The sequence below is a fragment of the Vigna radiata genome, chromosome 8 (assembly GCF_000741045.1).
Source record: "Vigna radiata var. radiata cultivar VC1973A chromosome 8, Vradiata_ver6, whole genome shotgun sequence".
NCBI classification, from domain to species: domain Eukaryota; kingdom Viridiplantae; phylum Streptophyta; class Magnoliopsida; order Fabales; family Fabaceae; genus Vigna; species Vigna radiata.
Genome location: NC_028358.1, coordinates 33,619,568 through 33,735,176, shown reverse-complemented (window position 1 = coordinate 33,735,176; position 115,609 = coordinate 33,619,568). Strand labels below are relative to the sequence as shown.

At 31.2% G+C, this 115,609-nt stretch overlaps 8 protein-coding genes across 15 annotated transcripts; 3 read left to right on the top strand and 5 right to left on the bottom strand.

The window, feature by feature from the left end:
- Positions 1-7,142: 7,142 nt before the first annotated feature.
- On the bottom strand, positions 7,143-11,211 carry LOC106772274. The gene is made up of 5 exons (XM_014658564.2): positions 10,740-11,211; positions 10,490-10,666; positions 10,312-10,395; positions 9,258-9,339; positions 7,143-7,969 (listed from the first exon to the last, which is right to left on the bottom strand). Exons 1-5 carry the CDS (start codon positions 11,130-11,132, stop codon positions 7,530-7,532), a joined length of 1,176 nt encoding a protein of 391 aa, XP_014514050.1. The 5' UTR covers positions 11,133-11,211; the 3' UTR covers positions 7,143-7,529.
- A 3,657-nt stretch (positions 11,212-14,868) lies between these two features.
- Positions 14,869-25,583, bottom strand: LOC106772129 (putative lysine-specific demethylase JMJ16). 4 transcript variants are annotated; one of them, XM_014658314.2, is made up of 13 exons: positions 25,222-25,583; positions 24,301-24,442; positions 23,843-24,218; positions 23,643-23,714; positions 23,142-23,219; positions 22,528-23,040; positions 22,195-22,419; positions 20,999-21,160; positions 20,390-20,758; positions 17,427-18,852; positions 17,226-17,329; positions 16,353-16,550; positions 14,869-15,636 (listed from the first exon to the last, which is right to left on the bottom strand). In XM_014658314.2, exons 3-13 carry the CDS (start codon positions 24,158-24,160, stop codon positions 15,340-15,342), a joined length of 3,762 nt encoding a protein of 1,253 aa, XP_014513800.1. In that variant the 5' UTR covers positions 24,161-24,218; positions 24,301-24,442; positions 25,222-25,583; the 3' UTR covers positions 14,869-15,339. The 4 variants fall into 4 exon arrangements, with proteins under 4 accessions (XP_014513800.1, XP_014513802.1, XP_014513799.1 ...); XM_014658316.2 differs by having other exon boundaries at positions 24,301-24,362; XM_014658313.2 differs by having other exon boundaries at positions 23,843-24,209; positions 25,222-25,582.
- Positions 25,584-38,258: 12,675 nt separating this feature from the next.
- LOC106771504 (heavy metal-associated isoprenylated plant protein 30) lies at positions 38,259-41,490 on the top strand. Its single transcript, XM_014657497.2, has 3 exons — positions 38,259-38,550; positions 39,271-39,346; positions 40,990-41,490. Exons 1-3 carry the CDS (start codon positions 38,389-38,391, stop codon positions 41,310-41,312), a joined length of 561 nt encoding a protein of 186 aa, XP_014512983.1. The 5' UTR covers positions 38,259-38,388; the 3' UTR covers positions 41,313-41,490.
- Positions 41,491-49,515: 8,025 nt separating this feature from the next.
- LOC106771833 (type I inositol polyphosphate 5-phosphatase 12) lies at positions 49,516-64,644 on the top strand. The gene is made up of 12 exons (XM_014657824.2): positions 49,516-50,418; positions 51,935-52,187; positions 52,865-53,651; positions 56,000-56,124; positions 56,480-56,564; positions 57,133-57,298; positions 57,401-57,441; positions 57,537-57,789; positions 58,519-58,642; positions 62,009-62,369; positions 63,857-64,229; positions 64,311-64,644. The coding sequence occupies exons 1-11, from the start codon at positions 49,695-49,697 to the stop codon at positions 64,214-64,216; spliced, it is 3,279 nt and encodes a 1,092-aa protein (XP_014513310.1). The 5' UTR covers positions 49,516-49,694; the 3' UTR covers positions 64,217-64,229; positions 64,311-64,644.
- A 272-nt stretch (positions 64,645-64,916) lies between these two features.
- Positions 64,917-71,463, bottom strand: LOC106771834 (ras-related protein RABA5a). 5 transcript variants are annotated; one of them, XM_014657825.2, is made up of 5 exons: positions 71,254-71,463; positions 69,203-69,285; positions 67,102-67,199; positions 66,538-66,974; positions 64,917-65,463 (listed from the first exon to the last, which is right to left on the bottom strand). In XM_014657825.2, the coding sequence occupies exons 4-5, from the start codon at positions 66,875-66,877 to the stop codon at positions 65,126-65,128; spliced, it is 678 nt and encodes a 225-aa protein (XP_014513311.1). In that variant the 5' UTR covers positions 66,878-66,974; positions 67,102-67,199; positions 69,203-69,285; positions 71,254-71,463; the 3' UTR covers positions 64,917-65,125. The 5 variants fall into 5 exon arrangements, with proteins under 5 accessions (XP_014513311.1, XP_014513312.1, XP_022640980.1 ...); XM_014657826.2 differs by having other exon boundaries at positions 69,208-69,285; XM_022785259.1 differs by lacking the exon at positions 71,254-71,463 and adding an exon at positions 71,021-71,247.
- A 2,654-nt stretch (positions 71,464-74,117) lies between these two features.
- On the bottom strand, positions 74,118-84,156 carry LOC106769749 (splicing factor U2AF-associated protein 2). The gene is made up of 14 exons (XM_014655489.2): positions 83,977-84,156; positions 83,752-83,835; positions 83,394-83,528; positions 83,080-83,309; positions 81,096-81,335; positions 80,866-80,958; positions 80,746-80,784; positions 79,968-80,057; positions 79,790-79,892; positions 79,562-79,642; positions 78,742-78,818; positions 77,731-77,811; positions 76,500-76,591; positions 74,118-74,550 (listed from the first exon to the last, which is right to left on the bottom strand). The coding sequence occupies exons 1-14, from the start codon at positions 84,026-84,028 to the stop codon at positions 74,427-74,429; spliced, it is 1,521 nt and encodes a 506-aa protein (XP_014510975.1). The 5' UTR covers positions 84,029-84,156; the 3' UTR covers positions 74,118-74,426.
- Positions 84,157-94,293: 10,137 nt separating this feature from the next.
- LOC106772640 (aspartic proteinase-like protein 2) lies at positions 94,294-103,379 on the top strand. The gene is made up of 10 exons (XM_014659173.2): positions 94,294-94,817; positions 95,248-95,377; positions 95,485-95,732; positions 96,079-96,306; positions 96,843-97,005; positions 97,078-97,151; positions 97,997-98,087; positions 98,505-98,583; positions 101,955-102,026; positions 103,100-103,379. Exons 1-10 carry the CDS (start codon positions 94,615-94,617, stop codon positions 103,240-103,242), a joined length of 1,431 nt encoding a protein of 476 aa, XP_014514659.1. The 5' UTR covers positions 94,294-94,614; the 3' UTR covers positions 103,243-103,379.
- Positions 103,380-112,994: 9,615 nt separating this feature from the next.
- On the bottom strand, positions 112,995-115,331 carry LOC106770567 (probable glycosyltransferase At5g25310). Its single transcript, XM_014656368.1, has 2 exons — positions 115,188-115,331; positions 112,995-113,399 (listed from the first exon to the last, which is right to left on the bottom strand). Exons 1-2 carry the CDS (start codon positions 115,329-115,331, stop codon positions 112,995-112,997), a joined length of 549 nt encoding a protein of 182 aa, XP_014511854.1.
- Positions 115,332-115,609: the final 278 nt, after the last annotated feature.

Genomic DNA, 115,609 nt, shown 5'->3' with positions numbered 1-115,609 from the left:
AAGAAAGAGAAAATATTAAAATAATATTAATTAAGGTTAAAATGGTAATTTTTGGAGGTACAGGATGAAAGCTTGGAGGTGTAGGATGAAACACCCGAAATAAATAAGGTTATTGGCTCTTATGTTAAGGCAATTAGGCTTATAAATTAATGGTATTTTAGTCTTAGAAGAGACTTTTCAGAAATCCAAGTTAATTAGACAGTTTTCCTTTCTCTCTCTAAAAACTCTTTTTTAAGGTTCTCTGCCTTCTCTCTACATTTTCCATTCATACCATCTTTGATTTAAAGGAGCTGAAACGTTCACCACCGAGGGCTTCATTTTGAACCGAACAATTTCCCGTTCCGACCGGTAAGTCCCCTTTTTCCCTTCTCTTTTACTGTTCTAGAACCTAGGACATGCAACTTTGCTGGGTTCATGTGCCTTGTACGTTTTTCCTTCCACTCTCTGTCTATTCGAGTTCTAAGAGCTATGTTCTATCACCAATTGGGTGATTTGTAGGTTTTGTAAGCCAACGCTGAGCGGATTCCTATTAGGGCATCTTCAATTAGCTTGTTTGAGAAAGCCAGGTAAGGAGAGCTGATTATTTTTTAGGAATTTATTTTATAAAATAACTGCATGTTGAATGTTGAACTGATGTGTTTGTGAAGCTGCCCTGCAATTTTTAATTTTATTGGATGCCCAAACTAAGACTGTGACACTGATAAAGAGTATAAATCTGTGAATTGGCATGGTGATGAATTTTATTTGTTTTGAATTGAGTTGCTAACTGAGATTGAATGTGATATTGTTGAATTGATTATATAAGATGTGAGAGAAATTGAGTTGCAGAGGAGGAAATAGGATGATGAGTTTTTGAATTTATTAGGTTTCCTTTTGATATCAAGATTGATATGAATAATATGTTATACTATATTCATTCTGTTTTATGATCTTTGTATAGGATATATTAATATATATCTTTTACTTACCTTTGTATATTATATAATAATATATATATATATATATATATATATATATATATATATATATATATATATATATATATATATATATATATATATATAACTTTTATATGATCGTATAGAAACTTAACATTAATATATCTTTTACAGACTTTGTATATTATATAATATATATAACTTCTATATAAATAATTATATTAAGTATATTATACAATGATATATATACGTACGGAAACTTAACATGATTAAGTTATATTTATTATATATATATATATATATATATATATATATATATATAAAATTTAAACTATTAAGTTTGGTATGAAATTAATTTTTAGTTGGAAATATTTGTAGTTTTGTTAGTAAAATAAGTTAAGAGATGTCACGAGTGATTTTTATAATTTAATATGAGTGATTGGAGAATTATTATGTATGTAAAATAAACTATAAAAGCTTAATATTTTTATGTGTTGTGGTAATATTTTATCATGGTAATTTTATATGTTTTTGTGGTGATTTATTTGTTATAGTATTTTTGTAAGACGTATATGAAGTAGTAATATTTTATTTATTGAAGTAAAACCTTGCGTTTGATGAGTCAATGTATAGTGCTGAGACTGTGTAAGAAAAGTATTGAGGTTGTGTTATAAGTTTTGTGATTGATGAGTAATGTATATTGTTGAGATTGTGTATATGTTGATTGTGACAAAAGGTATATGATTACAAAGTGATGAAAGTACGATCCAAGTGGTAAACTAAGTTCCATTTGTGTAGAGGGATCTAGAGACTGTATAGGTATGAAACTATAAAGTTGAAGGATAACTTAAAGGAATTGATTTGGCTACTCATATCAACAAATGCATTTACTTTTCGGTAGCCTAACTCATAAGAACTCCATGGTTAAGCGTGCTTAGCCTAGAGTAATTATGGGATGGGTGACCTTCCGGGAAGTTTTCTTGGAAAGTGTGTGACAAATCACACTGGAAAGCCTCGTGTTGATGTGTGGGGACAGTCAGCAGTCCCTGTAAGTTGCCGGGGCGTTAGCTCGACTATCATTCTAAAGTCCGGACGAGTCAGGTCTATTATTCAACATGTTAGGATGTATGCCTTGATCTGTTTTGATTAAAGTTAACCCTTGTATGTTCTATGCTTGACATATTGTATGTTTTTTATATACTTAGTTCACCCTTGCTTGATTGTGTTTATGCCATGTTATGTGTGCTTTCCTGTTGCAATGATCATCCACTTGGATGTGAGCAAAGGAAGGGGAGATTTCCCTAGAGCATGTCTTGGAAGAAAATGAAGATGTTGCACCTTAGTTCACCAAGGCCACTTGCTTTGTTTTGTTCTCAAGGACTTTCTCAGTTCTTTTGTGTTCTTTTGAAACACTTTCAACTTAAGTTATTTTGAGATGCTTTCTAGCACTTTAAGTTTTAAAATTTTCCAGCTATTTCAAGAATGATTGTAATCCTTTATATTTTAATTACTCTTAACTGTTTTCCTTTATTATAATTGATGACGTCTACATTATATATGCATGTCGTATATTATTGGGATGCACAGGTAAGGAGTGGTAATTTCAATTATGTACTAATTAAATATATTTTTGGGTCTATGTAGATTTAGTGAGTTTTTAATTTTGGTAGCTTGTGTATTTTTTATTTATTTTTGTTTCTTTTTAAAATTTCAAATGGTTATTTGTAATACTTATAAAACAAGTGAATTTTTATTTTAGTCTTTTAAGTAGAACCTTATTTATTATTAATACATAAATGGATTATTATAATTAGTCTTTGATTGATGAGACGAAAAAGCTGGTTTCATATCATATCATATGGACACAAAAAGTTCGAAATTTGCTTGAGGGTACACTGTATATTAAACTTGAATAAATTGCATTAAAATATAAACTTTTAAAATTAAAGATTTTAAAGATAATTTCAATTTTAAAGGTATAAATAAAATAAGATTATATGACTTCAAATTTTTAACAATTTTTTATTAACTAATATTTCTTTCATTAGTAAATTTATTTTATCACTTCATTTAAAAAAAAATACTAAAATAAAACTCATTAATAATTATTATTTAAAAAATATAAGAAAGGTATAATTAAAGAGTGAATATATATTCATTATCTACAAATATTCATTAAAAATATTTATTTAGTATTAATCACAAAATTTATTCACGAATATTTGAGCATATGAAATTTTTTCTGTCCCTAATCATAATTATAATAATAAATTTCAAAATAATCAACAAATTTATATATATATATATATATATATATATATTAATAATTATCAACGTGACAATAGTAATAAAGGTAATAATTGGTGACATTGATAATAATTGATATGGCAATGAATGACAATATTACTAATGAACATAAAAATGATTGTTTCTAAGAACAAGTTTGTCAATGTCGAAGTCTATCTCTTATCTTTTAATGCAATTTAATAAATGAAAATGAACGGTGGAGGATGAAACACAATAAAATGGTTCAGTTGGTAATTTAATTTTAAATTTGTTTGAATTGACGTGTGATTTGGAAAACTTTTTGTAACTTTAATAACTCTTGGTTACAATTAAAAAAATAGCAATATGTATTTAATTTATTATAATATATGATGATTTATGTTCTCCATTCAATTAGTAATTTATGTAATAAGGTGATATTTTTAGAAATTGTATCATACTTGTAATTAAATAACATGAATAGAGTATTAAATAATTTTTTTTCAGAATTATATTTAATTAAGATTTAAGTAGAAAAATAAATAGTATATTTGAAAATTCATAACATTTCTTAAATCCAATATCAAACCTTCCATAAAATAGATTGAAAAAATACAAAATAAAAAAGATGTAACAACTAAACTTTAATGGTATCATTTTTTACAAAATTATGGCTTAATATTTCAAAATATATAAAAAAAACAATTACATAAAAAATAATAATAATTACAGAATAAATAATATTTTACAAATATAAATATATAGTATTCGATTCCAACTCATCGCCTTAATTTTATTTGATATTAAATAAGATTAAGATGAAGAATCAGATTTTTTACGTTTCAATGCGATTTTTCAATAAAAAATATTATATATATTAAAATAATTACGTAATATTTATTTTCATGTAAATATTTTTGGTTCTGTACGTGTAATACTTATGTTGTGAAATGATTAAAGAATTGTCCCTTAGAGGTGGAATTTTAATGGAAGACATTCGAAAGAGGTGAAAATTGGAGATAAGTGTGTGGCAAAAAGTGATAAACATTAGTAGTGTTAAACATATGGACAATGATACTTTTTTCACAATTTTTTTTTTTAACAACTTTTTTACAACACGACACATGTCATTATTTTATTGATCAGTTTAAATTTATCTTTAAAAAAATATTTGAAACGGATCAATCATAGACTACCACGTATTCGTTGTCAAAAAATTGTCAAAGAGTTCTTAAAGAGACTTTTTCCTAAACATATAAAAGGGAGAACCACTGAAAACTCACCAATTTTCTTTTCCTCTGCTTTTAAGACCACATGCATCTGGGGTGTGTTTAAGAAAAAACAATTCAATTTTAGATATTTTAAACTTTAATATAATATTATGGAGTTTGACAATTTAATCCATTATTCTTTCTTAGAAGACTAAAATTTTCGCAAAATTCAATTTAAATTTAAACTTCAAAATTCTTAGAATGCTAAAATTTTGCATAACTGAGTAGGTTATGAAGCTTTTATTATAAACATTGAAATTGACTTAATAACTTCATTGTATTAAGTTGAAATCGGCAGAATTCAAAATTATGACTATCTATCAATGGGTGAAATATTAAATATGTAATATTGACAAATTTATGTGTCTGTGTTACTAAGAAGTACATAATTAATTAATCTTTATATTTTGCAATCAAATATCTCTTCCTTTTATTTATTTACGTCAATGAGTTAAGTTTCTATTTCGTAAAATTCATATGTTTACTTTCTGGAATGGAAAGTTACTTAGTGTATGAAAAAAATAACTAGTAAATTAGGTGGTTATTGACTTGTTGTCTTATAGTTTTCAAGTTTATAAATAATCTATTAAACTTCTTCAAATAGATTCATGGACTCAATATTTTGTTTAGATTGGAGATATATATAAATGATGACTATTCACTATTAAATGATATATCTTTTGTAATTCTAAAGTGGATGATATTTTATAAGTTACTAATATTCATTTTGAAAATATATATTCTACATTTAGTTTGGAAGTTTCATTATGACAAAATAAATTTGACTAAACTAATATGTATTCAATTTTTTAAGTTTTAGTATTAAAAATATATGTTTTTCACCTCGTTGTCAATTTAGCATGGTATTAATGATGAATAGTAAATTTTAGATTTAAATTATTTTTACTTCTATTGTTTTTCAAATTAAAAAAGTTAATGTGTATGATTAAGAATATATCTAAGAAACCTATATGATCTTTTAATGTTTAAACTAAAGAGAGTAAGGTAGTTTAAAAAATGTAACAAATTATACTTATTAATTGATTTAAGTTGAATATTAATGATGCATTTAAGATTGTTTTGGTTTAATTACAAGTGTTGATATTTAAAAAAAAATCAAGATGAATATATAGGTAATGTTTTTGTTTTCTTAGAAATGCACACTTTTATTTATCTATTTATAATATGTTTAAGGAAATGCTTTCAAGCACACATGGAAAAAGAACTTTTGAAAACTTTGGCTAACAAATATTACACTTTGGTTTGTCATGATTTTTTTGAAGTTAGAGAGAAATGACATAAATACTTGCACTTTTGTAAAGAGTTCAAAATTTCTCATGTTTTTTTATACAAGAATTCATTCTAAAACTAAGTTAACTAATTTAATTTTTACTCGTAGAGAATAATAATTTAATATTTAATTTTTACTCATAAATATAGACTAATAAGTCAAAAGTTCTGCAAAGATATTTATTAAAAGTAAATTAAATTAAATAGTTATCCTTACCTTTTATAAGTTAATTTATGAGTGAATAAACTTTTATGATGTTGTGTGAGTCAAATTAAAATAGACTATGATGAATAATTTTATAGGTTTATAATTATTTAAGATGCCACCTTTATATGTATAATATTAAATGTATATTTCAGCTAAATGCTATAGCTGTTAAATTTATATAATGTCATATTTCTCCATAATGTCACAGTTTTTAAATTATCTTAAGTACTTCAATCAAACCAACGATTTAACATATAAAATTATGGTTATTAAAAAAACAGCCAGCATGGTGCTGTGGTTCATTATCCAATTTTTATCAAAATACCTTTCTCCGCCAACTAATCCCTCGGCATTTTTTTTTTTAATTTTCATCTTTAACATTTTAAATTGATTGGAAGTACTTGTATTTTGGGTCATTTTCTTTCGATTGAAATATTATTGCAAAATGACAATTTTGATCTCAAAAATATCTCTAAATTGTAATCAGTTTAACGCTTCTTTTTTTTCAATTACTTATAGCAAAGGACATAATATTTTAAGCTCTATTTTCAATTTACACTTTAACTCCAATAACCATTCAACTCAGAATTATAATATTGCACTATTTTTGTACACAACTCACATAAAATTTATATTATACCAAACAATATAATGAGGAAATGATACACATAATTGAGTATAACATCATGCATATGAAAAATTTCATTTCTAATGCACCCTACTTCAACTATCTTCTATATTAAATTTATATCAACCATAAATAAAAACGGTCAATTAAACTGAAAATTGAAAACCAGTTGGGTCATTAATAATAATCCACAATTTTGAAGAAGCTAAAATCTAATCACAATCAATAATAGAAGACTGATTTAAACTTTATTGTTTTAGTTTTATTTATTCAAGAACAACTTTTCGAAACAGAAAATTTACACGTGACTGTTTATTAAACTTTTAATATTTTATAATCCAAGGCATATATGATATTTGAAGTTAATTTAAAATTTTACCTAAACCTCATTTCTTGTAATATTATGGAAGCACATTATTAACATAGAATGTAATATTAAAAAATGTCTATTAATTATTAGGAGTAAACCACGATTGGAGCAAAGTGTTACTTGAATTATTCATCAACTAGTTTTCTCGTTTTATCTACAGAGACTTGTCAGGTATAATAAACATTCATGCAATATAATTTTGAAAGCTACCATACCTTGATCACTGTATTTTTCAAAACCAAGCGCTAGAAAAAGATGATATACAATCATAATAAAAGGACATGAACTGAAGAAAAACCTGGATATTGATGTTATTCCTGCAGCTCCAGAATCTTTAGTGACATAAAGATACAATGTTCCTATTTCGTATTTCCAGTTAAAAGCTGCCTCGAAGATCAAACAAATGAAGAAAGAATAATACCATCCTCTTCAACCATGGCTGCCAACTAGATCCACAATAGACAGTAGTAGCTCCAAAGCAAGAAGTAACATCTCAATTTCTAATTCCACTGCAAGAGGAAATTGGCCGACCATTTCTGAAAGCAAAAAGCATAATATGTCACAACCGCCTTCCCATTTTCGCAAACCTTCGGGCTACTCCAAATATAACTGCCTTAGTTAGTAGTCCTTGATCAAGAGTGCAGGCAAGAGCAATGGCTCCACCAACTATTAGAAGCTTAGGTATGTTCCTCCCAACTGGTTTGTCGGAAGAATCTTCATTTTCAGTCTCCAACAAATCGGTGGTCGTGTTTTCCAGAGAACTAAGGTAGTCCATACTGATTTTAGTGTTGATGTTAGCAGCACGAGCACAGGGTGATAATGGTACACCAGAAGTCCTTTGTTTTTCATATGTTCGTAGTCCAGGATCAAACTTCTTGACAGCTCCCCACATACCCTGTCGAACTCCAAGCTTGGCGATTTCCCAGGGTATGCCCATATCTTCGTGATGAAACAATAATACTTCACATGAAGTCAGCTGGCCATCTTTCCTTGATTTAACTGGATCCAGATAAGAAACAGATGCACATAAGCAATCTATTAATGAACATAATACAAAATTTATAGATGAATAATTCTGTATGATGTTATGTTCCCATTGGCACATGATGAGAAGTCAAGAAAAGTACTTATTACATAAAAAATCCAATAGAAATTTAATATTTATTTAAGTAATTTAAAGCATTTTATAGGGTGTATTTAATGTTTTCAGACCAAGACCAATAAGCAAAAAATAGAAGAAAAACCCGTTAAAGTTCTCTTTGGCATCCTTTGATAAAAGTCTACTGTAAGGAAAACAAAAAGATGAAGGTCATGTTCCATCATATTATGAACCAAAACCAGTTCAATCCAACCCCAGTTGGATTTCAAATTTTGAGAGGATTTTTATAAGGAGGGAGTAAACTCAAAAAATGAGTTCAAGTTGGAGTAGAAAGAACATGGAACACGGGTTCAGTCAGATGCAAGTTGGTAGAAATTGAAATTAGGGATCACAACACAATTTACGTTTTATGTATAGTTTGAGACTAACATATCAAAATGCTAAAACATCTATAAGACCAACATGATGCATGGTAGAAAAATTTAGCCAGTGAAGTGTCAAGAGAGAAAAATGCTATATGCAGCAGAGAATGGGATGACGGTTGTATAACTAGAACAATGAAATACAAGAGAAATCAAATTATATGAATGTAAACGAGAGAAAGCTTATAGGATGCCAAACTAACCTAAGGAGGTTTGGTACTTTGCTCATTAAAGAAGACCAAAAAGAGGCTCCATAGAGAAAAGTGAAATAAAATGGTTAGAATTCAAAGGAATGGGACCTCAGAAAATACTGAGAAACAATTAAAATAATGTTGCTCTGAATGGTTTCACATAAATTGTATTTTTCTTAACAGAATTCGACGACATTGAGTAATCAATTTAAGGTGAAATAAAGCTTAGCAGCAGTCAACAAAATCACCAAGATAGAAAAGGGTAAACCGTGTGTAAAGGGTTGAATATGAGCATTTCGGTTCTGAAGTAGAACTATACTAGCTCTCTGAAGATAAGAGAACTATTCCAAATAAAATATCTGAAAGCCTTCACTGATTTTGCTATAAAAAATATTAAGATAGATAAGGAAAATCTTCCACCCCAAGATTCCAAACTACAAATTGGTAAGCTTTCCTAAAACCACAGTTTATAAGTTTGATATGCACAAACACGAACTGATTATAATTTCTAAACAAGTGAAATGTCAGTTAAATGAAGAGCACTTTCGAGAATCAAGCTCAAAACTGCCTGCTACCTGGACGAATACACCAGCTTGAATAATATAAATCAACTCGTTTAGGTTTGTTATGCCTTGGCATGGAGGGGCAAGGTACTCCCTGAAGAAGCAAAACAAGCCACATGTCAATATCACAAACCAGATAAAAGATGGTTCCTCAAAAATTGAAAACTAATTTCCAAGCAATGTTTCAAATTGAAAACAGCTTATTTAATTCCCAAAAGTTAAATTGATTAATACTTCCAAAAAGACTCAAGTCAAGTAAGTGTAAGACAGCTCGATGCAGTGTACACAAAACTCTACTAGTTTAACATTTAATTGCCCCACGGAAAGGTCAATAAAAACTACCCCTATAACTCTTCACAAAAATTAGCATCAAGGACGGACTCGACAAATAACACAAGCTAAATTAAGCAGTACATTATCTAAGTACCAAGCTGACCCTTCCAACCTTCATTCATAATGGACATAAGCGAACAGTAAAAGTAAACACTAATTAGATAAACTTCTTCATAAACTATAATTGAAGAAAAAAGTTTCTCTAATAGATAAAATCTGTTTATACACAATAGATTAGAATAATTGTTTGGACAAAATTCTCCATAACCACTTTTAGAGGAAAAAACTAATACGAAAAAAAGGAATGAACTCCTCCATAGGCTAAAATTAACTTAAGCTCAAGATAGAAATAAAAATTTAGAAAAAAAAAAAAAATCAGATGAGGAGAAACTAATTTCACTTCTTTCTTCTTGGTTCCTCTTTTAGAAGTATTTACGAAGAAACTCATTCAAACATTCCCTAAGAGCTTCGACAAATTAGAATAAGAATCTCTATGACATAGCAAGTACGTGAATTTGTTCCAGAATTTAATTTAATTTTAGTTTAGGGAGAAGTTTACTTATTTATTTCTTTATTATTATTTTCATTTTCTTCTCCAATAAATATTTAGAAATATTAGGGTGGAAGAGGCTCATGGAAAATTACCAAGCACACTAACGAGAAGACATTTCATTCGCAATTAATGAGAAAAAGAAAGGCCTTTTAATTTGCAACTAATATGATAGGAAGGAACCTTGGTGACACAGTAGTAAATTTGGCCAGCGTCCCAAATTCGCCTCCCTATGATATACTCTCTGTCACTGCAAAAAAAGGGAAACTGTAGCCACAATTGCACAACATCAACAAACAACTTGAGCATTTCTCTCGGTGGCATCACTAACAGAGAGAGAGAGAGAGTAGAAGAAGCTAACCTTGCGCACCCAATGCACCATCATGGCTCCAGTGAGAGCACACTCCTGTATAGTCGAAGCGTGTATAAGCATGTCATCCCACTTCAACCGAAACTCGTCGTCCCAAAAGAAATCCCTCACCAACTCGGGACTCGCGTCCTCGAACACCGTCCTGCTCCGGTACTGCGGCGGTCCACTCTACCACACACGCACCCTCAATCATCACACCGTTCAATCAACCAATTAACAAGTTAAAAGCGGTAACGCGTACCTCAGGATCCCTACGCCATGCTTGGTAGCGCATGGTGGGGGTAGAACGGTCCATCATCTGATTCCACGCGGGGCCTCCGTCTTTCTCCTCAACCAACTTCCACAAGTGCAGCAAATCGTGTTCCGTGACGACCGCATTCCCGCCGGCGTCTTTGACGCGGGCGGAGGTAGTGGTGGAGGGGTAGGTGAACGCAGTGTGGTGTGGGGGATTGGGGGGGCGAGGGGGTCGAAGCTTTTGGAGAGCGTGTTTTGGGTCGAAAGCCCATTTGGGCTTCCAGGCCCAGCCCAGGATGACTCCGACGATGACTGCAATCCATAGGGGCGTGATAAAAACGGCGAGGTCTGTGATGATGGGAATGATGAGAGTTGGTGTGGGGAAGAGCGGAAGAGGCATGGTTAATGGATAGAAGGGTTTTCGGAGCAGAAGAATGAAATGAATGCCCACCAGAATAAGGGCATAGAGAGAGAGAGAGAGAAAAAGATATGGGACCGATTCATTCAGGATAAGATTACCAGATAAGCGGCCACAACACCAGTTTCCGGGATTATCGTAGGGCCCCTACCCTAGTACAAACAAACATTATCATTTTCTTAATTATTATATTAATTATTTCACTATTTTATTTCATAATGTCAACCATTCAATTAAGTTTAAGTGGTATATATATTTATATATATTTATATATATATATTTATGTGATGGACTGGGACCAGTTTTGGACAACCAATGAATGGATGGACTAATTTTTTAAAATAACTTGATGAAAGATGCTATAGTTACACTTTTTTTTTTTAAATGTACATTCATGATAATTAAAATGTCATTGATTTGGTTAATTAATAAATTCCAAAAGACTATATAATATGAATGATGTATTTTTGCTTCTTTTTTTTATGATTAGTGTGTTTAATACAGTGAATAAATATGTTAAATATGATACGCTGTTTAGCAACTCCCGACCTTAAGTTGAAAAATATATAAATTTTATATATATTTATCTATTTTGTCGTGGTTTTATCCCGAGTTTCAAGTAACTGTGGAAATATATATCATGAATTGTTAAATTGTTTACGTGGATGTGGATTTAGGTGGTACATTCTTCATTTTCACTACAATTTCTCATTCAAAATGAGTGTGAAATAGAAATTGTGTATATTTTGTTATAATAATATCTAATGTTATTTTCATGGATTTAATATGCTTTTTTATCGTGAGTTTTTTTGGAAGTGAACGCCTTTTTTGAGAAAAATTATACTTATTTTCACAAAAGACACGATGATTATGAATTAGGTTTTATATTTATATTCTTGAACATAACTCAGTTGATGAATGGCTTTTTTTTTAATTAAAGATATTGAAGTTATAGTTGATACATTAACTTCAATTGGTCATTCAATTGTTCCAATTGAATATCTTAATGTTATTATCAAATGATTAGTTGAACAATACAATTTTATTATAAAGAAGTTGAAGTTATTTTGCGAAGAAATTTCTTTAAAAAATTGCTATTAATGTTTTTTTATCAGTTTGACACATTACCCTATTAATTTTAGTAACATTTGGTTGAATTAATATAAGGATAATGATATTTTAATAATTTTTTTTTAACAATTTTTTTACAACAATACACATGACACCATTTTATTGATCTGTTTGAATTTATTCTAAAAGAATATATAAAACGGACCAATCACAAACGATTACGTATGCATTGTCAAAAAAAAAGTAACTTTTTCCTTAATATAATCATCTCAATCTTTTTAATAATATGTCTTGATTGATAATACAAATAATTCTTATGGTAAATCTTATAGTTTTTTTTCTGGTCACAGTTACATCAATTATAGTCATAGCGTTGTGCTTTACAACAATGTTATAAATTTGTTTGTAGTAAAAATATTGATTTTCTTAATGCTTATTGTAATGGCTAATAAGAAACTTTTGTTTTCCCTTATTTGACATTATTTATGACTCTTCATTAGATTTTGTTATGAAAGATGAATGCAATGCTTTAATAAAAACAATTCTTGAATGTTTTTTACTCTTCCTCCATACAAAGCAACTATTAGGTGTAAGTGGGTTTACAGAAAAAAGAAATGCAAATGGTTATTTGAAGAAGTATAAAGTTAGAATTGTAGTAAAAGATTTTCAAAAACAACATGATTGACTTTAATGTAAAATCAGTCACACATAGTATTACTAATAAGTGGGGTCTTTAATTGTTAGATGTTATAATGTATTCTTAAATAATATTTTTTATTAAACCATATATATACAAAAATCACATATTTTTTGATAAAATGATAAATCCTTAGTATTTAAACACAACAATTTTTTGCATTATTTAAAACAAGCTTTAGAAGAGTGGTTTGAACAACTATAATCAGCATTAGTTAACTTTGGCTTCAAAACAAACAAATGCGATCCTCCATTTTTTTTATTACAAAACTAAGGAACATATCCACTTACTTGCATACGTTAATGATAGTACTGTTATAGGGAACTTTTCTCAATTGGTGCAATCCGTTATTCATTAATTAAATATCAATTTTTCTCTCAAACGTCTTGGTTTATTATATTATTTTATTGGTATCAAAATCAAACGTTCTTTAGACAAATGTATAATTCTTGTTTAGAATAGGTGTACGTAATACTTATTATAGAAAAATAATATGATTGAAGCTAATCTCATCTCTTCTACTGGCGTAAGTTTTTTAAAAAAGGGTTTAACTTATTGTTTCGAGTGTAAGATTAAGGATTTCCAAAAAAACACGTTTCATATTTTGTTCTAAGTTAGCTTAAGTAATTTTGTATGTTTTAATTAAAATCTTTCTTTGCTTATGCTTCAAACCGTCCAGAGATACTTGTTTAAGACACTCTGACGTTTAAGTCAGTAATTAGTTCAACCAAAAGTTAGAGTAAAGTCTTAAATTCAATAAATAAGTTCACTTATTCCTTACCTCTGACCTCTATTTATAGGTTTCAAGATTGATCCGAGATTAGTGAAACTTTAATCATAGTCCAAAATCCATTAAGCAATGTTTACTCGTAATTTTGATTTGACATGGTATTTAGGAGTGATTGATGCTAAGCAACATTTGCTCGACTTCCCCTCTTTCTCAATCGCTCAGTTGATAGGCTACTTATTTTTTATTTGCAGGTTGTGAACCACTTGGCGAGTCGAATTTTTCTAATGATCTAATCTGATTAATTCTTTCATGTGATTGTCTAGTCATACGATATACTTATGTTTGATTCCACTTTATATAAACTTTTATAGTTAAGAAACTTCAATGTGTTATAATATCATATCACAACTTGGTTTTATGGTAAACAAAATTGATTATTGTATGCAAATATTCCTTAGATTCTCACTGATTAGTGGTCAAGGAAATACTTAGGTATTGGTTTGGATGCAACATAGACTTCACTTTAAACACGTGTCATCTAACACATTTTCTCTCAGAATTTTTTTTAGGTTGGTTAACCAATTGACTTAAATGACAGGAGATCCACCTCTAAAGCATCAATGTTCCTTGATCCTAATCTTGTGTCATGTTATTTTGATTAAACAATTGACTTAAATAACAAAAAATCAAGCTCCAAAACATTAATATTTCTTGATCAAATCTTATGTCACAATGGTCTAAAAATTAACCAATTGCTGATTTATCAAATACCTACTACAGAGCGTATCAATTGTTTTATAGTTATCAATAGTTCTATACCGTAAAACAATTATGTCAAGTCGTAATTTAATAGCAGCGTATTAAATTATGAGATAATCTGTGAGTATTCTTCACCTTAGTTGTCACCGAAGGAAAATCTACATGATTATGAGATAAGCGTAATTTACATGAAAACTATAGAAACTGAACACACTTAAAAATTGTTTGACAACAAAGATAACAAATTTACATAAAACTGAAATAAAAAAGGCAACCAAACCAAAAATAAATAAAACCAGATAAAGTCCTTTTGTTTGAATATGCTGTAACGGTTATTTTACAACGTGACTATAAGATAAGTTTTTTAATGTTTTCCATTTGTGCTAATTCTAAATTGAATTCAAGACAATCTGGCTAATTATATTAAATTACATTAAAATAATCTTTTATGAACCGTCGAATAAATAAAAGAAGCCATTTTATAAGATATGTACTTTTTTGGAGAAAACAGCTTAATACGAGTAAAAAGCTATTTTCTAAAATAATTAATCAAATCTAAACATGAACCTACATGTAGTTTAAAACTGCGTGTACAACATATGAATCAAAATCAATTATAAAGGCCTGGTAGCCTCGCCCTTCAGAGTTTCAGATGAGACAGCCATAGTGGCACTTGATAACTTTCCACATCTTCTAGCTGCCACAAGTAAAGAGCAAAATTTTGAAGGGAAAAATAGGCTTCCCCCACCCACATTTTTTCTAATTTTATTTTCGTTTTTTTCTTTCTCTTTCTCTATAACCTCCATTCAGATGGGAAAAAAAAAATCAAAAGATTAAGGTTGCATGAAATTGCATGTGCAACCTCGGAGGAACTACAATATACACGTGAGAAGGTTAGGCGAATGAACAATTCCATCCAAATAATGAATTACCTAGGGTGGTTGTGATTTGTGAATCTCTTCTTTAAGAAATTGCGCAATTTGGCTCCTGTCAGCCTGTGGCCTACTTTCACTAAGAATGCTGTACAACGAGTTCAATTCTTCTGCATTAGCCTTTTTACATAGGCTCCTTAATACTGCAACAACATCAACGGGAATGTCACCACCTTGACCAATGCCACCACTAACACTGCTTTGGCATGATTGTGAAATCTGTCCTAAAGGACGGGAGTACGGCCGTGAGTCCCAATATTCATTACACACTCGACTTCGATCCAGCGCCTCAATAGCCTGTTCAAAGAAAGTAGGTATCTTTAACTTATAGCTATCAAAATTCAAAACTATGCCCAAGGAAAGCAAAATAAAATATGCGTTACATATGATATAACTATACGGATGGAAAACCAGAAAGAAGCTTACAATCCCTAAAACACGGCTTTAAGAATAAGACTACTTTTAAAATCCAGACGTAACACACTCCTAGAGTTCATTAGCCCTAATGGAAAGAGATTAGCTAAGAGAGTGTTTGGTTTGTGCATCAATAAATCAGAAAACTAGTTAGAAAAATTATTTGTTGCATTTTCATGAAAACGCTTTTTGTTATTTCTTTAACATAAATGCCTACTTCATAGGTGTAATTCAATCCTGAATCACTATCATGTCCATCTAAAAGAAGCTATAAAATTTGTTACGCGCATAATTTACATATTGGTCTGTGGAAGTTGACTTATTTCAGCTCATGTTATCATGTATGGGTTTTAGGCCCTATTTGGATTAAAAAAAAATTATATACACTAATACGAGAAGAAAATAAAATAATATAATGTTTGAGCTTCTCATATAATTAAGCTAAAATCAATTGTCATACTTAACTTTTACAAAAGCTTTCATAACTTATCCAAAATCTGAAATGCATAAGTTCACTTTTTCTTATGCTTATAAGATACGTTCAATTTATTTAACCTTTTTATTTTATTTCCTTTCAAGTGTTTTATCTGTAAAATTACCTGCACTATTGCTGGTGAAGAAAACCCAAACATTTCTAAGCCATCAAGGCTACCCGGGGGCTGTAAAGGAGGAAGGCCCTTTCTTCCCAGCTTATGTTGCTTGGCAATTTCTTGATTCACTTTCTCTCTGACGAGCTCCCAGCATCTTGCGGCTGACATATGGATGAAGACCTCACTTGGACAACTTTCTAAGGAAACCTGAGGGGTAAAACAAGAGATTTTCGTTATTTCACACAACAGCTATTCCCAGTTACAGTCAACTAATTACTCATACCAACCTATTTCGATATCCAAAGAAAATTTTAACCAAATCCATCCAACACCTAAAAGGCTTTTGAAATATCCATTTTGATCTAACTTGATTAGGAAATAACTTTCTTCTTAAGGTTAAACACACGATTGCTTTCATTAAAGATTACCCCCATAATACCAAACACCTAGTTTGCATTTCTTTTTCATGACTCCATTCTTAAAACCAGATGCCCAGAAGCCAGAATAATCGGTAATCAAATTACTAGAATAAAAGCGCAATCAATACTCACAACATTACACGTCAAAAGGAGCAACTTCCGAAAAACAAACATACGTGGCTCTAAACCTACAACATTTCAGAAGTGCAAAGTAGAGAGGATCTAGGAATCTTCCATCAAAATTTTGCCAACTTAAAAAGGGGTAAAACTCAACAAGATATTAGCAACAAAGGATTTAAATTATAAGTACATCAAATTTACATCAGATATGTGAAATACCTTCCCAAACATAAGTAAAATATATACATACATACATATACATGTATATACATACCTACATACATACATACATATGCCCAAATTGCATGACAAAAGCTAGCAATTGAAAAAGAGGTGAAAGTACCATAAATAGAGGCCAACCACGTCCAGCATCAAGTATTTCTGAAATATAGTAACACATACTGGATGGATCTGAGACATTTATGTATCTAACTCGGCTTCTAAATCCTGCATCAATTAATTTAGTTTGCATAAATACACGTCTTACAGTCTCAATTAATCAGTGGCATAGAAGTTGCAATTCATTACAACCAAGTATACATACCCTTTGGAAATATAGCCTGACTGCTACACCAAGACTTTCCAGAAAGCACAACCCCAAATTCTAATGGTTCAACATTGCAGTTGATGCGCCGGACAACCTTCGCTATCCGAGGACCTTTCTGTCGGAAATTGTTTGGACCGCAAGAAAAGTTCCCATTAACAGCTCTCGCATTGTCTGCTACATTAGAAGTGGAACATCCTCCAAATTTTTCGTGATTATCTTCAGTCTTAACCTTAGTGCCAGACAGTTGTAGGTTCAGAGGAGACATCTCCAAACTTTCCAAACAATGATCACTTGCTTCTACTTTTGATGGAGCTGAAATATTTTTAGCACATTGTGCACTTGGAAGACCAATATGACAAGAAAGGTCTAGTGGGGTAGAGGCTGGAACTGTTCCTGTGTATTCATGACATTCTTGTTTCACACGCACAGACGGAATTGAATCAGAACTCGTATTTTCATGGGGTAATGTCATAGCATCCCTTTCACCCATCACAGCAGTATCTGTCACAGAAATGGTCAAGTTTGTACTTTCTATATTGTTAAATGGGCTTGACTTATCTCCAGGACGTACAAGCATAGAAGAAAGTTCCTTCCTTCTATTTGAATCAGACATCTTCTCGTCTTCTTCATCGTCACTAAGAAGTATAACGTTGTTATGCCTGTAAAGTGAACTTTTCTCACCTCCTTGTTGAGCTAGAGTAGATAAAGCATACGATGTATCCTCCCGAGACAATTGACAACCAGGTGTTTTCATCTTTGAGCTGCAAATGACAGATTCTTCCTTACTAACACAGATCTTATGATTAGGAATATCAGATGTAGGTTTTGAGCTGTTAAATGTTAGCAAGTCCTTCGTTGAACTCAAAAATGAAATAGCTTCAGCTGATTTTCTCTGTTGAAAATAGCTCTGATCTTTGCTATTTGCTTGATTCTCTATTGGGACGTCAATCAATTGAGAATCATCAATATATTTATTCGGTGGATGCAAAGCCATCTCTTTATTATTCAAAGTGGCCCTGGAAGAATGAGACAAACTGGATGAATGTGATTTCAATTCTTTAAGTATTGTTTCCTTGCCTGATGAAACATCAGATGATAGCGCCAGCCCAAGATCTGATTTTGCCCATCTGTAGATTGCACTTAATTTTCCTTCCAATGCCTCCACCAGAATATTTAGTTCAGTAACATCATACCGAAAGAGAAAAAATCTGGAATCCCAAGAGCATGAACAAAGCTGCTTTGCATGATCCAAGCAAGCATATCTATCTGGGGAACAGCGACAGCCAGCTGCAGATAGGTGTAAATCAAAAAAGCATATGTTACATTCCCTTTCATCCGTAGCGTCAAAGGTACTCTCCATTTTTAATGCCTGTAGAGAACTGCAGAGATATTCTCTTCGTGCTCGTTCCATCTCAACACGCATCTAGATAGGAAATCACAAGTAATACAGGAAAAGAGATTATTAATATTAAAATTAAATAGAAGGTACTGGTGGTGATGTAATTTTATAGAATTTGCATTTAACATTGATTAATATTTGCAATATTTTAGTCTTTTCTTGGCAGGGTGGGGAAGGGTAAAGAGAACACTTATTAATCAGAAGAATGAATTTCAATTACTTTTTGAAATTGTAATTGACAGATAATAATTGCTCTACCGTAAAAAGGTTCCTATTAAAACAAGATCCTCAAATGTTAATCAAATAGAACAAAAGTTCCAGAATTTAATTACAATATGGGGGACTTAGAACAAAAGTTCCAGAATTTAATTACAATATTGGGGACTTAGAACAAAAGTTCCAGTGTTCAGGAGCCTGATACTTGGCAACCCCCATTTTTCTATTATAAATTTGAATCTCACAAAAATGGAAAGAAGGCCTATGCATTATTTAAACTTCAAGTTTAAAAACATCTAAAGGGGTGCATGACGTTGATGAGAGTGAATGTTCAAATAAAAACCGAAATTCCAAGGATAACTAGTTAATGACACAGGAATCATTGAATTTTGATTTTTCCTTTTCTTTCTTTTTATTGCATTTTTGGATAACAATCCTTGTTCGTCTGTATGGAAATATCTTTCTACCTCTAAAAATAAACTTAATAAAAAAAACATTTAAATTCAATCTAGCACTTTATGCTTTCAGTTTACAGACTCTCCACAATCAAATAACACAATACAAAAGAAAAAAAAAAAGGTCAACGTGGGGTAGGAGAACGGGATGAACAGACAAAATCCAAAAGCACTGATGGTGAGTGAGGTTTTCAGATCAAAACCCAAAGTGTGAATTGCCAAGCTGATTTTTATCGTAATTCTTAATTTGTGTCGAATGGCATGATTCAAATATAATGTAAAAATATTTTCAAACATATCATATAGATGATTTAAATGCTCAATGCAATAATTTTAAACTTGAAACTGATAAGACGACTTAACCACGTGAATCATACAAAAAAAATATCATTTATATGTGAAACCACTATTTTAGAAAATGGAAACTAAACAATGAAATAGACAAATAGAGTGCATGCACTGATTGTGTAACCAACAAAGTATTGGAATAATAAAATAGGATAAATTTAGAGGAGGTCCTTTATTTCCTTTTCATTAACAATTTAAGCTCGTGTCAATTTTCAATTTTTTTCGTGAGAATCAAGAACAGTAAAAACATGAAAAAAAAATTGAAGAATCTTTGAATAGTATGATTTCTGTCAAGGATATGAAACAGTACCAAGTCACTCAAACGTCACTAGATTCAAAGTCATCTGAAATTCATCTTTCGATATGAATCAATAGGTGGCATATTGAAGGAATTAAACTGCGAACCAGAAGATTCTTATAACTATAAACAAGACTATTTAAACATCAACTCCCTTGTTATGGTCATGACATAAGTTAATACAAAATCATAAATATCATCCACTCGTACTGCATTACAGGGACTAGGGAGAAGCATAATATACCTTAAGTGCTTTGGCCAAAAAGCCATCCTTTCCACAGACATCCTTCCATCGTAGATTATCCAAAGTATTCTTCTTTAGCAAATTAAGCTCCCATTGAGCTCGAACTGCTTCCCTTGCAGCCCCAAGCAACAGCTTATCATGTGATATAGAAGTCTTGCGCCCCTGTTCCTGGTACAACTCTATAGCAATATGCCCATGGGGCAGCCAGTCAACAGGAGCTACATTAACAGCCTCAGCACAGTTGAAACCGCAATTGAACCCAGAGTGGTAGGCTCGAGGAAATGTCAGAACAAAGTCCCCAGGGTTTTGGACACACCTATAAACTGGTACTCCTTTAGACTTAAGGATAGAAGGAGAAAGCTGAGTGACCTGCATCAAGTTAGAAATGCAAGCAGCAGATAAATATGCGTCAAAAGAAATAAACAACATCATCCAACATAATTATTTACTGCTAATAGTAAAAATATGGACAGGTGGGCAAAATGGAGATGTAAAATATGGAACTCCACTAAATGAAAAGATAATTTTAATTTTTCTCCCACCTCTGAAGTAGATAAAACAAACAAGATCAAATGTTGTTTGCCAAGTAATAGAAAAACTTTTACTCACCAGCTTATGAAGCAAGTCAGGCTGTTCTTCAAAAAGTTCTGGTAACTGCTTTCTCATAGCCTCTTCTAATTTGCAGGCATCTCTTCCAGGGACTCCATACCACAATTTTGGAGCTCCCCAATGCATGTAGTTCAATGAATATAAATGGTGGTCTTCCACATGCTGCATTCACAATTAAACCATAGAGAAAATATATAGTTGTTACAAACTATGGATCCTATGCCAACTAAGGACTCACTCTGCCACACATAAACACTCACGCAACATCAACAAATTGCCACTCAACACAAAAGTAGTCCTGTTATTTTGGTTTAGCAAACAAATCAGAGCAAAAAGATATCACCTATGCTATGTGTCGCTTTACTCTCACACAAATGCACATCCTTTCCATCCTCAAAGAACATTCGAAGACACATAAAACACTTAAGTATGTAACTGACACCTATTATCAGTAGACTACATAGATTACAGATACATTCCAGGATAACTGATACAGATTTGATTTAGTTGACTTTAAGTCAATTTATATCAAACTTTACTTGTATTGCCTAAACAGCCTATTTAGGCAATATTTACTGTACATTATTTTGACAAGAACCACACCAAAAAACTACCAGCAGTAGTTGGAGAGACGAAGACCATATAAACCTCACACTACAATCTCATATTTCCAATGTGGGATTCAAGTCCCATACCTTACAATTGGAAACTAACATCCCATCAGACATCGCAGCCTAAGCTCCCACGAGAACTGGCTATGAACTATCCCTTTTACTAATCCAAGGCAAACCTATGCAACTAACACGGTGGAAGGCTCTGATACCAATTCATAAGAACCTTGGGAGAACCACACCATAAAAGCTAGCTATGGTAGCTGGAAAGCCCAAGGCCTTATGAACCTCACTCTAGAATCTGATACAACCAATGAGGAACTCAACTCCCGTACTTTGGGGATGGATCCCTAACAATTATGTAAATAGAATCAAATTCCTAGATTTAGCTCAATACTTTTCTTACTTTTAGCTTCGTATATGTATATATATTCCATTATCCATGTATCCTTTTGTACAGTTAAATTAATGACAAATAACGTATTTTTTTCATTCTTTTTCTTTGGTCCCAAGCACTGTAAACACAAATTGTGATTAATTCAATGAAATACATGCTAGAAAATAAGGAAAATATGCAGTCCTTACCCAACAAAAGGAGGAAAAGCACATTCCAATGTACAACCACGGCACTAAAACACCAGATATATCACTGCTCTCATAAGAGAGCAGAGATCCAGGAAGCCTTGCAAAGTTATTTAAATTCCAGCCAGACTTTATGTATTGTTCATGTGAAGCAGAACCTAGCTGACTAGATTTACTAGGGAAACCACTCCCAAAAATCCCAGTTTCCAGATCAGCACCATAAAGCACCTGGAAGTGATAGAAAATTAAATGTAAGCGGCGCAGCATATAATAAGGGCAACAAATAGTTAATAGTTTCGTGCAGTAGCAAATTATTAAGATTCTACAGAATGTGACCTCAATTTCTTCAGTAGGACTCTCGACCATCCGCCAATATTCACCTTCAATGCTCTCCACAGAAGGCTCTGAGGTACCATTTAAAATTGTTGTATTACCACCCAAATGAGATACATTCTCATTTTTTCTGAAGTATTGGAGCTGAAAATCTTCTGCATATCTCTGAAATGTTTCCAAGGTAAATTCTGGACCAGGTTCAAACCCAAACCTTTCCACTTCACAAAATGCTGTATTGGGTCCTCTTCTAGTGCCATTATCCACCCCCATTCTTGTGCATCTTCTCCTTTTCCTCTTCATATTACTTTGAACCCTTGACATTTTTCTCATTGAATCACGATTCTGAAGTTTGTCAATCCTCTGTACACGTGTAGAAAATTTAGAACCCTCCCATTTACTTTTTTCCTTGAGAGGACAGGGGGGTTTCCAAGAAGAAGGTGGAACAATGCGGCAAATTCCATATGGCTCAGCCCTGGAGCGAATGCTTGATATATATTTCAAAGTATCTCGAAACTCCTGGATAAAAATGAAAAGTCAGAGGTATGATTTCCTGATAAAGCAAACTGACAGAACTAAACAGAAGTGAGTTCAAAGGTGCCACAGGAACTGCACAAGACCTCTTCAGTGGGGTAGAAAACAGGAGCATCCTCAATATTTGGCCTACGAGCATCTTCAGGTCGCCATCTGGCAACAACCTGTCAGAAACTTCAATTGTCAATTACTCATCACGCAAGAGAGATGCCCAATAGCACCTATTTTATGATGAATTAACCCCTATAATATGACAAAATGACCAACTCAAGTTCATTGCTGTTATTACAATAACCAGCTCAATGATGAGCAGGTAGACCAAGCCACTTCTATTTTAACATTCAATAAAGGACCATCCCAATTCATAAAACTTGGCAATACAAACATCAGCATTACTACTTTTTTCTTGATAACTCCATCTTTCAAAGAAATCGATGTATGTCTATACTTAGTTATTAACATAATAACAATGATAGAAGAAATGACAGTAATAGATGAGAATGGAGTCGAATTAGAGCTAATTCATCAATAATGAGGACAATAATAATTTCTGACAGAAATAAATCATGTATGTTTTATAAATAGACCTTTTGGCAATTACTGCAATCTGGACATCCACGGATGACTCCTCGAGGAAGACAAGCCCTAGAGGACAAAGTCTGCATTGACATTTGTATTAAGATACCGACCAGAATTCAGAGCACTAAGAAATTTAAGAAGAATTGTGTTTTGTATTCAAAATCTAGACATAAAAAATAAAAATAACATGAACCAATTTGAGACTGACTTGATCATGCCGCTCACAGTCAGAGTCTTCTTCTGAATGGTTCTCATATTGTCCATAATTAATCCATGGTCTTCTTCGAAGGGATCTAGGAACCTTTGCAGTTTCAGGAACTTGAACATCATTTTCCACCTGAGTTGATGGTGATTCAGAAGCACTTGTTGAGGCTGAACAACTGATCATGTTTTTATCATCTTGTTTTTCATTGTTTTCTACCCTCTTCAGAGAGAAAGATGTATATGACTCAAAACCTGGCGGAACTGATGGAAAATCATCATTGTCTTCTTTAACACATATTCTCATAAGCTCAGTCCCCATCATAACCTCATGCACAAAGGCGATAAGCAATAATGTCCCTGGTTTGTCTTCCCTGCACGAACTAAGGAGTCAGCATAAAACCATAATCTGCACACCCACACCAGCTCAAAAAAAAAAATTAATTTGGATTCTATTAAACATACTTTGATAAGAAGAGTACTTATGAAATGAAAGACGTAGAGTTTGTAGGTTCTCTGAACTTCCACTGCAAAGTAGCAGGAAATCAAATCAACGGAAGCTAATTCAAGGTGCCGGTAACTTCATAAATTGTTAGAATACATCAATCTGAAATAAGTCACAATAAACAAATAGAATCAGCTCCGATAAGGAATCATCATGCAACATATCTTCACTTTCAATACTTTGTTTACTATTTAGTCAAAATTGTTATCCTCGCTCATCTCAGGCTAAAACTCTAACTATTTTCAATAAAGCTATTAGCATTCGTCAAACAGAACGGTAGATCTGAAAGCAAAGGCATATTGAAACTTCAATATGCTTTTGTTTTTGTTAATATTCTTCTTGAATCGAATAGTAAATAATAATAATAATTTAATAATTGATAAATGAGGAACCAAGCTTAATGTAGAAGTGTTCATAATCAAAATGTACGTGACAACAAGCATTCTTGATCTCTTTCTCACTTATTCCTCTTTTAATGTTTATATACTTTTTTTCTCAGAACCAAATCCCTAGTTCATTACATTTCAACAGCCAGATCATGAGATAATTTCGAAAAAGAAAAATAGTAATCACTGACAGGATTCCAGGTATAACCTAAAAGATCCTGTAAAATATGTTCAAAAGAACCTCACAAACTATAGCTGCCATTACCTGAACTTAACAATAAAGATGCATAGCAGACTAAAACAAACATCATTATAAACTCACTGCAACAATATTATTTACAAATATTAAATGAATAGACACCAATCAAAAACTAATAATTAATACTAATTAATAAAAAAAAAAAACTTAGTCAATTTTACTTTAATCAAGCGATTCTGCAGTGATTAGCTCTAATCCTTACAGGAAAGAAAACACCACATCCTATCAGGAGTTACCTTTACGAAATCTTGGAGGAATTGCGATTTTCTATTGTACGGTTGAATACATGGAAAATTGGGGTTAATACAATGGAATATTGATAAAAAAAAAAAGTAAAAAATCGAAGTTCTATAGATGGCCGGTGGTGAGAACGATGAGCGAGAAAAATTGCAGACAAAGTGCAAACTCTACAAACCCTAACAAGATGGGGGAAGAAGACGATGAAGGAAGCAACATAGATAAATCTGTATCCTCTACATTAATGTCTAGATGAAATTTTTTTTTTCCCTATCTTTTGAGTTTTTTTTTTTTTAATGGTCAACTTTATTTTGGGGTAAACTTGCAATAGTGCGTAATTTGTATAAAGTATAGCCCAAGGACATTTTCGGGTTTTTGTATCTTTCCGTCTTTGCCGTCACCTCTAAGCCTAACCAATCATCATAATAACTAGCAATACTTTTTTTCATGTATATCCTTTCAAACAGTTACTTATACTATAAATTATACATTTTTAATTATAATATTAAAACTATGAACATTTTAGAGTTTTAAATTATAAATTCTTGAAATATTCAGTATTAAATAGTTTTACATTAGTATTCAATTATAGATTCGTATGTAAGAGAAATTTACTCACTTGTATAATATTTATTTTAAAAAATATATCAAAGGTATCACTAAGTAATGTGAGTGTGTGAATATTAAGTCTACTTATAATAACACTTTTAGAGCATGTTATGATGGATTCTTTAACTTAATTTCGTAGGTATAATAATGTTATATACATTTTTAAACCTTTTGTTAATAAAACTCACTCCAATGATAAATTTATTATAGTGGGTATTTAATCTAATTTTTGTAAATTTTATAGTCGATCCTATATGTTATACTTTTGTTTATATGTTTTTGTTTAAAGTTGAAAATCGGACCCAACAAATTATAAACAATATTACTTGTACCAGCATTTATGTTTGTATAAATGCCTCACATTAATCAATCTTAATCATTCTCATTAAACATGGTCATATCTAATAAATATTTTTTCACTTTTACTTTAAATTAAAAAAACAAAAATAAATATTTGAGATTTGTTTTAATAAAAAAAATCATAATAAAATGATTATTAAAAGAAAAAACTCGTTTAGAAATTTAATAATCATATCACTTAATTCTTTGTGATTTATTTGTAGTTTAAATTTACTCTTTTTTATTTTTTTATATGTAATAAAAATTGACGAGTTACATATTAATTACGGTCAATAAAACAATATTGTATCATCGTTTATATTAATTAAACAGATTAATTTTAAGACTAATCATATTTTTAGTGGAGCACTCATGATTGATTATATTTGGCGAATTACTCTTAGTCAATTACACTTGGTCGATCATATTTGACTGATTATTCTGTATCGACCACCCTTGGTCGACCATTCTAGACGGGCCACCTTTCGTTGTCTATCTTTTGGCTGATCTCTTGGACGTATCACACGTGGCCAACCACAGTGTTCGACCGATTATAGAACGGTCAAATTATCACAATGGTAATCACATATCAATGTTGATTAAGGTATGTTTGATTTGTGATTAGGTTAAAAAAACGTAAAAGCTCATAACATCCACTATAAATAAAGTTCTAGTGTATGACTTTCAAACACATGCAATAAAATATTAATTAGTCGTGTAGTGACCTTAGCATCAAAATACCTTTTGTAGGTATCATTCTAGTGGTTTCGATGCATAAGAGACTTTTAACAGACAAAACTTGGACTTTGGACGACATATCGAAAACCGAGTAGTTGACCTTGATCCTACACTCGAAACATTTTAGCGTCCACCGTGGGCCTAAGTGACCAACCTGAAAAAACCTATGGTAACCACAAAGAAGATGGCAAGCAACGTAACGATGGAGGAACTAGACGAGTTGTATAATGAAAGTCAATTGCAGTTGTTTGACCCTAACTTATTGGCTTTGTTCAACCTCTACTACATGGTCTTAATCAACTTCAAAGACATATTGGCCTATTTCGGCTTCAAGTTTGTCTCGACCTCATTCAGCCTTAACTTGTCGAATTTTCAGTAGACAGATCAGGCGTTCAACCTCATATGCGTCTTGGCCTTTTTCGGTCTCGACCTATCGACTTTTTAGTTGACATCTTGACTGTTCAGCTTAAAGGGTGCCCTGGCCTCTTTTGACCTCAACCTATTGACTTTTTCAATCTTCACAACTTGGCCATTTGACCTCAAGAGCGTCTTAGTCTCTTTTGGCCTCAACATAGCATAATTCGGCTTCATCATCTCAGACTCTTTTGGCTTCAACAGGTAGGTCCTTCGGCCTCATCTGTGGCTTGGCCTTTCGGTCGTTCGACCTAAAAAACGTCTTGGTTTTGGCCTCAACTTGTTGACTTTTCAGCCTTAACAACTCGATTGTTCAGTCTCATTTGTCTCTTTGCCTCTTTCAATGTCAACCTTTCAAATTTTCATTTGACAACTTAGTTGTTCAGTCTCAATAACGTCTTGGCCTCTTTTGGCCTCAAATTTTCAACTTTTTAGTATTAATAGCTTGGCCATTCAGCCTCAAGAGCGTCTTAGCCTCTTACAGCCTCAACATGGCCTCATTCGGCTTCATCATCTCAACCTTTTTTTTCTTCAACAATTAGGCCATTCAGCCTCATTTGTGTCTTCGCCTTTTGGTCATTCGACCTCAAAAGTGTCTTTGACTCTTTGGCCTCAACATATCGACTTTTCAATCTTGACAGCTCGACCATTCGGCCTCATCTACGCCTTGGCCTATTATGACTTAAACCTATCGACTTTTCAGTCTTGACAATTCGACCATTATACCTCATTTTCATCTTGGCCTCTTTTGGCCTCAACTGGTTGACTTTTCTATCTTATCAGTTCATCCGTTCAACCTTAAGAATGTTTTGGCCTCTTTTACCCTCAACCTATCAACTTTTTAGTCTTGATCGATCTATTATTCGACCTCAAGAGCATCTTAGCCTCTTTTAGGTTAAACCTTTAGACTTTTCATCTTGGAAGCTTGACTGTTCGGCCTCAAGGAGAGTTTTACCTCTTTCAGCCTCAACCTGTCGACTTCATTCTTGATAGCTCGACCTCATTTGGGCTCTACCATTTAGCTTGACCTTTCGGCCTCAACCAGTTAGCCCCGACCTCTCGACCTTAATATTTTAGTTGAGTTCATTCTTGAAAGCTCAGTCTCCCATTGTTGGCCTTACCTTCTTGACCTACCGAGGCAATCAAAAGGTCAGTTAAAGAATAGTTCTCCTAAGTGAACCCCTACCCACCCTTTAACTGATCGATCAATGAATAGTTCAAAGTGAACCCATGTCGATCGAACACCGAGACAATCAAGAAAGAGTTTTAAAAAGAACTTTTGTTGTCTCACAAGCGGTTGATCAAGGAAGAGTTCTAAAAAGAACACCTGTTAAACTACTCACCTTAAAAATTGTTGAAGCTTATATAATCAACGTACAATAGAGCACATGATTAATGGTTAAGGACGAGTTCCAACTAAGGAATCGTTCCCAATTGGGTTACAGCTTTCGCCATACGTAAGTGTCAGATACTTGTGATGTGATACTATCCTAACTCTACTAATATATAACTTACATAAAGAATGATAACTAGGTGGTAAGAGTTGAAAAAGTCTTCATAAGGCAGACAATTGATAATGTTAATTTTTATCATTATCTTAGCCATATTTTATTAACAAAATCAACTACTTTCTAGCTTGTAACCTTCTTAATCTTTAATTTTATCTTGTTTTTTTAAATAATTAAATTTTAGGCTATAATAATCAAATCATACCTCTAATCCCCACTTTTTGTATCTAATTTTGGGATAGGAAACCCTATATCAAATTAACGAGCTTGGTAACCCAGAGAAGTAGGAAGAACAATGAAAATTGGGAGGTCATGAAGTCTAGGTGGCATTGAGTGTCATCTCTTTGCCGTTGAATGAACACTTTCTAGATAGTAAAGACAACAACCATCGTTGAGCGCCAGTATTCCAGAGAGCAACTCTAGGCAATCCTACATCCAGCCTTGAGCGGTAGAGACACGACACTAAGTTATACTTGTGTTAATGTGGTAAGCTGCACCCTATTTCTTCTTGTAACTCGAATGAAACAAGGTATTTGATTGTTGGAGGCATGAAAACACATTTATGGAGAGTAATGAGGTTTGTTAGGGCTTGCGAAAACAACTCTTATTTATATTTGTAACTCCTTCTTCTTTCACCTTCCATTTTGTAAGTTTGGCTCTCCATGACAAGGGATTGACTCTTAATAAGGAAACATAGGTTCATTCATCTAAGGGATCATGGTTTGAGTATTATTATGAGTTGACATCAGTATTTCAATGAAGAGGATATGAGTTTGTATATGCATGAGAGTGAAGCCAATGAAATATAACTCCAATAATGTCAATTCATACCATTTCTAACCTTTTTTCATTCCTAAGTGTCTTCAACCTCCAAAGTCCAACTTTATTTAGGAATCAATTTATTTATTTGCACATAATCTTAAATTCATGAACTACTCTTTAGTTTATATTAGTTATTAATTGTATGATTATTTAGTATTACACGAGTCTTTTAGGAAATGATACTTGGTCTTACTATTGTATATTACTTGAACAATTTAGTACGCTTGCCAAGGAGTTAACAACAATATGATATGAAAGAGGGTCATACTCAAGGAGTGATAATTTTGTCTTTAACGCGATCAAATTAATACTACTAAAGTATAACTATTGCTAAAAAAGTAGCCAACAAAATAGAAACGGTAAAGTCAACTATGAATCATCTCCTAACGAACACGAAATTGATTCTTAACAAATTAATTCTTATAACAAATATACAAAAGAGTTGGTGAACCAAAATAAAGATAATACAAAAAAAATAAAGATAAATGAAATATTAAATAACAAAATAATAACAAAAAAGAAATAGAACTGAAAAGATAAAAATAGATAAAGATAATAATCATAAAAGTAGGTTGATTCCATTACTTTTTCAAAATAAGATTTTTGATTAGTTATCTTAGATTTTAAAATTAATTAATCAAAATTTTCAATTAATTTGTTGGCATTCTCATTCTAAACCAAAGTATATTATCAATTAAAAGCAAAAACTTCTTAGATTAATCATAGTAAATTTAATCAAAGTACATTCTTAACTAAATATTACTACGCCCAGTCATGTATATTCTTTTATCTCTTATATAAAGTAAAAAGTTAATTAATTAAGGTACAATCTTAATTAATTCTCGATAAAGTTTTCACCTTTGATCAAAGTAAATTCTCAATTAAAATTAAAAACCATTGGACTCATTGATATGTTATGTGCTAATTTGCTACAATGTAAAAAATCAATACTTTTACTTGATCGAAAGACAAAAGACATAGATAAAAATAAATCACAACAATAATTAAAAGAATAAACAAAAAGTTATTAATCTAACTTGATAATTCAATTAAGAAATTATAATAGAACCAACCAAGAGGCTTAACACTACATGAAATATAGAAATAACATAAAAATAGAAGAAGAGACGATGAAGAACGTGAAATATGATGGAAATGACGAAATTATGTCCCCAAAAGGGTTATTAAGTTTCCTTAATGTGTTTTCGTAAGTCTCTTTATATAGAATTTGGACTAGACTTTGTTTTAGGCTTTTATGTTCTTCTTGGTAAATACCTTCTAAATAATTTAATATCTTAAAAATATATTTGATTGTTGTAAAGATTTAAAAATGTTTAAGAAGATCTTTGTGAGATTCAAAAGAATTTAACAAATATTATCTTTTAATATTTATTGATATAGTTAAATAAAGTAATTATTTAAAAATATCAAATAAAATATCTAAAGATATATTTTTCCAAAATTATCTTTTATCATAAATATTAATCAATTATCAAAGGTCTTTTGTAGAAAAAATAAAGACAACCGTAAGGTCCAATTTTGTTCCCTCGTTCCCTTTTTTTGGCTTAACACCAAATTCTTCACTTTTCATGCTTTTCTTGCCTTCTTCATATGCAATGCTTAGCTTGATTTCTTGTGGTTTTGATGATTTGTTAATGTTATGAAACTTTAATCAATTTATTTTCATACTTTCATCAGGTTAACTTAGTTTCCCTAACATACCTCCAAATATTCAAAAAAACATTTATGCAAAAGTTATTTTTAACATGCTTTTCTCATGCCCAATAAACCAAATTGTAATAAATCCTAATTAAAATATTATTTTACAGTACAAAATTCAATTAAAAATCTAATATTAAAAACTAAACGAGAGCATTAATATACATTTATAAGGTAAAGTTAACTCTATCAATATTGGATACCATATATGATGTTGATTTATTGTTATAGAGAAGGAGTAAAGGAAGGTCGGTGTGACAAGTAAAGAGTCTCACTAGTCCATTCAATACATCAGTCTTTCAAGAACAAAAATATGTATTACTTGAATGTTTAAAACTTAGTTGAGTACTTTTATATTATACATATCACAATAACTTATTTATACAAATTTTCTAAAAAGATAACGTGTATTTAAAATTGAAGTTTATTCTTGTGAAAATTAGTTGATTTTTACATTTTGTTTGTTCCTTTTTTTCTTCTTTTGCAATAATTGTATATTCTATATATACGTAAACAAATATAAACGTAGATTTCAATAATAAAACCGAAGTTAAAAGAGAAAAATGAAGGATTGAGATAAAAACATTACCGTAACCATGAATTATTGTAGTTTTAAAAAACTACATTAAATTCTCTACTTTAAATTTTGAAATAATTATAAATTAATTTTAAATGTATTTTTAAAGTATCTCGTATATTATAAAAATGATGAGTGTGAATTTATTTTAAAATACCTTAATAATTAGTATGATAATTAGAAATTACTAAATATTGTGTATAATTTTTGGATTGTTACAATTTTTATTATTTCAAACTAATGAGAAAGATACATTTATTGTTTTTATAATTTTTCAAAAAACAAAATTAATATTAATACTGCCATATGAAAAATAGCGAGTAATTTATATCTCGTGTGTTCTTAAAATATGTAAGTACAATGTGATATGTTTTGCATATGTATAACTAAATGTAATGTTTGGATGCTTTCTTTTTATTTATTTATAATTTATATATAGTTACAAATAAAATAGAAATATAAAATATGTAGAATAAGGGAATTCCGTAGTTATAGTTGAAGATTTTCTTTTATGAGCACTCTTTGTTAAATTGTCATTGTACTTTTGTAACCTTCCCAACGAGATACCTTCACTTACATCATATTTGATTTTAATAATTCACGCAGGAATAGAAGCTTTTTATTAAAGAAAATTTGTGGGTTTCATTATATTCTCCCTTTAGTCATGATTTGAGAGGGAAAGTGTAAATAATAAATTTTAAAATATTAAATAATTTTCTACAATATGTATCTTCCAAAAAAAAACAAATTTAAACAACAGAGTAAAAAAAACCAATAATTTGATGTATGGACATTATAATATAATTTATTTATTATTTATTTCTAAATTTTTATAAATATATTTTTCCTTCTATTTCTTCTGCATTTTAACTTTTTGTTATTTCTATTTTTAATAATTATAGTTCGCGACTATGGTAATTCTGTTTATTGTCTCATTTTCATACAACAAGGAACTTTGTGCTCAAATGTTTCTCAAATAAAAGCTTTTTAGATGTGATTTTTTTTTTATTTCTATAAAATTTTAAATTGTAGATTTTGTTTTTAAATTTTTTAAAATTAAATAATTTTGGTTTACCATTGATATATAATTGAACATAAAATATTAATATATTTGTCAAACTAACAAGTGTTAATTATTGAAATTATTATGACTTTCGTGCATGTACTATTCTTATCACCAATTGCTTTTGTTAAAGCTAAATAGAAGTCTAAGTTAAAAACATTCAATAATTAAAATTATAAAAACATTCAATAATTTAAGCTAAATAGATTTGTCTAATTTTAGAAGATTAAAGGACTAAATCGATAATTAAAAAGTAATAAGAACCAAAAATTGCATACTTATTAAAACTATAAAAATCAAAAAGTGAATTTAAACATTAGTATAGTTATTTTGAACTTTTAATTTCCCCTCCATTAATACTCTATGAACTTTTGTCTCATGATGATAAATATTTTTCATGACAATTTCTTAGTACTTTTTGTTATTATAGTATATTTCATTTATTTCTACTTTACTCGTTGAAATGGATTTAAGAAAGTGGACCAACTTGATTCACGTGAGTCCGAGTGAAATCAAGTTGAAAAATAACAAAATTTTATTATGGTGAATTTACCCTACCTATATTCCAACTCATCCGGATTAAACCTATAATAGACCTATCTGTTTCGGTGGGATTGGTTTGAGGGTCGATTGACCTTTATTCTCTGCTCTTTCTGAGTTGTTTTAATCTCTTATGAGAACACAATCCTCCGATGGGTGGTAGACCTGCAAAAGACACTCCGACACTCAAGTCAGATATATTGTATAAAGATGTCTATATATTTTATTTAGGATAGCTCAAAGTTTTCTTACCTGAACGTCAATGGTATCCTTATAAGGCTTGTGGTAGCCAAGCACATTAATTAATAGCGTATGACCTATCAATCACTCATAAATAGCGTATATTCACATTTAATATGACCATTAAACATATTAATTGGTCATTAATGATTTTTAGTTTTCCTGATTGGTGTTTATCTAACCATCGGTCGGTTGTCTGTTTTGGCCCCAGACTCTTCTTAGCCGGTCGGTCACCGGGGTATAGTACATTAAGCCCCCCAAGCCCTGAGCAACTGTTTGCAGGTGTGAAGGGGTTTAATTATGCCGGATGAATTTGGACGAGAGTGAGAGTTCACAAGGAGCGTTCCCCACCGCTCGGTTTAGGACGAGAGTGAGAGTTCACGAGGAGCTTACCCTACCGCTCGGTTTAGGACGAGAGTGAGAGTTCACGAGAAGCTTGCCCCACTGCTCGATTTAGGACGAGAGTGCGAGTTCACGAGGAGCGTGCCCCCATTGTTCGGTTTAGGACGAGAGTGGGAGTTCACAAGGAGCTTGCCCCACCGCTAGGTTTAGGACGAGAGTGGAGTTCACGAGGATCTTGCCCCACCGCTCGGTTTAGGACGAGAGTGAGAGTTCACGAGGAGCTTGCCCCACCGCTCGGTTTAGGACGAGAGTGNCTTGCCCCACCGCTCGGTTTAGGACGAGAGTGAGAGTTCACGAGGAGCTTGCCCCACCGCTCGGTTTAGGACGAGAGTGGGAGTTCACGAGGAGCTTGCCCCACCTCTCGGTTTAGGACGAGACTGGGAGTTCACGAGGAGCTTGCCCCACCGCTCAGTTTAGGACGAGAGTGAGAGTTCACAAGGAACGTGCCCCACCGCTCAGTGTAGGACGAGAGTGGGAGTTCACGAGGAACGCGCCCCACCGCTTAGTGTAGGACGAGAGTGGGAGTTCACAAGGAACGCGCCCCACCGCTCACTGTAGGACGAGAATGAGAGTTCACGAGGAGTTTGCCCCACCGCTCAGTTTTGAAACTTTTCCCTGTGCAAGATATTTTCACTCCAAAAGATGAGTTAAATAAAATATTTATTTTTATAATGAGATAACGCTAGAACCTGATAAGGTTTAACTTTGGTCTGAACCTTCCTGCACGTAATACTTTTACTCACAAAAATATGAGTTAAGTAAAATATTTATTTTTATAATGATATAGTGTTAGAACCTGGTAAGGTTGAACATTGGTCTGAACCTTCCTGCACGTAATATTTTTACTCACAAAAATGAGTTAAATAAAATATTTATTTTTATAGTGACATAACATTAGAACCTCATAGTTGTAGCCACAAAAATATGAGTTAAACAAAATAAAAATTATAACTTATAAATTATAATAAATTTTTGCTCTTGTTGTGAAACCCGGTATTAATCCGAAGTAGCGATGTCAAGACCGAGTGCGCGTCAGGTTCCTCGTGGTTTCATGGGAATGCCCCTCGGTCCCACGGTGGGCGCCAAAATGTTTCGGCGGGATTTGGTCTGAGGGTCGGTTAACCTTTCTTCTATGCTCTCTTTATGTCGTTTTAATCCCTTATGAGAACACAATCCTCGGATGGGTGGTGGACCTGTAAAAGACACTCCGACGCTCAAGTCAGATATGTTGTATAAAGTGGTCTATATATTTTTATTTAGGATAGCTTGTGGTAGCCAAGCACATTAATTAATCATTAAACCAAACAATCAAATTCAATAATATCGGTTAATTGTCCATTAATACCAAATTCTTGTGCAATATGATCTGTCAATCACTCATAAATAGCGTATATTCACATTTAATATGACCATTAAATATATTAATTGGTCATTAATTATTTTTACCTTTCCTGATCAGTGTTTATTTAACCATCGGTCGATTGCCTGTTTTAGCTCCGGATTCTTCTTAACCGATCGGTTACCGGGGTACACTAAGTACACTACACTATCCATCTAAGAAAATCTAATTGGGAGAAAATGATAAATTAAAATTTTAATTATTGGATTTTTTTAGTTATTGTGTAAAAGTTTAGAAAAGTAGAAATCAATAGAAAATTAATGAATGAAGATACAATACTTTTTGGGTTCTTTAACTTATTATATATTATGAAAAATCTTTTACTTTTAATTATTAAATTTTTATATTTTTTAATATAGAAAGTCATAGAACTAAATATTTTATTTTGAAAAATCATATTTGACTTATGAAAATGTGTTATGCGTGGTCCCTACTTTCATAAACGAATGACCAAACTCTATAAGAAAAAAAAGATAATCCAATTAGAAATAAGAATGAGCAATTGAATGACATCTGTTACTTAAAGCTTTTGTGTGTAGTCTCTATTGATCTAGCAACATTTTGAACAAACCTATACATATAGACATCAAAAGTGTAGGTCACCAAAAAGTGTTATACTAAATGACAAAATTTCAAATCAATTGCTGTCCAAATAACACTTGTTTAGACTGCAAAATTTGAAGGTCTGTGAAAACTATTTTTAGAGTAACTATATTATTTATCAATTTTGAATTAACCTATGTTAGAGTTTATGTAGGTTTGAAAGTATAATCCCAGAGATTAATTACTGTTTTTTAATTAACAATTTCTAGTATAATGTGAGACTTGGTTTAGTTAAATCGGTGTTCATAAAACTAATGTTAATATATATATATATATATATATATATATATATATATATATATATATATATTTTAAAGCTGGTTTTGTGAGTTAAAATAATATAATTAGCAATCAAGCATGTAATATTGAATTAATAATATTATTCTATCAATTGAATTAACTTACCTCGTTTGTTTAGATGGAGACTTCTGTGGCAATCGTTAGATCCCAAATTTCTTCAAGATACGATGATAATGTTAGCCACTTCGCATGGCGACACGTCACGCTAAGTACATTATAGTGAGTATGTATGCACAATATACTAAGAGAGAAAAAACATTTTTAACCAACAACAACGAATCAAAAAAAGAAAAAACACAAACAACTTTTCATTTTCATTTACTGCGAACCCAATTATCTGTAGCCAATGATAATCATCTTTTTCTTTTTCTTTTTCTTGAGTCTCCAACTTTTAAACTAAATTGTAACCTGGATTATTTTTATTTTTAAATTTTTTTTTTATATAGTTATTAGGTCTATTAGTTGTTTGGTTAAATCTAGCTAGATCCTTGTATAATGATAACATTTTTTAACAATTTTTTTACAATAAAACATGTGTCATCATTTTATTGGTCTGTTTGAAGTTATGTTTAAAAATATATTTAAAACGAATCAATCACAAGTTATCACGTATGCATTATTAAAAAGTTATCAAAAAAGAATTGTTAAAAGAACTTTTTCCATCTCGTTAAGTATAATTGTTAAATTATAAATTTGTATTCAAAATATATATATATATATATATATATATATATATATATATATAAAAGATTCACAACCTAACACATGAATTCTTTCAAATATGCTTTTTCAATTTCGATAATTTTATAAAAAGTATGCAATAATATTATGAAAAAACCTAATCTTGCAAGGACATTCTGAAAACAAGGCTGGTTGGGTTTATCAAATAGGAGACACAAATATAAATGACAGACCTAACCATATAAAGGATTGACATCACTCTTTACTCAAAACATTAAGATAATGGATCAAGGAAAATAAAATTTTAACACCATTTTTTTGACACCATTTTGACACTGCACACGTGTCAAAATGTGGTTGGACGATTTCAAATTAAAAAACAAACTTTGGTTTTTCTCTTCCAAATATACTCCTGCCTCAACTTTTTTAATTTGAAATCGTCCAATCACATTTTGACACGTGTGCAGTGTCAAAATAGTGTCAAAAAATGGTATTAAAATATCATTGTCTATGGATCAATGGATCTATCTCCTTTATATAGTTTTCTACTGTCTCATTTTTATACAATGTAGAATTTAGACTTGAGAATAATGTGCCGTTATGAGTTGTTCTAATCGACATGGCAAGTGAAGTGAAAACTCCATTAATGTAATTGATATAAATCCAAAAAATAGTCGAGATAGGAGGTAAAGATATATTCTTTTATTCGAAAGTGCTGTAAAATATGGGAAACAAGTATATGGGCAGCGTTGAAAGAGTAAGTAAATGAAATCTGGGAATATAACTTTGTTCACATTTGTTTAGCCATTTTCAAAGATGGTGTCTAAAAGGAAGATTACCAGAATATATTTTTCCTTAGCATCTAAAATCTTCTTTCTTTTCTATAACCTCATCCATATCCCACGACACTTGTTATTCCCATTTCACCAAGCATGCACCTAGATACCATTCCTGTCTGAAAGGTTGTAACATCACTTGGTTTAGTTCAGCTCACAAAATGCCATATATATAAATATCTACACTACACATGAAAAAAAGAATATTTATACTCTTTTCCCTCCCATTAGTTTTCCTTATATATGTTACTCTACTAAATAGCTTCACCTTGATTACAAAACATTATCATTTTTAAGACATGTAAATGCCCCAGAGGAATATATTCCATCGCTCGTTTCTTCCTTAGTTGTTCTTCTTTTCTTCCTTTTATCTACCATGGCTTCCTTGCTAGACAAAGCTTTTCGCTTTGACATCTCTTCCTTTATATATCGCTTTTTCATCTATCATCAAGATCATCACCATCGTCGTCCTCATCACACCAAAGACGTTCACAGAAACTTCAACATGCCAAAGAAGGGCCGACCACTTTCCTTACAGGTTCACTTTCAACATTAATAATTACTTTGTTTTGTTTCATCTTAGATGTTTCAATCTTTCTCATCGGTCGTTTTTCTTCATTTCTCGACATGATCATAGGATGTTATCAGATAAATATATTGCAACAGTAGCGAAACTGATGAAACTGAGATTTTTTCGCATCTGGGTGTTCATTCAGTATTATGATGATAATAATCAGTTTAATCAGAGTTTGGTTTTGATGATACTTGGAAACTTGCAAAGTTTTATGTAAGATCTTGGATTCAAACTTACTGCAAAAATTAATCTTTCGTCGGTACAAGAGAAAGCGATATGTCATACATGAATTCATCTCCTTTTGATTAAAAAATTGAAGTTGAAGAAAAAAAGAAAGTAAGAATATAATTTATTACACGACAGGTTTAATGATCTTGTCAGACACGAAGTAGAAGAGTGAAAAAAAGTGACTTTTCAGACCAGTACATGAGAGAATATATCAGAGTTTTGTTCCCATCGCAGTTTTTTTTTCCTTGAACTTGTCAACAGTATTTTGATTATTACTTGCTTTAAAAGCTGTAACTGGTAATAACTTAAGAAAATAGCTATTGAAATTCATTATTTAGCTGAATTTTAGAGAGGTTTTGATTTATGAAAGAATCAGAATATGAGGTATGAGCAATATAGTTAGGAAAAAGTGAGATGCGAACTGAAATTGACATGTGAGATACTTATTCTTTTCAGACCGTTGAGCTGAAAGTAAGGATGTGCTGCACTGGCTGCGAGAGAGTTGTTAAAAACGCCATTTACAAGCTCAAAGGTATGTCTAATTTTAAAACTTTTTCAGAATTTTGGATTATATATTTTTGAAGAAAATGGAAGAAAGAATAAGTTTTTTTAATCAATTAAGAGAGTTATAAAAATGAATAAATAGAATTTTCCGTTATATATATATATATATATATATATATATATATATATATATATATATATATATATATATATATAAATGAAAACAAAATATAGTATGCCCTTTTCCCTCGGCAATCTCTTTCATACCTCAAACATATTCTATTCGTGGCTCAAATTGGCTAAGGAAAAATGATAGGAACATTTGGACAGGACAAAAAATATTTTTGGAATCCTATTCAAATTCTCCATTACATATTCTTACACAAACACATATATATATTAGAAAAATAAAAAATTTCAAAATTTATAAATTTTTATACCATTTTCAACCATTAAAAACACCATAGTGTCTGTGCGTGGGTGTCTATATATATTAGTGTGTTTTTTTATCAGCATAGTATTATATTATTCACCAAAAAAGAAACCAGTGAATTATTATTTTGATGAATTAGTTAAAATAAAAATTAACTTACTATGTTTTTACTTTATTTTATTTTGGAATTTGTATTTAATTTGTCCTCTTTATGGGAGAGGAAAACAAAGGAATATGATAGCAAAAGTTATCGTTTTAAGATAAGAAAGTGAATCCGCAAACATTTATATGATCAAATATTGACACTTAAAAAAATGAGTAGGTGAGTTAAAAAATTTATATTATTTAAAAATAAGTGAAATGAGTGATATATAAATAAAATTATTTATATTTATATTTTCTTAAGATTTAGATTATTTTGTTCATAATTTATTAAAGTCAAATTTTCTTTTATCTCTTCTTAAAAAACTTTACAGCATAAAACATTCTAACATATATTTTAAAGAAAATAAATAAAGGATTGAGTAATGGTAGAGTGATATTAATTTATTTTTAGTTGACATATATTATAAAAATAAAATAATCATAAAAAAATAATTTTTTGTATTTTTTTAAAGTAAAAAAAAAATAGTGTTGTTAAAAAAAGTTTCCAGTTAGGACTGCAAGTTAAAATTTCATATTATTTAAAAATAAGTGAAATGAGTAATATATAAATAAAATTCTTTATAATTTTTTTAAGATTTAGATTTAACATAGTATCTTGATTTCTTATTCATTATTTATTAATGTCAAATTTTCTTTTATCCCTTCTCGAAAAACTTTACAATATAAACCATTTTAATATATATTGTAAAAAAAAAGTAAATGATCAAATAATGATAAAATATATTAATTTACGTTCATTTCATTTGATATTCATTATAAAAATAAAATGGTCAAATAAAAATGTCATAAAAATATAAAATTTTGTTTTTTATATTTTTCTAAATAATTATTCCGTATATAAAGAATGTAATGGAAAAAATATATAAGAGGAGTAAAGATAAAATGATACACATTGAGAATTATTTGACACATCTAATAAGGGTAAATGATTTTTAAAGAGTAAAATTTTATAATTTTTTGAAAAAAGAGAAAATAAAATACAAGAAAAGATAATGTAAAATGAATGAAAAAAAAAATATGTGTGAAAAAATATCATTTTTTTTTATTATGAGAGTGTTGAAAATGATTTATAGGGATTGATTCGGTGGAAGTTGAGTTGGAGATGGAAAGGGTAACGGTGGGTGGGTATGTTGATCGGAATAAGGTGCTGAAAGCTGTGAGGAGGGCTGGGAAGAGGGCGGAGTTCTGGCCATACCCTAACCCACCGCTTTACTTCACCACTGCCGACCATTACTTCAAAGACACCACCCATGACTTCAAAGAAACCTATAACTACTACAGACATGGCTATAACCTCCCAGAAAAACACGGCACCGTTCATGTCTCTCACCGTGGAGACGACAACGTTAGCAACATGTTTAACGATGACAATGTCAATGCTTGCTCTGTCATGTAATCTAATCATCATCTTAATATATATACACGTCTCTGCTACTATACCTAATCGCCACAACTTTCTTCACATTTCATGTAAATTTCCATAAACTCTTATATATGTATATATAATATAGTATGCATCAAGCGTAGTTTGTGCTTCTGTCAATAACGTAAATAAAAAAATATATCATGGTATACTTTATCTGTTAATTTTATTAATTAGTATTACTTTAGAATAGAATTGTATGGCTATAAAATCCTTATTTGTATTCATATATGATATGTTAATCATTAAATTGAAAAATAAAATATACTTTTACTAATGTACGTAATAATTTATAGCATTAATAGTTAATTAGAATAAAAAAATATTTTGAATATTAAATTTATACGTATTTCTAAAATTGTTACATCAAAAAAACATAATTTTACTTTCTAACTACGCATAGAGTTATAAATTATTTTAAATTTGATCTCGTATTTTATAAGTCTATATTATATTTAATTGTCGTTTTCCTTAAAAGTTATTTTTAAACAACAAAGTTTTAAAATGTAAAAAGTATTAATTAATATAATATTCACTGTTCGATTTGGTAGTACTAATAAATTCAAAATATTAAAGTTTTAAAAATGCAATAAATTTATATAGTTATTGTAAACAGAAATAATACACTATTATATATATATATATATATATATATGGGGTTTGCGTGATTTTTCAGTTGCTACATTTTAAGATAGTGTACCAAGTTTTAGGTTACAAAAATGTCTCTGTTAAAAAAAGAAAACTAACTTTAAATCTAAAAGTATTTTAATAATTTTAAAATTTAATTTAAAATAAAAAAATAAAAGGTGGTTATGAAAAATCTTGATTGGTCCACGAGGGAAGTTATTAGCTTTTTATTATATATTTTTTAAAAGGTAGTTGTTTTTTAAAATAAAAAAATAAAATAAAAGGTAGTTGTTTTTTTAACCCAGATTCTATAAACCCATAAGGGTTCTATAAACCCAGACCGGTTGTATAAAGTCATGGAAATAAAAATTGTAAAAGATACCTTTTAAGTCATGGAAAATATGTTGCTTATGGATGTGATCCACCCATTTTTGAAAAACAACATAACTATACAAATTATATCTATTTAAAAATATTATAATTAAAAATATTCCTTAAATAATAGAAAATAACTACCTTTTTTTTATTTTTTATTTTAAAAAACAATTAATGAATAACTACCTTTTTTTTATTTTTTATTTAATTTAAATTTTAAAATTACTAAAGTATCCTTATATTTAAAGTATGTTTTTTTTTTTAAATAGAGATATTTTTGTAACCTAAAATTTGATACATTTCGCTAAAATGTACTAATTAAAAAATCAATTTATGTAAATTAGCAAACCCATATATATATATATATATATATATATATATATATATATATGAATTAAACAAGTGCGTAGTAAAAGTATCTCCAGGCATATATAATATACTCGTTTAATTTTGTATTTATTTAAGTTTGATTTTACCTAAATCCATATTTGAAAAGAGAAAATTGTCGGATGAAATATTTTTTGAAAACTTTTCTCATGAACTTCACATTATCGAGTAATACCTTATATGAAATGTGGTTTTGATTGCTCTAACAAAACAAAAATATCTAAAACTAATGAAATGAATTATTTTTTCAGTAAATATAAGATTTGTTATATAATTTCTTATATTCCACAATTATATGATCTTTAATTATGTAATTATTAATATTTCATAATTATATAATTATTAATAATGTATAAATTTTTGTTTCGATTAAATTTATATCAAACTTTTCATATCAAAATATAAACTTAAGTGAGTGTATATTGTAAAGTAAACCTAAATAATTTCCAGGATTGTTCATTTATTTTCTTTTGCCTTTTTCTTCACACTATATTTTATATGTTATAAATTTTTAAATATTGTAAAAAAATGGGATCTTTTTTACAATAATATGAAAGAGATATTCAGAATTTAAATATTAGAGTCACTCAACTCATCGTTCTTTTTCCTATTCATAACATTTTAAAGAGAATGTCTCATTTCCAATATTATTAAAATGATAATTTTATAAGTTTTCTTTTTATCAATTATAAATCGTAATACCTTGTATATACTCATTCTTAATTCTTGATTATAAATCATTCATCTATTAAAGTAGAAAAGTTTTAACTTGAAAGTTTTATTTGAAAGATAGTTCATCTGAACGATATTCTTTCACTTAAAAGAAGTAAAATTAACGACTTATTTCAATCGTCCAAGCATGGAGAGACCATGATTTAAAAAGGCCAATAAATCAGATTTAAATAGAATTGAATTGTCAGGTCAATCATAATAAAAATGTTCATAAAAAAAACTATAAATACAAATAATATGTTTGTTGAAAATTTTTACTATACATTTATTATTGTAACATTGATATCAAACTCAAATTCACTTCAGGATGAAATCAACTTTAACAAATACGTCTTATAGTTCAAAACACAACACGCACAAAAAAAATATAACATTAAAATAAATGACATAAAATTATTTTAAATAAACATTTGACTTTACGTAAAAAAACCCATCTCATTACTCAAATTATATTTCAACACTAATTAACATGACATCTAATTGAATCCAAAACTTAGGCAAAATTATTTAACTTTCAGAAGATTTTCTAATCAATGTTTTACTTAAAAATAAACATATTTTTCATTCAATGGATTTTCCAACACTTAAACCATTCAATCGAAATAAATACATACCGAAAATATATCTTAAATTAAAATCAACCTTAAAGTTAAATAAAAATAAGCAATCCTTCAATTATAGTTTTTTTTTCGTTCACATTTTCATCCAACCCAACTTGAAAGCACACTTACCCACATCAATTTGAATAATTATACTTTTAATAATTTAAGAACTCAAAATTTCCAACTCAACACATTCAAATTATATAATGTTTTATTTTTCTTTATATACATCCAGATATTTAAGCTAAACTTTAATTTACATTTCTCACAACATTTATTCTAAAATTAAACTGAAATTAAGTACTTCAAAATAAAGTCATTTACCTCTAAATACTATATTTCTCAAAGTATCTTTTAGAAAATGGAAAAGAATTATTATTATTTTAACTTATTTAAAAGATTTTATTTAAATAGAAACATATTTCTCAAACTTATTTAAAAGATTTTATTAAAATTAAAGAATAAGAGAATAATAATCAATGTTGGGTAGGAAAAAAAAGGAAAAAGAAAATAATAAAATAATCTTTCTTAATGCAGAACACAACATTTTAGAATTGAAATATTAGCTTAATGTGATAATAATTTGAATCAATATTATTTCCATAATTATAAACAATAATTAAAAATATATTTACTGTGTCAGTTATTTTGTAAAGAAAAAATTATATTTTCTGAGTATAATTACAATCCATGTCTTCAATATTATCTCATTTATTTTTTCTTGAAATTAAGACCATTTTTTCCTTATTTTGTCCATTGCCAATTTCTCAATTAAGACAAGATTGTCATAATATTAGAATGTGTATATAAATATGCACTTTGTGAAAGAAAAATGGGGACGGTAAAAAATAGAGAAAAAGAGATAGAAATAATAGAGATTGAAAGAGAGAGTATAGAAAAAAAATAAGTTCTCATACATAAGGTTTTGTCAACAACAACCACTAAAGAATCACTTAGGGAATTCCAGAAGCTAAAAAAGGTATGTCACCTCTGCACTTTTATTTTTCTATTTTTATTATGCTTTAAAGTTTTCTTCCATAGATTTTTTTTTTACGCACAGATAATGTTTTTCTTTTTCCACCGTTTTTTAATATAAAAAAATACAAAATATTTAAAACCAAAAAGGTTAATTTTTGTTAAACTAAACATTTTCTTACCAAAACAACTGCATGATCGTTGATTCTCTATCATATAGGAGCAAGGTCAATCCTTGTCGGATTCACATTTCAAAAATCTCAAACAATTCTTTTTTTTTTTTAACAAACTCACAAACCTTTTCCTAGATAAAAAACTATGTGATCCGTGATTGTCCATTACAAATGGATATACGTAGGCATAAGCTCAATCCTTATTGGGTTCATAAAACAAAAAAAAATATTTTTGTTTCATAATAATTTATTTTATTTTATTTTACTTTTATTTTTGGGGAAAATTAAATATTTTGAAAAAATCACGTTAATTTTATACATTTAATTAGAGGTATTGCTTTTGGGCAGACGCGCTAGGGTGCTAATACCTTCGTTACGTGTAACCCATTCCCGAACTTGAAAATCTTTTTTTCGTAGACCATGCTTTTATTTAGGGTTTTTACATAGTTTTTCCATAATAAATTATGGTGGCGCCTCCCAAAATATTTTCTCAAAGCCGTTTGTTTTTTGGTTCGTTGTTCCGTCACGATCCCGGTTGCGACAGATGCCGACTCCACTAGAGACGCTAAAGAGTCAGGCCTTGTTAATTAAATATTCAAAATTGATGTGGTTTTTTTTATTTTATTTTATTTTAGTTCATTTTATTTTTATATATGATTGTCTTTAGTTATTTTGTTAATTTATTTATATCTTTTTTTATTATTATTGTACATATCATGAGTGAGACCTTATATCCGGGTCTGAGTGTAACATAGAATTAAAGAGGTTGTGTAGCGGTGTCATGTATGGACTATTTCCAGTTTGGCTATCGTGGAAAACCCAGCCAATGGATGTTCTCTTTACATGCAATTTCACACCTAGTTGCGATCAACTGTTGTGGAAAAGCTCTGAAAAGGACCATAGCTCTGGTGGCCTTGATCTTAGGTTTATGGAGTCATCCCCGTGAGATTGCGTATACATTGCTTAAACATTAAAACATTAGACCTACTTTAGAGGCATAAAGCATGTCGTCTTTTAATTATTATTTGGCGTATATGTTCTCATACATCCCATGCATTAGCAACATTTTTCTTCTACCAGTATCAACGTAAATCACATAGTTGTTTGATATCATTGGAACTTAACATGGAAACTGAAACTATGCAACAAACTAATTCCGCCATATTAAGGAGGAGACCACACATCAGAGTCCCCGATATGAATCTAACGAGATTGATAAGATTAGGAAAGCAATTGAAGACAAAATAGAAGAAGTGAGAAATCAGAATGCTAAGTTGATAAAAGAGCTACGAAATGCTCGCATCATTTTCGATCTCAAATCTACAACATTGTTGCGAGCATTTCGTAGTTCTTTTATCAACTTAGCATTCTGATTTCTCACTTCGTTTATTTTTGTCTTCAATTGCTTTCCTAATCTTATCAATCCCATCAAAATCATATCGGGGACTCTGATGTGTGGTCTCCTTCTTAATATGGCGAATTAGTTTGTTGCATGGTTTCAGATTCCATGTTAAGTTCCAATGATATCAAACAACTATGTGATTTCCGTTGGTACTGGTAGAAGAAAAATGTTGCTAATGCATGGGATGTATGAAAACATATACGCCAAATAATAATTAAAAGACGACATGCTTTATGCCTCTAAAGTAGGTTTAATGTTTTAATGTTTATGCAATGTATATGCAATCTCACGGGGATGACTCCATAAACCTAAGATCAAGGCCACCAGAGCTATGGTCCTTTTCACAGCTTTTACACAATAGTTGATCGCAACTAGGTGTGAAATTGCATGTAAAGAGAACAACCACTGGCTAGGGTTTTCACGATAGCCAAACTGGAATTAGTCTAGACGTGACACCGCTATACAACCCCTCTAATTCTATGTTACACTCAGACCCGGGTATAGGGTCCCACTCATGATAGGTACCATAATAATAAAAAAGATAGAAATAAATTAACAAAATAACTAAAGAAAATCATATATAAAAATAAAATGAAGTAAAATAAAATAAAACAAAACAAAATAAAATAGAGAAAAATAAAATAAAAAAAAACACATCAATTTTGAATATTTAATTAACAAGACTTGATTGTCTAGCGTTTCCAGCGGAGTCACCATCTGTCGCAACCGGAATCGCGATGGGACGACGAACCGAAAAACAATGAGTTTGAGAAAATATTTTGGGAGTCACCACCATAATTTATTATCGAAAAACTATGGAAAAATCCTAAAATAAAAGCATGGTCTACGAAAAAAAGATTTTCAGGTTCGGGAATTGGTTACGCACGAGGAAGATATTAGCGCCCTAGCACGCCTACCCAAAGACAGTACCTCTAATTAAATGTATAAAGTTAACGTGGTTTTCCAAAATATTTAACTTTCACCAACAAATAAAAATAAAATAAAATAAAAGAATTGACCTTGCTCCTATATGATTAAGAATCAGGGATCACGTAGTTATGGTAAAAAAAGGTTTAGTTTAACAAAAATTAACCTTTTTTGGTTTTAAATATATATATATATATATATATTTTTTTTATATTTTAATAATGGTGGGAAAAAGAAAGAAATCGGTCATAGGTCGATGCATACCCTTGATTTTATTATTTAAAAAAACATTATTTGTGTGTAGTAAAAAAACCTTTTAGAAAAAAAAGTTCAAAGCACAATAAAAAGAAAAAGAATGGTGCAGAGATGACATACCTTTTTAGCTTTCGGTATTCCTTGTTTCTTCTTAGGTGATTGCGGTTGACAGAACCCTAATATGTGAGAACCTATTTTTCCCTCTGTACTCCCTTTCCTTCTTTATATTGTTTCTGCAAGTCTTTTTTTTTTTCTATTATTTCTGCATTTTCTCCCTCTTTTCTCTTTATTTCTTCCACAGGTGGAATATTATGACAATTTTGCTTTAATTAAGAATTAATTGATGATGGATAAAATATAAAGAATTGGTCTTGATTGCAGGAAAAATAAATCAGATAATATTCAAGACATTGAGTATAATAATTGTCACAATATAATTTTTTCTTTAAAAAGCAACCGTAACAAATATATTTTTAATTATTGCTTATAATTATTGATGTAACATTGATTCAAATTATTACCATATTAAATTAATATTTTTAAAAACATTCTAAAATATTGTGTCCAAGAAATTGTTTTATTATTATTTTTTTTCTTTACCGATCATTAATTATTATTTTCTTATTTTTTAATTTTAGTTATATATTCAGACGAAATTGAATGTTAGACACATATCAACGGAATCATGAACTTTCACAACTTCATTTTTTGAAGTTAAATTTCACATGCAAAGACATAAGGTTCACTAGCAAAGAAAAATAAAAACAAGGAACTCGTCACTAAAAAACAATTATTTTGAGCTAAGTTTTAACGGAACAGATTTAATATATTCTCTAATTTTGTAAATAATAATTTTAAAACTAAAAATAATTTAGAACTTTAGAGAGGAATTAAAAGATTAAATTTTTAATTTTTTGGGTAAATAAAAAATAAACTAGTTATTAGTTTTATAATATATAGTTTTCTAACTTAAAATAATAAATCCATTCATTTTAAACTTTTAAACTTTTTCATTCCTACTTATTAAAAGTCGATTCTTAAAAATAAAATATATTATCACAGTTAAATTGAAATTTTAATAATATATATCAATGTCTAACAAGTTTACATGGAGAAAATGAAAACAAATGAATCCTATTTTAAGTTACTTCTAAAAAAATCCAAATTTAAAATTATTAATTCTTTTATCCAATATTTTACTGATTTCTACGTCGGTTGCTTAATTAATTTTGCACTGTTGGAGCAGTGACTTTAACTCACCTTGAAAGCATAAAAAAACCAAAAATAACTTTTTGCAGGTGAAATAACTAAACTAAAAGATAAAATACCAAGTTAGTAATTTAATGCATACTTTTCTATCCTGTCTATTGTTTCTCAATATATTACATCAAACAAATGGAAAAGGATAATAAATAGAACTATCCAGACAACAAATAATTCTATGGCATTTTATCACGTCCCAACAATAATATAAAAAGACGCACACATATTTTTTAATATAAAAAAGGCAAAAAATAATTTAATATTTTCATATTTTATATACGCGAGAGACATAATTAAAATAAAAAATAATTTAAAGAAAGAGAAGCGTATGTATTATATTTCTTGAAATGATTTCAACGTATCGATTAAAAATAAAATATGAAATGAGAGGTATGAGATATCAGAATTTGGATTAAAAAAAAAAAGGAAAGAAAGAAAGAGTAGGGTTGATCGTTGGAACAGACGTGAGGTGTCTCAGCTGGAATTTGTTTGGTGTGTCTCTCTCATCCAATCCAGCTTCCAAGTCAAACACAAATCGGCAATTAACACCGCACACCAAATTCTCTCAGAAGTTCACACATGCTAGATTTTCTCCAACTGTTCCAATCGTCGACGACGTGCAATTCATTCCAATTCAATGGATTCATCATCAACGCTACGCCAAAACGACGTCGATTCCTTCGACCGTGAAGCTTCGTCAGGATATTTGCACTCTTCGTCTTCCGACGACGACGCTTCGCCTTCTAACTCCATCCAATCCACCAACCGTCGCCTTGACTACATGCTTCAGTTTCTTGAACGCAAGCTCTCCGCCGAACACCGTCGCTCCTCCGGCTCACGCGCCGCTTCGTTACCGGAGTTTGTTGCCAAGGGAGGCGGCGTCGGCATATTCCGCCTCCCTGCGCGCGGGGCGGTGCATCCCGCGAGGCCGCCGAGCCTCGAATTGCGGCCGCACCCGCTGCGGGAGACGCAGATTGGGCGGTTCCTGAGGAGCATTGTTTCCACTGAGTCGCAGCTGTGGGCGGCTTCCGAGTGCGGCGTGAGGTTTTGGAACTTCAAAGATCTCTACGCGTCGTGGTGCGGCGTTGGAGAAGAAGACGAAGTTGCGAGGATAGGAGACGAGGAGAGTGCGCCGTTTCGGGAATCGGTGTGGTGTTCGCCGACGCTGTGTTTGGTTGCGGATGAGGGGAACAGGTTGGTGTGGAGCGGACACAGGGATGGGAAGATTAGGTGCTGGAAGATGGATGATGAGAGTTTGGAGGATAACAATAACTGCTGCGATTGGAGCAATCGGTTTAAGGAAAATTTGTCTTGGCAGGCTCACCGTGGCCCTGTTCTTTCCCTCACCTTCACCTCTTATGGTAATCCTTCGTTCTTCACTGTTAATTTTACTGTTCAATCTCTCTAGTTGGATTAGGTTAATTTTTAGCTCATATCCTGTACCCTAGATGTTTATTTATTTTTTGATTTACAATCTAATGCTTTAAAATATAATTTTAAATATATATATATATATATATATATATATTATATATGTTTTTATCTATTTTTTTTTTTTACAATCTAATGCTTTAAAACAGAATTTTAAGTACGTCCCTCAAATTTAGGAAAATGAATGAAATGGAAATAATCATATAATACAGGTATTTTATTAATAGAACTGCTAGTATTTTGTTTGTATTACAAAGTGAAATCTTTAATTATGTTCAAAGATTTCTTTGATCAACTTGTAAGACTAAAAAAATCAATTTAAAACCTGGTACGAAAACAATCCTAGGCCTAATTTCAAGAATTAAAACATAACTCTTAAAAATAATTTTAAGGAATTGAAATTACAAATAATAGTTTAAATTTAAAGTCAAGGGTTTGACGGGCGTGTTTTTTCAGTTAGCCAGCGATGCAATTAGAAATCTTCTTTACATCATTTTTGAACTATTGTAAAATTAATCATGTGTAGCAGTTGAACGGCAATGTAGATTGCGTAGAAGACTTTTATTGTGTTAGGGTATGAAATGTTTGCTCTAAAGTTTAAGATGTTTAGTAACTCTTTCACTTTGTATATTTGCCTACTACTATAGTTTTCATTTTGTGCTTATTTTCCGTTAATTTTAAAATCTTTACAAACTTGTCATCAATAAAAAAGAAATAATAAAAGAGGTCATCTTAAGAAGTGAAAAAGAATTTTAACATAAATTGATATTCATTTCATCCCTTAATCTGTCAGTTATTCTCTTAAATGGGCAGATAAAAGGAAATAGAGGAAGTGGTTTTTAATCTTAAAATTTCTGGGTTGTGTATTTTTTTATCTTCAGATTTAAAATAAAGGTGTTAGGGGAAAAGTAGAAGTCGAAAGCTTCTAAAACTAGTTTTTTACTTATTTTTATTAGTTTATTTAAAGTTCATGAAGTTTTCTTTATTGAGAAAAACTACCTTTTCTAAAGTTTCTTTTAAGTGAAAGTTATGTCCAAAATAAGTTTAGTCGAATGCCACCTAAGATTTTGATTATAAGCTGTTTTGTTTTGACTCTTGAGCATTTGGAAGAACTTTTGCTAAACTTCTTTGGTCTTGTTTTATTGTGTAAGCACTTGAAAACGGAAGGTATTTGGTGGAAGTTTACAAAAATAGCTTTGTTTTATGTTTTTTCATTCTATTTCAAAAAATTTTGCATTGAAGTTCTTCGAGTACTAATGGTATAGGCTCTAACGTGACAAGCACTTTCTGAATAAGTGATTAATTAAATTGTTTACTCAAAAATGCCAATCCAAGATTGTAAACTCTCCGGGAAACCTGATGTTTGTTGGTTGATTCATGTGCTTGTTGTGAATGTTATACATTATTCTCTCCTTTTTTTTTTCTTTCTCCATTTCGTTATTCCAGGGGATCTGTGGTCGGGTTCAGAAGGAGGAGGTGTAAAAATATGGCCTTGGGAGGCTGTTGAAAAATCTATTCATCTAACGAAGGAGGAAAGGCACAGTGCTGTTATATTTGTGGAGAGGTCATATATTGACTTAAGGAGCCAACTATCTACAAATGGCTTCAGTAACATGCTGACTTCAGATGTAAAGTACTTAGTATCTGATAATTCGAGAGCAAAGGTGTGGAGTGCTGGTTATTTTTCATTTGCTTTGTGGTGAGGTTTTCTCCTAAACTCTCAAGGTGTTTGTTTGTATTGAACATCAGTATGGGTAAATTCTTTTTTGTTTAACCATTCAACTGTATTTGATTATTTTAAGATTTTTTCTATCTCGTGCTCACAACTTACTCTGGTAAAAAGATAGTAAATATAGTTTTTTAGTGTATTATTATTATATTCACGAACGGGGGGTCTTGGCCTTTTTAATTTGTGGACAGATATTCCTTTAAACTTGTATGAACTGGCTTGCATCGCTAATGACAAGTCATTGGTTCTATGACATAAATCCTTATAAAATAAGCATATCTAAGAACTCTAGTCAGGTTATATATTTGCATGTTTACGGTAAGTCATCCTGAATCCTGTATATCCTTTTTTGTTCTGACATGTCTCTTGACGGTACTCTTCGTATGGGATGTATAAAGAAATCATAACTAGACTAAGACTTCCCACATGTTTGGTTCTGTGCATGCTAACATAACATGCGTCATTAGAAGCAACTTTTAGTTGCTTTTACATTAAAGTTAATGTGAATTGTAGAGGAAGTGGGATCTGTGATGTTACCAAGCTTGCAATTCATTGTCACATGAACTTTCTCTTTTCATTTTGCATTAGCCGTGCTTCTCTTTCTCCACATATCAATTTAATGCAAGCTAGTGCTTGTTAATTTATAGGGATGCTCGCACAAGGGAGCTACTGAAAGTTTTCAATTCAGATGGACAAATTGAAAATCGGTTGGATTTGTCCTCAATTCAAGATTTTTCAGTGGAGCTTGTTTCAAGGAAAGACAAAACACAAAGTTCCATGGGGTTCTTTCAGCGTTCACGTAATGCCATAATGGGGGCAGCTGATGCTGTTCGTCGAGTTGCAGCAAAGGGCGGCTTTGGGGATGATAATAGGAGAACTGAAGCACTAGTGATAACAATAGATGGAATGATTTGGACAGGGTGTACAAGTGGCTTACTGGTGCAATGGGATGGAAATGGCAATCGTATACAAGATTTTCTTTACCATTCATCTGCCGTTCAGTGTTTTTCTACCTTTGGCATGCAAATTTGGGTAGGTTATGTATCTGGAACTATCCAGGTATTGGACCTCAAGGGTAATCTGATTGGGGGATGGGTGGCTCATGGCAGTCCAATTGTAAAAATGACATTTGGTGCTGGTTATATATTTGCATTGGCTAACCATGGTGGTATACGAGGATGGAACATCACTTCCCCTGGGCCTGTTGATAGTATATTGCGTTCAGAATTAAGTGGCAAAGAATTTTTATACACTAAAATAGAAAATATAAAAATATTGAGTGGCACTTGGAATGTGGGACAAGGAAAAGCATCTCAAGATTCCCTTACTTCATGGCTGGGTTCTGTGGCCTCAGATGTTAATCTTGTTGTTGTTGGGTTGCAAGAGGTTGAAATGGGTGCAGGATTTCTTGCAATGTCTGCTGCTAAAGAAACTGTAAGTCATCATTTTCTGTAATATTACTAGAAAATCAGTACTATAAAATATTGCTATTAGAAAAATAGTAGTGTAAGCAAAGTAGTTGCTGTGTGTTTATGTTTACTTGTGTTTTCTTTTTCTTTAGGCTTGACTTCTATACATTTGAATTTGCAAAAAACATGTAGATATTAGGTTGACATTTACAGCCGATAACTTACATGTACGTATCTTGTTACTGCTCTGACTAATTGACATGAATGGAATGTAATGCAATGAAGTGCCGTGGAAATTATCGGAATTAAGAAAGTGAAATGACTGTAATTTAATGAGTTTCAAGTTTGAAATACCAGTTGATATTTCCTTTTTAATTTTTGTATGGTTAGGAATGAAATGGTGATCAGTGTCATGCCTTCCATTGGTACTGCAGAATCAAGAACGATTGAATTGAAAGAATAGTTTAATGACTGTAATACCATTGTTCCGAAAAAAATTTCATTAAAGCTTTGTAGTTTATAATATTGTAGTTGCTGCCATAATCGCAGTTTGTGAAAGACTGACCTTTATATCATTACCTTTTCTTTAAACATTTTATGTCAATTGGCTTACCTTCATGATACAATCTTCATATTTTAAATTTGAGCACATCAATGGGTTCAACATGTTCTTTGAGACAACTCAAGTACAAGATCGATAACATATTGATTACAAAAACTGGCCAAAAGAAACAGTGCAATGGGAGGGAGGAAAAAAAAAGGGTTGTAGTTACTGCCATAATTGCAGTTTGAGAAAGATTTTCATTTCCTTACCCTTTCTTTAAACATTTCATGTCAATTGGCTTACCTTCGTCATACAATCTTCATAGTTTCAAGTTTGAGGACATAGATGAGTCCTACATGTCCTTTGAGACAACTCAAGTACGAGACGAGCATGTTCATTATCAAAACTGGCCAATAGAAATAGAGCAATGGGAGGGAGGGGAGGGAATCGGGTTGAAAAAGAGTTGTGATTATTGTTACCATAATTGCAGTTTGAGCAAGACTTTCATTTCCTTACCCTTTCTTTAAACATTTTATGTCATTTGGCTTACCTTCGTCATACAATCTTCATATTTTCAAGTTTGAGGACATCGATGTGTCCAACATGTCCTTTGAGACAACTCCATTACAAGATCAACATGTTCATTATAAAAACTGGCCAAAAGCTGGCCAAGAGAAACAGAGTAATGGGAGGGAGGGAGGCGTGTGTATAAAAAATAAGTTTGTCTGAGCTGTAGTGGTTATTGTGTAGCAGGAGTAATATATGCAGTGGTTTGGATGGGAGGCAGACAACGGCAGATTATAATGGAGGCATAGGAGGGCCTTGGCCCCTTCAATATATATATATATATAACTTTGTTTTAAAATTTTAATATATTTTATATCTATATATAAATTTTGGCACCTTCAAAATATTTGTTGAAGATCCAGCATTGGAGGCAAAAAGCAACTCCCAGGGCATGGTATTATATAATAGTAGTAATTTGGAAATTATAATTTTTCAGGTGCTTTAGATTTTAAGAATTTCTTTTTTAATTCTTATTCTAGGGGGGAATTAATAGTCTATACTTGTTTATGTAGATTGCTGGGTCAACACTTGGTCAGAGTGAGGTAGCCATCTGCAATTCTGTTATGACAGTTGAAGTTAGTCGAGCTTAGATATAGCTTAAAGCTCAACTATTCTTCCATATAAATAGCTGAGCTCAATAGCTTTCTATGTGCAAATCAATTCACTTTTACAGTTTAATAAACTTACACATTCCTTTTTTTTCTCAGCCTCTCTGGATTCTTTAAAATAAGGATGAAGTGCTTGTGGGTCATTTATCTTGTGGTAAAAATTTCATGAAACTGTGCAATGATATCACTGTAGCCGAAACCTCCTTGGCCATGAACATCATTCATTGCTGCAAATGATTCTTCCCAATCATTAATCCTGTACCCATTCATCCAATTGTCATTCTGTCCTTCTTCATTCTGTAATCCGTCCAGTTGATCTTGAGTCCTTGATATTGCATATGTCAATAAGAAGTAGCCATAGAATTTCTTGGATTGATCAATTATAATAGCACATCAAAATAATTAAGAATGTCTCGTGTTGAGTCTTTGTTCCTATTAGCGCATGGACTACACAAAATCATTATAGATTCTGTTGTTCAATAGATATTTTCTGGATTCTTGGATTATTCATGTGTCATTGTCAACATTCTGTTGTGATAATTGTCATTTATTTACGCACACTTATATATATATATATATTGTATAATTAATGGGTTTGCCTACTTTTTCTTCCTCATAACCCTCCTCTGCCCTCAATCTTTTACAAACATATAGGTAGGCTTGGAGGGAAGTTCTGTTGGGCAGTGGTGGCTGGACATGATAGACAAAACATTAGATGAAGGTTCAACATTTGAACGTATTGGATCCAGACAACTTGCAGGCTTGGTCATTGCTGTATGGTGAGTATCTTTGTGTAGACATACATGTGAGCTGTTGAGGCTTTAATATGTCAGAGATAATGATTGTTGTATTGTTAGTCAATAGGATATCCGTTAAATTTTAGCAATTTTAATTTGTAGTAGTCTGTTAAATTGCTTGTTATGTCAGATTATTGTGGGTTTTCCTTGCTACTTGTTATGAATGCTATTCTGGTTTGAAAGATATGGATATGTATCACTTAAGGTTGGGTTCCTAATTGTATGGTGAATGAAAATATCGATTATTTTCTTCAATTTGAATTCATGAAAAGCCACTGTTATCTAAATTCTCCCTTGCTGCTTTCTTCACCAATGGTACTGAAATTTTCTTCTTCAGGGTTAAAACCAACATTAGATTTTATGTTGGGGATGTTGATGTGGCAGCAGTTCCATGTGGGTTCGGACGTGCTATTGGCAATAAGGTGGGCCTGTACCATCTACTCTGCTGTTTTTCTTTGCATATTAGTTTTTTGCTAATAAAGGGTGTATCAAGATGCGGCTGTTGGTCATGGTCATAGATCTCATAATTGTCAGCTTTTGTTTAATTCAACAGACTAACATTGATACTTAAATGTCAGGATATTGCCTATATCACTAGATTGAATACTTGATTTTATGGTATGTTGCAATTCCAAGTAAAAGCAGACATAAGCCAAGTTTCTGTTCTAGAAGTACCGCAATGCAAGCCAATGACATAATTTTCTTGTGTGGTCTGCAAGTAACTTATCATATAACCATTAAAACTTTATCGCTAGTTGTGTCCACTAAAGTTTTAGTCATTTAATTCAACACATGTACAGACATATAAAGCAAATAGATCTGCAAGTCTTAAATGGTTTTATCATGGTTGTGACCACCAACAATGCCATGCCATGGCTGTGAAATTCACAAGACTATAATACTGTATGATATGTGTTGTGTGCAAATATATATTTTTGTTTCTGTTCATATTATGCTGACCATTGACATAGGGGATGTTGTTTTCTCCAGGGAGCTGTTGGTTTGAGGATCAGAGTGTATGATCGGATAATGTGCTTTGTTAATTGTCACTTCGCTGCACATTTAGATGCAGTTGGTCGTAGAAATGCAGATTTTGATCATGTATACCGAACAATGTCCTTCAGTCGGCCAACAAATGTCTTAAATACTACAGCTGGTACTTTTCTGTGCCTTTTCCCGATTTTCATACTTGCCTTGTCCATGTATTTATTTTGGCCTGTTTATAGATCTGGCTTGCCATTGGTCCTTTCTGTTGCAGCTGGCACGTCATCTTCTGTTCCAATGTTTCGTGGTGCAAATGTATGTACATGCTGTCCACTTTATTCATCTAAGTAATGCTTTATGCTGCACTCTGATAGTTGGATGAGGTATTGATTCTTGAGATTGGTTTCCAGTCCACAGAAGGGATTCCCGAGTTATCTGAGGCAGACATGGTTGTATTTCTTGGAGATTTTAATTATAGACTTGATGACATTTCATATGATGAAGCGAGAGATTTTGTTTCTCAAAGATGTTTTGACTGGCTTAGAGAAAGGGATCAACTTCGAGCTGAAATGGAAGCTGGGAATGTCTTCCAAGGAATGCGTGAAGCAATTATAACATTTCCTCCTACATACAAGTTTGAACGGCACCAAGCTGGCTTGGCAGGTTGGTCACCTGCCCAAAAACACACACACAATGGTCCAGTGAACTTTAAAGTAAACTTTAGTTGTAAAAAGTGAGATGGAAGGACGTGGGTTGGGCCACTACATCTCTAATCATTTCTGCAAAATGCAAATCATGCAGTTCCAATTACGAAGATTTTTTATTTGTATACCAATAGCATGCTCAGGATATCGTACATGAGAGGGGAAAGGAAAAAAGTAATCCAGATTTATGTGAAGTCAAAATTCCATTCACACCTCATAAGTAATGATTTCCTCAGCCCTCTCTGCACACGATGACTTTATATGAATTGTGAAAGTTGTAGGGCAGTGGAAAAGAGGGATACAGAGGCTCTGAATAATAGATTTGAATTTTCCTTCTTTTTGGGTACTTAATAACTTCTAGAGGCTTGCTGACTATAGTATTAGTGTAATGCGAGTGAGGTAGGTAGGAGAAGTTCACACAGTTGACTGGATAAACTAAGTGATAATCTCCCTTTGAATATATATTATTAAGTTAAGGGCGCAGTACAGTGAAATATAGAGTACATCAGGATTCTAAACAACCTAATGCTAATAGTTGACAATCAGGAACTCTTAAGAATTAGATATCGTAAACTGAATAATTTCAAACTACAATTTTTGCTGCTTATATTTGCTATAACTGTTATCAGTATTGCTTACAATTTTTTTGAGGGTATGAATTCAGACTATATGACCTATTTTCTTGAAGGGTATGATTCTGGTGAAAAGAAACGCATCCCTGCATGGTGTGACAGAATTTTGTATCGTGACAGCTGCACATCTTTGGTGGGTGAATGCAGTTTAGAGTGCCCCGTTGTCACTTCAGTATTACAGTGAGTGCTCTAGCTAATACTTTTTATTTTCTCCATTTAAAACACCCGGCCAGAAGGACTATGCAGTCTCTAATCCCTATATAAAATAGGGGACTTATTTATTATGAGACATGCTGTGAGTCAATATTGAATTATAGATTTGTGAAAGGAAAATTTTGGATAGCCAAAAGTAATTTTGCATGAGTGAGTTGGCATCATTATTGACTTAAATGACTACCACCCATTATTTTGGTTGTATTTCACCATATTTTTCTTGTGACTAAAGCATATTTATGCTGTATTCTTTTATAATTGAATCTCTAATCGATATTCCAAACAGGTTGTAATTTACCCCTATGTTTGTAATTATTTTCAAGTTGGTCATAAGTTATGTTTTTGTTCTAGAATTATTTGTTATGTAATATTCTAAATAGTAAGGAGAAATTCTAAGTATAATCACGTGGGGAATGGAAATATTATAATTTTTGTCCTTACACGTTAACAATCATTTTCTGGTTGGCCCGTGTACTTCATGTAACTCTGTTGTGGATATAAATGGACAAACCTACGATAAGATCATCTACCAAACATAAATGCCAATATAAAAGAAAAGGGGCCGCAAACGAATTGGTAGAAGGTAAGCAAGGAAGAAGGTGAACTCACAACTCTCAGTTAGTTTAACTATCATTACAACTTTCTATTTATAATATATAACTATTGTAACTAATTTCCATGAAACACGTCTAAACATATGGAGAGGACATGTGAACAATGTTTCTTGTTATTGAGATTAATTGTCACTTAGGCGGATGCTTCAGAGACATTACTAGTCTTAGTATATGCTAAGGGACTAGATATTATATTAAGACTATCCACCAAAGATACTAGAAGACTCGGTTTGGTGAAGTTAGATGGTCTAGGAATCTTAATAAGATTTTACTGAACCAATCTTCACTAGCCTCCACCTCAGTTCAACATAGATATTGCATACATCACAAAACTAACAATGTTTCATATGGAATACCATCTATATAACTTTGTTCCTTTATTATCTTAGGAGACTGTTCATCACTCAACTTGTAGGGAGAAGTAGGAGGTGTGGTCACAGGGTTCAAGTGTCATCTAAACTTGTGAAGAATTTTTCTAAGGTAGGTCTTCCGATACCCATGTAGACACTTCAATTCACGTGTCTAACAATCTCAAACCCTAAAATCTTTCTATCCACTTGAGATCTAAAACAGAGAAAAATATTTCTAAAGGACTTAGAAGACCCTTCTCAGTTCTATTATTTATATAGATAAAGATTTGATACAATAAATAGATGGAAGATGAAGAGATTGTCCTAGACTGCTAGGAACAGTCATTATAGATAACCCAACACACAACTACCTACTTTAGGTCCTACTATACCAATCATAGGTAGACTTAATAATTATTCTAACATACCCATTCCAAGATCCTTCATATTGAATTTGCTATTCAACTTAACCTTCTCAACCTTAGGCTTTCTATTTTTAACTATCAGAATGTTATCAACATACTACAATAATACCATGAAATGATCTTATGTTAGAAACACGAAGTAGATGCAGATGTCATACTTGCTTTGTTCAAAGCCAACACTCAATGAACTCGTCAAATTGTTTGTTCCATTGTCTAGGGGATTGTTTCTGGCCATAAAAGTATTTGTTTAAGTTACCAACATGATACATCCCTTCTCCTTTATGTAGCTTCCTTATTGCTTCATATATATGGTCTCTTATAACTCTCCATTTAGAAATGTAGTCTTAACATCTATCCGTTCCAACAACTCAAGGTTAAACTCAACTACCATGACTAACAACATTCAAATATGTTTGTGCTTTGTTACAGGAGAGAAACCATCATTATAATTGACTCCTCTCCAGTTAAAGCCTTTAACCATTAGTCTTGCCTAATTTTTGTTGACAAGTTCCTGGACTTCTATCTTTACGTTTGAAAGTCCATTGTGCGACCTTGACTTTGACCATCTTCTACCACTTTTGTTATCACTGGTAGAAACTCTTCCCCTTGCTAGAAGGTAAACAAAGGAAAAATAAGATAAAATTACATACAAAAATAATGTGGTTCAGTTAAAGTGTTAATGAACTTCAATCTCAACCCAAAATAGAATTAACTATGCATTGCAGCATAAAGTTTCTCTCTTAGTGAACTCTCTCCACTCTCGCCATTTTCAGTTTTACAGTTGAACTCACAATGCTCAATTAGTTTAACTGGCATTACAAATTCCTATACATAGTTCATAACTATCATTACTAGCTTATGTGAAATGTGCCTCATGTGAGCGGTGCTTCTCCTTACTGAGCTGAATTGTTACTTAGGCGGCTGCTCTAGACGTCACTGGTCTTAGTAGATGCTAAGAGGCTAGACGTTGTACTGTGCACACATCTTCTATGAGATGGTGTGGTGAAGTTAGTTGGTGTAGGAACCTTAACAAGATTTTATTGAACCAATCTTCACCAACTCCATGATAATCCAATGGTGTTATAACAATAACAAATAATTGGGATCACATTAAAAATGGTTATTGTTGGAAGATACACAAATAATGTCTATTGTCTAACCATGTCCTATAATTGTGGTACTTAGTCTACACACATCAAATGACCAATTGAAAGATTTTTTACTTAGCTTATTGAGAGGCCTCCAAATAAGTTATATATATATATATATATATATATATATATATATATATATGAATGTATGTATATATGTATATACCAAACTTGGGTGCATAGGATCTATATTCTCCAATTTAAGGGAAAGTGCAATGTGTAGAATGTAAATATACTAACCACATCTTGTACTTATGTAATAGCGTGATAGAATAAAATCTCTATTTTTATAATACTGAGAGACAGCACAGCAGCTAAGTGGATATTTCGGTGGAGTTTAGTCCTACATCAGCAAAGTTTGCTTTACAAGCTTCATGACTTTATTATATAAATTGTATCTCTCACTCTAAGAAACCAGAAAAACAATATCAATCAGTATTTTTCAGATTTACATTTTCTTTGTTTTTTATTTGTAGTCTTTTATTACGGCAGGTAATTAGGATATTGTTTGATTCTTGAAATCATTGCGCTGTGAACATAATTCATCCTCTGCATAGTAAACACATGGATTCAATCCTGTCTCTCCTTTCCACCTTCCTCAAAATTTTACTACAGATACTAAATTGAAATATTTTCACATTTGGGACCCAATTGAAATATAGGGCCAAAATATATTTTAGCCTTTTCTGATTGTATAATATGGCTGTCTCAAATATATTTAAAAAGCTTTTATGGAAGTACTTTTTAGTTTTCAGTTTTTATTTTTTAATCAATGCAATCTCTCCTTCACTAGGTATGAAGCTTGCATGGATGTCACCGATAGTGACCACAAGCCTGTCCGCTGCGTATTTTCTACTGATATTGCTCGAGTAGATGAATCAATCCGCAGACAGGAGTTTGGAGAGATTCTTGAATCAAATGAGAAAATTAAATTTCTTCTTAAAGAATTATGCAAGATTCCTGAAACCATCATTAGTACAAACAACATAATTCTTCAAAACCAGGACACATTAATTTTGCGAATTACAAATAAATGTGGAGAAGGCAATGCTTTGTTTGAAATAAATTGTGAAGGTCAATCTACTGTTACAGAGGATCAGAAGGCTACTGACCATCAGTTGAGGGGTTCATTTGGCTTCCCAAGGTGGCTTGAGGTGATATTCTTTATTTATTTTTTTTGTACAATATTTATTGTTATAGAAAGAACTTTAAACTATAGACATTTGAAATGAGGAAGCTAGAAAATAATTTCTACTTCTAGTTTGATGATGAAAAAAGGATGATTTTCTCTTTTATATACTTTATTGCTTCTATAAAGATTGAATAGGAATTAATGACAATAATTATACCCTATAACATTCTCCCTCTAACAAGCCGGTGCATCAATATCAATCATTCCTAGCTTGATAGTAAGATCTTCAAACTACTTTGTAGGAAGTGGTTTGGTTGTTACGTTAGCCATCTAGAGTTGTAAAGGGATGTTCATTATATCTATAAAGCCACTGTCTTATTTTTCTTTAATGGATTGGCAGAAGTGTCAATCTTTTTCTGTATATGCTCTGTCCTTTCATGCTGAACTGTTAAGGGACCATGCTATTTGATGACAGACCAATTATCACAAAATAGTGCCATATACCACCTTGAGCCGTGGCTCTAAATTTTATCTCTACAGTTGCTCTTGCAACTAAATTTTGCCCTTTACTCCTACAAGTCATTAAATCTCCACTTAAAAGCATACAATATCCTAGGATCTCCTCTCAGCAATTGAACCTACATGGTTAGCATATGTATTCCCATCCTTATTCTTAGAAATCCTAATTCAATCGCACTAGTTTATAAAATAAGATTTATATCTACTTATATATTATGGTTTGACTATATCTCTAATTAATGTGAAATCTCTAACATATTTTCTCATGTCTTGAGTGTGGAACTGGATATTTGTGGGTAGTTTAGTACATGATAGATCCAACAAACATTGTTATTGGTTAAACTCTAATACCATCCTAGAAAATAGCCTATAAACCTAACTCAAGTTCATAACCACTTGTGAGATATGATTTACATCCACTCGTGTACTAAAATTTTTCATATCATTAATCGATATAGGGTTTTCAACAGTTCCTCGTTTAATAGAATTACTCGTCCTCAAGTGGCCTTCACAATTTCTTTAGAGCTCATTATTACTTGCAATAAGCACAATTAAAGAACTATAATTACGTCTTATAGGAACGTGTTATATAAAACGTATGATCACCTTGAATTTGCTTGTCCAACCAAGGATACTATAGCCCCACTAAACTTTTCAAACTAAACATGGGAAGATTTCTTGCGGCCATTCAAGGCCTTCTTTAATTAGCATACCCCGTTCTTTTTTCTTTACTAGAAATGCTTTGCTGTCGGTGTGGCTTATAGGGGTCACCACAGCTGAGCTGTTGCAACTGCATCTTGTGATGTGGTCTGCAATTTAAAATCTTTAGCTAGAACCAAAATCACCAGTAGAAAAAAAAAAAATATATCTTTACTCCTGGGACCAAATTCTGTATGTGGATCAACACGATACATTTTTTCTTGCTTTGGGTAGGACATCTCTCGTTTGCAATGCCCCTTGCGATAATTACTTAATAATTTCATGATTCAGGTGAGTCCTGCAACTGGTATAATAAAACCAGATCAAATTGTTGAAGTATCAGTACACCATGAGGAATTTCAGACTCTGGAGGAGTTTGTTGATGGTGTTGTACAAAATTCTTGGTGTGAAGACTCCAGAGACAAAGAAGCTATTTTGGTGGTTAAGATGTACGGAAATTACAGTATCCAGCCAAGAAAACACCGAGTCCGTGTTCACCACTGTTATTCATCCAAGAAAAAACCTATGATTGGCTCTCAACCAGACGGCTCCAGGAATATCCAAGGAACTGTATTGCGCCGATCTGATTTCCAACCATTCAGCAGTTCCTATGATGTGGTTGACCAGCTACAGAAATTGCATGGCCCTTAAAGCAGCAGTTAATGTGAGTATTTTAGTTTTTTGGCGGAAGAACAAAAAAAATGAATGGATGGTCTATGCCTTAATAAATTTTTTGCTCTCGTAGGGAGCTTTTGTGGTCCGACCTCTATTCATCGAGCTGATTGAACTGTACAGAAAGCAAATGCAAGCAAAAGTAGCAAAACAGCTTTTACTAGATCCATTATTTAATTTATTTGGAAACCACTCCAATTTATTGTGTAAATGATTATGTGCCATATCAACCAACAAAAGCTGCACAGTTCAAAGGGAAAATGCAGTGACCTGTTGATATTGAGTGTGTCGCTTGGATAATGATTTTTCCCACCAACAAATACTTTTTAATTGTATTATCTCAATATTTTCCTGGAATTTTGTATAATGGAAGTCCATTTTGTTAATTGACTTCCTGTTGTATTTTACCTCATTCTTTTTCTTTTTCTTTTTTGCTTAATTTTTACATTTGTCAAATACTACATGTTCAAACAGTATTTTTATTAAAGTTTTTTATGAATTTTATATTTTACAAGACAAATTTAAATCTAAGCCGTCAAGTGAAATAGTTAAGCTACAAATGTAAGCGAAATAGCCCTCAAATATATATTTAAAACAAATACTTCCGAAGTTAACCACTGAAATAGTAGAGAGAAATATCTGAATAATTTAACGTGGTTTTGCAAGCATGTGTAAAATAAAAGGAAATTTGGACATTTTAATGCTACTTGTTATCTTTTCTTTTTCTCATTTATGTAATTCTTCCAATGCAAAGAGAATTTCTACTCCAAAATCTCCCAATAAGCATTTAAAGATAAATCTTGAATATCTGAGTTACATTTTCAGGATTTGTCAAATAATTATAATAAAAACGCAATTTTGGAGCCGACATATTATCAAAACCTAAGATCAACAACAACCTTTTGCTGGCTCAGCATCTGCTGCTGCTGCTTCTTGTTCACCTTCCCCTTGTAGAACAACAGTCTTTCCATTTTCAATATGGGAAACATCTGATTTGTTGAGCTCTTGAGACATCATAACCTTCCGACTTAAGATGTTGTAGATCTCCTTTACAACGGTTTCAAAAGCAGCTGCCACATTTGATGAATCCAGAGCTGATGTCTCCATGAAGAACAAACCCTGTGCCTCAGCCAAGGACTTGCCTTCAGCTGTAGCCACTTCCCTTGCATCTTTAAGATCTGACTTGTTCCCAACAAGTATTGTGACAACGTTCATGTCTGAGTGAGCTGTTAGATAATAAAAAACCACACTCCATTTAATCCTTGTTTTATCATATGCGCAATTAAAATGTGACTAGACTACAATATGTTTTTTGTAGCAAGAAAACAAATAAAAACCAAGTGGCCTATCAATATTCACTTGGCTTTTTCTTTCTATTTATGTACAAGTTAATTTTTATGTAAAGGAACTTATTGTCATTTTCGTTTCTAGGTACTTTTGGAGAAGTTTTTTCCACATATACCTAAATAAAAAATGACATTGTTCACTAATTAATTAAACCATGTTTATTACAAGGTGCAGATTTTATGTAAGTATCCTATATCTACTTTAATATTAAAAAAGATCAAGACTAGCAAAGATTCAAAGCAGAAAAGAGAAAAACTAAAACAATTAACTCAGAATTTAGCATCCACATGATACATCCAACAGGGTAATGTTTAGTCAACTAATGAAACATAATCACGTTTAAGAAAGAATAAAGACTATAACATTTTTCTTTTACCCGCAGGATCAAATTGAGTACCGATAAGCCATAACCCACTAGGGTTAGCTAGTGGGAAAAGGGGGTGTGGATGGTATCATTATGTAAGTGGTAGATTCTAACCTCAGTGCAACAAAGAAAAATAGTCATTAGGGGTGGTCTTTGAGATAGCTTAATGGACTATAATCAGAATCAATTTTTTTATAAGATTACTGAAAATGGTTTTAAAATAGTTAATTTCGTTTGGCACCTATAAAATATAAACTGTTACAGAAGAAAAGGGAAATTTTTTTTGAAAAATCATAAACTACTAATTTTCAGATTCATAAAGATAACTTATTTTTCAGAATTTTAAAAATTTTAGCTATTGTCCCAAACATACAACTGAAATTGTAAATATTTTTATCCCAAAACAAGCTGAAGTCGGTAAAAATAATCTTAACCAAACACATTTAACAATCACATAACGTTTTCATATACTGTATCAGTGCCAAATTGAAGGACAAGTTAACAATTTCCTAAATTTGAAACCTCACAAAGAAAATAAGCATGAGAAAAACTTCATGGAGAAAAGGGATCAGACAATTGTAATTCTTACTGTGGAGTTCATTAAGCCATCGGCCTATGCTATCAAATGTTTGGCGCCGGCTGATGTCATACACCAGAAGAGCTCCAACTGCACCCCTATAATATGCAGATGTAACAGCTCTGAACCTCTCCTGCCCAGCAGTGTCCCATATCTGTGCTTTAACTTCCTTTCCATTAATATCCATCTTTTGAGTTTGAAACTCTACTCCTATAGTTGACTTCGAATTAGGATAAAACTCATCCCTGGCAAATCGTGCAAGTAAATTTGATTTCCCAACAGCTGAATCACCGATTAAAACAATCTTGAAAAGGTAGTCCTCAGTCTTCTCTTCTTCATTAGGTAAAGCCATCTGTCAGACCTAAGGATTGCCAGTGTGTAGAAACAAATCAACAATATAGAATCATCACGGAATCTGGCCCATTCCAATACTAGAATGCCACCTCCACCTAAGACGAGAACAAGGATCAGAAACAAAAGAGCAACTGCTAACAAAGAATTACGGAAAGACAGGAAGGGAATGTCGGTGACACACATAGCAGTTCCACAGGAATATTAGATATATAATAGATTTACCTTATGAAGTGACAGTTTACAGTTTCTAGCAAATACAACTGTATCCACCATCGGCATCAAGGCCCTCCAATTTAAACTACCAAAACTTTCTTGAGTACCTGACAGCATCATTTGCAATACGCACCACTGTCAATGAAGTGTTATATTAATTTTAAGACTTCTTTTGAAAATTAGAGAGCATTTTCCAAAAGATAAACATTTTGAGTTCTTTTCTTTTTCCACAACTGTTTCTTGAGAAAAACAAAATGCCCACAAGTGGGAATCAAAACGAAATGAAAACCTTACGAAATGAAAACCTTGTCCAAAGATACTTGAAAATTGAGTCCATACATGGAAATAACTGCTCATTAAACTACAGATCAGGTAATACAACCAACAAGCAAGCAATTGATTGGCAGGTCTAAAATATCAAAACTCATCGCCGAGTGCTAAATAGTATATCCCATATAACAATTCAACCTGTAGTACATCAACACAGGTCAAATTTGTTGTTGAAAGAAATTTATTGGAAAGAAGCATAAAAAACTTCAAATTTTATTCATTAACTAATAAGAGTGCATCTTTTCAGGTTATTATACAGAAAAAAAAGGTTCCTCANATATTTTTAANAAATTAGNGACTAAATAAATCTATTTTCAGCTTTTCTTAGGAGCTGATAAGATGTTACAATCTCTGATCAATCAAACTTGGATGCTAAAGTCATACTTTTGGTAAAGTGCTGTAGAACCAATTCTTAAGTCTCATGCATGCAGAGGTCGCATTATGCTTATATCAGTGTGTTAGTATTATGGTTTCCTGTGTTTGAACAGCACATCAATTTCCTAGAAAGAAACTTCAGAGCAACAATTTTTTTAAACATGTTGATTAGCTTGAAGGAAAAAAACATTACAAAAACATTTCAGGAAATTCATGATAACTTTTTATGCTTGACGATTATTGGGTTCTCTCTAACAAGCCCATACTTTGCCAACAAAATAGGATAAAAAAAAATGTCAGGAATCTGGTCCTTCACAACTATTCCTTATTATGCAAGGTCCTTCGTTATTAACTAAATCTAAGTAACTGGATCATAAAAATAGAGTAGCCTTTCGAAACAATCACAATCAATTGTCCGGAGAAAAAGTAGAGGCCTAGAAAGGGAGCAGTGTTTTACGCAGAAATATCCTAAAATCTGATAGGAACATTCTGTAAAAATTAGTTACTTTTATAACTGTAAAATAAAATGGCTTCTCAATTTAACATCTCTTAAAAATTCAATTTTAAGCACATACTTTAGAATAACATTTTTAAAGCTCAACAGACCCTAAGTCTGAAAGAACCATGTTCAGGATGAAAGGGACATGTTTCCTTTAGGCATTATATTTTATTACTTGGCATATAGATAAGGCCGAAAAAATTAATAATGAGTTGACATAGCACCCACGGGTACAGAGTAGGGGTTAGCATACAGGAAGGAAAACTAGAGAAACAAAACGGAAGACCAACAACATTAACTCTTTAGGAAAGAAGAAGGACAGATTAAAAGATTCAGAAAATTTCCAATTGAAGTCATTGAACTACCCATAGCAATATTGTTTCACTGCTTAGCTTCTCACCTTCTTAAACCTTGATAAAGGTTTCATATTATGCATATTATTTTTGATTCACAGCATAGTTAAAAACGAAATCACAGTCCTAAGTCTTTTTCTCCTAGCATAACAAAAATCAAGGTACAGAGTGATCGATATTTTCAATTGATTCATGTACGAACATCAGTAGAGAGGGTAAAAATTGAGGTTGATAGTAAAATTTTGACTTGTAAACAGGCACTAGACAGGGCCAAACTGTGGTTGGAACTTAGATTGATAAAATGCCAAGTTTGATGGACAGGGAAGAAAAAGGATAAGATCACAGACTTTCTATGCATAATTCAACCCATCAATTTTTTGAGGGAAACTTATTTGATGCCCAAAAATAGTTGTTGGCAAAGGACAGCCCATGTGAAAACAAGTTCAAAAAATTTCAAGGTAAAACTTGAAATTATTATATCTTTTGGGTTTTTATTTTCTTAGATATCCTGATAGAAAATTCTACAGAAAACAAAGTCAACAAATATAAATACCTCACCCTCCTTCTCTCCCTGTTCTCCCCTCAACTCCTTCAACTTCGGCTTACCCTTGCACTAAGTCTTTACAGTCTCAAACCCTGGTATTAAGTAAAAATAGATTAGATAATTCTGAACCAAGAGATATGATGATTTCGTTAAATGATACAAAAATGTAAAACACTTAAACATTAAATAAGAAATATCAGGCAGATCCATCTTTATAACCAAAAACAAGATGATTTCATGAATCAATTCTTATGGTGGAGTTTCCTGCCTATGTAGAATATCTTCTAATGGGATTAGGGGTTGTGGTTGTTATATTGGGGCAAATAACCAATTCATATCCTCTAATATTGTCACTTCTCAAACAATTATGTCAGCATCTAACGACTGGTAGCTTTATGGAGCATAAAGGATGTAACGATCTTTTACAACAGATAGCCAAATCATTATCATTGTTTTTTAGGTGGTAGGACAAAGGATGAAATTATTAGAACAAAGGATAAAATATAACGGAACAAGCAAAACCATCACAAAAATAGAGCCACAAGATACATAGAAAAGAAAAAAAAAAAAAGTCATCAATAGTAAAATAGTATAGCCACCTTAGACAGAGTGTGAACCAAACACCAAAGAAAGACCAAAAAACGAAAAAAGGATCCTGTGCATACCAGATCTAAGGACTGAGACAATTTCTTCAAAGTATTTCAATCAAGCCAGGTACACCAATGTAGAAGGACAAAAATATATGCAGTTTCCGTGTTGCTGGTGTTGTTCTCCAATTAGAAATGCAGTTTACCTCAGTCATCATAATAAATATTTCATTAAATATCTGTACACATTACCAAGGTAAAACTCCAATTCTAATTGGACAACATTAAATGTCAATGTAGATTATCAAGGTGAAAACCTCGATAATCAGTAAAACAACCTTTTTTTTATGGCTAAGCCTATAACAATAATGTCCCCTAATTTTTCAAAAAAAAAAAAATCCTTTGAACACCACTCTTAAAATGGACCAGATCTAGTGCTGCATCTCTCTAGCAGGATTCTCTCTCCAGAAAAATCTCAATTCTCAAATCACATTTTCTCTCCTCTCTAATTACTGTTACACTAACCAGAGAATCGCTGGGACTTGGCAGAACAGAGTGGCAGGAGAGATCCAGTTTCCTCTCAAAAGCAGCAACGACAAGCTTTTCCAAACAACTACTGATCTTCATTATTTCCACGTCCATAGGCAATGCATACTCTAATAGTATCACATAATAGCTTCGTAAATGAAGATAAAGAAAAACTCTTACAACTATCATACAAAGGCATTAACTCTTTCAATCACCACTATCTCTCTAAACTCTGCCTCCAAATCGCATACACACATTCCACAGACATACTAATCGAACCTTTCAATTAAAAAGTGGTCCCAACAACTCCTCTTGAAACTAACTCACTCATGCTAAAACTCTAACTAATTATATCTACTTCTTTATCACTCACTACGAACAAACTACGGCTTCAGTTGAACCATTCACCACCAACATTCTTGTTTTAAATTTAAAACAAAACCGAGCAAGTAAGGGTGACATTCCGTGAAACCTGCACACCAATTCCAAACCTTGTGATCATGCTAATTGGCAGAGAAGACGATACCAAAATATGGCCACACTCTATTAACCCAACCACACACAGATAACAAAGGCGCAAACCAAAGGCACGAAAATCGAACTATTACATTACAAATGTGTTCACACCAAGTTAGGCACAGTTTAAAACAAACAACAATAACAATAACTAAATCCAGTTCAGACAAGTTTGCAATGTAAACTGAGATTTCACCATATATGTTAATCAATCAAAATCCGCTGTGTGAAACACATCAGAAGGAAGAATAGGGGAAAACGAAACGACAAGGGAAAATTGCAAAGGAGAAGAAGGAAATGTTGTTACGAAAATGCGATAAAAGTTATTGAGGAATTGGAAGAGAGATGGAGAGAGAGAAAGAGAAAGAGAGAGATGAAGAATAAGAGATATGAGAGAAGGAAGAAGGAAGAAGGAGAGAAGGGATCTACCGTTGTGATGTTGGGGCTGATGGATGCGCGTGTATGTGTTTTCAACGTTTGCGTCTGCGGGTTATTTCGGTGGAACTGAACTACTACCTTCTCTGCATCAAATCCTTTTTTTCTTTTTCTTTTTATGTCTTTTTTAAGTAAGTTATACCTATATTTTTAGAAAACATTTTTCTTTTTATTTTGGGCAAATTTAACAAAGATTAAACTATATTCGTGTTATATGATTTTTTTTTTAAATGAACTTAATTTTTATGTAAATAAGTTTTATACTGTTCAATGCTCTCTATTATTATAATAGCAGCAGGGAATGCAGTCATAATAGCATCTCCCTGTCCACTTTTACATCAATTAATAAAAACATAGTCTTCATAATTCATACAAAAATTACCATAATATTATTTATAGGATATGGATCTATATTTTTTATGATTATTAAAAATAATGAATATAATCAAGAAAATAATTATTAAAATCAAAAGGTTGTTACAAAACATGAGAGATTTTTGGAAAACTGAATAATTTTTATTAGTTGTTATAATCATATAATTATGAATGAAAGTATGAGATCTTATAACTGAGTCTCATAGTAGATGTTTTTTAAGTAATTATAGAAATGAAAGACTTATTTGTTTTATGTGAGTAAAAACAAAGAAAAAACATGCATAAAAAACTGTTACAAAAATTAATCCACATCATTAATTACATTAGAGTTTTTTTATGTAGATATAAATTATAATATATGAGAGCATTGTATGAAAGTCGTCTTATTATAATTTTGTTAGGTATTTATGAGAACATCTTATAAAAGTCGCCTTATTATAATTTTATTAGGTATTTCGGAAAAAAACATATTGAAGAGATTCAACTTGGATTAAATTTGAACCAAATCAACATAATATTTTAATAAAAAAAGTGATAATAATAAATTTGTGTCTTTTATTTTATAAAGTACTAATTCTGTTAGGACGTTGTGAAATTTAAAGGTACAATTATATTGATAAATTATGTTACCTATGAATTGATTTTGGAGATTTTGTTTTTATATCTGAAAAAGCGAACAGCCCTCTTTGATTGTGGAAAGAGTGTTCCAGAATGTAGTTCGGCAGTTGAAAGTACCTTTTTAATAATAAAAATGATTTTGATATTTTGATCATTATTTTTAACAATTTTTTAAAGACAGGATACGTATTATTATTTTATTGATCTGTTTGAATTTATATTTAAAAATATATTTGAAACAGATCAATCAAAAACTATTACATAGATATTGTTAAAAAGTTATTAAAAAATATTTGTTTAAAAAAAATGGTTAAATATGTTTTTAGTCCTGGCGATTTTGGTTTTAGTTCATTTTCAAACTATGGTACAATCTAGTCTTTAACTTTAGAAAACTCTGGTTTTAGTCCTTTTTACCAAATTTTTTAAACTTTATTTATTGTTTCTAACGCGTGTCTCAGTTAACATTGAAGTAAAAATGTGTCAAACAGTGTAAACAATCCAAATGCTATAATAAAACGTGCTTGAAACAACAAATAAAGTTAAAAAAATTTGGTAAAAATGACTAAAAGCAGAGTTTTTTAAAGTTGAAAGACTAAATTGTACCCTAGTTTGAAAATGGACTAAAACCAAAATTGTCTCAAAACATATAAACTAAAAACATATTTAATCCAAAAAAAAAAATTCCTAATAAAAATGGAGTGGTGGGTTGAGATTTTTGAAAGTTGCAGAGTTTAGTTTGGACAGTTTTTTCTTAGTGGTCCGTGGAGGACCAGTTCTTGAATTTCTCGATGCTAAAATGCATAAATGATGGGATGGAAAGGTAGGAAAAAAAATAATGAAACAATTAAACCACAACCACCTACACAGGTTTAATGTTTGTTAAGAAAAACAGGTTAAATGAAGTTTTATTCTGGCAATTCCCGACATGTACTTTTCCTTCACCTTTTTCTTTCCCTCTTACTTCCATTATTCTACACTGAACCACTATCTAGATTTGGCACCATCAACCATGCATATTTTTTCTGTTAAATGAAATTGCACAGATGCAATGCAATAATAACATGTTATTGAATGTTAGAGTAATGATAAAATAACACATATTTATATTCATTTAATATATAGTATAAAAATAATATAATTATAAAAAATAACTTATATTTTTTTAAAAAAAGTAAAGCAGTATAATATTAAATAGATAAAAAAAAAATTGTGGGTGTTAAAGTATTATTTATTTTAATGTTCTCGTGTAATTACGATTTTTATTATGAAAGGTATTTATACATTTGAAGAATATTTTACATTTTTTATTTAATTTTAATTTCTTCTGATGAACTTCAATACTTTTAGACATTTTTTAAATGCCTACAAATACTACTAAAAGAGTGTCCAACTTTTATTTTTTTAGAATATTTTAAGAGAAACAAGAGTATATCTAGAATGGACATAATATTTACTTTATGTACATAGAAAAGATTAAAGGTAATATTGTATAAAAAGGAAAGATAAAGTTGTGTTCATATTTGGAAAAACATATTCAAATGACTATGGTGTTGAGTTTCTTGAAATAGTAAAATTCTCTAAATGATCCAAATTTAGAAAGGGTGTTTTGTTTCTAATTTTGATAACATAGATGAGGAAACTGGCATTATTGATACAATTATCCAAGACTTTTTTTTTGTTATGATAAAATTTTAAATTATAACCATCATAATTATAAATTAATAAAAAGGAATCAAAATCTAACTATATTTTTCTTGTAAAAGTATACATAGCGTATCATAATACTACTTTTTTTAATAAAATTTCGTGTTCTCGTATCCATGTGGTAGTAAATATGTGAGCTTATATAGGATGAAACCCAACAGTTAAGAAAAATTAAATTAATTTAAAAAGTTTAAATTTAACTGCATTGTCATAACCTGGAATAACTGAATAGAGCACACAGGGTATATTACAAATTTTCCAAATACGGTGAGCTAGCCAAATCAGTAACTTCTCTCATGTATATTCTTTTTCCTCTTCCAATTGCATAAGGAAAACTGCTATATCATTGCAAAACTGAGAAAAGTGATGACCTAGTGATCCAAAAGCTTAGCCACTGGGAAATATTCCTTGGTCCGGACTTGCTGGGAACTGTTAATCTGGTGCAATGTTATTCACTTATTGTCCTTGCTTCAGTCACCTTCAAGTTCAGCACCAAATTGCTCCAGTCGAATAGCATCTTCTTGCAGATCCCGGACTAACGCATGGTTTACTGAACCGTCATCTTCACTGGCATGTATCTGTCTACCACCAAACCTGATAAAATAAATGAGGAAAACATTAAGATATATCAACTAACCAAGAATAGAGAAAGGAAATCATGAGATTTGAACCAAGTACGATCTCTTAAACAGATTACGATATCAAAGAGAGTAAGGGACAACTATTCTTATAAGACTTTCAATGATGATGCGGAAGAATTAAAAATCTAAAGAACAAACAAAAAGTTGGCTTGTACCGCAGAATTCAAGTTGGAGAGACATTGAGAGGATGGATAATAATAAAGTTTTTTATCCTAATGGTATTCCTATTGTACATTGGAAATGCTTGGGAGAACAAAGTATCATTTGGCTCACAAAACTATTTAATGACATTTTGAGATAAAAGAAAATGACAAATTAATGAAAGAGAAACATTTTATATCCTATGTATCAGAACGAGAGATATTTAAAATTCTGTAAATTACAAAGAGATAAAATGTACAAGACACATTACAAATAATGGGAAAAGGTGGTTAAACATATATTAAGAGAGACTAAGGTTGTGGAGAATCAATCTGAATTTACGTCAACATCTACAATATAATATATTTATCTTTTTTGCGAAAGGTACGCAGAGGCAAAGAAAAATATTTACACGTTTTTTATTAACATGGAAAAAGCATATGATGGAAAAAAACGAAGAATTTGAAAAAGAAAGGTGTTAGTTAGGCTTATATCAAGCCTATGCAAGACATATTTGTTGGATAGCTACTAGAGTGAGAACTCTTGGAGGAGTCTTCTATAAAGATAGGTTTTCATCAGGGCTCAATGTCTTTACTAATTTAATCTAGACTAGTAGACGTATGCTTTTTGCTGAAGATATAGTTTTTATTGAAGAATTGACAGGAGAGGCTGGCTAACTCTAAAATTGAAATTTCAAGCCCAACATAGGAATCAAAGGGATTTTGCTTTAATGTGAGTAAAATGGAATATACCATCGTTCTTTGTATTTGTGCTTTCGTACCCAACTTTTCAACATGATGAGAAGAACTGTACTATTCTACATTCGTTAGAATAGTAGTCTGGATTTATTATTACGTGTTTTCTTTCAACAATAGTCATTAATTTGGATAATATATACTAATGGTAGCTAGCTCTGTAACAAGTCCACCATTAGCTTTTGACCTTAATGCATCTTTAGCATAATAAAATTGATTGCGTACGCAAGGCAAACAATTCTCCCAACTACTCTTGTTTTCAATAAAATGTGAAGAATATAGGTTTAATAGCTTTGTATGAGGAATTTGAGATGAAGCATGCAGAAATACAAATATATTATATCTTTCTGACCAGTAACTTGATGTAATATTTCAGTTGTTAAAATATTATTTATAAGGTAGTATGGGCATCATAGGATTCAACACAAAACCAAAGGGATGGAAGCCCATTGTTAATATACCAAGATATAAAATCATTTCATGAGCTAGCACTTAGCAGCTTAAAATTGACTCCTCCTTTACTCGGCAAACTTTCAAATTTTGGGGAACTACTTTTTCTACTATTGAATCACATAATTAAAATAAAGTATATGGATTTTATAACCACCCCAGTTCCTGCCCCTGATCTTTCAACAATATTTTTTTATTAGTACCTTTTCTTGTTGGTGAATGTCTATAATCAGATTTGGAGATGGTCAACTACAGAAAGTCATCATGCCTAGGTTGAGTTGAGTATGTTGCATGCGGTTAACAATTTTTAAAACCACGAGTTAAATATATTTTTTTAATAAACACCTCAAGTTTCTGCCAGTGTTTCAACAACAATTTTTTAATAGTACCCTCTCTTGTTTATGAATGTCTAGAATCATGTTTAGACATGGTCAACTACATAAAGTCATCATATGTCTAGGTTGAGTATGTTGCATATATAATGCAGTAAGTTGCTAAAATATGAAGTTTGTGCATATATTGGAAAAAGAAGAAAATGGATAAAAAGCACGTATACCATCTTCCATTCATCAATTCTATGCACTTTTGGGCATCCTTCCTATCCTTGAATTTTACCAAAACAACTCCCTGAGGATGATTCTCACATATCTACAGAAAAAAGGCCAGCAGGTAACATGAAAAATATGAGATAAAATTAGAGAACACATACAATAGTTGCATGAATATGATTGGTTTGAGTAGTAACACTTCTACAATAAAAACTATGGATAGTGGGTAGAACATACTCAACCTTAGGGTATGGGGGTGGGGGTGATGCCACACATAATTATGGAAATATATAAATCAAGTAAATGAATTAGAAGATATGGAAAATTTCCAAGTAAATTCCGTCAGAAGTTGTCATACCAGCAGAATGCAACCAAGTCATAACTCATTTGAAGCCGTGCTATGATAATAAAGAATTACGTACACTATAAGCTTAGACCTCTAAAACTATAGAGGCATGAGCAAGAAATGGTACAATATTTACAAAAGATGAACTCTAGAATTAAATGTTTCCCCTGCCTTCAGGTGGAACTAGAACTTTAAAAGAAGATGCACTAATCAAACATATAGTTCTGTGGTTATATGATCTTAAAATGTATTGAATTAAAAATATCATTTAACAAAGGCAACCAGTCCGGCACTCACATTTGCCAACTTTAAACACTTCCATTGAGATGGGAATGTTTTGGGTTAACAAAAAGAAATTTTAGAAAAAACTTGCATTAAATGGTCAATATATGATATTAAAACATGACTGGTGCCTCAATGAGTGCTAGCAACTTCTAAAAACACTCAAAGAAAAGCTTTAAAAGAAACTCTCTTGTTCGGGAGTAGCTTAAAAACATTCTTGTTCAAGATAAGGATTTCAATTCTATAATAAAAAATAGATAAAAGAAAAGTTTATATGTTCGTAAAATTTAATAATAGAGGCTTCAAGGGTTACATGATAAATTGATAATACATCTCATCTTTTCTCCCCTAATTTTAAAACACCTCCTAAACAATATTAAGTTTGCTTAAAGCCTACACCGCCTAAATCCACCAGCAAAAGATTGGACGCACCTATGATATCACAGACTTAGTGGGGCCTAAATGGATTATGAAAAAAAAAAAAAAAACATAATGTTTCACTCAATTTTTTAATTGGTACGAAATATTTATTAGAAAACGAGAGAAAAAAATAGAAAAAGGAAAGAGAAGCCACTTTATTTATCTTTTAAGGCATGATAAAGAGCAATTACCTTGACAGAATCTACAGGACCAAGCTTTGTACACTCCTCTTTAACATCTTCTTCTAGTTCTAAACGCAGATTTTCATCAGCCTGCATAGATTGTGTAATATCAGAAAATGTCCAACGTGTGAAATAGAAGAACCAAGTTATAATTAGCAAATTGAAGTTTGAATGTACAATGAGAAAAGCAGGAAATCCTATTATAGTTATTGAAAAGGCACCTAGCATAACTCAACTTTAAAAGTTAATTCAAGGGGGAGAGAGCCTGAGCCCAATAGGAGCATTTTGATAACATTCCTAGTCAATGGGGGGCATCTAAACACACACCCAAGCACTCAGGACTGCTCATTTGGATGTGAAGTTTACAAGCTACTATGCACCAAGATTTGCCTAAGCCTTGTAAAGAATATTTTGGTCTTATTTCTTACTAATGTGTAATCATTACCATCTATGACCATCAAAATTCAAAAAAAAAAGGTTAACTGTGATCTCAAAATGTACATATTTTAAATAGGTTTAAACCTTTTTTTGTCCCTAAGTTAAGTTCTGATGTTCAGTTTAGTCCTCGCTTTTAAAAATGTCAACCTTTAGTCCCTATGATATGAAAAATGTATCAAATCAGTCCTATTTGTTAACAAATCACAAGTTTTTCATTAAGTGATTTGTTGTTCATAACACCTCCCTTTAACAAATCACAAAATATTGGATACCTAGGTATGAAAACTTTGATTTATTGTTCATTAAGTGATGTCATGAGGACTGATTTGATACATTTTTCATATCATAGGGACTAAAAGTTGACATTTTTAAAAGCAGGGACTAAACTGAACATCGGAACTTAACTTAGGGACCAAAAAAGGGTTTAAACCTTTTAAATATGTATGCTATAACTTTTAAAAGCATAAAAAACTTCAGCAGCAATTTGTTTCTGTGACATATATAACCATGTCCACAGGCAAAAGTATGGACACTAGTAGAGCAAGTTTGTAGTAGAAAATAAGCAAAACTAAGTGGCACAACCCTCATTTCAGCTGGAGAGAACATAAAACGAAGGATCACAGTTGCTGGAATTGAAACTTTTGCATCATCACGACCACCTGAGACATACAGTGAGAAACAAATTATTACAAGGGATGCATGCTAAATAAGAAATATAACTCTGAAAAATTAATCTAAATATTTCAACCAAAACAGTATAAATTTCTCATATTGAAAAGGACACAACAGAATGCATTCTAGTTCAAAATTTTATAAATTATTCTCAACACTTGCAATGGCTCCACTATCCAAAAGAATAATACATATAGAATTCATTGAGATATCAATTAGTTAACTCCAAAATGAACTCAATAGTTAATTTCATTAATTTTCTTTCCTTCTTCTAAAATAAAGGCTTCACAAACTCAGATATAACTAATATTTTTTTTTTATATGACTTAAGGTTCAGTTGTTTTATTTATTTCTAGTGCAAAATATTACATTGAACACTGCATACCATCACATGATGTATTTGAAGTAATTTTGTTGTCTTTATATCTTATGATTTAATACAAATTAAGATTCACAATTCAAAAATCAGCTTGGTGATTCACTGTGTGAATCTCAATTTGATAACCTAGCTCAGTACACAACCAGGAATCTACTGCACATGTAAAGACTTCACCCACTCACTGTATAGAAATTTATGGTAAAAATATTTACCAGAAGGTAAATCAAAATTGTATTTTAATGAAAAAATAAATAAACGAAAAGGGGAAATTAGGCTAAATTTAAGATGGGATTGAGAATCAGTCATAATCCAGAAACACCAACGAGAAAATTTTGGGAGACCAAAGCATACCCCATCCAAGCATTTTGTCTTCCACCCTTTTCAATTTCTTTTTCTTTTTATTGTCTACTTGTTTGGATACAAACTTGTCTCCTGCATATTTAAAGAAAGCTTAATCAAGCAACAGCAGGCATAATAAATACTAAATTATTAGTGTAAGACATAGATTCCATATAACCATATCTAACAATAATTGTCAGAGGTTGTCATGGGAAATATAAAGAATCCAATAACAGTTACCTTTCTGCTCAAATTTAGCCTGGCTGACAGACATAGGAATCTTGCCACCAGGGCGAAAAGGTGCTCCATCTAAAATTTGAATTGCCAAAGCCACTGATGGTTCCTAGTAAATGCAAACATAATTGAAATTCTATTACAATTGCAGCTGTGTCACAAGGGAGCACAATAAGGGAATTACCTTAAGATATGTAACCAGAGCATCTCCCTTTTTCCTTCCTGTCTCTTTATCAACGTAAAGCTTCACACGTGGTCTTTTGGTTTCTGGGTCCTATCATAACCATGATCAGGAATTCGTGAGAAGCCAGTCCAAGTTAAAATACCCTCAAATAGATAGTACTTCGCTTTTACAAGTATTCACAGATTGTTACCCCATAATGAACTTGAAAAAATAATCTCTTGCATGGTACTCTTAGCGATAACCATGATCAGGAATTCGTGAGAAGCCAGTCCAAGTTAAAATACCCTCAAATAACTAGTCCTTCGTTTTTACAAGTATTCACAGATTGTTACCCCATAATGAACTTGAAAGAATAGTCTCTTGCAACGTACTCTTAGCGATAACTAATTTGGAAAAGTTGCTAGGGCATTGTGATTCAGTTATGGTTAGGGTATTGGCAAGTGCACGTGCCCAGAAGAAGAGAAGACAGGCTAATGAAATTTTCATCACAAATACAGTGCTTACTACCAAAACCCACATGCTAGCAGGAAAAGCATGATATGCAGCATAACTTGCTCCTCCATGTCTAGAAATATCAATTCATATTTTTTTAGTATTGTAGAGTCACTGTTCTATTAATTTATAGTGTCGACAGAGTTTTCTTTCACTAAGATAATATAACATTTTAAAACCCTTTAATCATGAGAAACTAATAATAACATGAATTAGAGCCCAATTGTTTATCATTTTACTATTTACAATAGAATGGATAGTATATAATATAGGAATAGAAACATACCTCCTTTATAATTCCACATTTGGAAAATACCTCCACAATCTGCAATATATTACTCGTTGTCATGTTAATTATTGCAAAAAATTTTACACTTGGGAAATTGAGACAAAAGTTGATACTTACTTCATCAGTAGTAACATCCTCAGGCAATCCATTGACATAAACATGTGTATTGATCTTTAATTCGAACCAGCTATCAGGGGGTTTATTAGCTTCCTGAAACAGAATGAGATCAATAGAGGTGCCATGTGTCTTCAAAAAGAGGTACTCATTTCCAAGTAAAAGCAACAAAGATAAGAAAATGCATTGTGGTTAAACCATTGATATAGACAAGATGGAAAGAAAAGGGGCACCTTCTTGTCAGTTTGTTGATCAGAAAGCTTCCTTTTTCCACCTGCTACCACACTGGCATTATTTGTTTCATTTGTTTCATTTGCTTCTTCCTTTAACGAAGGATCAGAAATAACCAATTCTGAACTATCTTCAATTTTTTCAGAGGCATCAGAATTAGTTATTGTTGGAAAAACTTCCTCCTCTTGCAAGAAGGTCATATCCTCAACCCCATAAGGCTCAGTGCTTCCAGTTGGATACTCCTATGATATAATAACTTTATCAACCACACTAAAAAATCAATAAAAAAATATATTCAAGAAAAAAATCAACAACTTTGGCCCGAAGAATAACTACAAGGGCATTATTGAGATTTATAGGAATAATTACTTCAAGAATTCACACAAACACAAAATGTAGAACAGGCCTCAACTTTGAAAAGACAGCATTCTGATTTCCTGATATTATAATGAAAAGGAAAGTGGAAACACTACATAATTCACACGATAAAAAAAAGAGCATATTTCACACAAAACAAAAATGTGACTGGCAGAAACAAAAAAAGAAAAGTAATCAAATCAAAGTAAAGAAAAAAATGAGTATCCAGAACAGAAGAACTTCAGCTTTATTCAGTTTTTTAGAATATTTAGATTTAACACTTCATAAAAATTCTGACTTGTTTATGTATTAAAACACATTAAAAATAATAAACTTGAGAAACACTTGTATAGTGTGGTGATTCTGTTAAAGATTGATATGGATAATAGATATCAATCTTTTTCTCTCTCTCTCTCTCACCTAAAACAAAAAGGCCCGTGCACCTGAATTGCTAACTCTGACACAGATCTCTCACTCGGAGAATTAAAACATTTCCTCAACAATTTTATCAGTCCACCACCATTCCATACATCCCAGTCCTATACACAAAACTTTTAAACACAACTAACTACCAACCCACAAACCTTAACAGAATTATATCGTCATGCATTTTTCCACTTATCACAGGTTGTGCAGAAGTTCAGAGAAAGAGAAAGTATTCACTCCCTATGAATTAAAAGAATTCCTAGAACTTGTAATGTAATATCTAGTACCCAGCAGTAGCCACGAAAATTACTACACAGCACAGTGAGGAAGCATTGAATGGATTCAAAGGAAAGATCAATAACCATTTAATACTTAAGTTCAACATAAAACATCTACACAGTAAATTCTACAAGTAACTGCAACTCCTCTGAATAAGTAAATACTATGATATACATTAAAACTTTAAATATTAAAGTGATAGTGAAATAGATTCATTCACATGGGTTGGGAATAAATTGCCTTACGAGTGTTTCGGATTCCATTAGAACCCTATAGCTAGTGTTGTTTGGTTTAAATTTTTGAGAACTGAGTTTGTAAGTGTACATTTGTTTAAATATTCTTGAGCAGTGTTGTTTGAGGAAGTAACAGATTACCAGACACGCACATTCTATTTATTTTGGAAATGTAGAGTATCAAATTAATATTCAATTTTAACCATTTATTACATGACATAACATGTAATCCCATCAGCATGATAGAAACTTCATATTTTTTTCTTCTGCTCAAGGTGGATTGAGTATGCTGTATGAAGGATTAATTCCGCTAGATGCTAAACAAGAACTACTACAGCAATGTTTGATTCTTGGGATTCAAATGCTAATGTAGCTTGTGCAGATGGCAGAATCTAAAACAAAAGACCCTATAGTTTCAATGCAATGTATTACTGAGTCACCTATATCAGATGCTCAGAAATGGAAACAAGTGATAAGTTTGACAATGTAAAATCAGCCCTCAAAAAAACAGTTCAAACTTCAAAAGAGTAACAACTTGATTAAAGTTAATCTAAATTCCAAGGCATCAAAATTTAGGTAAGCTAGTAACCTATCTTCATTTAATCATAATATAACAAAGAACATCATTAGTCAAAAAGTATGACAATAAAAAATTATGATGATAACAGTGATACACATGTCATGCACCAACCTGTGGAACCCAAGCCCTGAGATTCCTGTCCCACTTATATACAGTTCCATCATCATCAGTAAATTCTTCTTCACCCTCAGGTGGCGTCGAAGGTCTCTCAGAATCTTCTCCTGCCGCAGTACCACCAACATTGCCAGAAAAGGATCCAAAATCTGAACCTTCCACCTGTGCCTCTGCCTCTTTAATCTCCTTTTCCCATCTTTCAAACTCGTCAACATCGTGAGCAGACACTACATACAGGTCACACTCTAAAGCTCCCCCGATAACAACAATAACATTGAAAAATACTAAGCGGAAGAGAAGAAAAGGCATACCAGCAGTTGAGGAATCAAGTCCCTGCTGGTTAATTTGAGTCCACAGGTCAGAGACTGAGGACAAGGGCTGCCACTCACTCCTTCCTTCAGACCACACAAACGTATTTTCGGAGAGGTACCCATTCAAGAAATGTTCTGTCCAAGTCAATTTTCAACATAAATATCACAAATAGAGGTTTCAATTTCAACATAAAATCACAAGTATGCTCAAAGTCGACACAGTGCTGCGTCAGCTTTCTTAGTTGGAGAGAACAAAAAAAAAAATATACAATACCTAACCCTAGCTCCACTCCACTTTGTTCATTTGAAACACAAAACCACTCAAAGAAAAAAATACACATAATATTGAAAAACTCACCGCGCAACTCTGAGAAGGCGTAAGGACCAACCTGTTGTTGATCCTCCCCAAGAACATACCATCCCACTTCGGTAACCTTTTCGCCTGTGGAACCAAATCATTACCGAAACATAATCGAATACGGAACTCAGTCAAATTAGAGAAACTAATTTGCTTCTTTCTTTCTTCGAATAAGAGTTGAGAAATGAAAAAGATGAACGAAAAAGAGTGTGCATCCATTAGTACCTAGCGGTAGCGGCGGAGGTTGGTGACTCTCGCCACCATTTTGCGAATTCATCGATTTTGGGCACAATTCCGCGGTGTCTGCGTTTGTGCTGTCCAAGGCCAAAATTACGATACCAAATGACACTCTCTGGAGAGAACAAAGAAACTGGGTTTATTTCGGAAATAAGAGAAACAATTTGGGAAAACCAATTTAATTGTTAAGAAATAAAATGACAACACTTAAAAAGTAGTCTTACTGATTGGAAGTTATATATATATATATATATATATATATATATATATATATATATATATATATATTATTAGCACCAAAATGACGATGATAAAAAAATATTAATGATGTTTTATTCAAATGAATATGAACTGTATCAATATTTTCACATTGCTTAAATTTGTAATACCCCAATCATGCATGTGGCATAAATATTAGGTTTTGGATTAGAAGTATGAAAATACTAAAATGTGTAACTTCTAAATAATTTCTTAAATCGTGTAAAACTTATACACATTCATAATAAATAAGTTATATTATGTTGAAGTAATTTTGCTACAATTAAAATCAAGTCATGTCAATTTTTAATGATTTTTATTAAATGACTTCAATTAAGGTTAATTATTTTAAAAGTAAAATTGTGTCATGTTTACATCATTTCAATTGTATTGTAAAGTGTAAATGTTGTGATGATTTTGTATTTGTAAAATGTTAATACACTCCACAATATAATATGACACTATTTTGATTTTGACTAAAAAAATAATTAACCTTAACTTCTTTCGTATTGTCATTTTAACTTTTTTAAAATAATTAATTAAAATTAGCACGTCTTTATCTGAATTATAATGAAACATAATACTATTTATTCGTTATGAAATTGCACAAATTTGACACAAATCTTGTAAATATTTTAAAAATTACTTTAATTGTCCCATTATGATAAAAAAAAAACTTAATATTAAATATCATCGCGTTAGATTAATACATTGTATAAAAAGTGAAAATGTTAATTTATTTGCTTGAAATTGTATATTAAAAAATTAACGATGCTCTGAAATAAAATTAAAATTTATCTAATATTTGATCAAATATATAATAGTTTTTATGTAATATAACGTAATTATAAGTTATTATTATTATTATGTAACTCAAAATGGGTGAAGATTGTTGGAAGTGGGTGGTTCGATACCGGCCTCATAACATGGAACAATATGTCCAAAAAACAACAAATATCGCTAGGATAGACTTTAACGATGACTTTGATACCATGTTAGAAGTAGGTCTTAAGCCTAACTTAATCCCACAAAATCGGCTTGTAGAGTGAGGTTTGCACCCACTTATATACTATGAATTGGCCTTATCTCAAGTCGATGTGGGACTTCCAACAAAGATGGGCTTTAACTTAAAACCTATTGTAAAATACATTACTATTCTCTTTCCTGTTAATTATTCAGGTAAATTTTGTATATATTCAAAAGTTACGCAGCTAAAAGTAAGTTGATTTTTTTTCTTTTAAGTTAAATAGTTGATTTTTTTTCTTTAAGTCCAATGGTTTGTATGTAGGTAATTTATGTGAGACTCTCAGTTGATCAATGATGAATGAGGTTATGTCTTGATCAAGTTGTTGTGGTTTTTAAGAGCTAATAGAGATTTAGAAGTAATAAAAGGTCTAGAGAATAATTCTGATGTATTATTTCAAGAAGTAGAGTACCATATATATACATATAAGGATCCTATAATCCTTCACCTATTAAAGGAATGACAAGTGCACAAATCTGCACAAATTATAACAATATCTAAATTATAACTAACACAATATTTGATTGCCTAATATCCCTTAATAGAATATTTGGCATAGTTTAACACTCTCACTCAAGTTGGTGCATGATATCACACATTCCCAACTTGAATAGAGACTCATTAAACAATCTTCTTGACACTCCTTTGGTGAGAACATCGACTAACTGCAACTCTGATCTTACAAAAGAAAATGAAATTATTTCAGCTTCAATCTTCTCTTTGATGAAATGTCTATCAAGTTCCACATGTTTTTCTTTATCATGTTGCACATGATTATGAGCAATTGTTATAGCCAAAGTATTGTCACAATACAAACTCATAACTTTATTTGGTTCAAATCCCAAATTTGATAACACATTTTTAATCTACAAAAGTTCACATACACCTAGTGTCATGCCTCTGAATTCTGCTTCAGCACTAGATCTTGCTACTACAGGCTGTTTTTTACTCCTTCGGGTTACAAGATTCCCTCCTATAAAAGTAAAGTATCCAGAGGTAGATCTTCTATCATCTTTTGAACCTTCCCAATCTGCATCAGTGTACCATTCTACCTTTAAGTTTCCATGATTTGAGAACAAAATTCCTTTACCGGGAGCGGACTTCAAATATCTCAAAATCCTCCCAACAACATCCATACGAAGCTTTCGTGGGTCATGCATAAATTGACTAACAACATTCACTGCATAGGTGATATCTGGAAGTGTATGGCACAAATAAATTATTTTTCCTACCAGCCTTTGGTATCTTCCTCTGTCTATGCTTGCTAAATTTGAGCATTGAAAGAGTTTATAATTTTGTTCAATTGGTGTATCAGTTGGTTTACTTCCAAGCAACCCAGTTTTCTATGGTAAATCAATAGTATATTTTCTTTGGCAAAGAAAAATACCATGTTTTGATCTAACTACTTCAACACCCAAAAAATATTTGAGGTTTCCAACTTGTTTCATCTCAAATTCAGATGCAAGGTATTGTTGTAAACTAGAAATCTCATATTAGTCATTTCCTGTAATAATCATGTCATCTACATATATAATCAAAGCTGTAATTTTTCCTTTTCCTCTCTTAAAAAATAAGGTGTGATTAGAGTTACTTGCTTTATAGCCAAAAGCCTTCATAGACTTGGTAAACCTTTCAAACCATGCTCTTCGGGATTGTTTTAATCCATATAGAGCCTTCTTTAATTTGCAAATCTTCGTTCCAGTTGAATCTGTCATGCCTGGTGGAGAATCCTTATAAATTTCTTCTGAAATTTCTCCATGTAGGAAAGCATTTTTCACATCAAATTGTAGAAGAGACCAATCTTGGTTTGCAGCTAGCGACAAAAGTATTCTCATAGTATTAAGCTTGGCTACCGGTGCGAACGTCTCTTGGTAATCTACACCATAAGACTGAGTGTAACCTTTAGCCATAAGCCGTGCTTTATACCTCTCAATAGTTCCATCAGCTTTATGCTTAATTGTAAAGACCCATTTGTAGCCACAGTTTTCTTCCCTCTTGGTAAGGACACAAGATCCCAAGTGTTTTTTTTTTCAAAAGTTGTCATCTCCTCAACCATTGCTTTGGTCCATCTAGGATCTACCTAAGCTTCCTGTATATTACTAGGAATGGAAATTGAAGATAATTGAGATACAAATGATACATATGACTGGGATAACCTGTAAGATGACACATATTTACTAATGGGACATTTAACTTTGACTTGGAGGTCTGGTTCATATTTAGCTGGAGGTTGACCACGGTTAGAACAAGGTGGAAGAATATATTGAACAATAATAGACTCAGTGTTTGGTGTGCTTGTGGTCTCACGCAGGCAATAATCAATTTCATGATCAATTTCATCTAAATTAGTATTATCAGAGATAGGATCAGAAGGTACCTCTGAAGAGTCAAGTTGAACCTATGGAGAAGATTGAGCCAATTGGTTATTATCAGAATACGCTGCATTATCCAAAAAACAAGGGTTCATATTTAGGACTGACTCACTTCCATGAAACCCTAAGAGAGAAAAGTTCAAAACATGAAAAATGAAGTGTGACTATGAGAGCATAGAGTGTGTCTCGGCAATTCCTCTCCAAATACCTAGAGTTGCCTTCCAAATGGGGTCCACAATCAATTAAAAACCCTAACCTAAAAGGCACATGTCCTACATATGGGTTTTTTACAAAATTGCCCCTAAAATGGTCCAAAACACCTAATTCTAATTAAGGACTTCTAGAAAACGAAATTACAACTTTAATTAAAATCTAAATGACTGAATGTTGAGCCTTTGAATGTGTCACGCCATGCCCCAATGTTCCANATGATGTTTCCACAACTTCCCTGCAACCAAAAATGCATTTTATCAGCTCAGAAAATCNAAATTAGCACAATTATGAATTTCCGACCAAATTAAGCAGAATTCGGAAAACGGGGAAATAACAGACAATTAAACACAATTCCCTGGTTTATTTAAGTGCAATAAACTAAATATAATTCAAGAAATAATGACTCATCAGTCTATATAATGTTTTATTTAGTAGATTTATTCCATTAGATGATGAGATGCTAAAAATTGTAATATATATATATATATATATATATATATATATATATATTCAAAAATAAAATACATAAAAAGGTTACTTTAATTTTTTAATTTAAAAATAACTATTTATTTGAGAATGTTAGATAAAAAATACACTTTTGACATGTTATTGCTTAAGCTATCCCTCAAGTCACCAACGAACATAAAAATCTCCAAATTATTAATCGAGTAATAAATGGAAAACAAATAAGTATTCTCCTTAAAACCATGTCATAATCAACTAATTAGGAACTTAAAATTTATTGGGCTATTAGATCAACAATTACATGATATTAGAAAGATCAAAATTTAAAGGGTTAAATATGTTTTTAGTCCCTGAAGTTTCACTGATTTTTGGTTTTAGTCCCTCCATCAAACATTGATGGCATTTCGTGCTCCTAGTATTAAAATATGTGATTTTAATCCTTAAGAATGGATGGCGTCAACTTCGGGTTAACGGTAGTGCCACGTATTTTGCCAATACTCTTCTCTTTCTGCCAGATAAGTCACCAACACGTTCGAACCCATTGGAGGTGTTGCTGGCGATACGGGTCGCCACCGCATGGACTTTGCCGTCTCACCCACCACTCGAACAGCCACCACGTCGCTGTCCACGGTGTTGCCGATACTTGTGCTGAAAAAGCCACCGCCGTTCATGGCGGATCACCACCACTTTGCCCCTTCTCTTTCGCGCGAGAGGAAGACACATTCACCTCTGCAATTTCATAATATACAAAAATTTATGGCACCAAATACCAAATTTGAAACAGATTGCAGAGTTTCGTTGTGATAAAGATTTGAAAGAGGAATGTCATTGTCGGTGGAATCAAGCAAACCCACTGCAACAGGAATGAACATGGGTTCCTTAACTGCTTGTCCTGGAGTAGGTGGTATCTCTTGGCAGCAAATGAGACCTTCAAAAAACGTAGAAATCACGAAACCCCGCACGAATGCCATGGACCACCTGACGCATCCATCAACAAATGACGTCTTCTCCTGCACGTTTCTGAACCCAGTAATCAGAGGAAATCGCAAGTGCGATTCAGCCATTCTTCTCACGCCCTTCAGCGTCGTAGTACCCTAGCCCCGCGTTTTCCATTCGAAAGCCCTAAATCAGAATTGTGATACCTGCAAAACCCCAATCATTCGTGAAACTTCTCCAATCTACAACACGCGTTGGCGGCTGTGGCTTGCGTCTCGAACAACTGGGCTCACTCCAGACGGAGATTGACGACGGGGGCGCCGACATCTTGGCCGGTGACGGCGACATCTTGGCCATCGATTGACGGTGGTTGGTCTTGCCGGCGATAAGAACACACATTCCAGGGATATTTTCTCTCGCGCACGAGGAGTCCAAATGTTAAAAAACAACAACGTGGCACATAGTGCACAGTGAACCTGGTAGAGCTGTTAGCCACCTCACCAAAAAATTAACACCATCCAATTTTAGGAATTAAATATACATGTTTCCATATTAGGAGGACGAAATGCTATCATTGATGGAGGAACTAAAACTAAAAATCAGTGAAACTTCAGGGACTAAAAGCATATTTAACCCAAATTTAAATTCATTATTAAACGATGAAAAAAAAAACAATTGAGTTTTTTTTCAAATTTTAAATTTAACAACAAAATTGAAAATAAGAAATGTGACGTTAACATGTTTTCCCAAGGATAAAAAAATATGCCGTCATCCAACAATCAAGGTGTTTCTTTCTGCACCCCTGTATCTTCCACTGCACCCATAATGACATGTAAAAGACAAAAAGACCTCCCTATCTTTTCGCATTCAATATATTCGCACTCTTGCCACAATATAACACAAATAATATATATAACCGTCTGAATTACTCATTCTTTTAACCCATAAGATATAATTTTTCTTTTGTTACACACATACTAAAGTAGTAAGAAATAATAAAAAAAGGAATGATACTCATTCTTTGTAACCAATTTGAATCTATAATAGTTTATTTTCTTTATTATTTATTTTTTAACATTTTTTTCTTATTTTGAATTGTTATTGTCTATTTTAATTCATTAAGAGTTTTTCTTTCATTGACGCTTCGCAATATTCCAGTCTCTAGTAATTTCTAAATTGTCTAGTTTTTTTTTTCATAAAATCGTTTTAAATTTTTGAACCAATTTTTTATATTCCTTTTAAACTTTTGCCATTTTAATTCAATGTATGAGGTTATATTTTAACGTGTTTTAAGATAGAGTGTACTTTAACAAAATTATTGTGAAACATTTTTTGTTTTTATTTGTTCAATGGATGTATTAAAGAATGTTGTTTAATAATTTTTTTAAAGTCTTTTTTATTATCTAACAATTCAACTTATGTTTATTTGAATCGTATTTTCATATTATAATTAAATATTTAACTTAAGTTGATTTTATAAATATAATTAGTATTTTTGAATAAATATTTACTTTTTAATCATTCTTATATTATAGATTAACTTTTTTACATACTTAAGTTTTGAAGATTATTTGAGGTAGATCTTTTCTTTCATAAAAAAAAAAACCCATTTCCAAACAAAACAAGTAATTAAACTATTGTTAAAATTTTGCCACCTGTCTCTAGAGTCATTCAACATCTAGGTAAGAATTTTTTTTTTATTAAATCATTTTATTTAATATATTTTTGATAAAAACATTGCAAAAAATATTTTACTATATTTAAATTGGAAAATATGTTTGATTATTAACCTAAAAAAAAATACAAAATTTAATTTTTTATTAATTAAATTATTTTTACATTCCTTGAAATTTTATGGAAAACGCGCCTATCTAAAAATGCTAAATAAACAAAACAAGAAAACTACTATTTAACATTACATCAAACATTGTGTATGATTTAAAAAAAAATTGAGATGATTAGAAATATTATAAAATATAGATGTTTATTCTCGAACTATTCAACTATTTAACTTATTTAACTTAATTAAATGTAGTTAAGTTTTATTTATGATAAAATTAAGGAAAAAGTTTTTTTAATAAATAACTTTTTTTTGACAACTTTTTTATAACGCAAATATGATAGTTTGTGATTGGTCTGTTTCAAATAAATTTTTTTAAACAAATTTAAACAAACCAATAAAATGATGACATATGTCTTATTGTCAAAAAGTTATTAAAAATTATTGTTAAAATATCATCATCCTAAAATTAAAGTCATTCTAACTCAAGCTAACCTACTTTTGTAATGATTGGTTGTTGAGTTTAACACAAGAAACATGTACACATGGTTATATTTGTGTCTGTGTTATGGAAAAGTTATTTTATGTTTTTTTTTTTTCATGTCTTGAATTATTTTTGACAAATTTACTATGTCTTACTTGTTAACTTGCTTCGAGTCTTAATTAAATCTATAAATATTGTACTATTTTTTTAATTATGATGACACTTAAAAGTTACAATAAAATTACATATACTTTTTTTTAATGTAATGTAACCCATTTGACCAATACAATCCAACACCTTCAGGAATGAATTGGATTAAATCGAATTTAACACGAAAAAAAAAAACAACCTAACCCAACTAAATATTTTGTAGTACGTTGAGTAATAAAATTATTAAAATCTCATTCAACTCAACCCACAAACATTCATAACAAAATATTCTTTTATATCTTTAACTAGTTATTACTTTCCATTGTAATTGAGAAATATTTTGATTTTTTTCTATTGATCTCTGACCGAACTAAAGCATTTCATTTATGCTTTATCTGCGTGGTGGAAAAAAAAAATAAAGAGGAAGAATTAAAAAATAAAAATAAAAAATATAAGCAATGTATTATTTACATGAGAAACGTATAAAAATGAGAGAAAATATCTATTGATTTAGATAAATGAAAACAAAAAAAATGTACATAACATCCTTATACACGCTGAGATATTTTATATTCTTTATTATTTTAAATAAAACATATTTAATATATATATATATATTATTAATTTTACAATGTTTACTTTTGCTTAAAATATTTTTTAAATGTAATATATTTTAAACTTAAATGCATTTAAAATTTATTGGGAACAAAATCTTCACATTATCTGACATGCTAGGAGGATCATGTGAGATCATTTATTTCAGGTAAACAATAAATATTGATTGAAACATAAATATTTCAGGTAAACAATAAATACTGATTGCATATATATGAATAAGAAAGAAAAGTAAAAGAGTTTTACAAGAGTAAAATTAAAGAACAAATCAATTATATAGTAAAAGTGAAAATATAAATTATATTCAAATACTTGCGAAGTATATATTAGTTCATACTCAGTAGGATACTATAGTAAAAGAGATAAAAAAATGAATTAAACTTAAAGAGAGTTGAGAATTTTGGAAGAAAAAGAGAGTTATAATCTGAGAATGCATGCAAATAAGAGATGTAAAGGAAAAAAAAAAAGAAAAGAAAGAGAGAGAGGAGATTCATAATTTCACAATTAATTTGATGAAAAAGCTAATTAAATTGATTTTAAAATTTATTTTCTATTTCCTTATGAAATGAGATTATATGTATTTTTTTTCATTTAATAATAATACGAATTTTAACTATTTATACATTTAATCTGATTACATATTGAAGTCATTTTTCTTTTATTAAAACCCGCGGTATTTACATATACCTACAAAAAGTTAAAAAAAAATATATATTATGCATTTTTTAAATTAAATTTAAATAAAATAAAAATATATAATCTAATATAAAATAAATATAAATATAAATTTAATTTAATTAAATTTAATATAATAAAATATAAATTAATTTAATTTAAAAAATAAAAATTAATAATTTTTATTACTTTTTTTGTAAAAAATAGATATTCACGAGACAAATAGCTTAATACTCATACGACCTGTCTAGAAACAAATATTGAAATATTAACTATGCACGGATAATAAATATACACAAATAATAATTATCATTGTAGATTTTATTTACAAATATTCGTACTTACAATTTTTTTTTATGCTTATTCACATCTTTCACATCATAGGCCAAATAAAACAAATAAATAGAATCCATTATTCTTTGAAAAGGAAGTTCCAAAACATTCTGTAAGTAACACCAACCCGCATGCCCAATAAAAATGTTAAATTAAAAACTTTACGACAGGATTCAAAGACTTGTATTTTAATGTTGTCTATCACACATCACTCACATGCAAAGGTCAATAGAATCATTCCGACAACACAAAAAGAATAAATAAGTATAGTAATATATTTTTAGTAACAAAAATGCTATGATTATCTTGGCATACGAGAACTACAAAATTATGAGTTTTTAAAACCATGTTGGCACATACACAGCTTTTCATTTTTCACCTCTGCATCATAAAACAACCTTTGAACTTTCCAAAAAGCTGAAAAAAGAGAGATAAGAAAACGATGGGCGCTTGCTTTCGTTCGGTATTTACTTATTATAATATAAATAAGTATAATCTTTTGTTACTTTTTATAAATTAATTAAAAAGAAGATAAACGAATTAAATAGCATGCATCTTCTTTGGATGTACGACCCGTATAATCATACCATACTTTTGTTTTCCTATCACTTGTTTTCTTCTAATTAATTAATGCAGAGACTAATATATAATAATGAATTATTTAATTACTATACTAACTCATCGGATTTATATATAATAAAAAGTACACGTCCAAAGAAGAAGTCAAAATCCTTTTAACAAAGCATATTTGTCCCACAGAGTATCATTTTCTTACTTTTATAATAAAAAATAATAGAATTTAATATTTTTATATTGTCAATATTAAAAAACTATTTAGTCAATTAATGGATAATTATATATTAATTAAAGATAAAAGATATTACTATAGATAAACATTGCTTTCTTTATGGGTATATAAGATACTTGATGAAAATAAATTTTGAAAAGTGATGAAGCGGCATGAAAGATACCCTTCAACTAAAGCGGAATGAAAGGAAGCAAAAACAGTGTCAAAACGAGTAGAACACGCGTCGTTTGACGTTTAAAAATGATAAATCTCTCAGGGTTACTGTTGGTCGGTTTTTTATTTTTATTTTTAAAATTTTGTAGTTGGTTGTTTTTGTTGTAATTCCCCAATAATCCTCTCCATTGCCGAATTAACCTTTTTTCAATAGAACGGACCGAACACGGCAAAACCACTACACCTTTACGCCAAAGCACCGAAACGAGTCGCATCGAGCTTCATTGAGCTGTGCTGGATCTGTTGCTACTATTTCTTTGATTCTTTATGTTGAATTGAACTGGTTAGGCTACTGAATTAATGGATCCGAGAGGTTTAGTGATATTGGTGGCGATTCTAGTTGCGGAAACGAGTTGCGTTGCCGACGGAACTTTAGTGTTTCCGGTGGAGCGTCACAAAAGGAGTTTAAGCGCTATCAAAGCTCACGATGCTCAACGTCGAGGTCGAATTCTCTCCGCCGTGGATCTCAACCTTGGCGGCAATGGTGTCCCTACTCGGACTGGGTTCGTTTCTTTTGCTTCTTTATTACAAGTGCTTTAACTGGATGAATATTTGTTTGTATGGGATTAAAATTCGTAGGAACTGAATATTTTTTAGATTCAGAATGAATGTCTTTAATTTTACTATATGGTTTTTTCTAAATTCAAACATATGGTCTCTCAAGAAAATGAACTATACGGTTAAAGATAATAATAATACAAGGAAAATAGAGTGAGATAGTTGATAAGATTTTTTTTTTCTCCTAGTTTGTTGTGGGGTAGTGTTTGAATATACGTTATAAGGACAGAATGTGGCGAATTTTTAGAACTTGTGACTTGTAAGTGGGGAATTCTGATTTGTGGTATAGGAGTAGGTTTAATTATTATGATTTTTGAATGAGGTAGCAGCGGTTTTCTTTATTTTCGTGCTTATGTTGTTGTTTATTTGGTTTAGTCTGTATTATACAAAACTTGGGCTTGGCTCTCCTCCGAAGGATTATTATGTGCAAGTTGACACAGGAAGTGACATTCTGTGGGTGAATTGCGTAGAGTGTTCGAGATGTCCCAGGAAAAGTGATCTCGGTGTACGTATCTATGTTTTAAACTTTTTCCTCAGTTTGCAGATTCAAATTCTGAATCGATGACTTTTGATCCCTTGTTGAATTTCCTATATTTGTGGTTGTTGCAACAGATAGAATTGACTCTTTATGACCCAAAGAGCTCTGAAACTGCAGAGCTGATTTCTTGTGACCAAGACTTTTGTGCTGCCACGTATGATGGTCCAATGCCTGGGTGCAAGTCTGAAATTCCATGCCCCTACAGCATAACTTATGGAGACGGAAGTGCAACTTCTGGATACTATGTCCAGGATTATCTTACTTATAACCGTGTCAATGGAAATCTTCGTACTACGCCACAAAATAGCAGTATCATTTTTGGGTGAGAATAATTACGATTACTAAGTACCAATGTTTTAACTTCTCAATAAGTCTCTTTATTGTTGTCTTGTTATGATAGTTTTTAGGCCGATCATGTCTGGTGTTCAATCAGAGCAGGGGTTTCTATGAGAGAACTATCTTGGTTCTGAACACAATTTCCATTCGTTTCAGTCATCTATTTCTGGTTATGTGAAAAGTTTGTACTCAAGTAGGAAGTTTCACTGTACTATTTTTAATTAGAAATATTCAGGTTAATAAGTTCGTAGGTTGATATAGATTAAAGAAAAATGTTGCCATTTCAACTTTTTCTCCTGTTTATATTTCTATGGTTAATCTTTTGGTGACAGGTGTGGCGCTGTACAATCTGGGACATTGGGTTCATCTTCTGAACAAGCCCTTGACGGAATAATGGGTTTTGGACAAGCAAATTCTTCTGTACTTTCTCAGCTTGCTGCATCTGGAAAGGTGAAAAAAATATTTTCACATTGCCTTGACAATATAAGTGGTGGTGGAATATTTGCCATCGGGGAAGTGGTGGAACCAAAAGTCAGTACAACTCCATTGGTACCAAGAATGTATGTACGGTAACTTAGTGTTTCACTCATACTATTATATTGGTTATGATATAACTCTAAGGGTAAATTTGATGGTCACGCAATATTGGAGCTACTAATAATGAATTGTCTTATGAATAACTTCTTGTGAATACAACATTCACACCAATGATATCTAATAGATTTTTATTGGTACATTTCTATCAATTTTATTGCTTTACGTCAATGTCATTAGCGCAGGAGTATTGAGCAGTACCTTTTCAAACTTTGTCTTTTATTGCCCCTTTTGGATCCTTCTGGGATCATTTTAACAAATTTTTAATAATAATTGGCATGTAGGAAATTCCATCTCACTACTAGTATTTATGTGTGTGATAAGGCCTTCCTTCTGTTTATGTTGTTTTTATGGCTTTCAGTTTTCTGAAAGTATATTCATCTGAGGCCTCTAGTTTGAGTTGTGAAATGTTTTTTCAAGTACTTGCAATATATAATGTTTTGATATTCAGATCTTGAGTTAAGAAAGTTATGCCGTAACTGTTATCTTTTGACCATTATAGGGCACACTATAACGTGGTTTTGAAGACTATCGAGGTTGATACAGATACACTACAGCTTCCCTCAGATATATTTGAATCTGGAAATGGGAGGGGGACAATAATAGATAGTGGAACAACCTTGGCTTATCTTCCTGGCTTAGTTTATGACCAACTGATGCAAAAGGTAAGTGTATCTATAAAGGTTTAACTGAATTAATATTTCCACTTGAGTATTAATTAATGTTCTTTATGATAGGTTTTGACCCGGCAGCCTGGACTGAAATTATATCTTGTTGAACAACAATTTAGTTGTTTTCAGTATGCTGGAAAGTATGACTCTTATCTTTGTGACATTCTTTTATTTAAAATTTACATTTATCTTTTATACTGGAACAAGTATTGGTTTATTCCTCGTTGTTTTTAACCGACATACAATATTGCATAACTTATCTGAGATACTTTAGGTTTATTTTCTTGGTTGTTTAGTTCATAGGGTTTGATGTGTCAACTTCATATTTCTATTTAAATGTATCTTCTTAAATATCCATCCATGAGTGTTTGAGAATGTCCGGCAATCCAATATTCTGAAAACTGAAGGAGGAAAAAGATTGTGATAAAATAAAGGAAACAAGGCAGTAGTAATAAAATTTGTGCGCTTTAGCAAGGATGGTGCTTTGACATACGTTGACCTTTTGACTTTAAAATTACCGATTAGCTTCTTAATGAAGCGAATGTATTGTGTGACTTTTGTTACAGAAAAATGTATGACAATTACCTTAACGGGTCCTTTGAATTTTGTTTTGGGGTTTTTATTATTTGCCCTTTTTCTTTGTTTCTGAAGGGAGCTGTTGAGTAGGTTGGATATTTATGTATAAAGAATCTCATGTTTGACTATTTAGGTACAAAAGAAGTATATAAACCTTTTGTTGATACCTTACAAGTAACTATATTTCAAAAGAATAGTCTATTTTTAAAATGTTTTTATTTATTTATTTTTATTTATTTTTTATTTTTTTAAATAGTAACTTGGTATTCATTGTTCAAATGCTGTTTGGGTAATTAAAATGCATTTCTCTGTTTGACAATTCAATTTCATTAGTTCACGAAGGCAACAAATGCACCATAAGTGTCTAGCATATGCGGCCCATATTTTATTGATTGTTGTAATCTTGCAGTGTTGATCGTGGATTTCCAGTTGTCAAGTTTCATTTTGAGGATTCTCTTTCTCTGACAGTTTATCCTCACGACTACCTGTTTAAGTTTAATGTGAGTAGGAACATCATTTCATTGTAAATGTACCCAGCTTCTTATTTGTGAAGCTTTGTCTGCTAGATACTCAAATACTCAAATACTCAATTGGCAAAAGGGCTTTCTAATCTTAAATTAACCTGTTTTCTGAACTGGTTTCTCAATTTCTTCAATGTACCTGATTCTTTCTTAGGTTTATTATACAAATTAAATTCCATATATAATTATTGAGAAATTTTTTGTATGAAAATTAAAGGTATCTATTGTTCAATTTCAACTATAATGATGGTTTAAAATTTAAATCGGCATCTCGATAATGTTACTGATATATTGTGTATCTTTTGAATCTATTTGAGTACCTTGGGTTGATAAGATCAATTGCTGGAATTTGATTATAGTGTTTCCAAATATTAATTTGTGCTTGATTGACCCCAGGAGGGTGGTATGTGGTGTATCGGCTGGCAGAAAAGTGTGTCACAAGCTAAGAATGGAAAGGACATGACCCTTCTTGGAGGTACTATTTAGAATTAAATGACACTTTATAAATTAATCCATCAACGTAGTGTATGTAGGAACAGGAATTTGCTAATTCCTAAATTCACTAAAATACTTAAAATAGGAGAAGGGAAGAAACTTTATAACAAACTACTTGTTATTATATTATATTTCTTTTGAATAAAGAAGCTCTTTATATAAGTTTCTAACTACTAAAGAAATAATGGTTTACATTCAATTATAACTATGACCATTAAAAAAGAAATTTCTTAATATAGTTTCTTATATTTAAGTTTGCTATTTTCAACACGCCCCCTCAAATTTGAATATTCTTCATTTGGTAGCTTGATTCCAAGCATTGCTCTAAACATTTCAAACAAATTGGCCTTCAATGGTTTAGTCATAATGTCTGCAACTTGTTCTTCAAACTTGCAGAATTGGAGTTCAATTTCTTCTTGCTTGATCAACTCCCTAATTTAATGATAACGAATGTCTATATGTTTGCTCCGTCCGTGGAACACAGGATTCTTCGCTAATGCCATAGCAGATTTGTTATCACATTGAATAGTCGTCGGATCAACTTGAATATCTTTTAACTCTTTTAATATTCTACGTAGCCAAACTGCTTGACATGTTGCTGATGTTGCTGCAATATATTCTGCTTCTGCTGTTGATAGAGCCACCACTTGTTGCTTTTTAGAAGACCATGATATAACTCCATTTCCCAAATAGAATACATATCCTGAGGTGCTTTTACGAGTTTCAATATCACCTGCCCAATCACTATCTGTATAACCTACTAAATTGTAGTCATTTGAGTAAGTATAAAAGATTCCATAATCTCGAGTTCCATTGAGATAATGAAGAATTCTTTTAGCTGCTTGTAAGTGTGACTGATATGGTTTTTCCATGAAACGACTTATTAGTCCAACCCCATAAATAATATCAGGTCTAGTGGATGTCAAATACCGAAGACTACCCACTATACTTTTGAAGTAGGTTGGATCCACAAATTCTCCACTACCAACTTTCTTCATCTCCATGCGTTCTGCAACTGGAGTTCGAATTGGGGAAGTTTCATCCATCTTGAATTTTTTTAAGATATCAGTGGTATATTTTCTTTGTGAAACAAAAATACGATCATTACTTTGTTGTACTTCAATGCCAAGAAAGTATGACATAAGTCCCATGTCTGTCATCTCAAATTGTTGTGTCATGGCCTTCTTGAATTGAACAAACATTTCCTCACTATTCCCATTGAATATCAGGTCATCTACATACAAACACAAGATCAAAAGTTCACCCTTTGTCTTATGTTTGATATATAATGTATGTTCATGATCACATTTATGAAAACCATCCTCCACTAGATATGTGTCAATACGAGAATACCAAGCACGTGGTGCTTGTTTTAACCCATACAAAGCCTTTTTAAGATGATAAACTTTCTTTTCATCTCCTTTCTTTATAAAGCCAAGTGATTGCTCAACATATACTTCTTCTTGAAGTACACCATTCAGAAATGCTGACTTTACATCCATTTGATAGATGTTCCATTTATTTTGTGCTGCAAGGGATAAAATCATTCGCACAATATCCATTCTTGAAACTGGTGCAAATACCTCAAAATAATCAATTCCTAGCTTTTGCTTGTAACCCTTTACTACTAATCTTGCTTTATAACGATCCACCTTACCATCGGGTTTATACTTTGTCTTGTACACCCATTTAACTCCTATCGGTTTCTTTCCAATTGGTAGGGTAGTAAGTTCCCAGGTCTTATTTTTTTTCTATTGAGTGGATCTCCTCTTTCATGGCTTGGATCCACTTTTCATCTGCTGCTGCATCTTGAAATGAAACTGGATCACAATTTGCAAACATACAAAAGTTTGCTAGAGAATCTTCATTCAAATCATTGTCATCATCATCGTCTCTTCCTAACACATAATCTTGCAATCGTGCTGGTGGCACATGTCTTCTTTGTGGACGTCCTGATGGCCTTGAATCTGTTGCTTGTGGGTAAGTATAAATTGTTGATATTGGATTGCTAATTTGAGGGAGAAGCAGAATATATTGCAGCAACATCGGCAGCATGTCAAGCAGTTTGGCTACGTAGAATATTAAAAGAGTTAAAAGATATTCAAGTTGATCCGACGACTATTCAATGTGATGACAAATCCGCTATGGCATTAGCGAAGAATCCTGTGTTTCATGGACGGAGTAAACATATAGATATTAGTTATCATTACATTAGGGAGTTGATCAAGCAAGAAGAAATTGAACTCCAATTCTGCAAGTCTGAAGAACAAGTTGCAGACATTATGACTAAACCATTGAAGGCCAATTTGTTTGAAAAGTTTAGAGCAATGCTTGGAATCAAGCTACCAAATGAAGAATATTCAAGTTTGAGGGGGCGTGTTGAAAATAGGAAACTATATTAAGAAATTTCTTTACATCCGTATATTTTTTAATGGTCATAGTTATAATTGAATGTAAACCATTATTTCTTTAGTAGAAACTTATATAAAGAGCTTCTTTATTCAAAAGAAATAATAATATAATAACAAGTAGTTTGTTATAAAGTTTCTTTCCTTCTCCTATTTTAAGTATTTTAGGAATTAGCAAATTCCTGTTCCTACATCTGATATAGAGCCAAATCAAATATTTGTGATTACATCTGCTCTAATACCAGATGTAGGAACATAAATTTGCTAATTCCTAAATTCACTAAAATACTTAAAATAGGAGAAGAGAAGAAACTTTATGACAAACTACTTGTTATTATATTATATTTCTTTTGAATAAAGAAACTCTTTATATAAGTTTCTAACTACTAAAGAAATAATGATTTACATTCAATTATAACTATGACCATTAAAAAATATATGAACGTAAAGAAATTTCTTAATATAGTTTCCTGTTTTTAAGTTTGCTATTTTCAACAGTGTAAGTTTACCGAACAAAATTTGTGCATTAAGTCAAATTCTGATTGTTAAGATATCAGGGTCATTAATTTATTATTGTGTTACTGTTATTGAGCTTCGACTTGTACTAGTAATAATATATTTGTTACAAATAGGTGTATTAGGTTAAGTATATCACATCCTATCAATAATATGTTTGTAATTGTTGGTTATCTCTTTCTATTTTCTTTCTTCCACAACCGAGAGCCCATAATTCGAACAATGGTGAGGTTTCATCTTACAGCTTTTCATCTATTCCATAATTTGTGTTGAATAAAGTACACTTTTGTAAACTTACTTTTGGACCTTTACCTTTTCTGTTGCTTTGTCTATGCAACTAAAGCTAGTTCTATTCATTTTGTAAATATTTTTTTTTTGTCAGCGTTGGATCTCAATATCATTAACTTTGGATTATTTTCAATTGCAGATATGGTGCTATCCAACAAAGTAGTGATATATGATCTTGAAAATATGGCCATTGGATGGACCGACTATAACTGTAAGTACCAAGCAGCGTCTCATAACGTTTTGTTTCCTACTTTGTTGCTGATGCATCTGTTCCTTTTTAGTTGTCCTTTAAAATAATAAAAATTATTTGATTTTTTTTAAACTTCAATGCAATATTTAGTACAATACCTTTCCGATTATGCCCAACTGCTAAATATTTTTACTCATTTGTCATAATTGTGAGAGGAATAATCATAATGGAGGTCTATTATTAAGTAAAAAACAATTGTGATATAAATTGGAGCAATAATTACATTTCGTAAGTTGTTTATAGTTGAAATCACGTAGCTTGTTTCCTTTTAGTAGTCTTTAATTTAAATTAATTTCATCATACTTAGCCGAAATCTACTCCCGTACGATATGTTTTAAAGGTTTATTTTTGGGCCCTACTTTAGGTTGAGAGAATCTTCAATCATATTTCATTTCCATCTAATTTTAAAACTTTTACCATAAGAAATTAAGTGTGCTACATGTTAGTCTGTTTTTGTTGTAAACGGATCTCTTAAAGTGACAAGATAAAAAAGTCTTACGAGGTATATTTTTTCATTAAGCAGCTTTTAGGGTTGCCCCAAGCTAATTTCAACACACCCTATTAAAATAGGAGTTTAGGTCTATGAAAATTAAATGTTTTTTTTTAAGCACCATGAGCCCTACTTTTATTTCATCTTTTCAGTTTCTAAATGTGCTAGTTCAAAATGAGTTGTTGAGAGCCTCAAAGAGTTAAAAGGTTTTTCCTAAGAGACTGATTTACATTATTAAAATATATTGAAGTGTAGCATATATTAATATTACACGAGGATGTCTTAATTTTTAAAATTAAGTGGAGTTATGTAATTCAAGCAACGGGAAAGGTTATTAATGACTATTTTTAGGTGGAGGAGAATTTAATTTACTTTTTAATGATTTTTTATCTTCTTATTAGAAATGTAAGAAAGGTTAATTAATTTTCACGAGCTTGACCAAAAGAAATTTCTTTTGTTATAGTTATCTTATCCTTATAACTCATGTTAATTTCTATTGGTTTTTGGGTTAGCTTACTTAGCATTGCGATGCTTTGTTTTTCAGGCTCTTCCAGCATTAAAGTGAAGGATGAAGCCACTGGAGCAGTGCGAACTGTGGGTGCACACGATATTTCTTCAGTTTCTACCTGTTTTATTGGAAGAATACTGACTTTCTTTTTGTTGTTAATTGCGATTCTAAACTATTAAATTAACTTGGTTTCGATATAATGGGGGTTTCATTCATTTTATTTTGTTGTACCATAATTCCTTGAATGATAAGGTGTGCAACAATGTGCTTGATATGGTATAATCAATCATTACTGGTGTAAATAGAATTCACAAAAGTGCAAATATTTTTTTAAGTTTTTTGTTAACATTTTTTGTATTGTTTTTCAGTTGATTCCTTGAATTATAATGATAATACTGAATATTTCCATTCATTCTTGTGTTAGTTAACAAAGTGCATGTTTATCAGCATCTAAAAGCAAAACAAACATTTAGTATTTGCAATCAGATTTTAAATTAGAATGGCCATAATTTTTTGGATAATGATATTTAGACAATATTTTTTTGGCAACATTTGAATATCATTTATGTATTATTCTGTGATTGGTCTATAGTGGTTTTTATGATTATTATTATTGACTGTGGAATAATTTTGGTTTAATCATATAATAACACGTAGATGATGTTTAAATACTATAAAAAAATGTTGTCTAAGTATCATTACACATTTTATTGAAGGGACAGTTGGCATAATAGAGTAGTTAAACCCTTTCATAAACACAAGCAAAGTCCGAATCATAATGGCTTTTTCTTTCTACACTCCATAATTTTTGACTGCACCACATAAATTTTAAAAGGTAACAAGTTTTCTAGAATACATGAAATTAATCTAGAATAAGTTTTCGAAATATAACTCTCAGAACGAGCTTTTCAAAATAGAATTCCAAAATAAGCTTTTCAAATATGAAACTTTATGAAACAATTTTTAGAATTAATTTATTGAAACAAGTTTTTCAAAACATGAATGCATTAAAAAATGTTCTTTCTCTTCTTCCTCTGTAATGGAGAATAGAGGTGTAGCGGCGATGACTCGGTGGCGGAGATGACAGCAATGGCAGCGGCAACCTGTGACACGGTACAGGAAAACAGGATATTTTAATTTTTTTTTAGTTAATATTGAGTGCAATTACTAATAAAAGGGTGCAAGTAGTAGAATCCCTTTATTATTACATGGCTTATTGTGTTTGAACAGTAAGGAATTAATATCCATTTTTTTCTGAAAAGAAATATAAATTAAAAAAATATAACAATAGCCCATGTGACAATATCTTTCGGACCTTCAAAATTTATTTTTATGGACATTCATTTGATACACTTAATAAGGATAAAATGATTTTAAAAGAGTAAATTTTATAATTTTTTTTAAAAAGTAAAAAATAAATAATGATAGTATCAAATAAATGTAAATGTTAAAGCATATATATAATTTTTTTTAGTTTCAAATTTTTTAAATGTTTAATCATTTCCGACATCCTTATTTATGCAGGATTGTCTCAATTTGGTCTCTGTATTCTAAATTTTCTCTACTAGGTCCTTTATTGTGAAAAATTAAATTAAATTAGACCTTGCTGTTAAGTTTGGTGGACGACGTTAAATGATTTGATGTGTGGCACGATGATGTGAGCAAGTGGTACTGGCGTGACACACATTAATAGCCTGAATTGGATTTATTTTATTTACATATTTAAAAAAGTTCACTTAAATCAAAACGCAACGTTTCTTTTTTTCTTCCCTATTGAGCCTCCGACGTACTACCTCCTACTGTTCTAAATATTTCCCATTCTTTCAGATATCAGAAAATGAATCTTCACCTTCTTCCTTTCCATTCCAACTTTCCAAACATGAAACTCACAGAGAATATCTAGTCCAAACCTGTTTTCCATCTTTGCACAACTCAAAACCCTAACACTCCAAAAATGTAATCACTGTTAACCTATCCTGTGGTGGTTGACGACAAGGACCTATGATCGACTCTGCCTCTGCCTCTTACCCCTCTTCCAAACCCCTACAATGTCAACCTCCTTCCTCGATCTCCAACCTCAATTTTTTAAAACTGATCGGAGAAGTTTAATCACAGCACAAAATCATACTCCATTTTTGTTTGCTTGGGAAACAGTATCTATGTGTAAAAGTGTTTAAGTTTAGTTGGATTTATAAAATTTGAGAGAGGGAGATAAAAAAAACAAAAATAGTCTTATTCATGCACACATTATTCAGGTCCAATGAGGGAAATAATAATTCAATGAGTCCAATGAGAGAAATAAAAGCCGAAAAGGTGGCCCACTATTGCTGGAAAATTTTCAAGTTTGAATGTAATCATGTGAAAGACAATTACAGGAGGATATGGCACCAAACGAATCCCCTTTCCTTACATTCGATTTTGTTGGAAAATGCCATCTATCTACTTTTTTTTTTCTCAATCTTATTTATATTCATATTTCTATTGCATTTTTCACTTTCTTAGGCTGTCCGAATGGAATTTCAACCCAGTAATGATTGTAATTTGGTAGACATTTGTGATTATGGTTTTGAAACATTATTTGTTAATAATTTGGAGGTAATCTTTGTCCGTTGGAATCAAATAATGAAGATTGTCTCGTATACCTTTGGAAACAATTAAAAGAAAGTTCATCTAATAAAGGAACCTTTCGAAACTTCGACCAGTGGTGTCGATGAGTTGGCGGGGAAGGGGTTGGCGTTGGGGAGGTTTGGAGGCGACGAGGGCCTTTCTCTTGGAAGAGGAGTGCGAGGTGGAGGCAGAGTCAATCATGGCCCACAGTGCGGCGTCGTTTTGATTTAAAATTATAAATTTTAAATATATAAATGAAACAAAGTCAGGTAAGATGACGAACGTATGTCACGTCAGAACGACTTCGTCATGTCATTAACTCACGTATCAATTTTTTTAACGTCGTCCAACCAACTTAACGGCAAGGTTTCAATTGATTCAATTTTTCAAAATAAAAGATCAAATTGAGAGTTTTTGAAATATGAACACCAAATTGAGACGATCCTACGTAAATAGAGATGTCGGAAATGATTAAACTTTTTTAAACTAACTTTTCACATATGTGCAGAATTTTCTCCTACTCTTTTTTGCATTTTAAATGTGCTTCAAAATAGACATTTTGAAAAGCATCATGGATGCGGATTACGTCTCGATAACACTTACATTGATATTATGGAAATTTTCATTGTGTGATACATTAAAAATTAATTACAAACCCTTGTGTTCCATAACAAAAAATTATTGAAAAACTACATTTTTATGAAGATAAATATTTCGAGCTAGGTATTCTTCTGTAATACCTATTGACAAAGTATCATATTTGTGGAATGCTTGATTACAAAATAATTATGAAAAAGGTATTTTACAAATGACTCGAGCAACATATCAGTCAACATTCTTGATTTGGTACATTTTATGAGCCATAATCCTCTTATATATAATTCTTGATTTGATAGATATCTTTCTTTATATGATGTAAAAGCCACTTGTAGATATTAAAAAAAATTGAAATACCAAAATGAATCTACATAAGTTTTGGGTCAAATATATAAAATATTCTAAAATTAAGAAATGTTACTTTTATTTTTATATGTAGAAAAAAATTGGAAGAGTCAAAATCATCCTAAAAATTAAAGAAGCTCTGCCACTAATAAGAGTGACTATGATGTTGCTCAAACGATGGTTGAATCGGTTGATTCCTAGTGTAATATTATAATTTTTTTTATTCGCGATGAGGGATACTTACTAATATTTACTACACAAACCCATTAAAAAAATAAAATATTATAACTTTATTACTTATTTAGATAACATAAATTAAGACATCGTGAGAATTTAATGTTTGTACACAAAACTATTACAAAACAAGTGTAATGAACTTTGATATAAAATATGAGAATGAATTTTGTAATATATTTTTAATGGATCAAATGTTAGTCCTTGATATAACATGCTTAATATGGATTTTGTAGAAGATTTTTGAATCACTTAGATTTATTTAAAGATTTTCACAGTCTTAAATGGTGGTTTAGAAGCAAGAATGTGAATATGATGTATAAATGATATGTGTATTGTTTAAATTGTTAGTTTATCTTTGTGTGTGGTATGTTATGTATAGTAGTCATAAGTGTCAAGATGATTAAATATGATTAGGCGTGTTAAAAAAGGCTGTTTAACCTAAAATGACTTAACTTTATGGCTCAAGTTAAAAAAAATTGATAGCACCACTTAATTTATAATTTTAAAACTCATGATGATTGATATGATTGTTAAAATAGACTATTTAACCCAAAATGACTTAACTTTATAAGTCAAGTTAAAAAAATTTGATAGCACCACTTAATTTATAATTTTAAAACTCAGTCATAATTTTGGGCCTAGATCTGTCCCATGTTAAAGCCCATGGGCCAACAAGCCATTTATATTCTAATTGAAAATTAGAAAATTATTATAACCTATCCATACAAACAAAGTATGATATAATATTCCATAATAAGATGCATTATACAATAATTTTATACATCTTAATTTAAATATCACTTTAAAGAATTGTGTTAATGTCTCTCACATGCATAATTTGTGTAATTAGAACAAGTAAAAATAAAAAAATTTAGCATCAAAGATAAACAAACCATCACATTAGCTTAAAGATACCTTAACATTGGCCCATATGGACATTGATCTAAAAGAGTTAATCTACAAAAAAAACCTAATTTTATTTAGGCTACTATTTTGAAAGTATGATGTGTTTTAATCATAAGCCATGCATGCAAGCTAGATTGTCGGAAATTGACCAAGTTTGAAGCCTATTATAAATTACTTATATTGTGAATGTAACTACACATATATGTTGTGAAAGTGTAATAATATACGACGTGTGTTATTATATATTAAGTTGCTGATGCATAGTGCAAGTATTAAATTAAAAAATTTGATCAACCAGTGATAGAAGAACATTGATATCTCAATAACATATCCAAGAGATCACTCTATTAATTAAATATTTTTATGAGATTTATGTAAGAAAAAAAATACATGTAAGAGTTTAGAAAACTGTGTTTTAAAATTAATAGAGTGTATAAAATAAGGAGACTCAATTATTTTATTGATACAAGTTTAAAGTATTAATATAATTTTTATAAACGACTTTCATGATCTTAAATCACATTATTTCTCTAAACTTTTTTTAGACTTTTTTTCTTTATTTCTAGAGTTTCTAACGGTCAGTTCATCTATTTAAATATCAAAGATCGTTGGGGTAATCATTGAGGCGAACTCTCAACTTCTATCTGATTAGTTTCTTCAATCAATTAAGTTTGTTTTATGTCTTTTTCTTAGTATTTATGTTCTTTTATGCATGTAGACTGTCTTAATTCGCATGTGATGTCTGAGTCTTCTGTAAGATTCTCTGCTAATCAATGATTTTAATTGTGTGCCTTAATCATGTTTGTCTTGTTCTTAGGGGCAGATATAGCTTCTTGTGTATCAATAGGTGTTTATTTGAGTTGTTGGTTTGTTTCTCAGGCAAGGAAAACTAATTGCATTGCTTTTAAGTTATAAATATCTTGAGATTTGTTATTTGCATGATTGAGTTATATGATAGGTATAATATGCTAATTTTGGTTTGTTTTGAATGTTCTTTGATTGAATTTCATGGTTGCGATTAAGTTGATTTGAGAAATGAAGATCTGAACATTTGAGCCATTCCAATTTGACCATTTGAACATGTTCCCTTTTCATAAATAACAAAATTTTCATATGCCCGTTCATTGTGCAAGTGACAAACTGGTGTTGAACGTCAGTTCACCGTGCCAAGTCTAGGAGCATTTTAGCTCTAAACAACTGGCATCAGTCTTGTACCACTGAGTGTGCAAATATAGGAATGCTTTGACATTGAGCAAAATAACAGAGCATTTTTTTAGCGCCATGTCTCACTATAGGTCTGGAATTTTAGTTCCAAGATGCTGAGTGACAGGTGTCACTATGCATTATGTTTTGCAAGAAGAATGATGCTAAACTCAAAGATTATTACCGAGTGTCAACTTTTGCGAAACGTTTGATGTTGAGTTTCATTTTTGAGCACCAATGTGTATATTGTAATTTTCTTATGGTGACTTTTTTGAGATATTTTTATTATGATTTTTATGTATGCTTAAGATGTATTATGATGTTTTTATTGAGTGATAACATATTTGAAAAGATGTTGTTGTGAGAATTTCAAAGAGAAATTTAGTGTGGCGGTAATGTTTAGTGTATGCATTGACATATTGCGGTTAAGAAGGATACATCCTAAATTCTAATAACTATTCATGTTTAAAAAGAATAGAATGAGGTATGTGGTAACAGTTGCAAGATGTCCTAGCCACTAGACTATTGATCCTAAGCGCTAAAGGGATTAACCTTATAGGTGATAAGGTGATAACCCATTTGTTTATGACTCTGAAAATCATAAATACTACTATAAATGCACACCTATATCAAAAATATGTATTTGGATAATTGAATTTAGTGTCACTTGTTTGTGTGAATATATGAATTGTTATATGTTATACATGTTTAATTGATATATTAGTAAATCATGATTATTTAAATAAAATCTTTTACACATTTAAGTTATCTTTTTTTCTATGTTTGTTTATTTATGAATTTTATTTATTTGCAATAATCATCTTAATAGAAAGATAAGAAAGTAACATTAGATTCAATGCAAAAGAAAAATGATTCAACAATGTAACGTAAGGATGATCTAGTCATGTTTTTTTTTTAAAAAACCTTTTCATACTCTTTGACTGGGATTTATATATATATATATATATATATATATATATATATATATATATATATATATATATATATATATATATATATATATATATATATATATATATCACAAATGATTTTAATTTTATAATTTTTTGAAGTGTTTAAATATTATCATCACTTAAACTTTTTTTTTATGTCTTTATAGTATATAATAAATGTGTTTAATTTTTTAAATTAATAAATATGAAATGTTTGAGATGATTTGCTTATTATATTTTCGTGTTATTGTGTATTATAATGATTATATTTTAACATGACTAGACATAAATATAGATAAACAAATTATTCGGGTAAATAATATTAAGAATCTTGATATTCATATGACAATGGAATTGAAAATATGTTGATATTCTATACTTTTGATTTGTTATAATGATACTGATTAAATGTTTATGTATCGAGAAATATTTTAAATATTTTAATTAAATAGATTAAAAACAAAGAAATGAAAAAGCAATTCTTTTAAAAAATTAAATAAACTACTTTAAACAAATACAAAAAAAATATTAATAAATTCAATATCCATTAAACATGAATTAATTAAAAACTTCATACGTGTATAACCAAAAAAAGAATAAAAGAAAAGAAAAACATAACTCTTGCTTAAAGAAGTTTTAGAGAGTAATTGATTTTTAAAAAATATAATTATTTTTAAAGATAAGTTGTCAATTTAGTATAATAATTATTGATATAATTTTTTATACCATAATAAAAAAATTATAATTTTAGTATAAAAACTTTAATTTTGTTTGTTTTATTTAAATTTGTTAATGATTGAGGTATGTTAATAGTTGTGACATATATTTATCAAAAAAATTTAATGTGAACATGCGATTAAAAGTCTTTTAGCTTTAGTGTTTTACTTTGTAAAATAAAAATTGTTTGTAATTTATTTTAGATTAATTATGTATTAACTCTTTTTTTTTTAATAAATATATGTGACAAATACTAACGATCAAATTATCCTCAATTATATATATTAATCATTAATATAGTTTAAATAAAGATAAAAATTAATAATTATTATATTAAGAATGTAATTATTATTTTTCTTATTATACTTTCATATTGTGTTAATTTATTTTATAAAAATGGTTATTTAGTAATTTTTTTATAATTATATATATATATATATTATTTGGTATTCTTTTCAAATAAATTAAAATTTTAGCAAGTTATGTCAGTAATTTGATTTCTCAAAGTTTCAAAATTTTAAATTTTAAATTATTAACACTCACTTCTCTCTTAATTTTATGTCCGTCTTTGGTCAGCCTTTATCAAAATATATTTTTTTATTCGTTTAGTTAAATCAAAATTATTTCTCATTTGATATTTATAATCAAATTTCAACCGATGAAACTATCTTCCAATATTAGAAAGATTTTTTTAGTTAAAGTTTATAATAAATTATTTTTGCCATAAGATTAAAATAATAATTTTCATATTCATAGTAGTGATCGAAATACTCTATAAAAAAAGTTATAAATTTAAATTCTCTTATCCAATAAAATATTTACAAAATTAGACAACGTAAAATAAAAGTAATTCAACACTAAGGTGTTATCAATTTTTTGAAACTATGTTTCTTTTTTTATCGTGTCATGTGTGCATTAAATTAATATACATTATTACATACATTAAAAAAAATCTAAACATCATATAGGTAACTTTTCATTAATACTCCTTTTAACTATTCAAAATTTAAATTTAAATTTATTGCGAACACAGTCATTAATATTTTAACAATTTTATGTTAATAATTTATTAATATTTTGTCAAATATTTAGACTTTGTATAAATTATAATATTCTTATTACACTGAAAATACATTACAAACGATACACAAAAGTTCTTCTTTTTATTATTCAGGCATCATTTCGATTGGAGAGAAAATATGTCTAGAAAAGATATTCTAATATCGATTTATATAGTAATAAATACTGTAATAATAAATACATAATCTAATTACTAATTATCTAGTGAATAATATTATTTATATTAAATTTATATAAACTTTTACTTGATTGAGTCTAAACCATATAGATAATCACCTTAGTTAATTTATGTTACATTAATATATTTTAACTCTTAATTTCTTTTGCTACAATTGATCTTTGCTAGTTTTGGCTACAATGTCCTTCACTAATAAAAATATACTTTTTATAGTGACATTTTATACTTGTTGAAATCTATTAGGTATAGAAAGTGACACATGTGATAATTTTGTAAAGGTTAAAACCACTTAGACGTCCCTGTTTTCGTAAGGTCTTCCCATTTTGGTCCCGTTCTTATAAAACTTCCCAATTGGGTCCTTAAAAGTGTCAATTTCGTTGAAATTAACCCTTGCCGTTAAAATTAAGTAACGGTGTTAAATTTGGGCAGAGTTGGATGAGGACGTGTCAATCATTAAAAACGTGGCAGAAAAACGGGTGGTACGTGGCGTGATTAATTGATAAATTGAAATTAAAAAAGGGATTAGGGTGGGAGTTCATCGTTGCGAGTTCATCTTCTTCCTCAGACCAACCCCAAAACAGAAACATTCGCATGTATCTCTGAATTTTTTCGCTTCGAGTTCAATATGAACATTAACAATATTTTTCATTCTACAACAACCGAACAAAAATAACCAAATCCAAAACAGAACCTACCATCCTCATCGTCATTATCTTTGTCTTCATCTTCATCATAAACTGTGAAACCTCATTAAGAAGAACCCTAAAACCCTAATCACAAATTTCATTCTCAAACGTAAACTTCATCTTTTTCCTTATGAATAAAGCCTGCAAAAGGAAACCCAGAAATCACAGTACCAGGATCCTTTTCTCCTCCAACCCCAGAAATCACAACCGTGGGTTTTAACCCACACACCCCCAAAATCCGAAATCAAAATCGATCTGTCTTCTCTTTCTACTCCTTCTCCCCTTTCTCTCTCGTTTCGCGTTAATCGGAGGAAAAGTTGATAGATTTGAAGACCTAATGAACCGAATCGCAAAACCCAAAAGGGAATTTGAGGGAAGTTGAGAGAGGACGGTGGTTTTGGTGGCGGTGATGAGGAAGGGGGTCAGGGAATATCTGAAACCTCCACCTGCACCGAAAACGCCTCCCATTGCAGCACATCACTGAAGGGCAACACGTAATATTTGGAAAGGATCACGGGAACACATTCGGCATAAATTGCTTCCACGATTCTAGGACTGGCCACTTCGTGGCCACTGGGACAAAGACAGAACTTGGAGTTAAGCATGAAGGAGTAGTAGTCAAGGTCTTTGGGGAGGTATTCGTAGACGCGAATGTCAGCGTCGTGGTTCTTCCAGTAGTGGAAGAGGTTGGGGCGGATTGGACCGTGCAGACCGCCGGAGAAGAAGGCGAGGTAGCGGCGTGGGGTGTTGTTGGATGGGGGCGAGAGAAGTTTGGGGGAGACTTTGCCTTCGTAAAGGTGGATTTCTGGAAGGGAGACGTTACCTCCCTTTTTTATTTCACTCAACCCTAATTCCTTTTTTAATTAACCCTAATCCCCTTTTTAATTTCAATTTATCAATTAATCACGCCACGTATGACTCAGTTTTCTGCCACGTTTTTAATGGTTGACACGTTCTCCATCCAACTTTGTCCAGATTTAACATCGTTTCTTAATTTTAACGGTAAGGGTTAATTTCAACGAAATTGGCACTTTTAAGGACCTATTTGGAAAGTTTTATAAGAACGGGACCAAAATGGGAGGACTTTACGAAAACAGGGACGTCTAAGTGGTTTTAACCTTTTGTAAATAAGAGAAACTTTTTGATGGGCTGTCGCGGCCCAATCAAATTTGATTGCAATTTAAGAAATGCAGTATAGTGCTACGAAGTGACTCCTAGGTCGTCTCTCAAGGACCAATTTTGCGGTTCGAGTTTCGAGTCTAACACAAAGTGGGGGGTTGTGAAAGGTTCGTGAATGCAATGATAAAGTTAAAAATAAAAGAAAATAATATTGCAACAGAAATAAAGAAACAAAGCTGAAGATAATAAAGAAAATACACAGTGCAGCGGGAATGACACTAAAAGAAAACGTGTAACAATTAAATAAAGTAAAATGAAAGAAAGCTAAATATGATTAAAATATACTCCTTTCATACCGTGACCAATTGCTGGAATAAATAAAATGCCAATCTTCAAATTGAACCAGCACTACATTTTATAAAGCAAAGTTGTACCGTGAGCTACATGCTTCTATTTTCCAATTAAAAAAAAATTCAATCTTTCTCCAAATGTATGGATGCACGTAACCTATTCAAAGTAACGTTGCTGCACCCTAAGCCGTGACCTCCTTGCATTCTTTAATCCAAGATAAAAGTGAATCACGTTTCACTTATGCTAAAAGTAAAATTAAAAAAAATTGTTTGCAGCACCGTACACTAATTACCTATACCTATTTAATTACTTCTTCATTCTCAAGACATTAAAGAAAAAAAAATTCATTAGCTAGCTACCAGAATGCGTCCCATCATTTCCCTAGGCTCCAACATATTCTAAAAGCAAATAAAAAATTATAATAAAAGAAAGTGACTTTGCTGCAAATAAAAGAAAATAAGGAACTAAGACCAACAAATGCTAGCCGAAAACGTGTTTCTCTCAAATTCATCCCATAACCAAAAACAACGTTCAAAAGCTAAAACTAAATAGTAAGTGGTGGCTGCAGCTATATATAAAACCCGTGAACCTCATCCATAATCCATCACCAAGAACATTGTTCAGAGAAAAGAGAGAAAGTTGCAGCTCCCAAAGTGAAAAATGCCGAGTCCCCCTCCAAGTGACGGCTGGCTGGAAAAAATGTTGGTGATCCCTAGGACCATGTGTCCTAATAAAAATGGATGGGGTCTACTCTAAAAAAATAAAAACCTAGGGTGTCAAGTGTCTTACAATTTGGGCCCATCATAAATTTTAACAATGGCCCAATGTGCAAAAATTTGTCTAAAAAGTTTAAACAATTAAAATTACAATACAACTAAAATTTAAAATGTCTAAATGAAGAGTCTTGAATTTATTTTGTCTCCTCCAAATGTCCCAAATTGTGTTTCCAAAATTTTCCCTGAAAATAATAATGCAAATAATTAGCTCAGAAAATTCAAATTAATTAAAATTAGAATTTCCGGTCAAATTAAGCATAATTAGGAAAAACGGAAAAATACCGGACAATTAAGCACAATTCCCTGATTAATTCTAGCACAATAAACTAAGTGAAATCAATAAAATATTGACTCATCACTTTTCTATACCGATTGTACTAAGAATGTGCATTGGTTAGCATGGTTCTCGTTCTCTAGTTCGGTGGTTGACATTGCTCTCCTGAACTCGTACGCTCGTTGCCATTGTTGAAGTTGTTGCCGAGTTGGTTGGGTGAAGCTATTGTTCGACGTCATTGGTGGCTATTGTTGAAGCTATTCGTCGTGGTTGAATCTCTCGTATGTGGTGGGTGAAGCCCTCGTTGTGGTTGGTCTTATAGTGCTTTGCTTTTGTGATGAGTTCCTAAGTGTACAGCAGTGTGTTGTGGTGTGTTGGTGTGGTTGTTCGTGGTGTATGTTTGGCCCTCATCGCGTGGTCTGCTGGGTGTTCCAACAATAATAAGGTAAGCCATTTTATTATCATACATACTTTTTTGGGCAGAAATTTGAAATTTTGGATAGTGAAAATTATGCTT

Excerpts from the sequence above, each read along its gene's own strand:
- LOC106772274 (XM_014658564.2), bottom strand. The coding sequence starts at position 11,132 with ATGCCTCTTCCGCTCTTCCCCACACCAACTCTCATCATTCCCATCATC. Across the intron at positions 10,667-10,739 it reads CATGGCGTAGGGATCCTGAG|AGTGGACCGCCGCAGTACCG; the intron begins GTACGCGTTACC and ends CGTGTGTGGTAG. Across the intron at positions 9,340-10,311 it reads TTTACTACTGTGTCACCAAG|GGAGTACCTTGCCCCTCCAT; the intron begins GTTCCTTCCTAT and ends TTGCTTCTTCAG.
- LOC106772129 (XM_014658314.2), bottom strand. The coding sequence starts at position 24,160 with ATGATGGGGACTGAGCTTATGAGAATATGTGTTAAAGAAGACAATGAT. Across the intron at positions 23,715-23,842 it reads ACTGTGAGCGGCATGATCAA|ACTTTGTCCTCTAGGGCTTG; the intron begins GTCAGTCTCAAA and ends ATGTCAATGCAG. Across the intron at positions 15,637-16,352 it reads CTTCACCAGCAATAGTGCAG|GCTATTGAGGCGCTGGATCG; the intron begins GTAATTTTACAG and ends TTCTTTGAACAG.
- LOC106771504 (XM_014657497.2), top strand. The coding sequence starts at position 38,389 with ATGGCTTCCTTGCTAGACAAAGCTTTTCGCTTTGACATCTCTTCCTTT. Across the intron at positions 38,551-39,270 it reads GCCGACCACTTTCCTTACAG|ACCGTTGAGCTGAAAGTAAG; the intron begins GTTCACTTTCAA and ends TATTCTTTTCAG. Across the intron at positions 39,347-40,989 it reads CGCCATTTACAAGCTCAAAG|GGATTGATTCGGTGGAAGTT; the intron begins GTATGTCTAATT and ends AATGATTTATAG.
- LOC106771833 (XM_014657824.2), top strand. The coding sequence starts at position 49,695 with ATGGATTCATCATCAACGCTACGCCAAAACGACGTCGATTCCTTCGAC. Across the intron at positions 50,419-51,934 it reads CCTCACCTTCACCTCTTATG|GGGATCTGTGGTCGGGTTCA; the intron begins GTAATCCTTCGT and ends TCGTTATTCCAG. Across the intron at positions 58,643-62,008 it reads GTTGTCACTTCAGTATTACA|GTATGAAGCTTGCATGGATG; the intron begins GTGAGTGCTCTA and ends CTCCTTCACTAG.
- LOC106771834 (XM_014657825.2), bottom strand. The coding sequence starts at position 66,877 with ATGGCTTTACCTAATGAAGAAGAGAAGACTGAGGACTACCTTTTCAAG. Across the intron at positions 65,464-66,537 it reads ATGGCTTAATGAACTCCACA|CTCACTCAGACATGAACGTT; the intron begins GTAAGAATTACA and ends ATTATCTAACAG.
- LOC106769749 (XM_014655489.2), bottom strand. The coding sequence starts at position 84,028 with ATGAATTCGCAAAATGGTGGCGAGAGTCACCAACCTCCGCCGCTACCG. Across the intron at positions 80,785-80,865 it reads AGGATGTTACTACTGATGAA|ATTGTGGAGGTATTTTCCAA; the intron begins GTAAGTATCAAC and ends AATATATTGCAG. Across the intron at positions 76,592-77,730 it reads GTCCTGTAGATTCTGTCAAG|ATATGTGAGAATCATCCTCA; the intron begins GTAATTGCTCTT and ends TTTTTTCTGTAG.
- LOC106772640 (XM_014659173.2), top strand. The coding sequence starts at position 94,615 with ATGGATCCGAGAGGTTTAGTGATATTGGTGGCGATTCTAGTTGCGGAA. Across the intron at positions 95,378-95,484 it reads CCAGGAAAAGTGATCTCGGT|ATAGAATTGACTCTTTATGA; the intron begins GTACGTATCTAT and ends TTGTTGCAACAG. Across the intron at positions 95,733-96,078 it reads AATAGCAGTATCATTTTTGG|GTGTGGCGCTGTACAATCTG; the intron begins GTGAGAATAATT and ends TTTTGGTGACAG.
- LOC106770567 (XM_014656368.1), bottom strand. The coding sequence starts at position 115,331 with ATGACGTCGAACAATAGCTTCACCCAACCAACTCGGCAACAACTTCAA. Across the intron at positions 113,400-115,187 it reads GCACATTCTTAGTACAATCG|GGAGGTAACGTCTCCCTTCC; the intron begins GTATAGAAAAGT and ends GAAATAAAAAAG.